Genomic DNA, 144,179 nt, shown 5'->3' with positions numbered 1-144,179 from the left:
TTTACTCCATACATTTTCCTTGACTTCCAAAAGTGTTGGCGTGGGCCGCTGGCTATCTGTAAACTTTTTTTAAAAACAAGAGAATTGTGCCGTCTGGTTTGCTTAATATAAGGAATTTGAAACGATTTATACTTTTACTTTTGATACATTAAGTCTATTTTTTGCAATTCAATTTACTTGTGGTACTTAAGTATATTTAAAACCAAATGCTTTGTATTTTACTCAAGTAGTATTTTACTGGGTGACTCACTTTTACTTGGAGTCATTTTCTATTAAGATATCTTTACTTTTACTCAAGTATGACAATCGGGTACTTTTTCCACCACTGCTGTATGTGCAGTTGAAAAGCCTTACCTCACATGCAAATTACTATACAACTAAATAACACATGTCTTACGGGTATGGAGCCAGCTCTGAAAGGTCAGGCTGCAGTTCTGGACGTCGAATGGGAAGTTGTAGATGTTGAGAGTGCAGGCGGTCACCACCTGGATAGGCTTGTAGTTGCGCACTAGTCCATAATGGGTCACGTACACATAGGGAATGTCCGGAGACTTCCCCACATCCACACTGAGAGATTACGAAACACAACAACTCAAAGCAAAAAGATGTTTGTGGCTGATTCAGACAACTAATATTTTAGCGTAGGCTAAGTCACACTTTACATGTTACTTTAGTAATGCTTTATCAAAGTATCCAATTTTGTCAGTTTACATCAGCAGATAAATTATACTTTTTTATACATAATTTTACTTGACTAAAATGATGTTATCTGTACGGCCTCATGCGTTGTCCTACCCCCACAATAACGAAACACTGTAGGCTACTTACAACTCGTTGATTAGTATGTCAGGCACCCACACATTCGCAGTTGGTATGGACATTTGATTCACATCATCAAAATCCTCTGGCTTCCATACCAAGAATTCGTCTGTCCATTCCTGATAAAGACTTGTAGCATTATTTCCTAGTACAGAGTTATAGCATAAGCGCAATAAGCATGGTCTAGTATTAATCACGAAATAATGAATGAATAAGTATTGTATAAAGGCTTATAACTAACTAGTTCCTCTGATAAGATGTTTGATACATGTCCAAAGGTGAAGATATCCAATGTTCTGCTGTACTTTTAGGAATGTTTTAAATGCTTGGAAATGTTTATTCAACAAAATCCATTAGTTGAAATAGTTATTATACTGTTACAAATAGTTATGTCTTACCTGCCTGTACCATATATATGTTGTCAGAACCTGGTTCTTCTCATCCTGTTGTAAAACACAGCAGCACACAGATGAAATAGTGAAGATCTACATAGTGTGTAGCCTATCTCAGTATACTGAACTCTTCTACTATGTGATTTATACGGCATACCACACTGAGGATAGAGTACACCATAAGGTCGATGGCCACCATTGTGCAATTTCGCCAGTTGCGCACGGGTCGCACACCCTTCTTGTACCCAGCACTCAAGTATTCGGAGAGGCGTACCAAGGTGGCATTGGCAAAGCGTCCGGTATTATTGCTCAGTTTCTTGACTAAAACAAGTAAAACACATTGTTACAGCATATGGATTTAAACATAATGCTATCCACTAAAATGCAACATCTTAAGGGTTGTACAATTATTATGTTGTGTTAGCCTATAGAAAATAGCAACCTCCGTCAAAAACGCCACAGCCTATATGGAATGATTTACCTGTGCAGGCTCTCGCGGTGCCTTGAATCAGAAGCAAGACCAGCGCTGTCCAGAGTGCTGAAACTCTCATTGTGACCAAAGTTTCACTTCACCGCCTTAAGCTTGCCAATAATGAGCAGCGCTCAGCTTTGAGATGTAGCGGTCAACTGGCGCCGCCCGAGACCCATATTCAGGATTGTTGACTGTAGCCCAATGTCTACTGTATCATATATTAGTTAAATTAGGTTTCCTGCATTCTGGATAAGGCTGGCTTAGCCAGCTGATGTAACTATGAATATGAGGGTGTGTTTATCGTTAATTTGATGATGGGGATTGGAAGCAGTGGAGGTTATGTCACCACCTGCCCTGAGCAGATAACTCCGAGCAATCATACTATTTACAGTATCTGATCGTGTAGCCAGATGTCTGGATCAAGTTTCATGTGGGATATTGGCATTTTTCCTTCAACTCAATCCTCAATATATCTTTCATACCGTGGGGAAATTATTGATCTCTATAAAATTCAAAACACAGTATGATGTAGACCAAGTCTATGATCTAGTTGTATGTAACCTACAACTGTGTTAAGACATTGATTTCCTGAACATACAGAAGAGCATAGGCCTATTTTCTCTTGAGCTTGCTTTTCAACATTGGCATATGGGAGGTCAAGTGCAGATCGGTTTTCTCTTCTCTCACTAACAAGACCGAACTGACATTTGATACTGATGTTAGACATCATTTTGTTCATTTTGTTCACTAGGTTAGCCTATCATTTAAATCAGTTGATATCTTAAACTGTGTATGTTGGGGAAATACATACTGTATGCAATAAAAAATAGAGTCGCACACTTATATTTAACTCCCAGTAATTTATTTGGTAAAACGCCAACATTTCAGCATCACTGTGCCTTCTTCAGGGTAATGACATTACACTAAATAATTTTCTCTGGGTGTGCGCCAGCTCATGCTTTTAATTAGGGGAAACACGTACTGAAATCTACAACAACATTGAATTTATGACTTTTATTGTGTGATTGGACGAGATAATACTATTGAAAAATAATGTCAATTTATGACACACACAAAAACACTTGAAAATATGTAGTCTCTTTTATTAAGGATTAACATTGCAGGCTATGTTAAAAGCGTACAGGTGTATTAAGAGCAAACCAGGCATTTTCTTGGATATAAACTTTTACTCACTGTACTGGCTGGAGGCTTTGATATGATTCCAAAACATCTATATCCCTGTATAACACCAGCTAAAAACAGGATAAACAATCAAACCAAGAGCCACATTTGATAAAATAAAAAAAACTTGCAACAGGACTTGCTTGATATGATGGGGAATAAGAAGTTACATCACAAGTATGAATGTACAACATAACATTACAACATAACATTACAGCAAACAATAACCATTATTAATTTCTCTCCTCAACTCAGAGGTGTCCATGCAACCGGTTGTAATGTGATCTGCTCAAAGAAAAATGTCTGCTGTTCAAGTGAAAATTCTATTTACAAAGATTGTTCCCAGCCAAGGGTTTTATGAGTAGCTCATGTGTCTTTTTATGACTATCAGTGAACCAACAGGGAATGCAGTTGCCTAAGCTTTGAATGTGCTTTATTGATTTGGTACGAGTTTCAGGGGAGCATGGTGATTCAAGTTAATGTGGAATAACATCACATTGACGTTGCGGAATGTGCCCGGAGAATAGGAGTAAGATATCTTTTTATGAAGATCTTCAGTTGAAGGAATATGTTAATACATCAGCCCATATTGATTTATGGGCACCATCTTCCAATTGTAAATGGGAATACAGTGTTCACTCAATCGCTTCTAGCTACAGTATAAAAAGAAAAAGGGGAGAAAGGGGATTAAGTCGCCCTCATCAATAACCCTAAAAAGACTTACAAATATTTATTTTTCTGCAATAAAATGTTTTCTCCTCATGCCGATAACATTTGAACAACAATTCCTCCTCTCCTCATGCAGAGCTCCAGCTGGCCCACAGTAGCAGCAGAGTGCTGGTGTAGACAACCAGGATGAACAGGTAGACTCGGAAAAGAAGGATGTCCACCTTGCAGCAGAGGGCCACCCAGTCGGCCTGGGCCAAATCGTCACTCTCCCCTTCTTGCAGGTAGAGCCGCAGGGCCACCACCTCCTGGAGCAGCCTCTCCAGCCGTGGAGCACTCTCCTGAAGCTCGCTCAGGGACAGTATGTCCTCCTCTGGAGCCAGGTCAAACTCATAGCCTGGAGGGACAACATGAACTGTAAGTGGGGTGATAAAGGGTGATGATGGGGTTGGACAAATTAATGTCCAAAGAGAACATATCTATTTTTACCCCAAAGACAAGATTTTGTTGCTACATCGCAATCAAGGTAAATTATTAGGTGTATTTGTAGACATACTGTTAAGATGTAGAATTTATATGATTCATTTGATGTTAACACAGAGAAAGCTAGAGATGTTGTCAACATGTTAACGTGTCAGAGCTGGCCATTACAAATGAAAGGGAATCAGAAATCTGAGGTAAGTAAATCTGTGTTAAGTTAGGAAAACAACCACCTGCTAAGTGTTTGTTTCTCATACCTAGTCACTCTCTTATGTCCTATGACCTAGAAATACAAAGCTTCTCAACAACACATCCTCCCTCTCACCCCTCTCCCTCACCCCCACACTGATCCACGTCAACCAGCGTTTTGACAGAGGTGAAGTTGCTCTCGAGGAAGGTCTGGCTGGACGAGCCGTACTTGTCGAGGAGGCAGGCGGACACTGACATCTCCTTGACCTCCTTCTCGTTGTGGTGGAGGAGCTTCACCACAAAGATGGAGATGGATAAATTCAGCACAAGCAGCGCCATGCAGACCGCAAAGAACACACCTGTAGGATGGAGAACACCAAACAACAACACCTCAACAATACCTGTTAGAAAAGGAAGACATGTCTCAAGATGTCTTCATAAATATGTCTCAAGACATTTCACAAAGCATTGGCCATGGCTGGGTATGAATGGCATGCTTGGTGTGTCAAACAATATTAGAGAAAGTTCAAAACAAAGATGAGGAAAGGAGCTGGTGTAGGATACCTATGAGTGGTGTTCTGATGGTGGTGGCAGGCATCTCGTTCATCAGGTTGACCCTGAAGACAGTGTAGCCCAGGAGGATGCTGGTCTTAAAGGTGATACGGGTGCCACTGTTGGGCGGCAGATAGAAGCTGATGACGTCCACCACCATGAGGAAGATGCTGGGGATGAGCAGACTCACCACGTACAGCAGGGGGCGCCGGCGGATCAACACCTGACCAGTGGGGGGGAGCAAGATGGAGAGAGAGAGTGGGAAAGAGCGGAGAAGAGTGAGAACGGGAAAGAGCGGAGAAGAGTGAGAGCGGGAAAGAGTGAGAGCGGGAAAGAGTGGAGAAGAGTGAGAGCGGGAAAGAGTGGAGAAGAGTGAGAGCGGGAAAGAGTGAGAGCGGGAAAGAGTGAGAGCGGGAAAGAGTGAGAGAGGGAAAGAGCGGAGAAGAGTGAGAGCGGGAAAGAGCGGAGAAGAGTGAGAGCGGGAAAGAGCGGAGAAGAGTGAGAGCGGGAAAGAGTGAGAGCGGGAAAGAGTGAGAGCGGGAAAGAGTGAGAGCGGGAAAGAGTGAGAGCGGGAAAGAGCGAGAGCGGGAAAGAGCGGAGAAGAGTGAGAGCGGGAAAGAGTGAGAGCGGGAAAGAGTGAGAGCGGGAAAGAGTGAGAGCGGGAAAGAGTGAGAGCGGGAAAGAGCGGAGAAGAGTGAGAGCGGGAAAGAGCGGAGAAGAGTGAGAGCGGGAAAGAGCGGAGAAGAGTGAGAGCGGGAAAGAGCGGAGAAGAGTGAGAGCGGGAAAGAGCGGAGAAGAGTGAGAGCGGGAAAGAGTGAGCGAATTTGACTTTGATTGATTTCAACTCACTTTCCTCAACTGAACCCACAAGAAAACTCTATTCTATAGTATTACCCTCCTATTCTCCTTCGGTGCCCAAAAACACACATCCCCTCAACAAACACTTTTACAATGAGTCATAGTGTAAATGTAACCCAAGAAGTCCTGCTGGATAGACAATCCATCATTAAGTGCCCTTCTGAGCTGAATGTAGAACAGCAGCCCTGCCTAGCCTATCTTCTCAGACCCACCTGTGCCGGGCCAAGAGCCCATTTCTCTGGCAGAACAAGACGGCCATTGATCAGCTGCCACAGAGACAGCCTCATTATGGTGCCTCTCTCTCTCTCAGCATGCTGGACGCGCCTCAGCCTCATCTATTAGCATTAGCGCTTAATCCCGTCTGTGAAGCCCTGGCTGATCCCTTTAACTTCCTCACAGCAGGAGGACAAGGAGGATGGGATGGCAAAAAAACTACTGTCGCTACTCAATCTGCTTTAGTTGTCATTGTACAGTCACATTCTCACCACAAGAGAAGTGTGTACTTTTTTTGTTGCATAGACATCAAGCCATTTAGAAAATCCCACTATCACACCTATTCACATATTCTATATTTACCGACTGGCTGGATATGCATTGCTGTGTAAGTCGATACAGATGGCTCTAGACGTATAGGTCATATTTGTATTCCTTAAATTACTTTCATTCAAATCGAGTATCTAAAGGGAAACAAAAGAGATATCTGGTAAACGGTAGGTACACACGTTGAACTGGATGTGGGCGTAGTCTCTGTCGTCCAGGCGGAGATGCCAGTAGCGGGAGGGCACAGACAACAGTTCCCACTCGCCATCGTCCATAAATGACTTCTGATCATTTGCGATCTCCTCCGCACTCCTCCACAGTGTCAGGTTCACCTCCTTCACTGCATACACGATGGTAAAGGTCAAGGGACGGAGTTTAATGACACAAGCCTTAATGACACTCAGTCAATATGACCTGCTATTGATTTGATACTACACTGCTCAAAAAAATAAAGGGAACACTAAAATAACACATCCTAGATCTGAATGAATGAAATATTCTTATTAAATACTTTTTTCTTTACATAGTTGAATGTGCTGACAACAAAATCACATAAATTTGATTTCCATTGCTAATTTTTATCAACCCATGGAGGTCTGGATTTGGAGTCACACTCAAAATTAAAGTGGAAAACCACACTACAGGCTGATCCAATTTTGATGTAATGTCCTTAAAAAAAGTCAAAATGAGGCTCAGTAGTGAGTGTGGCCTCCACGTGCCTGTATGACTTCCCTACAACACCTGGGCATGCTCCTGATGAGGTGGCAGATGGTCTCCTGATGGATCTCCTCCCAGACCTGGACTAAAGCATCCGCCAACTCCTGGACAGTCTGTGCTACAACGTGGCGTTGGTGGATGGAGCGAGACATGATGTCCCAGATGTGTTCAATTGGATTCAGGTCTGGGGAACGGGCGGGCCAGTCCATAGCATCAATGCCTTCCTCTTGCAGGAACTGCTGACACACTCCAGCCACATGAGGTCTAGCATTGTCTTGCATTAGGAGGAACCCAGGGCCAACCGCACCAGCATATGGTCTCACAAGGGGTCTGAGGATCTCATCTCGGTACCTAATGGCAGTCAGGCTACCTCTGGTGAGCACATGGAGGGCTGTGCGGCCCCCAAAAGAAATGCCACCCCACACCATGACTGACCCACCGCCAAACCGGTCATGCTGGAGGATGTTGCAGGCAGCAGAACGTTCTCCACGGCGTCTCCAGACTGTCACGTCTGTCACATGTGCTCAGTGTGAACCTGCTTTCATCTGTGAAGAGCACAGGGCGCCAGTGGCGAATTTGCCAATCTTGGTGTTCTCTGGCAAATGCCAAACGTCCTGCACGGTGTTGGGCTGTAAGCACAACCCCCACCTGTGGACGTCGGGCCCTCATACCACCCTAATGGAGACTGTTTCTGACCATTTGAGCAGACACATGCACATTTGTGGCCTGCTGGAGGTCATTTTGCAGGGCTCTGGCAGTACTCCTCCTGCTCCTCCTTGCACAAAGGCGGAGGTAGCGGTCCTGCTGCTGGGTTGTTGCCCTCCTACGGCCTCCTCCACGTCTCTTGATGTACTGGCCTGTCTCCTGGTAGCGCCTCCATGCTCTGGACACTACGCTGACAGACACAGCAAACCTTCTTGCCACAGCTCGCATTGATGTGCCATCCTGGATGAGCTGCACTACCTGAGCCACTTGTGTGGGTTGTAGACTCCGTCTCATGCTACCACTAGAGTGAAAAAAACGCCAGCATTCAAAAGTGACCAAAACATCAGCCAGGAAGCATAGGAACTGAGAAGTGGTCTGTGGTTATCACCTGCAGAACCACTCCTTTATTGGGGGTGTCTTGCTAATTGCCTATAATTTCCACCTGTTGTCTATTCCATTTGCACAGCAGCATGTGAAATTTATTGTCAATCTGTTTTGCTTCCTAAGTGGACAGTTTGTTTTCACAGAAGTGTGATTGACTTGGAGTTACATTGTGTTGTTTAAGTGTTCCCTTTATTTTTTTGAGCCGTGTATATCAAATGACTAACTACTGTAATTTACTAAATACTGTATGCATGATAGCCTAATGCATGCATTTTGTCTATGAAAATATATTCCATTATTATTTTGCATTTCTAATTGTGTGTTACTGCCACGTCATCCATCTGTGCAGATCCAGATGTGTGGTCATTTGACTGGGTAGCTACGTTAGCATGTTTACATCTCTCTCTCTAGGCTAACCTGAGTGAAGCCAGCTGCGGAAGGTCAGAGTGCAGTTCTGCTTATCGAAAGGGAAGGCGTACAGCTCCAGGTCACATGCAGACACCACCTGGATGGGTTTGTTGTTCTTCACCATCCCGGACGAGTTGACATACACATAGGGGATGGCAGGGGACTCCCCTACATCCACACTAACAGGGGGAAGACCACAGACTTATGGGTAAGATGGGAGTTCCAGCTGCTTACAGTATGTTGAACATGAGACACGGACCCCAACATGCTGACCAGACCGCGTGTGTGCCATTGTGTGCATGTTAATTTTGTCCATCCACACCAGACGCGATCAGGACACGCAGGTTGAAATATGAAAACAAACTCTGAATCAACTATATTAATTTGGGGACAGGTCGAAAAGCAAACATTTATGGCAATTTAGCGAACTAGCTTGCTGTTGATAGCTAATTTGTCCTGGGATATAAACATTGTGTTGTTATTTTGCCTGAAATGCACTAGGTCCTCTACTCCGACAATTAATCCACAGATAAAAGGGTAAACCGAGTTTGTTTCTAGTAATCTCTCCTCCTTCAGGTTTCTTCTTCTTCATTGGACTTTATATGGTGGTTGGCAACCAACTCTAAGGTGCATTACCACCACCGACTGGAGTGTGGACCTCAGTTCATCTTTCAATAACCCACATAGGTGAGGAGATGGGAGAGGTGGGACTTGCAGTGCATCAAGCATCACAAATAGAACCAAGTTCTACTTTAGCGCCTGAATGCAATGATTTAATAACATGTATGTGTAAATGTATTTTTCAATGCACGAGTGGTCAGCATGTTAGGGTCAGCACACTTGTCTGTCATTTTAAAGTAAAAGGCCAAATATTTAACATTTCTGAGAAGAGTGGGGGTATTGAGTAATCCAATGACATGTTATGCAATTTGAACAGGAATACAGATGGTGTCAAATCTTACAATTCACTGATGATGAGATCGGGCACCCATATAGCATCAGAGGACAGGGAGATCTCAGTGATCCCGTCAAACTCCTCGGGGTCCCACACCAGGAACTCATCGGTCCAGATCTGACATCACAAACGGGAAACGCATCACAAGACCATTCATATGAAGTACATGACAGATGGGTACATGACTGTTTTGGCATTCAACAACACAATTGTTGCATGCCAAACAAGGTTGAAGTTGCATTTGCTGAAGCAGGCTCCCTGTCTTCCAGACATGTTATACAGTGCCTTCAGAAAGTATTCATACCCATTGACTTATTTTGTGTTATAGCCTGAATTCAAAATGGATTACATCTTTTTTTCTCTCTCACCCATCTTCACACTACCCCATAATAGCAAACTGAAATCATGTGTTTAGAAATGTTTGCAAATTTATTGAAAATGAAATACAGAAATATCTAATTTACGTAAGTATTCAAATACATGTTAGAATCATCTTTGGCAGTGATTACAACAGCTGTGAGTCTTTCTGGGTAAGTCTCTAAGAGCTTTGCACACCTGGATTGTACAATATTTGCCTGTTATTGTTTTCAAAATTCTTCAAGCTCTGTCAAATTGGTTGTCAATTGGTCATTGCTAGACAACCATTTTCAAGTTTTGACATATATTTTCAATCAAATTTAAGTCAAAACTGTGACTCAGCCACTTGAGAATATTTGCTGTTTTCTTGGTAAGCAACTCAAGTGTAGATTTGGCCTTGTGTTTTAGGTTATTGTCCTGCTGAAAGGTGAATTCATCTCTGTGTCTGATGGAAAGCAGACTGAACCAGGTTTTCCTCTAGGACTCTGCCTATGCTTAGCTCCATTCCGTTTATTTTTTTATCCTGAAAAACTCCCCAGTCCTTAAAGGAAAATTCCACCCAAAAACTACCTTTTGGTATTTGTTTCATTCGTCCATTGTTGACATAGTCCCAAACGGTTTTGCTTCTCAGCAATCAAGTTTTCAATATATGTAACTTTCAAAATGCGTATTTAGATGTTTTTAAAGTTACATACAGTATCTTGAAGACTTGATTGCTGACAAGCAAAACCATTTGGGACTATCATTAACACCAATAGAAGAAGACAATTCATACCAACCTGCCGGTACCAAATGCTTGTGGTTACTTGCTGGGTCTTTCCATCCTGTAAAAAGTAGATTTGTATTATATTTTTTTGTGTAAATTGTTTGGGCAGATTATTGAAATGTTTAAATACAAATGGTCAAAATGTATTTATTGAAACAAGATTAACATTTCATACAAATTGTATGAAATGTTGAAATGTTAATCTTTTAAATGATCATTTTTACAATGTTTTCATTTCTTGTGTTACATATTCCCAGAAGCATGGCAGGTAATTGTATTGTATTTTATATTTAAATAATGAAGGATTTAGATGAGGCCATATAGAGTTATTTTTCTTTACCACATCAAGGACCGACTGCAGTATGAGGTCTATGTGGATTAGCGTGGGTCTGGTCCAGTTCTGAACAGGTCTCACTCCACAGTCGTATTTACGCAGGAGGGTCCTGGTGAGCTGGTTCAGAGCAGACCTCTTGGGTTTATCTGCTACCTGTTCAGCTAGAGGGGCTGAATGGAAGTCAAGTAGTAAATCAATCATCTGAAATTCAACTCATTGATATATAGGGTTACTGTCCAGGTTTTCCAGAAATCCTGGTTGGAGCATTCAGAATTTCCTGCTTATTCCCTCCTGTTTCCAGGAATCTTCCAACTGGGATTTCTGGAAAACCTGGGAAAGTTAACTGAATTGAGCAACCCTATCTCTATCAAATAAAATGCAAACCCTGTCCGTCTTGTATATGACAAAAGTCTACCTGATAATTTACAGTATAATCTATTCTCAACATGATTATTGTGTCACAAATTTTAATTTAAGACCATTAATTCAATGTGCTACGTTTACAGACATTGTGACATGTCTCCACAATGGTTAACTCCACTACTAAGAATGAAAAACATGTATATTACACATAATGAAGAAACGGATTATTATTAAATAAAATGTATTTTACCATCCATGCATTAAATCTTGATTTATCTGTCTCACATGAAAAATAATTGTCTGTTTCAGATTGGGTTGCAAAATTCCAGTAACTTTCCCCAAATTCCCAGGTTTTCCAGAAATCCCAGTTGGAATATTCCTGGAATCAGGAAGGAATAAACAGGATATCCAGGAATCCTTCAGCCAGGATTTCTGGGAATTTTGAGGAAATTATCGGAATTTTGCAACCCTAGTTTCAGAGTTAGTTAAAACACTGAGATTCAAAGGGATGGACTGCCTGTGATCATATAATTGGATTTACAGGATAGGAAGCTCAAAGAAGGGTTCCATTAAGTCATACATTTGCAATAACATGTCAATCATCTTTTAAATGTAAAGTTGCTTGTTTCATGTAGACAATTCTTAATAGCACTGACTGGTAAACTGGTCTTTAATGTTTTATTTAATTCATATTTATGGATATTTAATCCAAAACTGATTGTAGAAGAGGAAAACTGTGAGTAAATCTTACCTGAGCTTAGTAGAAGCCAGAGAATGGATATCATGTTGAGCAACCAGTTGCAGATCCCCAATCAGTTTTATACACCTAAATCTCCCCTTCAAAATGTTGTAATGTCAGATGATCTTCAAAGTAATTTTCCTTTCTTTCTGTTTCTTTTCGTTCTGAAATGTATTCTGGATAGTTTGATGTCTCTTCTTTACTCGCTTTCAACAGTAAATGGACCTGTGTGGGAAAGTTTGAGTGGCATCTGTATTGATATTCTATTAACATGGTAAGATGATACTTGTTTTAAGGAGTGAGGCAGACCCACTCCTTTGGTATTGTGGCAGTGCAGAGGTGAACGATGGCTGTAGATGGCTAGTTGCATAGCTGCTGATTGATTTACTAAAGTAGAGTTTGTAGAATGTTATGTTCCTTGTCGACTGAGGTGAAGGAAGCTGGGGTCATTTTTGCTTGTTTTTTCTCTTCTCCAAATACCATTTTAGAGTTTTTAAATTGAGTAAAAATGCAGTAAATGAGCTTGAACTAAAGATTCCTTGCACATATTTCAAAACAGTTTAGGCTAACGTTTATTTATCCTTAATAATGATAATGATGTATCAATAATTTGCCTGAACGTTATTTGTCCATTGCCGTAACCGCGCGCATCCACGTTGGTTGCGCGCGTCCGTTTTTTGGACAGGCGAATACGCTCTTCTCAGCTCTGCTTGGGTGTGGCTGTTTGAGAGATGAACTTTTTTTCAAATCCGAAGTGTAGGCATCTGGGGGAAATAAACAAGACATTCGGCCTTTTCTGCCATGAGAGTTGAACAACAGAGTGAACATGGGGAAAACAACGAATTCGGTGAGCACTAAGTAACGGAGTGGAATGAAAATGCAACAAGTGACATTTCAAAAAAACTTCAACCTTCCATGAGATCGGTAACAACTAACCAAAAGAGATACATCCTACATTTTCTGTGTGGATAGCCACTAAATAATTTCACAACACGAACTTATTCCTTTGTGAAACAGTGAATGACACATTTGTTTCAATTTATCTCAAGTGTGGGAGATTATATTTGTTTCTAAACTGTTGTCACGAAGTATTCTGTCTGACCTACAAATATGTTTGAAATGGCGTCTCGTTCAACAACAACCAGGTGGAAAAATAGTTATGTTATTGTCATACATCTTTGCAATAACTGTAATTAGCTAAAGGTAGTCTGTCAAAAGCACTAACAACATGCATACCCTACCCATAGTTTTGGAATATACCTGTATCCTACTAGTGGACTAAACTCCACTCCATGGTGAAGAAAGTTTATGATGAACTTCACCATGGAGTGGAGTTTAGTCCGCTAGTATTCTACAAACTGGACAAAACCCGACCAGCTTCAACTCATTATGCTTCATCATAAACAATTCCCATTTGTTGTGTTTCACACTAATTTGCTCACTGTATCTATTGGTTATTTATTCTATTTTGTAACAGTGGAATGCAAGACAAGGCAAATTACACATTAAGTATCACACAGTACAAAGTAAGTACATGATCAGATTTATGGCATTTGGGATAGAGTTTTAGTGAGTTCGTCCACTATTTGGCTAGTAATTAATCAACATGTCTCTAGCCCATTTATAGCCCCCATTTATAGCTTGACATAACTGTGTTCATGTCCTATCTACAGTAATCTGGGTCAGGGTTCAAGTGGCTTTTTGTGTATGTCAGAAAAACATCCACTGCCTTTTTCACTTAAACCCTGGTAGCGTTGTAAATGGAATGATAAACAGAGGCACCAGCTATCATTTCAGGGCCCAAAATAGGGGCTGACCGAGACCACAGCTCTCCATATATGTCTGCCACGCTGTTACCCTGACATTTCCACCTGCTGCTTCTATTGGGGGGGACTTTATATAGCCTCTCAGCTGACACACACACATATACATATATATATATATATATATATTATTTGAACTGTTTGGCCACTACTGTTCTGGTGTATCATTTCAAAACCTTAAGGATACTTTAAGGTATATTGTATTAAGGAAAAATGGATCCAGACTCCTGTACACTATGAGTGAGTGATGTTGAACATATTTGCCAGGCTGGGGACTTACGTGAGACTTATCTGAGCTTGCAAACTGGCAAACAATGTGCATAGCAAAGTTTTAGTTGGTTCCATCCCATTCATGTAGTACCATTGTAATTGTTTTGGGCAATGTTTCCCGAACTGATCCTTGTGACCCTCAGCCTTTCTACATATTTGATCTAATCCACTAGCACACCTGATTCAACTAGACAACTAATCAGGTGTTTTAGTGTTGGAATAGATCAAATATGTGCAGGGCCAGGACCGGTTCGGGAAACATTGGGTTAGAGTACCCACGTCGTGGAATATATAGCCTCACATAGACTCCTATTTACTTCCAATGACACTACTCCAGTTAAAAATTGACCTCGAAATATGGACTAGAAATGAAATCCGCACAAATCATATTTCTTTGTTCCCTCATCCTGGCCCTGCCCATATGGAAAATAATCATACAAATCAAATAAAAAAAATTGTATGGCCGAAGAACATTATTTGTACAAAATCTAATAAGGATCTGGATAAGAAGCGAAATTGGAGTGAAGGCCATTCCGCTCCAGCTCCACTCCGCTCACTTTCTCTGCATACCATCCCATCAAATCCACATTGACATTATCCCACACCTAATATCCGTAATTGGCTTAAAAAGCCAAAGGTAACATTATCTACCAATTAATTTCCAGCAATATTGCCTCTGTATGTCTGTGTGGCGCATGCGTTTGTCTATCATTCTCTTTGAGGAGCCAGTTAGCGATCATGATAACTATCTTCTGGGTTGACAGAAAGACTACCCAAAACCTTCTGTTTGAGACAATCAGTTGTGTTGTGACAATGTAGGGATGGTATACAGAAGATAATATGGACTTGGTCTTTTACCAAATAGGGTTATGTCAAGAACAGCTCAAATAAGCAAAGAGAGATGGCAGTCCATCATTACTTTAAGACATGAAGGTCAGTCAATATGGAACATTTTAAGATCTTTAAAAGTTTCTTCAAGTGGAGTCTCAAAAACCATCAAGCGCTATGATGAAACTGGCTCTCATGAGGACCGCCACAGGAATGGAAGACCCAGAGTTACCTCTACTGAAGAGGATAAGTTCATTAGAGTTACCAGCCTCAGAAATTGCAGCCCAAATAAATGCTTCACATAGTTCAAGTAACAGACACATCTCAACATCAACTGTTCATAAATCAGGCCTTCATTGTCAGATTGCTGAAAATAAACCACTACTAAAGGCCACCAATAAGAAGAGACTTGCTTGGGCCAAGAAACACGAGAAATGGACATTAGACCGGTGGAAATCTGTCCTTTTGTCTGATGTGTCAAAATTTGAGATTTTTGGATCAATTCACCATGTCTTTGAGAGACGCAGAGTAGGTGAATGGATGATCTTTGCATGTGTGGTTCCCACTGTGAATCATGGAGGCGGAGGTGTAATGGTGTGGGGGTGCTTTGCTGGTGACACTGTCTATGATTTATTTAGAATTCAAGGCACTCTTAACCAGCATGGCTATCACAGCATTCTGAAGCGATATGCCATCCCATCTGGTTTGCGCTTAGTGGGGCAATCATTTGTTTTTCAACAGGACAATAACCCAACACACCTCCAGGCTATTTGACCAAGAAGGAGAGTGATAGAGTGCTGCATCAGATGACCTGACCTCTACAATCACCTGACCTCAACTCAATTGAGATGGTTTGGGATGAGTTGGATCGCAGAGTGAAGGAAAAGCAGCCAACAAGTGCTCATCTTATGTGGGAACTCCTTCAAGACTGTTGGAAGAGCATTCCATGTGAAGCTGGTTAAGAGAATGCCAAGAGTGGGCAAAGCTGTTAAGGCAAAAGGTGGCTACTTTGAAGAATCTAAAATATATTTTGATTTGTTTAACACTTTTTTGGTTACTACATGATTCAATATGTGTTATTTCATAGTTCTGATGTCTTAACTAATATTCTACAATGTAGAAAATAGTAAAAGTAAAGAAAAACCCTTGAATGAGTAGGTGTGTCCAAACTTTTGACGGTACTGTATACAGTGCATTCGGAAATGATTCAGACCCCTTGATTTTTTCCAAATTTTGTTACGTTACAGTTTTATACCAAAATCTATTAAATTGCTTTTTTTTTATAAACACAATACCTCAATGACAAAACAAAAAAAGTTTTTTATATTTTTTTGTCAATGTGTGTGTATGTATCTCCTATCTACATACATACAGTGGGGCAAAAAAGTATTTAGTCAGCCACCAATTGTGCAAGTTCTCCCACTTAAAAAGATGAGAGGCCTGTAATTTTCATCATAGGTATACTTCAACTATGACAGACAAAATGAGAAAAAAAATCCAGAAATTCACATTGTAGGATTTTTTATGAATGTATTTGCAAATTATAGTGGAAAATAAGTATTTGGTCACCTACAAACAAGCAAGATTTCTGGCTCTCACAGACCTGTAACTTCTTCTTTAAGAGGCTCCTCTGTCCTCCACTCGTTACCTGTATTAATAGCACCTGTTTGAACTTGTTATCAGTATAAAAGACCTGTCCACAACCTCAAACAGTCACACTCCAAACTCCACTATGGCCAAGACCAAAGAGCTGTCAAAGTACACCAGAAACAAAATTGTAGACCTGCACCAGGCTGGGAAAACTGAATCTGCAATAGGTAAGCAGCTTGGTTGGAAGAAATCAACTGTGGGAGCAACTATTAGGAAATGGAAGACATACAAGACCACTGATAATCTCCCTCAATCTGGGGCTCCACGCAAGATCTCACCCCGTGGGGTCAAAATGATCACAAGAACGGTGAGCAAAAATCCCAGAACCACACGGGGGGGACCTAGTGATTGACCTGCAGAGAGCTGGGACCAAAGTAACAAAGCCTACCATCAGTAACACACTACGCTGCCAGGGACTCAAAACCTGCAGTGCCAGACGTGTCCCCCTGCTTAAGCCAGTACATGTCCAGGCCCATCTGAAGTTTGCTAGAGAGCATTTTGATGATCCAGAAGAAGATTGGGAGAATGTCATATTGTCAGATGAAACCAAAATATAAATTTTTGGTAAAAACTCAACTCGTTGTGTTTGGGGGACAAAGAATGCTGAGTTGCATCCAAAGAACCATACCTACTGTGAAGCATGGGGGTGGACACATCATGCTTTGGGGCTGTTTTTCTGCAAAGGGACCAGGACGACTGATCCGTGTAAAGGAAAGAATGAATGGGGCCATGTATCGTGAGATTTTGAGTGAAAACCTCCTTCCATCAGCAAGGGCATTGAAGATGAAACGTTGCTGGGTCTTTCAGCATGACAATGATCCCAAACACACCGCCCGGGCAACGAAGGAGTGGCTTCATAAGAAGCATTTCAATGTCTTGGAGTGGCCTAGCCAGTCTCCAGATCTCAACCCCATAGAAAATATTTGGAGGGAGTTGAAAGTCCGTGTTGCCCAGCAACAGCCCCAAAACATCACTGCTCTAGAGGAGATCTGCATGGAGGAATGGGCCAAAATACCAGCAACAGTGTGTGAAAACCTTGTGAAGACTTACAGAAAACGTTTGACCTCTGTCATTGCCAACAAAGGGTATATAACAAAGTATTGAGAAACTTTAGTTATTGACCAAATACTTATTTTCCACCATAATTTGCAAATAAATTCATAAAAAATCCTACAATGTGATTTTCTGGATTTTTTTTCTCATTTTGTCTGTCATAGTTGAAGTGTACTATGATGAAAATTACAGGCCTCATCTTTTTAAGTGGGAGAACTTGCACAATTGGTGGCTGACTAAATACTTTGTTTGCCCCACTGTATATATAGTACAGAGCAAAGTGTCTGAATACTTATGTAAATGTGATATATATATCACATTTACATAAGTATTCAGACACTTTGCTCTGTACTTTGTTGAAGCACCTTTGGCAGCGGTTACTGCCTCGAGTCTTCTTGGGTATGACGTTAAGGTTGGCACACCTGTATTTGGGGAGTTTCTCACATTCTTCGCTGCAGATCCTCTCAAGCTCTGTCAGGTTGGATGGGGAGCGTCACTGCACAGATGTTTTCAGGTCTCTCCAGGGATGTTAGATCGGGTTCAAGTCCGGGCTCTGGCTGGGCCACTCAAGGACATTCAGAGACTTGTCCTAAAGCCACTCCTGCATTGTCTTGGCTGTGTGCTTAGGGTCATTGTCCTATTAGAAGGTGAAGCTTCACCCCAGTCTGAGGTCCTGAGTGCTCTGAAGCAGGTTTTCATCAAGGATCTCTCTGTACTTTGTTCTGTTCATCTTTCCCTCGATCCTGACTAGTCTCCCAGTCCCTGCCGCTGCCACCACCATGCTTCACCGTAGGGATGGTGCCAGGTTTCCTCCGTCCCTTTTGATTTAAAAATAACTTTCCATACTAGTTTGCACATGGAAGAAGTAGTCAGAAAGTGACTTTTTTGACCTGAATGCCAATACATTCAGGAGATAAAGGTACTCATAGTTTACCCATTTTGCACACCATACCATGATACATCCATGTCTTCGTCACTGGAAAAGATAGTTGTTTGTTATCATTTAAAAGCTTATGAACAGGTTTGTCAAACTATTTGATCATTTCTTGCCTTAAATGTCAATTATCTAAAAACACTTGTGTTGTGCCCTCCATCAGTTGAAACTCATGCTCTTGAATACACTCTTTGTTTACCATATGTTTGAAGCCCCGGAATTAGTGTCTAAGATTACAACTGTGAGATGTCATGCTTACACCATTAGTCAATGAGTATGAACTAGTTGAAGGGAAAACCTGCATATTGTACATATGAGCTATGAAGATTTCAGGTCGTTATTGCTAATGAGTTCTCAGTGACTTACCTGCTTAAATGGTCAAATAAAGTCCCTTGTCCCTGACATCTTTGTCAGCTGGCTCCCTCACCAGGCTTATGACTCTTTAGATAATATATTTCTCTCTCTCCCCATTGGAACAGATCCTTTAGAAGGACTCAGTCACGTAGGGGTGAAACTTAAGGTGCAGGTTTATCTCTGCTTGAGCTGCCATGTCTTTAGTCAGAGTTATCAGAAACAGACTAGCACAAGGCCAGGGTAGAGCTATAGTTCTTGGAAAGGTCCCATTGTAATGTCCACTCTCTGATACCAGGTCAGCCAGGGGGACATCAGCCATGCTGTTGGACTGCTGACCACACAGCCTCCAGAGGAGGGCCAGGGGACTGAGAAGACCGCAGACACAGAAGCCAACAGGGAGACCCAGAAAAGTAGGCCGGAAGTTGGGAAGGAAAGGAGAAAAATGCTGAGGGTCTGGTGATAAACAAAGACGATTATTTGTTTCCCAATGCAAACTGATATCTGATGTTGAATACATAAAATCTGTGCTTTGTATTGTGACTCATTCTAAAATGTTCTCACGGACTCCACCTAAAGATGACCTTCAGACAGCCATCAAGCTCAGCTTGCACGAATCCCATGCAGAGGAGATAGAGCTCAACAGGTATAGTAGTGGTATTGTAGTCCAGTACCTCACCATCGCCCCTTAGCTTGCTGTTTTCTTGCTGAACAAAGTCACCAATTAAGTAATCTCTCAATTAAAAAGTTATAATACCTGAAGTGAACACAGTGGTATGAGCAATAAATAACGTAAACAAAAATGGATGACTGTGAAATACCAGGGTCCTGTTCATAGGGGCATGCAACAGAAACAAACAAACAAACAAAAACAAAAATGAGCATTTCTCATTGGACAAGTTCATGTACTCCCTCCCCATTTGAGTCAGTTTTCTTCCATTTGGTGCCCAATGAACACAACCCAGGTGTAACTCATTGTAGACCATTGCCTACAGTTGATGAGTGACATGTGTTGGTGTGTACCAGAGCACAGGAGGACAGGGCTGCACGAGTGAAGAGGAAGAGCTGCGAGGCCCAGGGAGAGAGCTGCAGCCCTGCAGACTGGATCCGCCAGGATGGGTGGCCTGTGGGCATCCACAACATGGGCAACACCTGCTGGTTCAGTGCCGTCATACAGGTGAGATAACACACACAGTATTCACAAAAAGTTATTAAGAGAGTCTGTTCTAGAGCTTGCACTGCAAAATATACACAAAATATATGCACAGTAAAAGAGAATTGTGCCAGTGAGATGAGAACCCCAATATGAACAGGATAAAAAGTTTAGTGGAAAATTCTGGGTTTGTGCTGTGTATCTTAATGCTGTGCCATTTAGGCCCACCTGTTATCACCAGTCAGGCCCTGGCTGTGACTCTCTCTTTCAGTCTGTCTCAGTGTCTCACACACCTGTTTTTTCCCCTATGAGCTTCTTCCCTTGGCTGTTAACAAGCATTTGCATTATGTAAAGGTTATATGGTTATCAAGTTTGGAACTTAGGGGAGTTGGTAATTGCAAACCTTAATTTGAAGCCTCTGGAGACAATTACCAAAGTTGATATCATACAGTAAAGGTTGTATTTGAATTTTGTGTTGGTCTGCAGAATCCCTAGGACTCCTCTGGTCTCTGTAATACGACCTTGACTTTCTACACCACCTCCTAAGTGGTGCATATGTGGTGGCCATGTGTACAACTTCTCTCTGTTTTCTGAAACCTTTCAAGACTTTTCGTGTGACTTGGTTCAAAATATTACAACTAGGAGAGAAGGCCCCTAACACGTTTGTTTGTGTCCAATTCGCTGAACGATGTCGACTTCTGTCGTGATATTACCTGACTTCTCCCCCTGCTCTCTCAACTGAAACCAAACATTTCAGAAAAAAAAATCAACCAGTTTTCACACAATCAAGCCATATTGTACTAATTGAGTTATCGGTAATACCAGGAGGATGGGGAAAGATGAGGTGCGGTGGTGGGGTTTTTACTTTCCTAACGCAAAAGCTTCTTGCTACTCTAATACTATTAAGTGTCCATTCCAGACTGAATTTAGCTGGGCCTATCAGGTGGCCCCGCTGAAATTCAAGCCTTCATTGATATTGATAGACTGCAAGGGTAATTAAATAGTGCAGTGTTGTGATGATAGAGCAGGCGATGAACTCTGTAGCCTGGACTGAAATTAGTTTATATCGGTAGATTAGGCCGAATGGGAATGCTCATTTGTCTTAATTTCATTCAGATATGGGTCACATCGAAAAAGCACTAAAATCCCAGAGGAATATCTTTAGGGGATTGGAAGGAATGCACACATGTTGAGTGGCTGGAAAGTTGTTTGAAATAGTTGCATTCTAAATCCAACCTTTTCTTTAGCTAACCCTGATGACATCTTCTGTTGATTGTGCTTGTTTGCGCTTTAAAAAAAACAATTTTCATCACAATTTGCTCATAGAAAGTTTGATTGAGACTCGCTAAATGACCTCCATGTGGCTGTGTACTCATATTTCTGTGGTATCTGATGTGGTACGCTTTCCAGTAAGATTGTGATAAGCTGTAATTGGGTTTCTGGGAAACGAGAAAGTTGAGAAGACACATGGGCATAATGCGATCAAAAACTCTGGTATATTGTTGTCGCTTAGAAACTGCACGTAAGGCTCCATTATTTTGTGTTGTATATGTTACACAGAGTTAAGACTTAGCAATAAAACATACTACAGCTCGCCAGCATCAATGAAGCATCATGTCACTCATTTGTATAAATAGAAAACAATCACATTGGTTTGGCTTGTTATGAGAGGAATATCACCATCTCCCCGTATCACACAAAAAAGTTATATTATTCTCAGTGGCATTTTCTTTTGTTTGCTTAACTGTGACTCTTGTGTTAAACCCTCCTTAAGTATCCTCGACAGTTACATTTTACAAATGAAAAGACGGTGTTAAGGAAAGGTGACCAATCTCATCTTTGTTATTTCAGTCCCTGTTCCACCTGCCCGTGTTCCGCAGATTGGTACTCAACTACTGCCTGTCTGAGCGAATCCTGGAGAAGTGTAAGAACCACTCGGTGAGTGTCCAATGGAGGGATAGGAGCCCTGAGGAATAGAGTAGGGAACCGTTGGATCCCAGAGACTGAAGAGTCAGTGGAAGGCTGGCTGGTGTTAGAGAGGAAACTAGACTAGAGGGTTATAGAGTGTGCATAAAGATAAAGTTAACACTCTATGCTAACTTCCTTGAATAAGCATTGATAAACCATTTATAAACGGTGTACATGTTATAAGCAAATGTTATACTAATGTAAATACATTTTTAAGAGTTTATATTTGCTCGTGAAAGTTGGGCTGAACAACTGCTTTGCATATAGAAATATTGTTGAAAACTGTAAAGGGTTATGCAGGTTTTCCATTGCAGCTCTGTGAAGTGAGAGAAGCCTAACATATGCCTGTTCTCAGGACAAGAGGAACATAGCCTTCATGCAGGAGCTGCGCTGTCTCTTTGCTCTCATGGTGGGCTCCACTCGCAGGTTTGTGGACCCGTCTGCTGCCGTCGAGCTTTTGAGAGAGGCTTTCAGATCCAGTGAGGCCCAACAGGTACACACTGAGGCCCAACCGGTACACACAAACTCCTGTCAATGCGTACACACACTTGGGTCATTGCCACGACTTTACAACAACTACTGTGTATACGTGTTCATTCTAGGATGTGAGTGAGTTCACCCACAAACTCCTTGACTGGCTTGAAGATGCCTTTCAGCTGGCTGCCAATGGAAAGTAAGTCAATTGATTTGATCACTAACAGGCAGCGCTGTACGAGCGCACTTAAAGTACATATTGTCATAGCTAACTAAGATGCCATAGCTACAGTATTTTTTTGTTGTTGTAGTTGGTTCAACTAGTGTATGTGACATTGACATTCCATAAAATCCTGGTCCAGTATTATCTCTGTATTGAAGTACAGTACGTCAGATATTGAGTTGCTTGAGGTGTGAACGTGACATCTTATCTTCAGCAGCCTGGAAGATAAAAAAGAAAATCCAATGGTTCAGCTTTTCTATGGGACGTTTGTGGCAGAGAGAACACATGAGGGTAAGTATAGAATGAACATTTTAATTTTGGTTATACATACTGAGGGGCCTCAAGTATTTCCTGATCACATGAGCTGATCAGGAAAAACTCTAGTTATTAGGCTATGACTCTTCACTATCAAGGGCTATGACTTTTGTCATAACCTGATATAGCCTTTAACTAGGCCCCAGAGATTTTCCTGGAGGTCCCATCGTGAAGAAAAACTCCTGACCCTTCTTATTCCATCAGTATTTTTTCTATCAATTCATATTGATGTTTGACCATGTTTAGGCAAGACCTTATCCAACATCGAGCAGTTTGGCCAGTACCCCTTACAAGTCAACGGTTTCAACAACTTGGAGGAATGTCTGGAAGGTGCCATGGTAGAGGGGGAGATTGAAGCCCTCCATCCGGATCAAACCATTTTATCTGGCAGCAAGGTGAGCATACCAAATTCCTAGCTTTATGTTTACTTTGTATGTTGTTGTGAATGTTAAGCCAAATCTAAATGTTAATGTAATATACACTACCGTTCAAAAGTTTGGGGTCACTTAGAAATGTCCTTGTTTTTGAAAAAAAAGCTCATTTTTTTTGCCCATTAAAATAACATAAAATGTATCATAAATACAGTGTAGACATTGTTAATGTTGTAAATGACTATTGTAGCTGGAAATGGCAGATTTTTTCAAATGGAATATCTACATAGGCATACAGAGGCCCATTATCAGCAACCATCACTCCTGTGTTCCAATGCCACATTGTGTTAGCTAATCCAAGTTTATAATTTTAAAAGGCTAATTGATCATTAGAAAACTATTTTGCAATTATGTTAGCACAGCTGAAAACTGTTGATCTGATTAAAGAAGCAATACAACTGGCCTTCTTTAGACCAGTTGAGTATCTGGAGCATCAGCATTTGTGGGTTTGATTACAGGCTCAAAATGGCCAGAAACAAATAACTTTCTTCTGAAACTTGTCAGTCCATTCTTGTTCTGAGAAATGAAGGCTATTCCATGCGAGACATTGCCAAGAAACTAAAGATCTCGTACAACGCTGTGTACTACTCCCTTCACAGAACAGCGCAAACTGTCTCTAACAGAATAGAAAGAGGAGTGGGAGGCCCCAGTGCACAAATTAGCAAGAGGACTAATATATTAGAGTGTCTAGTTTGAGAAACAAACACCTCACCTGTCCTCAACTGGCAGCTTCATTAAACAGTACCCGCAAAACACCAGTCTCAACGTCAACAGTGAAGAGGCGACTCCGGGATGCTGGCCTTCTAGGTAGAGTTGCAAAGAAAAAGCCGTATCTCAGACTGGCCAATAAAAGGAAAATAAAATATTAAAATGGGCAAAAGAACACAGACACTGGACAGAGGAACTTTACCTAGAAGGTCAGCATCCCAGAGTTGCATGGAATAGCTTTCATTTCTCAGAACAAGAATAGACTGAGTTTCTTGCCATTTTGAGCCTGTAATCAAACCCACAAATGCTGATGCTCAAGATAATAGTCTAAAGAAGGCCAGTTTTATTGCTTCAGCACAACAATTTTCAGCTGTGCTAACATAATTGCAAAAGGGTTTTCTAATGATCAATTAGCCTTTTAAAATGATAAACTTGGATTAGCTAACACAACGTGCCATTGGAACACAGGAGTGATGGTTGCTGATAATGGCCTCTGTACGCCTATGTTGATATTCCATAAAAAATCTGCCGTTTCCAGCTACAATAGTCATTTACAGCATTAACAATGTCTACACTGTATTTCTGATCAATTTGATGTGATTTTAATGGACAAAAAATATATATTTTCTTTAAAAAACAAAGACATTTCTAAGTGACCCCAAACTTTTGAACGGTAGTGTAGATATACATAGAAATGTACAGTATATGGGAATATTCATGTGGGTGGGTATTCTATGTTTCAGAGATGGTTCTCAAAGTTACCACCAGTGTTGACCTTTGAACTGTCCAGGTTTGAGTTCAACCAGTCGTTAGGACGCCCAGAGAAGATTCACAAGAAACTGGAGTTCCCACAAATCATTTATATGGACAGGTGAGCTGCTTGATATTAATTTGTGGAAAAGTTAAAACTGTGTACACGGCCAGTCAAAAGTATTAGAACATCTCACAAAGACACTGCGGTTTGAACCAAAAATCTCAAATTGGACACATCAGACCAAACAACAGATTCCCACCGGTCTAATGTCCATTGCTCGTCTTTCTTGGCCCAAGCAAGTCTCTTCTAATTATCGGTTTACTTTAGTAGTGGTTTCTTTGCAGCAATTCGACCATGGAAGCCTGATTCACGCAGTGTCCTCTGAACAGTTGATTTTGAGATGTGTCTGTTACTTGAACTCTGTGAAGCATTTATTTGGGCTGCAATTTCTGAGGCTGGTAACTCTAATGAACTTCTCCTCTGCAGCAGAGGTAACTCTGGGTCTTCCATTCCTGTGGTGGTCCTCATGAGACAGTTTCATCATAGCGCTTGATGTTTTTTGTGACTACACTTGAAGAAACTTACAAAGTTCTTGAAATTTTCCGTATTGACTGACCTTCATGTCTTAAAGTAATGATAGACTGTCGTTTCTTTTTGCTTATTTGAGGTGTTCTTGCCAAAATATGGACTTGGTCTTTTTCCAAATAGGGCTTTCTTCTGTATATCACCCCTACCTTGTCACAACACAGGCTCAAACTATTGTAGATTGGCTCAAACGCATTAAGAAGGAAAGAAATTACACAAATTAACTTTAAACAAGGAACTGTTAATTGAAATGCATTCCAGGTGACTACCTCATGAAGCTGGTTGAGAGAATGCCAAGAGTGTGCAAAGCTGTCATCAAGGCAAAGGATGGATATATATTGACACTTTTTTTTTTTTTTTTTTTGGTTACTACATTATTCCATATATTTAATAGTTTTAATGTCTTCACTATTTTTCTACAATGTAGAAAATAGTAAATATAAAGAAAAACCCTTGAATGAGTTGTTCTAAAACTTTTGACTGGTAGTGCATGTGTTATAATATGTATCTAAACATATACACTTCTCAAAAAAATAAAGGGAACACTAAAATAACACATCCTAGATCTTAATGAATGAAATATTCTTATTAAATACTTTTTTCTTTACATAATTGAATGTGCTGACAACAAAATCACACACAAATTATCAATGGAAATCAAATTTATCAACCCATGGAGGTCTGGATTTGGAGTCACACTCAAAATTAAAGTGGAAAACCACACTACAGGCTGATCCAACTTTGATGTAATGTCCTTAAAACAAGTCAAAATTAGGCTCAGTAGTGTGTGTGGCCTCTACGTGCCTGTATGACCTCCCTACAACGCCTGGGCATGCTCCTGATGAGGTGGCGGATGGTCTCCTGAGGGATCTCCTCCCAGACCTGGACTAAAGCATCCGCCAACTCCTGGACAGTCTGTGGTGCAACGTGGCGTTGGTAGATGGAGCGAGACATTATGTCCCAGATGTGCTCAATTGGATAAGGTCTGGGGAACGGGCGGGCCAGTCCATAGCATCAATGCCTTCCTCTTGCAGGAACTGCTGACACACTCCAGCCACATGAGGTCTAGCATTGTCTTGCATTAGGAGGAACCCAGGGCCAACCGCACCAGCATATGGTCTCACAAGGGATCTGAGGATCTCATCTCGGTACCTAATGGCAGTCAGGCTACCTCTGGCGAGCACATGGAGGGCTGTGCGGCCCCCCAAAGAAATGCCACCCCACACCATGACTGACCCACCGCCAAACCGGTCATGCTGGAGGATGTTGCAGGCAGCAGAACGTTCTCCACAGCGTCTCCAGACTCTGTCACGTCTGTCACATGTGCTCAGTGTGAACCTGCTTTCATCTGTGAAGAGCACAGGGCGCCAGTGGCGAATTTGCCAATCTTGGTGTTCTCTGGCAAATGCCAAACGTCCTGCACGGTATTGGGCTGTAAGCACAACCCCCACCTGTGGACGTCGGGCCCTCATACCACCCTCATGGAGTCTGTTTCTGACCGTTTGAGCAGACACATGCACATTTGTGGCCTGCTGGAGGTAATTTTGCAGGGCTCTGGCAGTGCTCCTCCTGATCCTCCTTGCACAAAGGTGGAGGTAGCGGTCCTGCTGCTGGATTGTTGCCCTCCTACGGCCTCCTCCACGTCTCTTTATGTACTGGCCTGTCTCCTGGTAGCGCCTCCATGCTCTGGACACTACGCTGACAGACACAGCAAACCTTCTTGCCACAGCTCGCATTGATGTGCCATCCTGGATGAGCTGCACTACCTGAGCCACTTGTGTGGGTTGTAGACTCCGTCTCATGCTACCACTAGAGTGAAAGCACCGCCAGCATTCAAAAGTGACCAAAACATCAGCCAGGAAGCATAGGAACTGAGAAGTGGTCTGTGGTCACCACCTGCAGAACCACTCCTTTATTGGGGGTGTCTTGCTAAATGCCTATAATTTCCACCTGTTGTCTATTCCATTTGCACAACAGCATGTGAAATTTATTGTCAATCAGTGTTGCTTCTTAAGTGGACAGTTTGATTTCACAGAAGTGTGATTGACTTGGAGTTACATTGTGTTGTTTAAGTGTTCCCTTTATTTTTTTGAGCAGTGTATATTCATATGAAGAGTATATTCCCAAACGCTACGGTATGTGATATACTGTATGAGGTTGTTTCACTTAGCTATCTGAAGATGAATGCACTAACTGTAAGTCACTCTGAATAAGAGCATCTGCTAAATGACTAAAATGTCAGTGTTTCACAAACAGATCTCATATTACTATATTGATTATTATTTTATTTGTTTAATTATTGATGTCACAAATGTGTCATTTATACCGTTCTTTATATATTTAATATAATATATAAGTAGTTATTTGTTACATTTGACTGTGTAAAACCTAGCAGTACTACTTTATTTTTTCTCAAAAAACACATGTTTCTCTGAAATTAAACCTTCAAGTGATTATTATTTTTATTTTTTTCAACTGTCATTGAACAACCTCATGCCTTGATTAGTTAGTGAAAAAACACACCAATCTCTTTCATAAATACTTTAAATAAAAGCTCATTTACCATCGTTTCTGAAAATGGAAATATAGCTTTTTGGATAGAAACTCTTCAAAGATATTGAGTACCAGCATGCATGTACAGTAGACTGAGCATTGTATTGCATTGTAATGATGATACTGTAATTGGGGAATCAGAGTCAAACTCTTATTGTGTTAAACTAAGTTTACTGTATGCAAACAGATACCTTCACAAGAACAATGAGCAGACCCACAACAGGAGAGGAGAGGTGAAGCGACTGAAGGAGCATCTTACGGTCCTGCAGCAGAAACTGGAATGGTGAGTTTACTATTGAGTTTACTGTTTGTAAAGCAGTGTGGCACATCAGGTACACGCCAATACACATTTTGGAGGACAACTGTGCTCTTTTAGCTAATCATTTTTTATTGAAGAATTCACTGATGACTGCACCAGGATGGAGACCTCCAAATGTGTCCACTGAGAGTGAATAAACCATGAGTTAGTAGAAAAACTGACGTACACACAGTGTTTCTCTAATATGAGTATTTTGATTCACGTAGGAAATGTCCTGCTCGTGAATCATGACTGACATTCTGTTTGTCACCAATTTACCATGAGTTCAACCTTTTGTCTCCTTCTTTTTCCAGCTACAGAAGCTATGGCTCCGGACCGACAAACTATCCCCTGGCAGACATGTTACAGTACATGTTGGAGTTCGCCTGCACTAAGCCCACCAGTGTGTCCCCTGCTGAAGACCCGAGGCTGGCTGCCTCTTCCCCCACTCCCCCCAGCAGCAACCCCCAGCACACAGACGCCAACCCTGACGATACCAGGCAAGGACCTCTGGGACAACTGTCTCAATTGTCAAGACTATGTGTACATGTAGATGTTTCTAGTGCTTACACGATATCTAGTCCTGTCACGACTTACCGGTACTCCTTATTAGTCAATGTGACAGCAGTGACAGCTGCAGTCACAGAGTAAACACTTTGATGTGTTCCTACCTAGAATGTCAGTGTGAAGTCAGTCAATTCAGGGGATAATTGAAAATCAATGAATACAATTTGAAAATCCTAGTAAAAAATGATGGGTAATATTAAAATGATTTCAGATATGAGATTTACCAAATCGCCCCTGTAATGTTTTACCTGTTAGCCTATGTATAGTACATCACCCACTCTGTCTTCAATGTATGCCAACCCCATTTGTTGACATCTTGCCTTTCCTCTGTGGGTCTCCTCAGTCAGTGTCATGAGCCAGGAGACACAGGCCCGTCCGACAGCTCCACCTGTCAGCAGAAGCACTCCTCGAGCCAGAGGATGCCCATCTACAAGCCCTTCACCCAGTGCAGACCCCCCATGGACGCCCCACCTCATCCCGCCCCCCACAGTGTGACGGAGGAGGAGCTGCGATTCGTCAAGACCTGCCTGCAGCGCTGGAGGACAGAGATGGAAAACAACATGGACGGTACGGTCACTTACACCTGGATTCACTAATGATAACCTCTCTGCAATTGTGTTCAAGTTTAAATGTATTGTTGTCCATTACAGCCACTCTCGGTAAGATATGCATAGCATGGGCAAAGTGTGAACAATGGATCTTCTACATCCTGTGACATTTTCACATGCAAATAGCCCTTTATTTCTGTGATAGCTCTGTAGTGATTGCGAGATTCTCTTCCATGAGAGCATGTTGACCTGTTTAAACATGATTAGATGCATTATGTGGTAATACTCATTTACTGTACATATCTAGTGATAATTCTTCATTTGGATGTATATTATGAGCAGACAGCCTACCCTAGCTGTCAGTCAGTTATCCCAGAGAGAGAGAGAGAGAGTGTGTGTGTGTGTGTGTGTGTGTGGCCCGGCCCCAGGTGCACTGCATTGATCTGTGTGTCTGTGTCTCGGTGCTCAGAGCTAAAGGCCAGCATCGACAGGGTCAGCCAAGCGCTGGAGGGCATGTACTCGGATAACCGTCTGTGTCAGGTAAGATCCCATCTATCTGACAGTCCATGTCAGGTTAAAGCATGTGATACACTAATAGAACTTTGTTAGATTGAACATGTGTCACAAGCATTGCATAATGATTCATCTCGGAACCCAGAACCAAATCTTGTCAGGTACTCGATTTGGCATTATGTTACCGCTCTGTCACAAGAGACTATAATGATTCATGGTTTGTGCTAAAACTTTACTTTTCTAGTCCTAATCTCTTGTTTGATGTGTGCACATGCCAATACAGAAAGTTTCTCTTGTTTTGATGTGTGTGAAGGTTCCGTACAGGCTTCACGCTGTCCTCGTCCACGAGGGCCAAGCCTTGGCCGGCCACTACTGGGCCTATATCTACGACCACAGCAACCAGTGCTGGATGAAGTACAACGACGTCATCGTCAGCGAGTCCTCCTGGGAGGAGCTGGTCAGGGACTCTTACGGAGGCATGACCAACGCCAGCGCCTATTGTCTCATGTATATCGACGACAGGCTGCCTCACATAATTGCAGGTACCTGTATCCCTCCTCCCCATTCTCCTGAGAAATGAGTTATGTTTGCAAGGTGAACATTTTTATGTACAGTATATTGTGAAGTGAGCACTCAGTCCGTTTGACCTGAAGGAGATCTGTGTTGGATCGAAACGTTGTCAATAAAGGTGGTAATTGGGAGCAAATTCAGTGTGCAGGCCTTTCTGTTCTCTTCAGGTATCCTTCCTTAGGCCAGCACCTTCATTTTTGAAGGATGTGTGTATGACCACAAACTGAACTAGCGATGTATGCCAGGGACCAAAAACATGAAGCCAGTCATGCTCAGCTAAATCACTTGGGACTGCAACGTCGGAAATGTTTTTGTGTCAACATGTGCAAGTTGACATGTCACAGTGTTGTTTATATATGGTGCATTGGAAAGTATTCAGACCCCTTGACTTTTCCCACATTTTGTTTCAGCCTTATTCTAAAATTGATTAAATAAATAAATATTCAGCAATCTACACACAATACCCTATAATGACAAAGCAAAAACAGGTTTAGAAATGTTTGCAAATGTATAAAAAAGGCAAAGATGAACATCGCAAAGTACAGAGAGGAATCTTGATGACAACCTGTTCAGGACCTCAGACTGGGGTGAAGGTTCACCTTCCAACAGGACTACAACTAAGCACACAGCCAAGACAATGCAGGAGTGGCTTTGTCTCTGAATGTCCTTGAGTGGCCCAGCCAGAGCCCGATCTTGAACCCGATCGAACATCTCTGGAGAGACCTGAAAAGAGCTGTGCAGCGATGCTCCCCATCCAACCTGACAGAGCTTGAGAGGATCTGCAGAGAAGAATGTGTAACTCCCCAAATACAGGTGTGCCAACCTTGTAACGTCATACCCAAGAAGACTCGAGGTGCTTCAACAAAGTATTGAGCAAAGGGTCTGAATACTTATGTGATGTTATGTGATGTTTTTTTTATATATACATTTACAAAAAAATCTAAAAAAACATTTATTTGTCATTATCGGTTGTTGTGTGTAGATTTATGAAGATTTTTATCATTTTTTAATATAATTTTTAGAATAAGGTTGTAATGTAACAAAATTTGGAAAACGTGGAGGGATCTGAATACTGTCTGAATGGCCTGTATATCTGGCCACACCTATACTGTATACCTGCTAAATATGTGCACACTGTAACTGTTGCTCAGGATGTATACATAAATACATTCATGATTATCCAATTCATAGCCTGAACAGGTGTTTTTTTCCATAATGTTTTTTAGTGTGTTTTGCTTGTCTTTTCAGGGTATGCTGCTTAGTTTATGTTACTATTGAATGTGATCAGTTAGCTCATTGTGATGTTGTTTATATTTATGATATTTCTGTCCACAGAAGACACAGATGACGAGACGGGCCAGGTCATGCAGGGCATGGACTCTCTGCCACCCATCCTCGGGCGCTACGTGCGCGAGGACAACCACTGGTTCCAGCAAGAGCTCAGGGAGTGGGAAGAGCAGTTATACCAGCCGCCACAGCAGGAGCCGGCCGCTCCCACGGCAGCCTCCACCTCCACTCGTGTTCCCAGTAAAAAAAAAGACGAGGCAGCAGAACCAGTCCCCCAACCTGGACCTGCCCAGGAACCCACTGGGGAGCAGGGACAGGAACCAGAGGCAGAGTTGGCTGTTAAACCGGCAGTGGAATCTGAAAGTCAGTCTGGACATCAATTTATATGGCAGGGTTACATGATAATGCTCTTTGAGGGTGGCGGTGTTTGTTGGTTTTTGTCCTTGTCTTTTAGTCAGATACTGAATGATATGGTCACCACATTTGGCCAAGCCCTATTGTCCCGGTCTGTCTACCGATGGGGACGAATCAATTTCCCTCTTCATAAAATGTATCAAATGTATTAATTGTTCAATTGTTCAATTAAGCACTAGCAAATATTTCAGATCTGAAACAGGTCCTTGTCCTGTTTCAGAGCCTGTCCCAACAAGCCAGTCCCCAGTACCTGTGTCCCTGGAGAACGCTGGCAGCAGCCCAGAGGAGAGCGACCACCAGACTGTCACGCCAGAGCCCTGCCAACATACCAGCGAGGACGAGGAGGGGCAGCAACACAGTCAAGTGGGCAGGGTGAAAAGAGGGGTCTGGGGTTGTCATCTGAGCACCAATTGAATATCGGTCACATACTCTTATCTAGGCCACGTACACATATAGACCTAGGCCTATATCTCTAACTGTTGCATAGTGATAGCTTCTGCTACTAGATGTTTTGGGAGCGAGTCATTCAGTTTTATATAAACAACATATAAGAAAGAAGGAGTGTGTTATTCTCAGAGTTATTGTTTATCTTTTAGACAGTGGCTAAAGGCAGCTGTGTTTACCACTGGGCTAACCTACCTATCTTGTCTGAGTTTTAACCAAGTCTTTTGTGAGATTGTACTTGTGAGCTTAATTTTTGTTTTAGTATGCCATTTTCATGCTAGATGTGTTGTGACTTAACAGATTCTGTAGTTAGTATACCCCAAGTGTTTGGCCAAAGTCCTTCCCCACATCCCACCCCCTCCCTGGAGGCTATATGGCCTTAGCAGTCAGTCACTGCACACCCTCCCCCGGTCATCCCAGCAGCATTCCACACAGTCAGTTGGTTTACCACTGGGGGTTCTTGCGGACACTGTCAGGAGGACACAGGAGCTGTGGCCAGTCTTTAAGTAGAACAGGAGCTTTTTATTCCTCTTACTGTACTTTACGGTCGGTTAGTTGGAGAGAGTTCTGACGTATTAAAAGGGGGATCCCTAGTCAGTTAATTGTAGCATGCATTCATTCTGAATGCATTCAACTGAAATGTATCTACCGCATTTAACCCAACCCCTCTGAATCTGAGAGGTGCGGGGGACTGCCATAATCGACATCCATGTCTCTGGTGCCCGGGGAACAGTGGGCCAGAACACTCAGGGGCAGAAGGACAGATTTTTACCTTGTCAGCTCTCTCGATCCAGCGACCTTTCGGTTACTGGCCCAACACTCTAACCACTAGGCTACCTGCCGCCAAGCCGTAGGTTGGTTGATTGGACCGATGCTCTTTTTCAGGCCTGTGAAATGTTATGAGAATGCTTCTGATGTGGCTGTTGTCAACATTGCGTAACAGCAGAATTTTGTGATTGTGTATGAAACAGAATGGGTGTATTCCTGGTTGCTCTTTGTTGTCTAATTTTTGGTAGAAAGTTGTCCAAGTAGTATCAGTAGTATCTGAATGTTATGTCTAGATTTTACCCACCTTATGTTAAATATAACTGTAATCCGCTTGGCGTGTGTCACATTCCATTACTTGCCGGACAGACTACCTGCCTGTGCAAACGTATTCATAAATGGTGTACATACGACCTCTAGTGGTGAATGTTTATAGTCCTGAATGAATCCCAATGTAGTGAAGTGCTTTTGGTTTTGTTTATGGTCATTCCATTATTTTAATAATCCAACTATGTTAATGCACAGTAAATGTACATTTTACGACTCAGTTTGTCAATCAAAAGGGGATCCAGTCAGAAAAATCATTATATTTTATTTAAATTATATATGCTGCAATTAAGCTTTTTATTGTGTAAGCATAATAATAATTTTTGTTTGGGAGAGGTGACACCTTTTTTTATTATCAGACAAGTACCAGACAAGAATGCATGTTAGGTCTCTATGCCTTAGACTTGGCATTAACCAGCTAACTTGATCTATCTAACTTAATGTCAACTTCATATGCCCAGCAGCTCCCCCCACCACAGTCTCCCAGCCCTGCAGCAGAGATGAATGGCCAGGCCCAGACTGCAGCTGTGACCCATGACCCCTCCACAGAGTTCACCACTGAGACCGACAGCGAGACTGGAGTCAGAGAGGTAGGGGCGGAAGCTGCGGCAGCGCCCGACACCCAGGCAGACAGCGAGGATGGTCAGGACGCCCTGCCGGCGCCTTGTCGCCGGCAGCAGCAACCAGAGAACGTGGTGTTGGAGGTGGAGATCCCCAACGTGGGCAGGATCCTGGTGCAGGCTGACAATGACGGCTACAATGAAGAGGTAGAGAGTCTGCCTTATACATCATTTAAATAAATACACTGCCTTCAGATAGTATTCAGACCCCTTGACTTTTCCACATTCCTCTCGTCAATCTACACACTATACCTCATAATGAAAAGCAAAAACAGTTAAACATTTTTTTGAAACATTAAATTTACGTAAGTATTCAGACTTTTTACATAGTACTTTGTTGAAACACCTTTGGCAATGATTACAGCATCAAGTCTTCTTGGGTATGACGCTACAAGCTTGGTACACCTGTATTTGGGGAGTTTTTCCCATTCTCCTCTGCAGATCCTCTCAAGCTCTGTCAGATTGGATTGGGGAGTGTTGCTGCACAGCTGTTTTCAGGTCTCTCCATAGATGTTCGATTGGGTTCAAGTCCGGGCTCTGGATGGGCCATTCAAGGACATTCAGAGACTTGTCCCGAAGCTACTCCTGCGTTGTCTTGTCACTTGTAGGGTCGTTGTCCCGTTGGAAGGTGACCCGTCTCCCCAGTCTGAGGTTGTGAGCACTCTGGAGCAGGTTTTCGTCAAGATTCCTCTCTGTACTTTGCTCCGTTCATCTTTGCCTTGATTCTGACTAGTCTCCCAGTCCCTGCAGCTGAAAAAACCTCCCAACAGCATGATACTGCCCCCACCATGCTTCACAGTAGGGATGATGCCAGGTTTCCTCCAGATGTGACACTTGGAATTCAGGCCAAATAGTTCACTCTTGGTTTCATCAGACCAGATAATCTTGTTTCTCATGGTCTGAGTCTTTAGGTGCCTTTTGGCAAACTCCAAGTGGGCTGTCATGTGCCTTTTACTGAGGAGTGGCTTCCGTCTGGCCGCTCTACCATAACGGTCTGATTGGTGGAGTGCTGCAGAGATGGTTGTCCTTCTGGACAACCATAAAGGCCCTTCTCCCCTGTCTGCTCAGTTTGACCCGGCGGCCAGCTCTCGGAAGAGTATTGGTGGTTCCAAACGTCTTCCATTTAAGAATGATGGAGGCCACTTTGTTCTTGGGGACCTTCAATGCTGCAGAAATGTTTTGTTGCCCTTCACCAGATTTGTGCCTCCACACAATACTGTCTCAGAGCTCTATGGACAATTTCTTCGACCTCATGACTTGGTTTTTGCTCTGACATGTACTGTCAACTGTGGGACCCTATATAGACAGGTGTGCCTTTCCAAATCATGTCCAATGAATTGAATTTAGCACAGGTGGACTCTAATCAAGTTGTAGAAACATCTCAAGGATGATCAATGGAAACAGGATGTACCTGAGCTAAATTAAGAGTCTCATAGCAAAGGGTCTGAATACTTATGTAAATAATGTATTTCTGTTTTTTATATTTAAGACCATTTTAAAAAATATATAAAAACCTGTTTTCGCTTTGTCATTATGGGGTATTGTGTGTAGATTGCTGAGGAATATTGTTTTATTTAATCCATTTTAGAACAAGGCTGTAATGTAACAATGTTGAAAAAGTAAAGGGGGTCTGAATACTTTCCGAAGGCACATATATAAATCCAACTCCAATACTTTGAAAGCATGCTGTTCCTTGGTCGATGACTTCTATTGATTATTGGTTAGAAAATCATTTGGATACATTTTGGGCAATGCCACTCTTTTGACTGTTGTTTCAATTTATAATACGATCGTTTGCATCAATCCAATGAATGGATACAGCATACATGACTCCGTGAAAGGTGCATCATTGCTATAGTAGTTTATTTGTGCATGGCCTCGCTCTAATGCCCATTCTTTGTACTTCTCTGTGGTTCTGTGTTTCAGATGATGCTCACTCCAGCTATGCAGGGAATCATTATGGCCATAGCCAAAGCCAGACAGGCATTCGACAATGAAGGCCCTGAGGCTGGCCTCATCAAGGTAAAGTTGTTTGTGCAATCTCACTAGTCTATGTCCTTCTACCATGCTATACTTGTAAATATTCTGTCAGTCTCCTCTTGTAGAGACAGATGTATGTACATTAAGGGGAGAGGTAGAGTCTTGGCAGACATAATTTCATGGACAGTATATTTTACAGTTCATAAACCATGTGCCATGGAATCGGTACATCAAAGATCTCCTCCCAACTATTTTGGAACCTGTATGGCACAGCTGTCAATTGTTTGGTCCTTAAATGAAACTGGTATACTTTTTTTTATTTCTCACAATTTTCTTTAGCCAATTCTGGCCTTTAATGCAGGGGCCAACAGACAAGTTCCTTACCTTCTCCCCTTTCCACTTGCCTGCCTTCTCCATTTTTGCGGTAATGCTGCAATTAGTTGTTTGTAATTTTGGATAGAGCAGACATTTTTTTGTTAACTGCATGTGTGACATAACTCCACCAGTCCTATTTATGATATAATTTACGAAGATTATACAATTTTTATAAATGTTTTTCAAAAATAATGTTTTTTTAATCAATTTATATATTTCTGTTTAACCATAATATTTGTTCTGTCTCTTTCTGGTGGATTAAACTGAAATTGAAACCAACTTTATTGCTTGTTATAAAAATAGCGATATTTTGGAGATTATTTCATTTTCAAATAACCAAAAGTGAGAGGTAGTAATCTGAATGGAGGGAAAAATGACATTGAACACTGGGTGAGTTGACAACTCAACCAAATTTAAATCAAAACTATACGTTGAGATGACGTCTATGCCCAGTGGGCTCTAACATCTCTCATACCCCTCTCCTCAGGCGTTCCAGGAGGAGTACTCCCGTCTGTTTGAGTTGTCCCAGGAGGAGACCACTGCCCAGCAGGACCCACGCCTGCACCACGCCCTGGTCTACTTCTTCCAGAACAAGGCGCCCAATCGCGTCATCGAGAGGACCCTGCTGCAGGGCTTCACCGACCGCAACCTCAGCTTCGACGACATGTCAGTCAGCACCACTCTCTGACATGCGATGAAATGTATATTTAAAAACTTTTAAATATGTTCATGTTTTGTCATTTCATTGTAAATTGTACATGCAATTCAGCTTGTTGCTGCTATTTTTACAATTATTTGTTGAACAATTAAAAAGCATTTCATCAACATTATCAAGTTGACAGTATTATTCATAAGTTTATTTCTGTGGGGCAAATCATCACTTCCTGTGTAGGTCCATCAGTATCATGAGAGAGGCCCGCGCCAAACTACGCCTCATCAAGCCAGAGGATATGGATATGGAGGAATATATGGTATGTGTCAATAGCTAGGTGTCCCTTAGCTATGCCCCTGGAGGCTGGATTTAGATTGGCTAACTTTTTACTGCTGATACTTTCTTTATTCTTGATTTTGAAGGCATTTGTCTTATAAATACCTGTTTTCAGTTGCAGGTGGAACTCGGGTAACGGGAGAATATTCCCAAAAAATATTAAATCCACTTTTTGTTCCGAGTAAGAAATGCCTCTGGCATGTGTATAGATCTTTGTTTGTGGTGTTTGAGTCATACTGTGTGACACGCTGTCATTCTTCTACATGTGGCTGCGGAGCTTAGAAATGACTACTTCAAGCAAAATTTTGGGAACTGCAAGATGTCCGGCAGCTAGACTGGCGCGGGAACCTCTCACTCTGTGCAAAAAGTAGATTTAATATTTTTCTGGTTATTGGAGTTCATTTTTAGTTGAAAATTGGCAGCCAGGCAACCGATCATGTCGCCAGCATACACATTTTTACTGGCATAAAAATGGTTGGAGTATGAATGATCATTACCTGTGATGTTCCAAAATGTTGTCCCCACTGTTAAGCAGTTTGTTCCAACAATCATAAATAATCTAAGATCAGTGATTACTGGTCCTTTGTGTCATTACACATGTGGACAAGCTAAACACTATAAAATGCTTAATTGAGCATAAACCTACATTACACAGGCCTTGATGGATGGATTTATACCAAGACTCTAGGTAGGCTTTTTTTCTCCATTGGAAATCAGACCAAACTTGCATTGATTGTGTCTGTGTGCTCTTCTCCTCAGCAATGGCATGACGACTACAGCCTGTTCCGGACAGTGTTTGTCTACCTGCTGACGGGCTTGGAACAGTACCAGCATGGAAAGTAGGTGTTGTCATGGCGACCGGAGTTCTGCCCCTACGTGATCAGCCTGTATGGTGGTTTGAGTGAATGAGTGGGCTGACTGTCTGATGTGATGTCATCAGTGGGCTGACTGGCTGACGTGGCGTGATATCATTGTGTTCCACCAGGGTGAGCGAGGCGCTGAATTACCTCAACCACGCCTACAAAGACAACACCATGCTACTGAGAAGAGGGGAGAAGAGAGGGGTGGAGCAGTCACTTATTGCACTTTACAGGAGGAGATGTCTCAAAGTGAGTGCTACTGATGATGCAGATGCATCACTGTGAAAGACCTGGTTGTGAAGATTTGGGACATGAGACTGATATTGTCAGTTGGGAATATAAAAATCAAGATGTATTAAAGGTTAATAAAATGGAGAATAAGAAGGCTAAACTTCAGTGTGAGTGAAAGTTTCACAGGGCTGAAGTTAATAGCCCTGCTATATAGTATATTAACACTTTGTCTGTATATAGACCACTTATCTCTATACATTTTTATTTGGCTACAGATTGGTCATTTTGCATATGCTCTTATCCAAAAAGACTCCATAGTGACACTGCATATGCATATCCCCTCCCCCTTCTACCCTCTTCCTAGGAATTGAATGACAATGCAGCCACCCTGTTCCGGAGCAGCGCGGAGGAGGGCGTGATCATCATGAACGAGGCGGTTATCCCCTGCATGCACCTGATGAGCCGGCCGGACATGATCAGCCAGGAGGACCTGGACACAATGGAGGCTATCCGCAGCCACTGGTGCTCCTACCTGGAAGTGGACCTGGATGGTGAGGACAGAGGGAGGGGAAGAGGTTCTTACTGGGCTTTATCCAAGCGGTGCTAAATGTTTATCTACATCAACACTGCTGTCATTTGCAGATTTCAGTAACACCTTACTTAAAGCTGAGAGGTATAATTGCGTTATTATAAGGCTTATAATTAAAATAAATTCTCTCTGTAGCACATTTTCCTCTCATCTAATTTATCACACATCTTAACTGTATTTTACTCCTCTTATGGAAGCTCTGTTTTTCTCTTCCTCTCCCCCCTTCCTCTCATTCTCAGACTCCCTACAGTTAAAGCTGGGTGAGTTTCTGCCCAGGGTTCTGGACTGCTCAACAGAGAGGGTGGTCTTAAAAGATCCACCAACGGTGCGCTCCAAAGTGCCCCACGACTTGTGCAGCCGCCTGGCCGCCATCATGGAGTCTATCACCAACACCTCTGTGGTCGCTGTCAAGTAAGACCAAGGGGTCACAGAACATTACGTAGATTCTGAGTGACTTGAGGCAGAGTTTATATGGTCATATGATACTCGCAGACACATCAAGAGGAGAGAGAGAAATGTCTTTATTATACATTAATAAGGTATTATTGCTTTGAACCTATTTACGTATGTTTTAAGAAAGTGAAAACACAAGAAATAAGAGTATTTTTTATTGTTTGTTAGATATTTTACATGTACCATGATACATTAGGATTGCAGTGAACAACAGGCTCTTGAAGATTTAGGTGTTTAGAAATTCAGCTTCCTTTGTCCTGTTGTGTATTTTCCTGTTTATATATGTAAGCCTTTCCTTCCACTCCTGTTTTCCACTTCTTGAAAACTGTGTTGACGCTCAATAAACTTTCTGTTCTTCTTTTCTCCTTGATTTGCGCTCAAGGCTTCTTTTGTGCCTGACCCATTTTTCAATCTATATTTCTGTCTCACCTTATCACACCCCTCGTCACCCCTCCACACACAGAGAAAACACTATCAATAATTGAATGAACACTGTACATTGGATCTAGCATCCAATTTAAAACTTACAGTATGTATTGTACAGTACATTCGGAAAGTAGACCTCTTGCATTCGGAAAGTAGACCTCAGACCTCTTGACTTTTTCCACATTTTGGAAATCGTTTCTTTCCCTCATCAATTTACACACAATAGCCCATAATGGCAAAGCAAAAACAGTTTATTTTTTATTTTTCGTAAATGTATTACAAATAAAAACTGATATCACATTTACATAAGTATTCAGACCCTTTACTCAGTACTTTGTTGAAGTACCTTTGACAAAGATTACAGACTAGAGTCTTCTTGGGTATGACGCTACAAGCTGGGCACACCTTTATTTGGGAGTTTCTTCCATTCTTCTCTGCAGATCTTCTCAAGCTCTGTCAGGTTGGATGGGGAGAGTTGCTGCAGCTATTTTCAGATCTCTCCAGAGATGTTCGATTAGATTCAAATCCGGGCTCTGGCTGGGCCACTCAATGACATTCAGAGACTTGTCCTGAAGCCACTCCCTGTTATCTTGGCTGTGAGCTTAGGGTCATGGTCCTGTTGGAATGTGAACGTTCGCCCCAGTCTGAGGTCCTGAGTGCTCTGGAGCAGGTTTTCGTCAAGGATCTCTCTGTACTTTGCTCCGTTCATCTTTCCCTCGATCCTGACTAGTCTCCCAGTCCCTGCCGCTGAAAAACATCTCAACAGCATGATGCTGCCACCCCCATTCTTCACTGTAGGGATGGTGCCAGGTTTCTTCCAGACATTATGTGGGGCATTCAGGCCAGAGAGTTCAGTCTTGGTTTCATCAGACCAGAGAATCTTGTTTCTCATGGTCTGAGTGTCTTTTGGCAAACTCCAAGCGGGCTGTCATATGCCTTTTACTGAGGAGTGGCTTCCCTCTGGCCTTTCTACCATAAAGGCCTGATTGGTGGAAGGCTCTCACATCTCCACAGAGGAACTCTGGAGCTCTGTCAGAGTGACCATCAGGTTCTTGGTCACCTCGCTGACCAAGGCCCTTCTCCCCCGATTGCTCAGTTTGGCCAGGCGGCCAGCTCTAGGAAGAGTCTTGGTGGTTCCAAATTTCTTCCATTTAAGAATGATGGAGGCCACTGTGTTCTTGGGGACATTCAATGCTGTAGAATTTTTCTGTTACCCTTCACCAGATCTGTGCCTCGACACAATCCTGTATTGGAGCTCTACGGACAATGACCTCATAGCTTGGTTTTTGCTCTTACATGCACTGTCAACTGTGGGACCTTATATAGACAGGTGTGTGCTTTTCCAAATCATGTCCAGTCAAGTTGTAGAAACTTCTCAAGGATTATCAGTTGAAACAGTATGCACCTGAGCTCAATTTCGAGTCTCATAGCAAAGGGTCTGAATACGTAAATAAGGTACTTCTGTTTTTTTACATTTTTATTATGAACAAACATTTCAAAAAACCTGTTTACACTTTGCCATTATGGGGTACTGTCTGTAGATTGATGAGGGGAAAACATTATTTAATCCATTTTAGAATAAGGCTGTATCCAGGGTTAGGTAGGTTACTTTCTAAATGTAATCTGTTACAGGTACTAGTTATCTGTCAAATTGTAATCAAATTAAAATAACATTTTATTGGTCACATGCGCCGAATACAATGGGTAATACAACCTTAGTGAAATGCTTACTTACAAGCCCCTAACCAACAATGCAGTTTAAAAAATACGAATAAGAAATTAAATGAACAAGTAATTGAAGAGCAACAGTAAAATAACAATGGTGAGACTATATGAGTTTTGAGGGCACAATGGTGTTGAACGCTGAGCTGTAGTCAAGGAATAGCATTCTTACATAGGTGTTCCTTTTGTCCGGATGGGAAAGGGCAGTGTGGAGTGCAATAGAGATTGCATCATCTGTGGATCTATTAGGGTGGTATGCAAATTGTAGTGGGTCTAGGGTTTTTGGGATAATGGTGTTGATGTGAGCCATGACCAACCTTTCAAAGCACTTCATGGCTACAGACGTGTGTGCTACGGGTCAGTAGTCATTTAGGCAGATTACCTTAATGTTCTTGGGCACAGGGACTAGGGTGGTCTGCTCGAAACATGTTGGTATTACAGACTTGGACAGGGAGAGGTTGAAAATGTCAGTGAAGACACTTGCCAGTTGGTCAGCGCATGCTCCCAGTACACGTCCTGGTAATCCATCTGGCCCTGCGGCCTTGTGAATGTTGGCCTGTTTAAAGGTCTTACTCACATCGGCTGCGGAGAGCGTGATCACACAGTCATCCGGAACAGCTGATGCTCTCATGCATGTTTCAGTGTTACTTGCCTCAAAGCGAGCATAGAAATGATTTAGCTCGTCTGGCAGGCTTGTGTCACTGCGGCTGTACTTCCCTTTGTAGTCTGTAATAGCTTGCAAGCCCCGCCACATCCGACGAGCGTCGGATCACGATTCGATCTTAGTCCTGCATTGACGCTTTGCCTGTTTGATGGTTCGTCGGCGGGCATAGCGGAATTTCGTATAAGCTTCCGAGTTAGAGTCCCGCTCCTCGGCAGCTGTACCCTTTAGCTCAGTGTTGATGTTGCTTGTAATCCATGGCTTCTGGTTGGGGTATGCACGTACTAGAGGTCGACCGATTAATTAGGGCCGATTTTGAAGTTTTCATAACGATCGGTAATCTGAATTTTTGGATGCTGATTACATTGCATTCCATGAGGAAACTGCGTGGCAGGCTGACCACCTGTTACATGAGTGCAGCAAGAAGCCAAGGTAAGTTGCTAGCTAGCATTAAACTTATCCTATAAAAAACAATCAATCTTCACAGAATTTCTAGTTAACTACACATGGTTGACGATATTACTAGGTTAACTAGCTTGTCCTGCGTTGCATATAATCAATGCGGTGCCTGTTAATTTATCATCGAATCACAGCCTACTTGCCAAACGGGTGATGATTTAACAAAAGCACAATCGCTACACATACAGTGCCTTGCGAAAGTATTCGACCCCCTTGAACTTTGCGACCTTTTGCCACATTTCAGGCTTCAAACATAAAGATATAAAACTGTATTTTTTTGTGAACAATCAACAACAAGTGGGACACAATCATGAAGTGGAACGACATTTATTGGATATTTCAAACTTTTTTAACAAATCAAAAACGGAAAAATTGGGCGTGCAAAATTATTCAGCCCCTTTACTTTCAGTGCAGCAAACTCTCTCCAGAAGTTCAGTGAGGATCTCTGAATGATCCAATGTTGACCTAAATGACTAATGATGATAAATACAATCCACCTGTGTGTAATCAAGTCTCCGTATAAATGCACCTGCACTGTGATAGTCTCAGAGGTCCGTTAAAAGCGCAGAGAGCATCATGAAGAACAAGGAACACACCAGGCAGGTCCGAGATACTGTTGTGAAGAAGTTTAAAGCCGGATTTGGATACAAAAAGATTTCCCAAACTTTAAACATCCCAAGGAGCACTGTGCAAGCGATAATATTGAAATGGAAGGAGTATCAGACCACTGCAAATCTACCAAGACCTGGCCGTCCCTCTAAACTTTCAGCTCATACAAGGAGAAGACTGATCAGAGATGCAGCCAAGAGGCCCATGATCACTCTGGATGAACTGCAGAGATCTACAGCTGAGGTGGGAGACTCTGTCCATAGGACAACAATCAGTCGTATATTGCACAAATCTAGCCTTTATGGAAGAGTGGCAAGAAGAAAGCCATTTCTTAAAGATATCCATAAAAAGTGTTGTTTAAAGTTTGCCACAAGCCACCTGGGAGACACACCAAACATGTGGAAGAAGGTGCTCTGGTCAGATGCAACCAAAATTGAACTTTTTGGCAACAATGCAAAACGTTATGTTTGGCGTAAAAGCAACACAGCTGAACACACCATCCCCACTGTCAAACATGGTGGTGGCAGCATCATGGTTTGGGCCTGCTTTTCTTCAGCAGGGACAGGGAAGATGGTTAAAATTGATGGGAAGATGGATGGAGCCAAATACAGGACCATTCTGGAAGAAAACCTGATGGAGTCTGCAAAAGACCTGAGACTGGGACGGAGATTTGTCTTCCAACAAGACAATGATCCAAAACATAAAGCAAAATCTACAATGGAATGGTTCAAAAATAAACATATCCAGGTGTTAGAATGACCAAGTCAAAGTCCAGACCTGAATCCAATCGAGAATCTGTGGAAAGAACTGAAAACTGCTGTTCACAAATGCTCTCCATCCAACCTCACTGAGCTCGAGCTGTTTTGCAAGGAGGAATGGGAAAAAATGTCAGTCTCTCCATGTGCAAAACTGATAGACATACCCCAAGCGACTCACAGCTGTAATCGCAGCAAAAGGTGGCGCTACAAAGTATTAACTTAAGGGGGCTGAATCATTTTGCACGACCAATTTTTCAGTTTTTGATTTGTTAAAAAAGTTTGAAATATCCAATAAATGTCGTTCTACTTCATGATTGTGTCCCACTTGTTGTTGATTCTTCACAAAAAAAATACAGTTTTATATCTTTGTTTGAAGCCTGAAATGTGGCAAAAGGTCGCAAAGTTCAAGGGGGCCGAATACTTTCGCAAGGCACTGTATGTACCTAACTATAAACATTAATGCCTTTCTTAAAAATAATACATAGAAGTACATTTTTTAAAACCTGCATATTTAGTTAAAGGAAATTCATGTTAGCAGGCAATATTAACTGTGGAAATTGTGTCACTTCTCTTGCGTTCATTGCACGCAGAGTCAGGGTATATGCAACAATTTGGGCCACCTGGCTCGTCGCAAACTAATTGTCTAGAATTGTACATAATTATGACATAACATTGAAGGTTGTGCAATGTAACAGTAATATTTAGACTTAGGGTTGCCACCCGTTTGATAAAATACGTAACGGTTCCGTATTTCACTGAAAGAATAAACGTTTTGTTTTCGAAATGGGTTTCCAGATTTGACCATATTAATGACCAAAGGCTCATATTTCTGTGTTTGTTATATTATAATAAAGTCTATGATTTGATAGAGCAGTCTGACTGAGCAGTAGCAGGCTCGTAAGCATTCATTCAAACTTTACTCCGTTTGCCAGCAGCTCTTAGCAATGCTTGATGCACAGTGCTGTTTATGACTTCAAGCCTATCAACTCCTGAGATTAGGCTGGCAATACTAAAGTGCCTATTTAGACATCCAATAGTCAAATGTGTATGAAATACAAATGGTATAGAGCGAAATAGTCGGCGTGTCATAATAATAACTACAACTTAAAACTTCTTAACTGGGAATATTGAAGAATTGCGAATATTGAACCACCAGCTTTCATATGTTCTGAGCAAGGAACTTGCACTTTTTTTGCATTACTTAAATCAAATTGACATGTTTCATTATTTATTTGAGACTAAATAGATTTTATTTATGTATTAAGTTAAAATAAAAATGTAAATTCAGTATTGTTGTAATTGTCATTATTACAAATCCTCTTCACGTAAACGACGGGGATTTGGGCCTGTTCCCAGGAAAGCAGTATGTCCTTCACATCGGGCTCGTCTGATTTATTAAAGGAAAAAAAAAGCTTCTGCCAGTTCGTGTTGAGTAATCTCTGTTCTGATGTCCAGGAGTTATTTTCGGTCATAAGAGACGGTAGCAGCAACATTATGTACAGAATAAGTAAAAAAAATGATTGACAAACAACGCAAAAAAATTATTTAAAAAAAACAGTTGCTTAGGAGCACGTAAAACATCAGCGGTCTTCACCGGTGCAATGATGACATCAGTAACACAACTTTCAGATTACCCAAACTCAGTAATGTAATCTGATTACATTCCCCTTAAGAGACATTAGAGGACAACAAAAATGTATGTTACCACTTGAATGACATATATTGCAAGATAAATCAATGTTAAAGTTTAAATAGCTGGCCATATATAGATGTTAGATTTTACTTTATGGGTTGGTTATGTAGGCTTCTTCTAACCCATCGCTTTCTACTACATACAATTAATTATACGATTCAATTATATGTTTACATTAACCAAAGTCTATCAGAATTCCAGGCATTCCAATATATGTAATAACCCTTGATCTTCAGTAATAGGACTTGGGAATATGGAAGTATTGGTTAGGCAAATTGTTTTTCCTGAGCATAACCACAAAACTAAGGATTTATTAGCCAGCTCTACACTGTTGTTTATGAAACAATAACAAAAACAGGCGGGGTGCCGTTTTGTTATTGTTTCATCTTTGGATTTGCCCTTTAAACAGCTACATTATATCAAAATATCAGTGTCACCAACAAAAAAGTAAACAATTGGCCTATAGCAAATGCTGCATATGGAATTCATTTTTCATGTAAATAGCACTTTTCAGTAGCGCTCAAAGCATGCCATTCCATGAGAGCGGCATTTATTTATCCAATCAGTCCTCCATGACAACAAAAGGTAATACCTTTTTTGCACTATTGGTTAGAGCCTGTAAGTAAGCATTTCACCTGTTGTATTTGGCGCACATGACAAATAAACTTTTATTTGAAAATCATATACAGAGTAGGGCTGGCTAATAAATCCTTAATTTTGTGGTTATGCTCAGGTAAAGCAATTTGGCTAGCCTAAACTTCCATATTTCCAAGTCATATTATTGAAAATCAAGGGGGGTGGACCTGGAGAAATGTATCCACTCTCAGATTAATAGACAGCTATGGAGGTAAGAACTGACCATCCATGATATCAAAATTATTGTTTTAACCATGTTATGAGGCAGTGTTTTGTTTACATTTATAATGTTTACAAACATATATTTGGGGTTCTCGTGGAGTGTGAAAGTTTAACTAAACTCATGAGGCAATTATAAATTTTATTCTTCCAGAATCAATGGATATATATATATAATTTAGAAGTCAAAAAATGGATGTAGCAACTACAAATTGCCCCTTTACCTCTATCAAAAGGGTGTGAGTTTGAGCATTTGTCCATTAGGCCTATGGATTTATTTTAATTTTAAATCAGCATGAATTAGATGAGCAATAAAAGCCCCACTTTTATTCCATAGGCTGGGATCTTCACTATGCAGCTGCTGCAAGAGCGCATTTTTCACTGGCTGTCCACTGGTTTCAAAAACAATGATTGATAGGCAGCTTAACTTCTTGAATTCAACCATTATTGGGTTCAAATACACATTTACTTTTGTGAACAGCCATCCACAACAGCCACAATCCGAAAAGCAAAAATAGCTAAATGAGAGCAGCAGTGCAATTCACATCAATGACCTATGTAGATATCAATAATAAGTGATATCCGTATCCCCGTAGACTACACCACTGCTGTCATCCTTACCGCCAAGCATTTATTCAAGTTGGATAATCTTTTGGAAGACATAGCTTGGACTGTAGCCTACAAGTCTATTCATGCTCTTTTTCCATGATCCATCTAACACATTTGGTGTGTCATCATAGTGGTCTCTGACTTGTGGTCAGACTCTCAGGTGGAACAAACTTAAAAGTTGTGGCTTTTTTCAATGCTGTTTTGAATGTTATTGAGAAAACAGAGAAGTGTCAGATTTTTTTCCACAAATATCCTTTCTGAATTTAAAAGTGATCTAGTTTTTCAAAAGTATTTATAATCTGATTACAATATTTTAGCTGGTAAAAGATTACAGTTGCCGTTTTTTTGTCATCCCTTACATGTAACTGATTACATGTAACCATTATTTTAGGGATGCAGATATATTGGTGAACATATCGGAATCTGCGATATTAGCTGAACATCGGTATCGGCCTGATGTCTACTTTAACCGATGTGCAAAACCTATTTCAAAGCTGACATGCATACCTATATAAGGTAGGTAGGTACACATGCAACACAGCATTCCTAACTTAGCCCAAAATGTATCCTGTGTGGATCAAGCAGTCATTTGAAAGAGTAAGAACATTTCAGCAAGACAACTGCAAAGGTGAAATCCATTAAGGCCAAGATAATGGAATTCATTGCCCTTGACAGTCAACCATACTCTGTAGTGGGTAATATTGGCTTTCGTGACTGGTCGAGTACCAGTACACACTACCAAGTGGCTATTTTTCCAGATGTTGCCCTACCGGAGTTGCACAGTAGTCACTGCTATTAGCTTTACAACATATTATGGAACGGTCTTTGCGTGTCAAAAAAAAGATACACGTCACATAACACTATTTGATGTGCCGAATAAGCTTTTAATATGAACGTCAAATAACACCGTTGTATTGTAGAATGTTGTGTTCTGAATTTGCACTTGCAAGCCAAGCGCCACCACTACTATTAGTACTATCAAAGCTGTACAAAAACGTCTGCAAGCAAGCAAACACTGGCCACGAACGATGCGTTACAATACCGTGTTGGTAAAAAAGCCGTATTTGTTCGACAGCAACTTTTGGGGTAGCTCCAATACAACCAGCCTGAAAACAATGACCAGTATAAACTGCAGTCATTAACATTACTCTTAGCAATGATTTAGGAATCCTTGTGAGTAAGTATTAGCTAGATAGCTACTTGTTGTTCGCCTATTGAAAATGAACTTCAGTTCATGAAAATAAATAGCTAGCCAGCTACTTAACCCGGTTACCCAAAGCTATAAGCAGTCAGCTAGCTTCATCTGGCTAGTGAGGCTCCACCGGGTTATGTGTTGTAAAGCTAGCCACAATAAGGATTAGGCACAATAGTGGAATTTGCGGTTTGCCTTCAAAATAAAAGTAGCTATTTGAAAGTGGAGGTTACAATTGGTGGATTCATGCCATATTTAGACTAGATAATGTTAAACAATGAAAATGGGTATCAGTCTACTCTGTGACACACACAGAACACAACTGTGAAGAGTTTATGCAAATATTAGTGTTGTAGCTCTTATCATGGGACTGACTGTGTGAAATCCCCTCCCAGTCAGTCAATTGTGTGTATTGACATTCAAATTGCACTGTACAGCTTTACCTAACAATTGGGTATCAACGAAATGGGATATTTCTACTCAATATCCAATATATTTTTCCCCAATGTCCTCCTCAGAGTTATCAGACTCCAAAACATCCACTCAGTATTGTTGAATAGTACTCAGAATAGTGTTCAATACACACAGGTTGACAATAAACGTGGCTCAATTCACAGTTGTTTCAGAGTCCCGCAATAAGAGCTACGACGCTAATGTTTTCTGGGTGTCACTGAGTAGTCTGATACCTTCATTGATCAACAATCCATAGGTAAGGCTGTACAGTGAAATAAGAATGCTGCCAATGCAATTCTAAAGTATATTGCATCCAGTGTGATTTCAACAGATTTGTGAAATTAACAAATGGTCTTTTGTTGATTTTTATATAACATTCCAACCTCGTTTAGCATGATCTATGGCATAATTCTATTTGTATTAATTTGCATCACTATCAATGACACTTTTATTTTGAAGGCTAAACGCAAATTCCACTCTTGTGGCTCATCCTTATTGTTGCTAGCTACACATAGATGGGTCCGACCACCATTTAATGAAATAATAAATGTTATAAATTGGGGTTGTTTTAGATGATGACACCTACTAAATTAATTTGTCGTTTTGCTATCTTTTTGGAGAACAATGTTTGCATCCATGAGCTAGCTAGCTTTTTTTATGACCAGCACTGTAGGTGCGCGAGACAACTTTACCAGCATCATAGCATACATATCGATGAATCGTTGTGACATATGAAATACGAGTGATAGTGTAATCAATGTGTAATAACTACGTTAAAAAAATATTAAGTAAGGCGTTAAATTATGTGATGTGTAGTCATATTCAGGTCCTGATTGGTCAACAAGTTTATTTGACACGTCAAATACGTCTATCTTTTTTGACATGCAAAGACTCAGACGGCGTTCCATAGAAATCCTGGTTGAGAATGAAACAACAGAACAAATGAACACCAAAACAGCACTGCAAGTTAGTGAAAGAAATAGGTTTTGATTGTGTTTTACTGGTAATGGAGACATACGTAAATGCCAACAAAATAACTTTTTGGTCAGTGTGGTGTGTGTGTAACCTTTATTTAACTAGTCAAAATAAAGTATATAGCTAGGTATCATCATCTAACAATTACATTTTGGGCTGATACCAATATTTTCCTTGCCAAAAAAAAACGATACCTATAACTGATATTTAACATTTTAGCAGCCTTTAAAGCATTCTAGTACAGTTAAATAGTTAACACACACATGGGCGCAGCAGTCTACGGCACTGCATCTCGGTGCAAGAGGCATCACTACAGTTCCTGGTTCGAGTCCAGGATGTATCACATCCGCCCGTGATTGTGCCCAGCGTCGTCCGGGTTTGGCCAGGATAGGCCGTCATTGTAAATAAGAATTTGTTCTTAATCGACTTGCCTAGTTAAATAAAGGTTAAATAAAATAATAAACATGTAATCCGTTACTCCCCAACCCTGGCTGTAACGTAACAACATGTGGAAAAGGTCAAGAGGTCTGAATACTTTCCGAATGCACTGTACATTGTGTTTGTTTATTTCTCACTTCCCATGGTGTTGCACTACTTCCTGGCTGCACAGCTTACCAGCCCTGCTGACCTCACGAGCAGATTAACAGCTGACCTCCCTGTGTGATCAGACCAATGGCTGGGGGGACTGTGGGGGTGGGGGTGGGGGTGGGTGGGGGGGCCTTTGGTCCGCAGCTGGACAGCAGGCGCCCTGCCAGTTCGCCTTGACATCACCGGAGAGGCACCACAGCACCAGCTTTACCACTCAAAAAGCTATCCTGCTTCTTTTTTTTTTGTTGATAGCTGCTCGTTATATCTCATGTGGAAGATGATCTGAAACTGAGAACAAATACTAGCATCTCTATTCAGGTATGGTTTAGTTTGTTTCTTTCTTTTGGCAGTTAGTTGTGATGACTCTCCTTAATGTACAGACATACATACCTCCATCCTCTACTTTCCTCCTCTGTTTGTATTTTTAAAGTTTCCCTGGTTGTTCTAGCTAATTCCTTCTCGTGTTGGTCTGGTTATATGGAGGTTGTTGTAAGGTTACAACTGAAAAAGGGACTTTATTTTTTTTACAGTTATGTAACTTTTAGTAATGAGCCACACATCTCAGAATTGGTGAAGCCCCATCTGTGTAAAATCAACACATTTATGAAGATGTTGTTAAACATTAGCGACACATCATAAATGTCGCATCTCAACTATTCTACAGATAAGGGTTTATTATACATCTCTAGATTTTCCTCTACATCATTCGGAGTGCAAGCCTTAATTAGCGCTGTTGATTACAATGCCTTGGGCAGTTCATGGTCTACTGCACTCTGGAGTCAGAGTCGATATTGACGTGTTCCAAAATCCTACACGCAGCACGTCTGCTGCTACGAGCTGTTTGGCGGACCAGTAGAGGATAGAGTGACAACACAAACAGTAACAGTGACCGCAAGAAATAATAGAGACTTGCCCAGGGTTTATTTGACCACATCTGGGGAAAAACAATTACCTAAAACCCTCGTAACTACGAGAAAGACGGTAATCTCCTCAAAATCCATCACCGTGCTCCTTGGTTGTTCCCAGATTAATTTAAAGGGATTAGTCATAATCCTGGATTTTTAATTAGATCCAGCAGAGACCGATGATATCACACGACGCACGTCACATTAGAATGATCTGAAAGGTCATCGGGTTGGGATGAGAGGGGGGGGGGGGGGGGGGGGTGATGTAAGAAATTATACTGAGGGAGAGGTAACCATCTGGTGGAAGAAGTCCCTCCGTATCAGAGATCTGTCATACACCCACTGACACACAGCTGGATTTAACGTTCTAGCAATCCCTCAAATTTCACATACAGCGTATGACTAAATTATCAGGACAAAAGGAAGTAAGTTCAACCAGTATTGCCTGGTGGAAGAGTTTCATTTAGTCTCCCCTTTCCTCTGTGGTGGTGGTTGTTAATTGTGTGACAACTCTCAATCAGATTCTATTGCTTCAACAGGAACACGAAATCAACTTCCTGAGCCCTCGGCAGCTCAGCTGCCACACAGAGCACAGGAATCTACAGTAGTCTCTGTGATGGTTTCCACCATGATGTGTAGCAGGGTGACATTACACGAGCCCCATAATGGAGACCACAGGAGTCCTATGAGAATTGCCCCTCGCAGGAACTCTATTCCCCCAACAAAGGCTCTCACAGCCAAACATCTCCTGGCATACCCTAGACCACCCCCAGAGTCAACGCGCTTTACCCCATATCCAAAGAAGGTAACTATTGCAGAGTCAATTTCATTAATTTGTGTTTTGGGATATTGTTCAGTGGGTTGTGTTTACACTGGACACTCTGTTTCCATCACAAATACATTGTAGATCATGTATGTAATGTACAAGTCAGTCAATTGATATATTTATATATATATGTATATATATTTTTTTAGGTTGTAGCAAAAACCAACATGGCCGTGATGATGCTCCACTCCAGAAGAGCCTCTCTCTTCCCCAGCACAAATAACAACTTCCCAGCTCTCCCACCCCAGCTAGTCCCCTCTGCATCCCCCCAGTCACATCCCAAGAGCCCAGCCCCGCATAGGGTTGTTGCAGGATTGATCAGCCGGGAGGTAGACACCGGCCAGTACATCATTCCCACTGAGGAGCCAGAGGAGCCTGTCACTGCTCATCATGCTCACCGCAGACGCCACCTCAAGCGCTTCAGCTCCAGGTGGTACTCAGGTGCTCCTTCTGGTGGCCCCTTTGATAGCACCCATAGCCCCAACCAAGGTACAAGTGGTGAGAACAAGCCCCACAAGCCGCGCTGCAAACTTCTAGGTGAAGGGAGGCCAAATTACGGTACCGCCAACAAGCAGCGTCAACGCTATGTCACCAAAGACGGGAAGTGCCAGGTGAACCTGGGCCCCATCGAGGACAAGAGCCGTTTCCTCTCGGACATCTTCACCACTCTGGTGGACCTGAAGTACCGCTGGTTCCTCTTTGTCTTTACCATGTGCTACATTGTTACGTGGGTGGCCTTCGCAGAGATCTACTTCCTAGACGCCTGGCTGAGGGATGACGTGGCCCACGTCCATGACCCGCAATGGCAGCCGTGCTTCGAGAACGTGGACAGTTTCATCTCCGCCCTGCTTCTGTCGGTGGAGAGCCAGAGGACCATTGGCTACGGCTCCAGATTGGTGACGGCCAACTGCATGGAGGGAGTGGTTCTCCTCATGGCCCAGTCTATCATTGGCTCAATCATTGACGCCCTCATGGTCGGCTGCATGTTCGTCAAAATCTCCAGGCCTCAGAAAAGGGCCCAGACTCTGATCTTCAGCAAACACTGTGTCATATCGGAGCGTGACGAGAAACTCTGCCTTCTCTTCCGCATTGGAGACCTGAGGGCGAGTCACATGGTGGACGCCAAGATTCGAGCCAAGCTTATTAAGTCCAGACAGACCAAGGAAGGGGAGTTCATACCACTGGAGCAGTCAGAGATCAACCTGGGCTACGATACCGGAGGAGACAGGCTTCTGTTGGTTGAGCCTCAGACCATCACCCATGTCATCAATGAAAGCAGTCCCTTCTGGGAAATAGGGGCTGAGCGTCTGACAAGGGAGAGATTTGAGATCATCATCATTCTGGAGGGAATCGTGGAGGCATCAGGTTGGTTGGCTTTGAATGTTAGAATGTGATATGTCAAATCATTTGAACAAGTTTTAATGTCTTCATGTCTGTAACTGTAGCATAAGAGCTAGATGTGTAAAGATGAAACATTTCATAATTGCCTTGCTGTGCTGTCTCCTTTGTGTTGTAGGTATGACATGCCAAGCCAGAACTTCCTATACTGAGGAGGAGATTCTGTGGGGCCACAGATTTGAATCCTGCATGTCTCTGGAGAAAGGGTCTTACCGGGTGGACAATGGTGCATTTGATAAAACCTTCCCAGTACATACCCTCACCCTTAGTGCTAAAGAGAAGAGTGATGAAAAAGAAGACGAGGTCCTCTTTTAGATCAGTACTATACACACTGAGCAAACAGCCCTTGTATTAATGGAATTTCAAGGCCAATACTTGTGAATGCCTAGGTTTCCCTCCATAAAATTAACTTTCCTGTTGTCTCTAATATTGTGGACAAACATTCTCCAAGAATTACACATTGACATGCTAATCTACAGTGCATTCGGAAAGTATTCAGACCCCTTGACTTTTTCCACATTTTGTTACATAACAGCCTTATTCTAAAATGTATTAAATTGTTTTTTTCCCCTCAATCTACACACAATACCCCATAAGGACAAAGCAAAAGTTTTTTTGTCAATTTGTAAATATCACATTTACATAAGTATTTAGACCCTTTACTAAGTACTTTGTTGAAGTACCTTTGACAAAGATTACAGCCTAGAGTCTTCTTGGGTATGACGCTACAAGCTTGGCACACAAGTATTTGGGAGTTTCTCCCATTCTCCTCTGCGGATCCTCTCAAGCTCTCAGGTTGGATGGGGACCATCGCGGCATAGCTATTTTCAGGTATCTCCAGAGATGTTCGATCGGTTTCAAGTTCAGGCTCTGGCTGGGCCATTCAAAGACATTCAAAGACTTGTCCTGACGCCACTCCTGAGTTGTCTTGGCTGTGTGCTTAGGGTCGTTGTCCTGTTGGAAGGTGAACCTTCACCCCAGTCTGAGGTCCATGGAGCAGGTTTTCATCAAGGATCTCTCTGTACTTTGCACCGTTCATCTTTCCCTCGATCCTGACTAGTCTCCCAGTCCCTGCTGCTGAAAAACATCCCCACAGCATGATGCTGCCACCACCATGCTTCACTGTAGGGATGGTGCCAGGTTTACTCCAGATGTGACACTTGGCATTCAGGCCAAAGAGTTCAATCTTTGTTTTCAAGGCCCTTCTCCCCTGATTGCTCAGTTTGGCCGGGCGGCCAGCTCCAGGAAGAGTCTTAGTGTTATCCAATTCTTAACTTTAAGAAGGATGGAGGCCACTGTGTTCTTGGGGACCTTCAATTCTGCAGAAAGGTTTTGGTACCCTTCCCTAGATCTGTGCCTTCGACACAATCCTGTCTCGGAGCTCTACGCACAATTCCTTTGATTTCATGGCTTGGTTTTTGCTCTGACATGCAATGTCAACTGTGGGAACTTATATAGACAGGTGTGTGCCTTTCCAAATCATGTTGCGGGTGGACTCCAACCAAGTTATAGAAATATCAAGGATGATCAATGGAAACAGGATGCACCTGAGCTCAATTTCGAGTCTCATAGCAAAGGGTCTGAATACCTATGTAAATAAGGTGTTATGTGTTTTATTTTTAATACATTTGCAAAAATGTCTAAAACCATGTTTTCTCTCTGTCATGGGGTATTGTGTGTAGATTGATTAATTCTTTTTTATAATCACTTTTAGAATAATGCTTTAACGTAACAAAATGTAGGAAAAGGGAAGGGGTCTGAATACTCACCGAATACACTGTACACTCTTAACCATAATTTGAACTTTGTTGACAGTGACAGCATTCATGTGGGTGATTTACAAAGAAGTTATCCAATCCTGGTTAAGTGTCGAAATGAGTATGCAGCCATGACTCCATGCGTTGTTACTTTACAATACTGTTTATTTATCTGTGTGTCTAGTTTATGGTTTATAATGGATAGTTGTAGTTATGTGTTAACTGCTACCTCCTAAATCATAGAATTATGTCTCCTGCTCCCCTCTTGTTTTTGTCAGACTTGTTACATCTTAAGTCTGTTTGTTTTAAATCATAATGTGCTAAGTACTGCACAAATATTGTTCCTTATTTGTAGTCACTTGTATTTTCATGGTGATCATGAATGCATGATGATGTAGTGATACGGCCATTATGATTCAAAATGTGATACATTTGAAGGATGTCAGTGTCGTAAATCTGTTTCTATATTATATGTACTCTATCCTAATACGCAAATGTATTACACATATCAGTCCTATGCAGTGCCTTGAAATGTGTCCTCCCACAGTTTTCAAATATGCCTTTTGACACATTAAACTTGGATTTTTGTCCTTTCACATAAAGGGACTCATGATTTATAGTTTATAATAGGTTCCAGCTCTGTATATCCAAGAAAAAGTTGTGAAATACGCCAAATGCTGCTTTTATCACATAAATGGCCCTCCCCTTGAGAGTACAACTCTTCTCCAATTATCTACTGTAGTTGCTGATTTATCAATAGATTAGAATAGATCAATTATTGTCAATTTGATTCGAACATACTCTTTTTTTTTCTAACACTCCCAGTCCAGACATGCAAAGGGTCAGTCAGTCATGGTGCAGCACCCCTGGTAGGAGAGCCATTTGCCTTGCTCAAGGGCACAACAGTAGTGATTCATAGCTGGGATCAGACCAGCAGCCCTCCAATTTCCTATTTTTCTTGCACGTAGCAACATTATTTGTTGGGCCATCGTGTCTTATCAGGTTTCTAACCTGTCCACAGGTAAGACAACTGAACAATACCATGATGATGGGGTGGCAGGTAGCCTAGTGGTTCGAGCATTGGACTAGTAACCGATAGGTTGCCAGATCGAATCCCCGACAAGGTAAAAATCTGTTGTTCTGCCCCTGAACAAGGTCCTAGGCCGTCATTGAAAATAAGAATTTGTTTGTAAATGATACTGTAACTTGACATGCTATGGACCATGGTTTGTTCATTATTGCTTTTTTGGTTCAGTATAACTTCTACTGAAAATGCATTTCCACACTCAAGTCATGATATTAGTCCTTTCACATAAGGGGAAGCATTATTTGGTAGTTGAAGTTTTGGAAATATTTCTGCCCTAGTCTAGACAAGGGGTTCCTAAACTTTTTCACTCAGGCCCCCCTTCCAGCATTGAGGAATCTATGGGCACAAGCACTGTTCATGACAAACTGTTCACACCCCTCTTGTTGGAGACATTTTTGCAGTTTAAAGCCCTTTTCCTTGCAATTTTATACATTTTGCCATGTCTGTGTATTCGAGTAAATGAAACATTACAACAAAATCTAGGTTTTAAAAAAAACTATCGCTGACATGGGCTAGTCGATCTGGACATGTCTGCAAGTTATCGATGGCTCTCTAAGGTATGCAATGACTAACACATGACAACAGGAAAACTGAAGATGCACTACCCAAATCAAATCAAATTTTCAAAATCAGCCACTACCCAATTTCGAAATTGCACCTTGTGCATTTTACTAAGCCCTTTTTGCCCTCAGAACAGCCTTTAAAAATAATAATAATCCAAGCTTGATAATGAGTTGGTTATTTCAGTCGGCTGTGGAGTGCTAGGGCAAAAAAACAGGGGGACAGGACCGAGTTTGGCAAACCCTCCTCTAGGCTGGGCGTATAACGAAGTGGAACGCAGATTTGATTGGTTATTGTGAGCGGGCTTCTTCAACCTGCACACAGCCCTGAAGGATTTTGGTGCTAGCCAGCTAGCTGTTCTTCAATTATGGCATCTTTCGTGACAGAAGTCCTTGCTAGTTCTGGTAAACTTGAAAAAGAAGATCTCAATTGTAAAATAAGCAAGCTGTCACGGAAAGTAGAAGAAACTAAGGTAAGCAAGCGATTTAGCTAACGTTACCTAGCCCGCGAAATAATCAAAACATTCGGCTAACTTTTACACAAAGCTATCTAGCTCATTGTATATAACGTGATTTTATCGTTCGAACTCGTTTAAAATATTTGGTTTCATCGTTCGAAACAGTCTTGCTAAATTGTTATGCTAACTACCCCGATTGGCTGTCTTATTAAGTAATTGTTAGCCTAACTAACGTTAGCTGCTAACTATGGTTAGCTAGATGCCAACAGCCTTGTTGGTGGCAGCTAGGTGTCCCATTGTGTGGTGAACAACATTACATTAGCGCGAGCATAGTGGAAATTCTGGAATCGGCGGGTTGTCTTCAAAATAAAAGTCCCCATTGAAACAGATGCAAACGTATAAAAAATAATCGAATCATGCCACAATTGACCCTTCGCTAAGCCCCGCCCCAGAATATTTGGAAACCAATCGCAGCTGTGACAGAAACTGTCATCCAGTCCAACATTTCCGTAGTCGTGCACAGTCAACTCCGACTACTGTGGTTGCTGTCAACTCTTGCTCGACTCCCAAAACACGCTAAAATGAATGCGCGCACACAAACTCCACGTCATTATTGCCGAATACTACTCGTAAGACTACGTTTGCGTTTTAGAGTACTGACATGAGCAACCTGCGATTGGCATGATGTTGCTCATTAACTTAGCCTATAAAAGGCCTATTTTGACTATAGGTGATGTGTAGGAACTATAACGTAAACTCGTACATCGCCTTGGTCCGTACAATTGCCCCTATTTAAAATAAAATTAACAATTGCCCTTATTTTAGCGCACCAAAAACGTAGTACTTCCAGATCAACTGTAATGTCAATACCATTGTAAAGCACAATTTCTCCCCTTTCCAACAGAATCAATTACATGACCTAAACGCTGCCCGTTTTTGCATAATTCAAGCAGGCAATGAGTCTTTTTAAAAATGGCGGGTGGAGAAGCGAAACTAATGGTGCTAGTGAGAAGGAGAGATGTTGTGTGGGAAAATTGCTTTTTTTCACTCGATCTGTCCACCTTATCACCTTATTGCAGAGCAAGGGGAACCACTACCTCAAGGTCTCAGAGCAAGTGACGTCACAGATTGAAACGGCACTAGCGCCCACCACCACTAACTAGCTAGCCATTTCACATCGGCTACATCTCTGGCAACCGAACTGAAAGAACCAACGACCAGCTGGCTTGGGTAGCAACCCTAGATTTGTGTCGGGACTATATCTTGTGGAAAGATGAAATATTATGGATAAATTAATACAAATAACGTTTTCAATGAAAATGTAAATTATTATTTGTCTTGGGCGTAACACCCGTGCCAATATATCCTCAACACCAGCTTTTATTTTTAAGGCGAACCACCAATTCCACTGTTGCTCACACTCTTGTTCACGACACACACGTCTAGTTGACTACACTAAAGTTACTAGCTAGTTACAAACTAGTAGCTATAACGTTACAGATGAGGATCATGTCAGAAGTAGCTGTACCTACCTAGCTAGCCACACTAGCGCCTTACTAAGCACTTGTCTAGCAATGTGTTCTGAACAAGCTAGCTTAGTAAGAAGCTAGGTTACTAGTTTACTCTCGCACACTATACAACTTTTGATCACTCGTGACCATTCTACCTAGACACCACTGTTCACTGTTCAATGACGTGTCATGGTAGTGCCTACGTACTCTGCCCAAATTGAAAAATACTGTATTGTGCCTCTTTTTTTACCAGGGGTATATTTATGCAATGTTGTATAGCTTTGACTCTTCTCGTCTTTGCCTCACACTTTGATTCTTTCCCTCAATCTCACCATCTGCGTTTCTTCCATAGGAAGAGGTATGTGACATTATTAACAAGAGGTACAATGAGTTCCTACCTAGCATGCAGGGGGCAGAGGCACTTATGGGACAGGCCGAAGAGGTCTCTAAAGAAATTGACATCCTCAAAAGCTGCATTGAGACAGAGGTAAGCTTCACTAACTACTCATGGGTCATGGTTCGCTTTGTGTTTTTGACAGTTGGCAGAGATCTACTGTTGACTGTGTGTGTGTGTGTGTGTGTGTGTGTGTGTGTGTGTGTGTGTGTGTGTGTGTGTGTGTGTGTGTGTGTGTGTGTGTGTGTGTGTGTGTGTGTGTATACAGGTGCAGCATAATCTACATACAGCTGTGACGGAACATGCCAAGCTGAAGCAGCAGCTGGAGAGAAACACTACTGTCATTGCCATGCTCAGGCACCTAGAAGAGGTAGCCTACATCCCTCCTAACTGTAGCTCCAATATGGTCCCCACTGATATCTACACATGGCCCTGTTTCAACTGAATGTAATTTATAATAATGCACAGATTTAGCGCTTGAGTTCGGTCCCTGTGTACCTGGCCCAAGACACGAATTTGGGATGATCGTCAATAATATTGGTACATGTCAAAGCGTATTTACATGTCTTTCTGTTGTCGATTTAGTTTCACATTGCAATGGAGGAGTTTCACAAAGCCCTACTGGAGAAGAAGTATGTCATTTCGGCCACGCAGTTAGAAAAGGCCCGGCACAGTGCAGACGCTCTGAAGGCGTGGAAAGGCTCTGAGCTGCCCCTGCTGAGAGCCCTCAGCTCAGAGCTCACTGTCCAGAGGGAGAACCTCATCTACCATCTGGGGGATGAGTGGAAGAGACTGGCTGTCTGGAAACTGCCTCCTTCCAAAGGTAAAAAGACTCTCCCAGACATTGTGTGGGGGACCCTGGTCTGATGCTTGGCCTCCTAAGCACACGGCTTAATTTATTGACCATGCGATGTTAGTAAGTAGCAGGTAGCCATTCTAGGGCACTTGTATTGAGGATAAGTAAGTTGCCTGAGGGGTATCAGTTGGGGATATAGCATGGTAATCAATTGTTACATGTTTGGATATTATATAGTATCGTTTCGACAATATCCAATTATGATTTTTTCGCTAGTTGGCTATACCTGCATAGCTTGTTATCCATCTTCTTCTTTTTAAATAAGAAGCCAATCATTTATTTCCATGACTGATCAAAACTGGTTTCTCATGGCTCTCTTGTCCCTATACAGCAGACATATGGTGAGCAATATGTTTGGAACATCGAATCGCAATAAAATCACAATATCGAAATACATATCGTATCGGCACCTAACTTATTGTGATAATATCGTGTCTTGAGGTCCCTGGCAATTCCCAGCCCTGCTTGATTCATGTTAACTCAGGTGAACAGTGGTACTGTGTTATGCCACCACAGACACTGATTGTGTGTCCATCTGTCCTCAGAGTCGACGGGGATGAAGTCGTTCCTGAAGATGGAGCTCCAGCTGACCCTAGGCGGGACCAAGGAGCCCCAGCAGAGCCCTCCCCCTCTGCTTTCCTGTATCCTCCAGGCCCTGGCCATCCAAGGGGAACTCCAACACAAGATCAAACTCTTCAGTAAGACCCAGTGTCCAGTCAATTAAAACATTTAAAATAAATGTTTTACTCTAAAGCTGACTACATTTTATTGAAGTTGAACTTGTTGAAACCACCTTGTGAAATACCCCCTTATTATTTGAATAAGGATGATTTTCTGTTTGTATTAATCAGACTATTGAGTTTTAACAATGTGGACCGCCTCTGTTCTGTACATACACTGCGAGGCTGCTTCCATAGCATCCTGTTAGTCCATCATGAGACAGCCAGCCTCTCCCCGCTCTAGGCCAGGTGCTGCTGAAGTACCTGCTGAAGCCCCTGATTACGTACCCCTCTCTGAACGTGGATGTGTCGGAGCAGCAAGGCGAGGGCATCCTACTCTCTCTCCAGTGTGCCGAGACCCCCGAGGAGCACCCAAGTCCCTCGCAGGTCTACACCAAAGTCCTGGTGGTACTCAAGACCCTACACACACACCTGCTAGGTAGGCACTCCTGGTTCCCCACACACAGATTAAGCCTAGTCCGAGACTAAAAAGCTACAGTATTTTAATGGAGAATCTCCATTGGTCATGCTTTTTAGTCCCAAGACTAGGCTTTATCTGTATCTGGGAAACTGGCCCCATGGTCTCTTGTTTAGAAGGATTATTGCGTTTCAATTGAACTAAAAAATATCCTGTGGTCACAGCAAATATGAAAGGAGTTGATATGCCAGCCGCCATTTTAGAGCTGTGCCATTGGCACTATAACGATGCGTCTCTTTTGTTTTGCTTTGCAGACGTATCCGTTGCAGATGTATCAGTTGGCAGGAGAAAAGTGTCTGTCATACTGGGAGACCTGGTATGGCAGGAGATGTCTCATTGCATCATCCATGAGTGCCTCCTGCACTCCATCCCAACCAATAGCAGTCAGCTTGAACAGTACAGTGTGGTATGTATCAAAGGCTAACCACGTACTCTGAATACACCCTTATCAGTCCCTCCAGGATTCTGAGATCAGAATTTTTGTCTCAAAATCAACAATTCCCCGCATATTATGCAAAGGCTTGTAAATTTGACCAATGACCACACTATTTCCGAATCAAATAGCAAAATTCTCACAATATTATTGCATATAACTGACTCATCACAGCAGTACAAAAAGAGGGCTCCCCATTTCAACCAATCTCCACATTTACTGCATAAAATGGCTCAATCAAGCCACACGTCAACCAACTTTTTTCCCCTCGTCAGCAGATATGTGACAAATTAGACAATCTTTGCATTTTGCCATGCAAAATGTCAGAATTGATGAAGCAATGCAGTTTGTTCCTGTTGGTTTTATTGAAGAGATACAAATAACTATATTTTTCAAATGAATAACTTGATATAGACTATGTAAAGAACATTAGCTGCAAAGACGTGCTAGAAAGGAGACTTTTCATTTTGTCATTCATACCACCCTGTACGTTCTCACCCCCAGGTGATCAAAGAGACTGAGGAGTTTGAGAAGTCCCTGAAGGAGATGCAGTACCTCAGGGGAGACGCCACCGAGCTGCTCAAGTACGCCCGGGACATCAACTGCCACTTTGCCAGCAAGAAATGCAAAGACGTGATTGTGGCGGCACGCAAGCTGATGACCTCTGAGATGCACAACACCGTCAAAGTGTGTGATGTTCTCCTACAGTCTATCCATGGTCTTATCTGTGTGGTTTCTATTTATTAGGTACACAGTCACACAGATGACTCTAGATGTACAGTATGTGGTTTCTTGCCACTGCAACATGTGAATGCATGCACTAAATCAGAACCTAAAGATACCCAGAGAAAATGAACACAACTAGGACAGGTGAACTGCTTTGTATCTTGCACTGCAGGTAAATGCACAGAGGTTGGACTTGACTGTACTTCTAACATCACTTCCTGACAACAGATCACACCAGATTCTAAGCAATCAGTCCCCAAGCTACCCAGCCCAGGCTCTGGAGACAACAAGGGCAAGCAGAAGGCCAAGAAGCTTGAGGCGCCCCGGTTGGAGAACGAGAAGCAGCTGGGTGCACTGACGCTGTGCCTGCCTGTGTGTCGCATCAGCGAGTCGGTGCAGCAGCTGATGGAGCTGGCCCTGCACACGCTGTCCGAGGCCGTGGGCAGCTCCAGCCAATGGTACGCTCTCATGTTACCCACTGCACATGATGACATAATATTAATAACTCTTCAGCTTTAGCCCAGTGTTTCCCTGAAGTTTTTAGTTTTGCAAAGATGACACACCCCCCCCCCCTCATTTGTCCCTCGAAGTGCTACCCAACTGTTCTTCACGGTGCGGAATATATTCCAGCTGTTCTATGATGTTGTGCCTACATACCATAAGTGAGTATAGTTAATTTATACTATATTAACGTTTCCCCCCGAGACCGTCTGTCTCACTGACTTCTCTCTGTGTCTGCTCTCCAGAGGGAACCTACTCAAGTTCCCCCACCTGGCAGCCATCCAGCACAACAATTGCATGTACATCGCCCACCACCTGCTCACCCTCGGCCACCAGTTCAGGCCACACCTGCCCGACCCCCTCAGCGAGGGCGCTGCCACCTTCGTGGACCTGGTGCCCGGCTTCAGGAAACTGGGTAAGGGAATGAGCGTGTCCCATGGCTTGCCGAGCATTAAAATGGCTACACTCCTGATGGGCTTTTGTGGGGGTTGAACTGCTGTTGTTTTTATTTCCAAAAAGGATGATGAGACCAGGGAGATTTGAGACAAATCATCTTCTAGAGACATCCCAACTCCAGTTTTGGTGAAAGGAGAATACCTTTCTAGCTATCTGACTCTGTAGCTGTGTTCCCCAGGCGCTCAGTGCTTCCTGGCCCAGCTGAACGTCCAGAGAGCAGAGATGCTGGAGCGTCTCTCCACGGCACGCAACTTCTCCAACCTGGATGACGAGGAGAACTACTCCGCAGCCAGCAAGGCTGTCAGGCAGGTCGGTGTTCAAGTGAACCAGCAGTATAGCTGAAAGAGATCTACAATTGTTCATATGATGACTGTAGCCATAAATATGGCATTAGATCTCCAGTATTTTCAAAGAAGTTGTCTCAAATGGCAACTATCAAAGATTCTAGAATGGTGAGTTAAGCATCAGTTAAAGGGATAGTTCAGGGGAAATTTATGTTTTGATCAAACTTTGAAGGAAGCATGATTAGCATAGCAGGAGGCCATCAATTGTTGGGACGATGCTAATTATACTAACTCGTGCCTGTGGCAAAAGTAAACAACGGATGATTGTGGATGTTGTCACTACTGGCCTACAAGACAACTCAAGGTAAGAGGAATTTGCCCCAAACAACTTTTGGCTGAACTATCTCTTTAAGCTTCAGATCAAAAGTTAGAAATGCTTGGCTTGTATCAAATGCACAGTTAGAATTATTACAGGATGTGGTCACTGTTCCATCACTGAAAATGACTTGTTTCATTTGCAGGTCATCCATCAGCTGAAGAGGCTGGGCACAGTCTGGCAAGATGTTCTACCAGTCAACATATACTGTAAAGCCATAGGGACTCTACTCAACACTGCCATCTCAGAGCTGATTGCCAAAATCATGATGCTGGAGGTGAGGGCAGGTTCTCATTTGATCATGTGACTTGTTTTCTCCATGATTTTACAGAGGGCACATTATTGTTCATCTTGGTTGAATGAGTGGTCTTCCTCATCCTATGGTTTCTATGCAATTTGCTCCTCTAGGATATCTCCACTGAAGATGGGGAGCACCTACACATCCTCTGTCAGACTATTATCGAGGAAGGACCCCTGGTGTTCATTCCTCTGCCTGAGGAGAGCAAGAACAAGAAGTACCAGGAGGAGGTATCCGTGTACGTGACAAAGTGGATCACCTTCAAGGAGCTGGTCATAGTGCTGCGAGCTAACCTGCAGGAGATAGTCGACAGGTACAAAAAAAGGGAGCTTCTCAAATCACCATTAAAGCGATTTCATTTTCATCATCATAAAAAAGTAAATGTATCTATAGTGGTCGTGTGTACACTTTTGGAATTGTGGTTGTCGTTTTATTGGTATACCACTGAGTACTCTGATTTGTCTTTGTTTCCTGTCTGAAGGTGGGCGGAGGGCAAAGGACCTCTGGCACTGGAGTTCTGTAGTTCCGAGATGAAAAGCCTGATTCGAGCTTTGTTCCAGAACACTGAGAGGCGGGCGGTGGCTCTCAGCAAAATCAAAGACTTTTGATTCCAACAAACAACCCTAATATGCACAGCACTTTCCTTCACTGCTGTGGAAAAGTGTTCATTAATATCTTAATGCCTAGTTGTGAACTTAAATGCAATATATGCCATTGTATACGATAACTGTGGCATATAAACTGCTGTTTTAAAATCCCAATAACGCTTCTACTTTCAGCAAAGCCATTAATGCAATGAGGACAAGCTCTACCACATTACTGCAAAAGGCTAGGGCTATTGCCTTTCATGAAACTGTGTTTTCTTTCTCCAATATTTCATAAAGTTATTTGTACCTGAAACTGCATTCTGAATGAGCACTATGTGAACTGAAACGTTCAGATGGGACATTTCTACATGTCTCTTCTACCATGATAATCCAAATGCTTTACTATTTTTCTTAATGTTACGTGCTTGGATTTTTTTTGTTGTGTACTTAGAAATTACATTGTGAGTTGATAATGCAGGAATATGGTTGAAGAAGTGCTGGTAGCTACATGGAGCAACCGGTACATCTATCAGTTAATGTATATTTTAGTTATGCGATAAATTATAATTTCCTATCAAATTCAACAAGCTAGGGTAGTATTCATTAAGTTGAAAAACTTTTCGTCTGTTGCAAAAATGTTGCAACAAATAATTTACTCAACCCTCATCAGCGTGACAAACTGTTGTGTTGGTCAATGGAAGTTGTAGTAAATTTACATTTTATGGTTTCTACTCATTGTCATTTCAATCCATATAGTCTGCGACGTGTTTGGCGTGAAGTTCACATCTATAAATGATTGATTCTTCCATGCTAAGAAGTGGAGTGAAGTCTGCGTTTCTTTCAACTTATTCCACTATTTTTTCCTGAAGAACAACGACTGAACTACTACAACTTCCGTTTAAGAAAAAAACGGAATTCAACAGCGTTTGGAGTAAACTGTTTCCGGCGTAATAGCTCATTTGATCCGTTTTTGTTGAACTACGCCCCATGTGGAAATTTCCGGCTTGCGTTGACGTCATATTTATGCGTCTACATGCTTGTGCGCCAGCGTTTACATGCGGTTTAGCTGAATCACCAAATATTTATTTTTAAAACATTCTTGAATTGGTTTATTTAACCATGGAGAAGGGCAAACGACCAAACATGTCCCTCAATAAAAAAACAAGAAAGAAAAACCCAACCGACACTATTGATCCGGTGAAGAACTTCGAGCGATGGAAGAAGAAATACAACAAGACGAAAACACGAGTTAAACAAGAGAAAAGACAGAAAAGGAGACCTGAATGGCAGGTGGAGAAAGAAGCTATTCAAAGGCTTGTCAACAAATATAACGAGGTAAGCAACGTTTGTTTTAGCCTACGAAGTTGGGCGAGGCTAGATGGCTAGATAATTGCCTAATAAATCAGACCGATACCAATTCATGGTATAACATTAGTCTGAAACAAAACAATGCAAAAACGTAAGTTTCTTCACAGGTCAGAATGTTGAGTAAAATACACTTTAGTCGTTGTCTGTGCGGTTGGTCCTTCAGCTGGTCAAAATGTGAGGTAAAATATCCACAGGAAATGATTTGCCCGATTTTTGAGTGCCAGTAACGTTACCAAAGATATGTACTGCCAGTACTGTTATTTCTATCACATGCGCAAAACCATCCATGTAAACACATGCTAGACTAATGTTATGAATCGCGTGCATGTACTTCTGTGCACATTCCTTCAGTTATTTAACTAGGCAAGTCAGTTAATTAAGAACAATTTCTTATGTACAATGACGGCCTACCTCTGTAACTGCCTTGTTCAGGGGCAGAACGACAGATTCTTCTTTTTACCTTGTCAGCTCGGAGATTCGATCTAACCACTTGGCTACCTGCCGCCCAAATAATTGTATTCAATATTGATGACTGACAAGTGACGTTTAGGTTTTTTCTATGTAAATCTGCATGGCTATGCTGTACATGCAATGGAAAGCATCGCCACAAACGGCACAAGAACTGCAAATAGGCTATCACGTTTTCAGTTTTATCAAAGCAATCTCCTGTCCTGTAAGACATTTCACGATTTCCTAGGCTAGGTAACGTTTATATTGTAATGTTAGCTAAATTATTTCTCTTGACAATGATTTCATTATATTACTCTTCAGTGTGTGTGAGAGAGATAAACTAACACCTTTGTCATCTAGATAAATGCCAAGGATGCTGAGAGGTTTTCAGATTTCCCCATCTCAAAGAATACCCTGCGAGGTAAATATCAATTGGTTATGAAATTACCTTGACTGTGCCATGCAATATGGACCAACATGCCATTGACAGCTTTGTTGTTTACTCCAGGTCTGATGGAAGCACAGTATCGTCAGCCCACAGAAATACAGAGACAGACCATTGGCTTTGCGTTGCAAGGTAAAGATGTTCTGGGTGCTGCAAAGACGGGCTCTGGAAAAACACTGGCCTTTCTCATTCCTGTGAGTACCCAATTGTTTTCTACTGTATAGCTGTGCAATATTGCGAGCTGATATGAAGGCAGATGCAGTGTGCATCCATTATTTGAGGCTATTGATGTGTCATTGCTGTTCACACGTGTTGGTGTTATTTCCAGGTATTGGAGTGTTTGTATCGTCAGCAGTGGACAGCCATGGATGGCCTGGGGGCCCTCATCATCTCCCCGACACGAGAGCTGGCCTATCAGACCTTCGAAGTACTCCGTAAAGTGGGCAAGAACCACGAGTTCTCTGCCGGCCTCATCATTGGCGGAAAGGTACTTTATTTACTTTCAAGTGCCGGTATTGGCAGTTAATTTCATGTTGGTTTTGACACCTGTTGGTGTTGTTTGAAATGAAAGGTTTGTGCCTGGTTATTATGTTGGATTCCAGAGTGTAACCTCTGTGGTATGGTTTTTTGTAGGACCTGAAAAATGAGTCTGAGAAGATCCACCGCACCAACATCATCATCTGCACGCCAGGACGCCTGCTCCAGCACATGGACGAGACTGCTGCGTTCCACGCCTCCGATCTGCACATGCTAGGTACATGCGGTAGAGTTACCCCTTAGCTACTAGGCCATCATAAAAATAGTTTCACTGTGGTATGAGCTCAGTTGTTTATGGGCATTTTAAATTCATACTGTTAATGTTAAGCAACTTTGATTTAGTAGCTCTGTTTGTTTTGATCTGTAGTCAGATCATTGGTTAAAAAAAATATGGATTTCTGACATGGTTGACATCATGTGATTTTAATTCTTTTTAGTTTTGGATGAGGCGGATCGTATCCTGGACATGGGTTTTGCCGACACTATCAACGCCATAGTGGAGAACCTCCCCAAGACCCGTCAGACACTGCTGTTCTCAGCCACACAGACCAAGTCAGTGAAAGACCTGGCCCGCCTCAGCCTCAAAGACCCAGAGTACGTCTGGGTGCACGAGAAGGCCAAGTTCAGGTAGGGGCTCTATTATATCACACACCACAACAATGCCACTATAGTCCTGTGTCTGTAGACTCTTAGTCTTAGCGTTTACAAATCTGTCAGTTGGTGTTAACGTCACTTGGATTTCTATGAACTCTGGAAATGATACATGATATCACAGTTAAAAATGATTGTGCAGGGTGATGTTTGAATTCTGTTGGGATTTCAGTGAGTCTCCTAAGCCACTGTTAGGTCATGTGAATGTTATTACTTAGCAATTGCAGGGAGCTTACATTGATTGCTTATACTTTTGTATATATAGTGTATGTGGACACGCCTTCAAATTAGTGGATTTAGCTATTTCAGCCACAACCGTTGCTGACAGTTTTGTACAATTAATCACACAGCCATGCAATCTCCATAGACAAATGTTGGCAGTAGAATGGCCTTAAGCTCTGTGACTTTCAACGAGGCACTGTCATAGGATGCCGCCTTTCCAGCAAGTCAGTTCATCAAATTTCTGCCCTGCTGGCCCAGTCAACTGTAAGTGCTGTTTTTGTATAGTGGAAACTTCTAGGATCAACAACGGCTCAGCCGTGAAGTGGTAGGCCACACAAGCTCACAGAACGGGATCGCTGAGTGCTTAAGCGTAAAAATCGTCTGTCCTCGGTTGCAACACTCACTAACGAGTTCCTAACTGCCTCTGGAAGCAACATCAGCACAAGAACTGTTCGTCGGGAGCTTCATGAAATGGGTTTCCATGGCAGACCATTGAACTCTGGGGCATTGGAAATGCGTTCTCTGGAGTGATGAATCACGCTTCACCATCTGGCAGTCCGACAGACTAAACTGGGTTTTGCGCTACCTACCCCAATGCATAGTACCAACTGTAATGCTTGGTGGAGGAGGAATAATGGTCTGGGGCTGTTTTTATGGTTCGGGCTAGGACTGAAGGGAAATATTAACTCTACACCATATAATTATGTTCTAGACGATTCTGTGCTTCCAACTTTGTGGCAACAGTTTGGGGAAGGCCATTTTACTGTTTCAGTGTGACAATGCCCCCGTGCACAAATCGAGGTCCATACAGAAATGGTTTGTCGAGATCAGTGTGGAAGAACTTGACTGGCCTAAGCAGAGACCTAACCGCAACCCCATCAAACACCTTTGGGATAAATTGGAATGCCGACTTCGAGCCAGACCTAATCGCCCAACATCAGTGCCCGACCTCACTAATGCTTGTGGCTGAATGGAAGCGAGTCCCTGCAGCAATGTTCCAACATCTAGTGGAAAGCCTTCCCAGAAGAGTGGAGGCTGTTATAGCAAGAAAGGGGGGATCAACTCCATATTAATGCCCATGATTTTGGAATGAGATGTTCATCGAGCAGGTGTCCACAAACGTTTGTTCATGTAGTGTGTTTGGACAAACTGACATCCAGTATGTGGTATGAATTCAGGGGAGGTAAAAGTGGGCCGGGACATGCAACAAATACGAGTGCTGTCATGGAGGCTCTGTGAAGTCCCTTGCTCTACTAAATAATGACATGTCACTGTGCAGCCAGGTGCTGATTTTAATAGGGCGGATTCTCTCCCACTTTCAGGTCTGCATGCTAATTGGGTCGACCGTTAACATGGACTGTTTTTATCTGAATGTCAGCTACTTCAATTCAGGTTTAGAGGCACCAGCTGACACTTTCTTTTTATCATACTACTCTTGTTTTATGCTCCTTCTTTTTGCTCCAGTTGTACTTTTTCGATGAGTCTTTGCTGATAGGCTGGTTTAGTGTTTATGCTTTTATAGCTTTGTCCTCGACGTTGAAGCTGTTTTGTTATATGGGAGAGATGAAAGAGAACTCTTTGCTTCCTCTGATTCAGCCTTATCAGGGCTCCTCAGTGCACGTCAGTGTTTTAAACCACATTTGACCTGAAACCTGTTAGGAGCACAGCAGGAGCACTGCACAACAGACATGCCTTGGATATAGCCTACTATTTGAAATTTCAAATACTTGTGAGTTTGCTTTAGCCTGCCTGGAGTGCCAGGTTGCCGTGGATGAGGTTTTCACTTTTGGGACTTTCCCATTGGCTCATTGCAAAAGGCAAGTTCAGTCAAGCACAACTCAAGTTTTTGAAATTATTTAAATTCTTGCCTTTTTGAACCCAGGTCTGCTGTACAATCAAATGCAACCCCAGCTTTAAACATTATTTTAAGGCACACAATTCCTTAGTTCTCTGTCCTCAGTAGCAACAAGTTCAAGTGCAACACAAACGACCTGAAAGAGACCAATTAAAAGACTACATGTTTCTGTGTCCCCATGCAGCACGCCGGCCACGCTGGAGCAGAACTACGTGGTGTGTGAGCTGCACCAGAAAGTCAACATGCTCTTCTCCTTCATCAGGAGCCACCTGCAGAAGAAAGTCATTGTCTTCTTCGCCTGTTGCAAAGAGGTGAGGCTTCGCTAGTTTGTGCAAACGTTCCTCCATTAGGCTTATCGCTTCACGGTCTAGTCGTAGTCTTGGCTGCAAACATGAAGCCTATTTTTCTCTCTCTCTCTCCCTCCGTAGGTGCAATACCTGTTCCGGGTGTTCTGTCGGCTGCGTCCGGGCATGCCCATCCTGGCCCTGCATGGGAAGCAACAGCAGATGAAGAGGGTGGAGGTCTACAATGACTTCATCAAGAAGAAGAATGCTGTGCTCTTCGCCACAGACATTGCAGCCAGAGGCCTAGGTACTAACACATCAGCAGCCTACTCTACAGACTGTCTGGATGTCTCTAGTCAGTAGGGACAGAGATGCTACTCTACAGACTGTCTGGATGTCTCTAGTCAGTAGGGACAGAGATGCTACTCTACAGACTGTCTGGATGTCTCCAGTCAGTAGGGACAGAGATGCTGCTCTACAGACTGTCTGGATGTCTCCAGTCAGTAGGGACAGAGATGCTACTCTACAGACTGTCTGGATGTCTCTAGTCAGTAGGGACAGAGATGCTACTCTACAGACTGTCTGGATGTCTCTAGTCAGTAGGGACAGAGATGCTACTCTACAGACTGTCTGGATGTCTCTAGTCAGTAGGGACAGAGATGCTACTCTACAGACTGTCTGGATGTCTCTAGTCAGTAGGGACAGAGATGCTACTCTACAGACTGTCTGGATGTCTCTAGTCAGTAGGGACAGAGATGCTACTCTACAGACTGTCTGGATGTCTCTAGTCAGTAGGGACAGAGATGCTACTCTACAGACTGTCTGGATGTCTCTAGTCAGTAGGGACAGAGATGCTACTCTACAGACTGTCTGGATGTCTCTAGTCAGTAGGGACAGAGATGCTACTCTACAGACTGTCTGGATGTCTCTAGTCAGTAGGGACAGAGATGCTACTCTACAGACTGTCTGGATGTCTCTAGTCAGTAGGGACAGAGATGCTACTCTACAGACTGTCTGGATGTCTCTAGTCAGTAGGGACAGAGATGCTACTCTACAGACTGTCTGGATGTCTCTAGTCAGTAGGGACAGAGATGCTACTCTACAGACTGTCTGGATGTCTCTAGTCAGTAGGGACAGAGATGCTACTCTACAGACTGTCTGGATGTCTCTAGTCAGTAGGGACAGAGATGCTACTCTACAGACTGTCTGGATGTCTCCAGTCAGTAGGGACAGAGATGCTACTCTACAGACTGTCTGGATGTCTCTAGTCAGTAGTGACAAAGATTACATTTTGAGGCACAGCTCAAACACGAACCCTAAAATTAAATAAATATGTACTGCTCTGACACTAGAGCCAAAAGGTTGTTGCTTGTGGTGAATAATAATAATTCCGTTTTCTCCTCCCACTTTGCAGACTTCCCTGCCGTGAACTGGGTGTTGCAGTTTGACTGTCCAGAGGATGCCAACACATACATCCACAGAGTGGGACGAACCGCCAGGTAATAACCCTCTTAACTGGACCTAGAGTGAAAGGAAAGACATTGACTGTGTTTGCAGTCTATGCATAGTGAGTCTATACATACCTCCTGAAAATACTATGTTTCTCCAACAGTAGTATTAAAGTGAAGTTATCACCGTGTAGTACTACTGAATCTTACGGGGACACTGCCATTTACACATGTACCCACAACAAGCCACCATTATAGTTATTGTACGGTGTGCAACAGTTGCAGGTTCCTTCAAAGTCGAGCCATTATCCTATCGCATCATCTCACAATCTCTCCTCTCAACAGTTGGTTGACCTACTCACTAGATGGCAGTGTTGTTGTATGTTCCACCTCTCACGCTATCTCTCCCCGAAGCCTACAGCCTCACACAGTCATTATAGACACACATTTTATCAGCCTGGCTTTCAAATGTGTTCCAAAATCCAGAGCTACCTACTATGATGCTGTGGGGTATTGTTCTCTGCTAGTACAATGGTGAGTTGGTACCATTTGCAGTGCTGATAGAGAGAAAAAATAGCTTGAGCAGAGAACTTGCATCCAGCTATGTTGATTCTGAACATGCAGTTCATTGGCCACGTGGTACAAACCATGTTTACCTCCGGTTGGTACAGTGTTGTGTAAACTGAACTTCCTTTGGATAACACTTGGGAGCAGTAGTGTAGTGGGGGGAATATCTCTCAGCTTTGGCCATGTTTGCCAACTGCAGTGCTGACTCATGGGGCTGTATGTGATCTCTCACCGGTAGCACCCGGTAATTGCATCAGTGTGAAAATGAGAGGGAGTGTGTGTCTGAGACAGGAAAACAACGGATATTAGTGTGCTTTGCTTCTATGGCGCTCTGTGCAGCACACTTTCCGACAGCCGCAATGTGCATCTTAAGCAGACAGGATGTGCTTCGAGCCGCTGCGCTGCCACGGTGATTAGTGAGCTGCTAAAACCTCTAATTTTTTTTTGCTTTTGTGTTGCCGTACCCCTTGACAAACCTCTTGCGTGTCGGTTCTTTTGTGTGGCGTGACAGGACTGAAGGGTAATCCTTTCTGGGCTTATTGCAATCAGCCATTTGTATATGTTGGGAGGCTTTCAGCATCCTGCTGCTGTTGGAGTGAGATGTCCCCTAGCTGCCTGGTGTTATTCCATTTTGGGAGTCAGTGAGTTTGAAGGAAGGCCAAGTGCTCATCATGTGCACTCTACCAACCAGGACTGTAGTCTCGCTCTCGCCCGCTCGCTCTCGTTCGCTATCGCTCGGTCTCCTGCTTGCTCTCGCTCGCTCTCCTGCTTGCTCTCGCTCGCTCTCCTGCTTGCTCTCGCTCGCTCTCCTGCTTGCTCTCGCTCGCTCTCCTGCTTGCTCTCGCTCGCTCTCCTGCTTGCTCTCGCTCGCTCTCCTGCTTGCTCGCTCGCTCTCCTGCTTGCGCTCTCTCGCTCGCTCTCCTGCTTGCGCTCTCTCGCTCGCTCTCCTGCTTGCGCTCTCTCGCTCGCTCTCCTGCTTGCGCTCTCTCGCTCGCTCTCCTGCTTGCGCTCTCTCGCTCGCTCTCCTGCTTGCGCTCTCTCGCTCGCTCTCCTGCTTGCGCTCTCTCGCTCGCTCTCCTGCTTGCGCTCTCTCGCTCGCTCTCCTGCTTGCGCTCTCTCGCTCGCTCTCCTGCTTGCGCTCTCTCGCTCGCTCTCCTGCTTGCGCTCTCTCGCTCGCTCTCCTGCTTGCGCTCTCTCGCTCGCTCTCCTGCTTGCGCTCTCTCGCTCGCTCTCCTGCTTGCGCTCTCTCGCTCGCGCTCTCGCTCTCTCTCCTGCTTGCGCTCTCTCGCTCGCGCTCTCGCTCTCTCTCCTGCTTGCTCTCTCTCTCTCCTGCTTGCTCTCTCTCTCTCCTGCTTGCTCTCTCTCTCTCCTGCTTGCTCTCTCTCTCTCCTGCTTGCTCTCTCTCTCTCCTGCTTGCTCTCTCTCCTTCCTGCTTGCTCTCTCTCCTTCCTGCTTGCTCTCTCTCCTTCCTGCTTGCTCTCTCTCCTTCCTGCTTGCTCTCTCTCCTTCCTGCTTGCTCTCTCTCCTTCCTGCTCGCTCTCTCTCCTTCCTGCTCGCTCTCTCTCCTTCCTGCTCGCTCTCTCTCGCTCTCTCTCCTGCTCGCTCTCTCTCTTGCTCTCTCGCACGCGCTCTCACTTGTGTGTTTGCTCTCTCTCTCTCTCTCTCTCTCTCGAAATTGAAAATAAAAGTATCAAATTAATTAAACAGCAGCAGTAAAATATCCACGAGGCTATATAAAGGGGGTTCCTTAGTTGAGGTAATATCTCTCTCTCTCTCTGTCTGACTGCATGTATTTCACAGCTCCTCTTGGTGTGAGGAGGAACGTAGCTCTCTGCCACCTCTCTCTTCCTCTTGCACCCCATCTGTCTCCCTGTGCCTCTAACTTGTTCACGAAACCATACAAAGGAGTCGTTCATGATCGTAAGAAGCGTACCATTAACTGTGCAGATTTTGCAGATTGATTGCACAAGTTATGTACGCATTTGAGTTTGAGCCGTATCATTATTTTACATTATTACACCCACTCCTCTGCACTATTGGCCAATTGCAACGTATTCATACATTTAGGAAATAAAATAAGAATTAGGGATGTGACGATTATGGAATTTGGGGTAACGATTAATTGTTGTGCAAATGGCCACGGTTATTGTCATAATTGGCATTTTTCGCCTTTAATGCATTTTTTAAAATTACCTACGACATACCTAATGAATACCACACAGCTTTGGTGACACGCCTGTCCCCCCAAAAAAAGGTGCTGACCGCTTGGAACTTCTGGAAATGAACCTTCTCATCCCAAGTGCCGCTCTGCTCGTAAAATGAGTGCCAACTTTACCCACTTCATGTAAATATGAAAAGCTGGTTACACAATAATTGCGCCAGCCCAAATAAGAATGCAATTGTTTTTTCCCGAATAGGTATAAGGAGGGAGGAGAGGCTCTGCTTGTCCTGCTGCCTTCAGAAGAGAAGGACATGCTATCTCAGCTCCAGGAGAAGAAAGTCCCCATCAACAGAATTCAGTGAGTTCACCTACAACCTCTTGTATTTCACTGGGACTGGGAAGGCTGTTGGCTGTGGAGATCTTCTGTATGTGAGGAATTAATACAGAACAGGAGGTGGTCTTGTAGTTTGTTTTGTCTCTTACTGTTTTAGAGCTTTATTCCCTTAACTCCATCTTCCCACATGCTCTTTCATCCCCCCCCCCCCAAAAAATAAAAAATAAATAAACAAACAGAGGCCCTGTGAGAATGTTCTACATAATACCATATGCTTCAAAATAATATTTCACCTTACCAGATGCATTGGACAGATGGGGGGAGATTTCACAAAGCAGGCATGGCCATCAAGTGAGCCAGCTGATTTTCCTCACATTTCTGATTCTGAAACAACCTCATATTGTGTCTGGTAGTTCTAATATGTTGTAGGTGCGTGCTATATAGATGCTATATAGATGTCGAACCTGTCCCCTTGTCCTGTCCGCTGTGTGTGCCTGACACCATCAGTTACTTGTTGTCACAGTAAGTTGTAATAACGAGGGGCCTGATGTCCTGTTTGTTGGAGTTGTGTGTGAGACGGGGAGAGACTGAGTGGATTTGGGGGGAGCTGAGGGGCTGTGAGCGATGCAGTAAATGGGCCAATTGTGTGTATGGTGTGTGTGAGAGAGAGAGACTGGCTCTGCCATCAGAGGACACCAGGCCTAAGCCCCTCTGGCTAAATGCTGATAAGCAGCAGACCCAGCTTGATGCCCCCACAGCACATATACACACACACACACTCTCTTCCACATGCACACATTTGTTTACACACACACACACACACACACATATCACTCTTTTTCACACTTGCACAAAAATAATTAGAAGGAAAATTAATTTTTATAAAGCGGTTCTCATCCCCAAGGTGCTGTATAACATACAATAATATTACTCACACATCGAGATATATTTCAGCATGTAGAAACTGGCGCACTTGTGTTCTCCACCCCATGCGCCAGGTTAAGCAGTATACCTGTGTAATATTGGCTCGCTTGCGCTGAGGTGGGAGGGGAGGCAATATTTGAGGTGAACCCTTGAAAACAGGCGCAAAAGTGACAATTTCTCGCAGCACATATCGGAAGATTTAAGACCGACGAAAAGCAGGTCTCAGCGGTAACACTGGTCATGGGATGGATGTGACGCAAGCTATCCAGCCACAACACACTGCCCTTATGCTGCTGGAATCCTTGTATTAATAAACATGAACAAATCAACACCCTGTGTTGTAATAAAATCAATCGGCTCTATGCGCTGAGCTTGTCTGGTGCTTTAAGCGCGCTGTTTGATGAAATTAAGAGACACAAATGACACGCGGAGGAGCCAGAGATCAAGATTTTTATTTTAAAAAATGTAATAACATATTTTTTGTTCTATTGCCAACTAGGTAAAAATAGCATACATAAAGCCAACAAATACAAACTCTGCAGGTAGAAAATATCCTGTAAATCACATGGCTTTGCATGGAGGTTTGTTCATGTTCTTTCTGTCACATTTGTCTCTCTACTTGCCTGTCTGCAACAAACTTAAAACACTGCGTTTCCAGCTCCAGTGAGCTCTGGACCACTAGTGTTACGTGGGTAAAATCACCGGGGAAGCCAATCCAGGGGGTAAAAACGTGTTGTGATAATTTAGTTGTTTGCTCGATAACCTGTTGGTTCATATGCTTTGACACTGATATATACAGTGGGGAGAACAAGTATTTGATACACTGCCGATTTTGCAGGTTTTTTGCATGTAGAGGTCTGTAATTTTCATCATAGGTACACTTCAACTGTGAGAGACGGAATCTAAAACAAAAATCCAGAAAATCACATCATATGATTTTTAAGTAATTAATTTGCATTGTATTGCATGACAAAAGTATTTGATACATCAGAAAAGCAGAACTTAATATTTGGTACAGAAACCTTTGTTTGCAATTACAGAGATCATACGTTTCCTGTAGTTCTTGACCAGGGTTGCACACACTGCAGCAGGGATTTTGGCCCACTCCTCCATACAGACCTTCTCCAGATCCTTCAGGTTTCGGGGCTGTCGCTGGGCAATACGTAGTGTGTTACTAATTGTTTTCTTTGAGACTGTGGTCCCAGCTCTCTTCAGGTCATTGACCAGGTCCTGCTGTGTAGTTCTGGGCTGATCCCTCACCTTCCTCATGATCATTGATGCCCCACGAGGTGAGATCTTGCATGGAGCCCCAGACCGAGGGTGATTGACCATCATCTTGAACTTCTTCCATTTTCTAATAATTGCGCCAACAGTTGTTGCCTTTTCACCAAGCTGCTTGCCTATTGTCCTGTAGCCCATCCCAGCCTTGTGCAGGTCTACAATTTTATCCCTGATGTCCTTACACAGCTCTCTGGTCTTGGCCATTGTGGAGAGGTTGGAGTCTGTTTGATTGAGTGTGTGGACAGGTGTCTTTTATACAAGTAACGAGTTCAAACGGGTGCAGTTAATACAGGTAATGAGTGGAGAGCAGGAGGGCTTCTTAACTTGTTATGGCTGCAATCCCACTAACGGGATAAGTGTCATCAACAACCGCTGAATAGCATAGCGCTACATTCAATAAATATTACTAAAAATTGTTATATTCATGAAATCAAATCAAATAAAATTGTATTTGTCACATACACATGGTTAGCAGATGTTAATGCGAGTGTAGCGAAATGCCTGTGCTTCTAGTTCCGACAATGCAGTAATAACCAACAAGTAATCTAGCTAACAATTCCAAAACTACTACCTTATGGACACAAGTGTAAGGGGATAAAGAATATGTACATAAAGATATATGAATGAGTGATGGTACAGAGCGGCATAGGCAAGATACAGTAGATGGTATTGAGTGCAGTATATACATATGAGATGAGTATGTAAACAAAGTGGCATAGTTAGTGGCTAGTGATACATGTATTACATAAAGATGCAGTAGATGATATAGAGTACATTATATACATATACATATGAGATGAATAATGTAGGGTATGTAAACATTATATTAGGTAGCATTGTTTAAAGTGGCTAATGATATATTTTACATAATTTCCCATCAAATCCCATTATTAAAGTGGCTGGAGTTGAGTCAGTGTGTTGGCAGCAGCCACTCAATGTTAGTGGTGGCTGTTTAACAGTCTGATGGCCTTGAGATAGAAGCTGTTTTTCAGTCTCTCGGTCCCAGCTTTGATGCACCTGTACTGACCTCGCCTTCTGGATGATAGCGGGGTGAACAGGCAGTGGCTCGCGTGGTTCTTGTTCTTCATGATCTTTTTGGCCTTCCTGTGACATCGGGTGGTGTAGGTGTCCTGGAGGGCAGGTAGTTTGCCCCCGGTGATGCGTTGTGCAGACCTCACTACCCTCTGGAGAGCCTTACGGTTGTGGGCGGAGCAGTTGCCGTACCAGGCGGTGGGTGATACAGCCCGACAGGATGCTCTCGATTGTGCATCTGTAGAAGTTTGTGAGTGCTTTTGGTGACAAGCCGAATTTCTTCAGCCTCCTGAGGTTGAGGAGGCGCTACTGCGCCTTCTTCACGATGCTGTCTGTGTGGGTGGACCAATTCAGTTTGTCTGTGATGTGTACGCCGAGGAACTTAAAACTTACTACCCTCTCCACTACGGTTCCATCGATGTGGATAGGGGGGTGTTCCCTCCGCTGTTTCCTGAAGTCCACAATCATCTCCTTAGTTTTGTTGACGTTGAGTGTGAGGTTATTTTCCTGACACCACTCCGAGGGCCCTCACCTCCTCCCTGTAGGCCGTCTCGTCGTTGTTGGTAATCAAGCCTACCACTGTTGTGTCGTCCGCAAACTTGATGATTGAGTCGGAGGCGTGCGTGGCCACGCAGTCGTGGGTGAACAGGGAGTACAGGAGAGGGCTCAGAACGTACCCTTGTGGGGCCCCAGTGTTGAGGATCAGCAGGGTGGAGATGTTGTTGCCTACCCTCACCACCTGGGGGCGGCCCGTCAGGAAGTCCAGTACCCAGTTGCACAGGGCGGGATCGAGACCCAGGGTCTCGAGCTTGATGACGAGCTTGGAGGGCACTATGGTGTTAAATGCCGAGCTGTAGTCGATGAACAGCATTCTCACATAGGTATTCCTCTTGTCCAGATGGGTTAGGGCAGTGTGCAGTGTGGTTGAGATTGCATCGTCTGCGAACCTATTTGGGCGGTAAGCAAATTGGAGTGGGTCTAGTGTGTCAGGTAGGGTGGAGGTGATATGGTCCTTGACTAGTCTCTCAAAGCACTTCATGATGACGGAAGTGAGTGCTACGGGGCGGTAGTCGTTTAGCTCAGTTACCTTAGCTTTCTTGGGAACAGGAACAATGGTGGCCCTCTTGAAGCATGTGGGAACAACAGACTGGGATAGGGATTGATTGAATATGTCCGTAAACACACCAGCCAGCTGGTCTGCGCATGCTCTGAGGGCGCGGCTAGGGATGCCGTCTGGGCCTTCAGCCTTGCGAGGGTTGACACGTTTAAATGTTTTCCTCACGTCGGCTGCAGTGAAGGATAGTCTGCATGTTTTAGTTGCGGGCTGTGTCAGTGGCACTGTATTGTCCTCAAAGCGGGCAAAAAAGTTATTTAGTCTGCCTGGGAACAAGACATCCTGGTCCGTGACGGGGCTGGTTTTCTTTTTGTAATCCGTGATTGACTGTAGACCCTGCCACATACCTCTTGTGTCTGAGCCGTTGAATTGAGATTCTACTTTGTCTCTATACTGACGCTTAGCTTGTTTGATTGCCTTGCGGAGGGAATAGTTACACTGTTTGTATTCGGTCATGTTTCCGGTCACCTTGCCCTGATTAAAAGCAGTGGTTCGCGCTTTCAGTTTCACGCGAATGCTGCCATCAATCCATGGTTTCTGGTTTGGGAATGTTTTAATCGTTGCTATGGGAACGACATCTTCAACGCACGTTCTAATGAACTCGCTCACCGAATCAGCGTATTCGTCAATGTTGTTGTCTGACGCAATACGAAACATATCCCAGTCCACGTGATGGAAGCAGTCTTGGAGTGTGGAATCAGATTGGTCGGACCAGCGTTGAACAGACCTCAGCGCGGGAGCTTCTTGTTTTAGTTTCTGTCTGTAAGCAGGGATCAACAAAATGGAGTCGTGGTCAGCTTTTCCGAAAGGAGAGCGGGGCAGGGCCTTATATGCGTCGCGAAAGTTAGAATAGCAATGATCCAAAGTTTTTCCAGCCCTGGTTGCGCAATCGATATGCTGATACAATTTAGGGAGTCTTGTTTTCAGATTAGCCTTGTTAAAATCCCCAGCTACAATGAATGCAGCCTCCGGATATATGGATTCCAGTTTGCAAAGAGTCAAATAAAGTTTGTTCAGAGCCATCAATGTGTCTGTTTGGGGGGGAATATATACGGCTGTGATTATAATCGAAGAGAATTCCCTTGGTAGATAATGCGGTCGACATTTGATTGTGAGGAATTCTAAATCAGGTGAACAGAAGGACTTGAGTTCCTGTATGTTGTTGTGGCCACACCACGTCACGTTAACCATGAAGCATACGCCCCCACCCCTCTTCGTACCAGAAAGATGTTTGTTTCTGTCGGCGCGATGCGTGGAGAAACCAGCTGGCTGCACCGACTCCGATAGCTTCTCTCCAGTGAGCCATGTTTCCGTGAAGCAAAGAACATTACAGTTTCTGATGTCCCTCTGGAATGCTACCCTTGCTCGGATTTCATCAACCTTGTTGTCAAGAGACTGGACATTGGCGAGAAGAATGCTAGGGAGTGGTGCACGATGTGCCCGTCTCCGGAGTCTGACCAGAAGACCGCTTCGTTTCCCCCATTTACGAAGTAGTTTTTTTGGGTCGCCGGCTGGGATCCATTCCGTTGTCCTGGGTGAAAGGCAGAACACAGGATCCGCTTCGCGAAAGTCATATTCTTGGTCGTACTGATGGTGAGTTGACGCTGCTCTTATGTTCAGTAGTTCTTCTCGACTGTATGTAATGAAACCTAAGATGACCTGGGGTACCAATGTAAGAAATAACACGTAAAAAAAACAAAAAACTGCATAGTTTCCTAGGAACGTGAAGCGAGGCGGCCATCTCTGTCGGCGCCGGAAGTTAGAATTACAAGTGCAATATAGGAAAACACATTTGAGCCTTTTGTTAATTCACCTTTCGTGTCAGATTTTGAAATTATGCTTTACAGCGAAAGCAATCCAAGCGTTTGTGTAAGTTTATCGATCGCACGACAAAACATTAAGTACACTTAGCATCAGGAAGTTTGATCTTCGGATGTTTTCACTCACGAGACTCCCAGTTACACAACAAATGTTCCTTTTGTTCCATTAAGATTATTTTTATATCCAAACACCTCCGTTTGTTTGGCGCGTTATGTTCAGAAATCCACAGGAAAGAGCGGTCATGAAAACGCAGACAAAAATTCCAAATAGTTTCCATAATGTCCACAGAAACATGTCAAACTTTTTTATAATCAATCCTCAGGTTGTTTTAAAAATATATAATCGATAATATATCAACCGCAAATGTCTTTCACAGTAGGAGAGGGAAAAGCAATACCTATCCAAACTCTATTGCGCGAGCAAAACTCATGTGACCACTTGATGCAATGTTATCGTTCTGGTTCATTTTTCAAAATAAAAGCCTTTAACTATGTCTGAAGACTGTTGACACCTTGAGGAAGCGATAGGAAAAGGAATCTGGTTCATATCCCTTTAAATCCAGCAACGGGAGGCTATGGAACATGGAGTTTTCAAAATAGGAGCCACTTCCTGTTTTGATTTTCCTCAGGGTTTCGCCTCTAATGTTCTGTTATACTCACATACAATATTTTGACAGTTTTGGAAACTTCAGAGTGTTTTCTATCCAATACTACTACTAATATGCATATATTAGCAACTGAGACTGAGAAGCTGGCTGTTTACAATGGGCACCTTTTCATCCAAGCTACTCAATACTGCCCCTGCAGCCATAAAAAGTTAAAAACTAACAGGTCTGTGAGAGCCGGAATTCTTACTGATTGGTAGGTGATCAAATACTTATGTCATGCAATAAAAGGCAAATGATTTACTTAATCATACAATGTGATTTTCTAGATTTTTGTTTTAGATTCCGTCTCTCACAGTTGAAGTGTACCTATGATAAAAATTACAGACCGTACATGCTTTGTAAGTAGGAAAACCTGCAAAATCGGCAGTGTATCAAATACTTGTTCTCCGCACTGTATATGCAAAGGCCGAGAAAATCATATATTCAACCACACCTTTGTTTCATCACAAAACTGGAGAGCAACATCTGTCCGTGGGAGTCCACAAATCATATTGCATGTAACAAACAGTTACAAGACCTACAGCATGGTCAAGCAAGGTAATGTTTCCAATGTTTTTTTTAGACAACTAAACAACTATTGATTTCAAACCACGGAGAGTTACTGCAGGTCACATAGAAAACAGGAGCTGCCTCCACTATTCCAGCACCATTTCAACATCATCTTAAACATCTATGCTTAGTCTAGTACAGTGACAACTAAAAGATGGCAAAAACTATTTAGTCCAATCAACATAAGCTAAATCTGATGTGGCTGTCCATGGTACTGATTTCTGTAGTAGAAAAATACATGTTGACTCACCCTACTTGTAGAGAAACACCAGTGCCATCCTCCCCTGTTTTAATTTATTTTTTATTCAACCTTTTATTTAACTAGGCAAGTCGGTTGTGAGCTGTCAGAGCAGATCACAGATCATTGCACCTGTACATAGCCCATCTATAAATACCCCACCAAACTACCTCATCCCCATACTGTATTTATTTATTTTGCTCCTTTGCACCACAGTATCTTTACTTGCACATTATTTTTCTGGACATCAATCTCTCCAGTGTTTAATTGCTATATCGTTATTACCTCGCCACCATGGCCTATTTATTGCCTTAACTCATTTGCACACACTGTATATATACTTTTTCTACTGTATTATTAACTGCATATTTGTTTATTCCATGTGTAACTTTGTGCTGTTGTATGTGTTTCGAACTGCTTTGCTTTATCTTGGCTAGGTCGCAGTTGTAAATGAGAACTTGTTCTCAACTAGCCTACCCGGTTAAATAAAGTTGAAATAAAAAAAATAAAAGTTACGAACAAATTCTTATTTACAAAGACGGCCTACCCCGGCGAAACCCTAACGACGCTGGGCCTATTTTGCGCTGCCCTATGGGACTCCCGATCACGGCCAGCTGTGATACAGCCTGGAATTGGTGCCTTAGATCGCTGCACCACTCGGAAGCCCAAGCGGTTTCTGACTGTCATACAGTACGCGCTTTTAGTTTTTGTTGTCCTAGTCTATCTGTCTAAAATACTTTCTCTAGTTTAACTTCCTTTCAGGGGCAACAATACACCAGGCCAGCTAGTTAACATTATCATGCTACATATTGAACCTCCATCCTCTCAGGCCAGGGGTACAATGTATGAATTTATATTTGGATTAGAATTGCTCTTATAATCATTGGCCAGTACGGAGAATGAAGTAAAACCTCAAGTCCAAATCCCTATCTCCATCCATGGCTAATTTATGAAAGGGATGATTCTAGCCACTGGAGGACAACAACACAATGAGACGCAACAATTTGTTTTTTTCTGTCAATAATGACGTTTGGCTTGTGATGTAATTGGTCTGAAGCCAAATCCAAACGGGCTTCCCTTGACTTTTTTGTTGTTGTTGGTGAGCCAGGACCATTCATAGCAAAGCTGATTGGCTATTCTTTTTTTTCAATTATCGAGTTCAATCTTGGTTTCATCATAATCTTGTTTCTCGTGGTCTGAGAGTCCTTTAATTTCCTTTTGGCCAACCTCAAGCGGTTTGTCGTGCCTTTTACTGAGGAGTGGCTTCTGTCTGGTGTGCTGCAGAGATGGTTGTCCGTCTGGAAGGTTCTCCCATCCCCACAGAGGAACTCTGAAGCTCTGTCAGTGACCTTTTGGTCACCTGCCAAAGGAACCTAAAGATCTCTGTTCATGAGAATCAAGACCTTTTCTCACAAGTGTAACAGGTTGTGAGCTCTGTGAACAACGTGTCCACTCCGACAATGAGAATGACTGTAATAATACATGTAATGCATTAATATAAGTAAGCATAACCAAATAAACATTGTAGATTAGAAATGATGGGAATTAATGGTACATTTACTACTGGAGATTTACTACTGAATGCGCACCAATTGGCGGGAGAGAACGCATTCCTGAAACGCGTGACTTGTGCATCTAAGCCACACTCCCCTTCTTGACTCAACATTTAACATTTATACCCAAGACACATTATCTTCACACATTACTGTAGGCCTAAGAAATACTCTCACAACCAGTGTTGTGTCCAAAGCAGTAGCCGTTTATGAAAAACCAACAGCCTATCGACCAAACATTTAGTCAACTAAATGGAGGGGGGTCAACCCGAAGTTAGGCCTACATAATTTTAGCCGTCTAAAAAATGTCAGTTTAGGCTACATGTCCGTATGCTCATCATCGAGAGATGAGATGATGCTGGTAAACCTTGTATTTAGAACTTATTTTCCTGTAAAAATTGCTTGGTTTCTGTTTCATATTATTACAAACCAAGCCTTCCGTAGGTTACCTGTAACCTAGCCCTATAGCAGTGTTTTCCACCAGCCAAATAGAAAAAGTAGCCAGCGAGGGAGTTCCGGGCTGAGGGGTTTGAGAATTTTGTTTGTTTGTTGACGAACAAGCTCTATTTTGGTGGCCTCTAGTACATTATTATGCCTTGATGCCATCCAAAAGACAAAGCTAAATTATTGAGGACTTGACTGACTTTACCTCCCAGATTGGTACTGAGTTGTGGTATTGAGTAGAAAGTCATGACCTTTGAATTCATGCATTTTCAGTCATTCAAATTCTGTTTGTTTCTTGAAATTGTATTTAATTGTCTCAGCTGCTGTGGACAGTTAGGTAAGGAAAACAGCGTAATTTTGTAATTTGGGTGAACCATCCCTTTAACAGTTTGACCTGTCAATCAATCACTGTGGAGGGGGCAGGATGTTTGTGTCAAAGCGTTGGTAGGATTTCAGACGTCAATCAATCACTGTGGGTGGGACTTTGAGGGAAGGTGGTAGATTAGTATTCTAGTCAGAAAAACTGGATCTCCAGACCCCCCCAACAGTGTGTGAACCACCACTTTTATTCAAAGTCAGGCACCCATGACATACAGGTATGATTAAAGAATTTAAGCAGGTGTTAAACTTGGTCTTAGCTACACAGAAAACAGCATTGACTACTCCATTGTCGACACTGTAGTCAAACCTATATCAATATCTTTAATAATGCCATAATAAGTATCATGACATTGTCCACTCTGACAATGAGAATGATAAGACTGGAATAATATTATATTGAACGCATTAACACATTACCGTAACCAAACAAACATTTTTTAGATTAGAATTTATAGGAATTAACAGTAAATGTACTACTGGTGATATATGTAATAGGGAATTGATAGACACTAACAATCAAACGCAAACAACTTACACAATGAAGTTACGAAACAATGAATGTGCACAAAATGGCTGGAGAGAGTGCATTCTGGAGAGGGAAGTGCATTGTGCAGCCGTACTCTGAAAGATGGACAATAGTGAGTGCCCCCCAATTAACCTACGAGTGTCTTTTTTATGAACTCTCCCTGACTTCCAAAAGACCTGACAGCTAATATGCTCTAGACGGGTTGATTTAATTTTCCCCGAAGTTGGCACTCATTCACTTCCCCTCATTGATGGACTGGTGTAATAAATATTGTGGGAACTCACTCTGGTTTATGCTAACACCCAACCAATGGCTTCTAAATCTATTAGGGGAGGGATCAAGTGTAGTGAGCAAGTACACACTTTGAGCTAAGGGGTAGGGAATTGGAATGCAATCTTTGTTTTTACCTCAAAACAAAGAACATCCTTATTTCAGCCTGACTGGTTGTTAATGTTGTCATTGGACAGTTAGGGTGGACAGTTGCTCATTTCCATGTCATCCCCACTATACGATTCCCCTTCAGTCTCCTGTTGCCTCTGTGACACTGAGGTGGGCAATGGAGAGGAAAATTGACATTTTAGATGTGCCCCTTCTCTCACGCAAAGCTGCCTGGCACAGAGGGCCACTAGACCTTGACAGAGAAGAAGTCCATCCATCACAGTGCTACAAATGGACTTAGCTGGGCTAGCTTTTTCAACGAAGGAGCTAATGCTAGATATGACATGCTGTGACCTAAATAGCTTTGACTGTTTTTGGGGGGCTGAAATTATCTCTTGTCCAATATGATAATGATGATAGGGCAACTGTTTTCAGGCTCATCACGTGTGCAAATATATGACCTTTTGATATGAATGGCAAGTTTTGTTACGGACCACTAATAACCTGTGTGGGGAGGGGGGGGTTTAAAAAATTGTTTTTTCCATGAGCGTGTCCATGCATCTGTGACCTTTTTTTGAATAGATTTTACAAATGTGATTTGTGGATTCACAAAGTATTTTCTTGTTGCCAGGGTGAACCCAGAGAAGCTGACGAGCGTGCAGCAGAAGCTGGAGGCTTTCCTGGCCCAGGAGAAGGAACAGAAGGAGCGAGCACAGAGGGTCAGTATCCTGGGAGGGGGGTAAGGGCAGGGGGGGCGAGACCATTACAGGATTGGGATGGATCAGGGGTCAAGCCATTAGCTTTCCAGGACAGGAGTTATTTTCAGCCATAGTGCTTATAACATCCAGAGTTGTCACCGGGATGATAATGCAGGGTCCGACATTAACGATGGCCCACTGGCCCGGGGACAGTAAAAACATGTCGTGCCAGTGGATCTTGTCAACTTCTGTGTGCGTTTTTGCATTCCAGTTCAACGTTTGCCTCCTCTGTTTTAGTCTACCATTTTGAAGACTACGCATGGAAATGTATTTACATTTGAGTAATATGATTGGCCTTTCATTTAATCACCACCACGCGCCCACGCGTCGCAGCTACTCGAGCAGTACATGAGTTGATGCCTTCACATAGCACACACGCAAGCTGTCAGGAGCAAAAAGAAGCTACTCACTCACTGAGCTGATTGTATTTTGAGCTAGGGAAAGCGATTTACAGAAGTAAACCTTCAATAGTGAACATACTAGAAATATGCTGGCTACTGTTGATAATCTGTACAAAGAAAGCTACAAAAAGACATCTAGCGTTTGTCTTGGCTAGCCTACTGTAGCCAGGTCAATATCTCTTTTGGAACACAATTGTCTTAAAGGGGCGCAGCGTCTGATTTTGAGATTGTAAATTATGTCATTTTAAGAAGGAAAAACAAACAAAAAATGCATGCAATTAATAAAAATGCTATTCTAAAGAATAAAGACTCATTTCTAAATTATTCGTTTTTTAATACATATCATAGGAATCAAATGCAGCTTAATAGCTGAATATAGAGAGGGCGCATGCCAACCTATAGGCCCTGGATGACCCCAATGCATTTAAAAATGACCCCATGTCCGGGCCAGTAGAAATTGTTAGGCCGGTAGATTTTTGGACAACATGCCCAACCTGTAATGGACTGCATTTACATACTGCATTATTTACACTTCTGACTAAGTAACTAAAATGTGATTGAAAATGGAAATTACATATGTTATTTTTGTGTGTTTTTGGCTCTGTCATTAACACCCTCGTTGCCTAGACGGTGCAATTGTTATACCCACTTTTTGCCATTTCATGCGTCAACAGATTGTTTAATCATAATTTCACGTTTGTAATGTATGTGCACAAGTACCGCGATATTAATTTCTTGCCAGCTCCAAACCCAGCAGTGCTGTAATCAATATCAATGTAGCACTAAAAACAGGAGGGAAAAAAGAACAAATAATTTGAAACAGGCAACACATTTCTCCTGAGGAGAGAGCCCACTTGAAGAGGGTCCCTTATCACCATCTTGCACCATCCCATGTGATTCATCGCCTCCCTCGGCTGGCTGTTCAAGGAGATGGCAGTTGTCGATATCGCTCACCCCCCCACCACTCTCTCCCTCTTTCTCTGTGCAGTGTTTCGTCTCCTACCTGCGCTCCGTCTACCTCATGAAAAACAAAGACGTCTTTGATGTGTTCCAGCTCAAGCTCCAGGAGTATGCAGCGTGAGTAGAAGGGACACGGGCCATTTTGACCACTAATCTGTCTCCTAGCGGTGGAGCGTTTTCCTTAGATCTGCTCCAGTTGTTTAGGGCTTCCCAATCCCGAAAGAATGTCAACCAGGCCACAATATGCCTGTTTGTTGTGCATGTGAGGGGACTTGGACATCATTATCCACAAGGCCTTAACAGAGAATATGGTGTGGGGCATCATTAGAAGAAGCTGTGTCATCCCCTCATTCAAGCATAGAGTAGCTTAGCTTTAGCCACTGCTAGCTATTTTAGCCTTTTTAGACCATGATGAACCATACATTTCTGTAAAATTCCAACTTGATGTCATTCTTCCCTTTTGGTACTTTTGCTAGTTCTCTGGGCCTCGCTGTTGCTCCAAGGGTGCGTTTTCTCAACAAAGTCCAGAAGCAGAGAGCAGACCCTGGACAGAGTGGCGGGCCGGGAGATGTGGCCCCGCATGAGGAGGAGAAGGAACTAAAGAGCTTCAAGGCTCAGCTCAGAGGAGACGGGCTCAAGTCCGAAGCTCAAGAATCCCAAAGCTCAGATGAGGAAGATGATGAGGAGGAGGACGAGGAAAAGGTACAGCCCGGTCCTAAGGGTCTCATCTTCGGGGAAGATGAAACCGAGGAGGATGAAGATATGAGGGACTTGGACCTGCTCACAGTGAAGAGAAAAGATGTCTTCAGTCTGGAGGAAGTTGACCAGGATGATGAGGTGAGGTGCTCCTGCCTGTGGTGGTGCCAGTTCTGTGGACACCAGTGTCTCTTAATTCTGGACCTGGGGACCCAAAGGGGTGCAGGTTCTTGCCATGGCTCTACACACCTGATTCCACTAATCAACTCATCAAACCTTTTGATTAGTGGAATCAGGTGTGTAGTGCTTGGGCACAAAAAACAAAATATGAATCCCTTTGGATTTCCAGGACCATGATTAGGAAACACTGGTGTCCACTTAACGCATTACGCAAGTTGCATTTACTTATTTAAAGGTCCAATGCAGCAGTTTTTATCTCAATATTAAATCAAATATAGCTTTTTAGCAAAGAGCAATTTCTCAAGCAAGGCAATTGCTAGGACTGTCTAGGAGTAGTCTGAGTAGGGGGGGAGAAACTAGCTCTTATTGGCAGAGGTTTGGAACTCTTTCTTATTGATCTATTAACTCATTTACTGCCTGAGGATGTCAGGCAAAAACTCTTAAGTTGGAATACTGTGAAATTTCAGATGTTCTTTTCAAACAGAACTTACACTAAAAGTGCCGTATCATTTTCACAGTATTCCAACTTAGACTGTATATATCCACACTTCGATCTCATGAAAATCATGTTTTTGACTGCACTGTGCCTTTAATTTTTTTTTGCTAAATACAATTACTCCATGTTGTTCAACATAGTGTATATATAAACCCTCCATAGATGTTAAACAAACCTTTTGGGCTTTTGTTCGACTTAGATGTGTTGCTGTGTGTGCTTTTCTGCCTATGTGTGAACAATGCAAGCGGGAAAAGGTAGAATTAGCATGCCCAAATAAGTGAGCAACCACAATCAAAGCTGTCGGAGCTCAGTCAGGAGCCACGCTGCCAACAGAGACATATTCGTCTCTACAGTCAAGCACAACAAGCATCTGTTTACAGTCACGGCCAATTTCAGGTAGGAAAATGGTTCTGGAAACTGCCAAAATGGCCAATTTGTGGAAACCCAGATGGCTATATACATGCCTAGCCTAGGTGCACTTTGTTTACATGCATTTGTCGTCTCCAGTTGGACAAGCGGTTCAGTTCCATCTCCAACCATCTGTTTTCTACTGAGTTGCCAACTTGCAATGCCTTTGTCTCATATACAGTTATGACCGAAATTACTGGCACCCTTGATAAAGATGAGCAAAAAAAGACTGTAAATATAATCCTGCGCTTTAGCCTGGCTTTGCTCTGTGTTTCTGTAGAGTTCACTTTGTTTCTATAAAAGTTGGGAACAACATGTTCCAGGAGCCTCAATCACTACACGCATACCTGGCAGTGGATGATACTCATCGATGTCAGATTTAATTTAGGGCAGATGGTTCTCCTCTGCTGGAGAGAGAACCTCTAAATCACTGTTTGCGCCCCGTCCCCACCTATGTGTACGTTCCTTAACAAGGGATGTAGATGCTGAAGTGGTGACCTCATCACAGTAATAACGCTGGTTTGGGTGATGAGCTTCTAATATAATTCAATGGCTGAGACAAAGCTGTCTGTTGCACTCGTCTTTATTGTTAAGTGAGGAGTTAGGCAGCTACAACTCTTAAACCCCTGCACACAACTAGTGTGACTCAGTGTAAACTTTCTGCTCCTTTCTCTGCAATTGGTGTCAACTGATTCGAAATAGGTCCTTCCAAGCTTTTTCTCGTCTTATATTTAGTTTCTGTGCACCTTGGGACAAACAAATTGGGCTAGCTCCCATGTGAAGTTGAAAATAAAACATCCTAGTTTTCCCTTAAAAAAAGACCGCTGTAGGGTAGAAACGGTTTGGAGAAGAGGTGTTTGAACAGAGGTCAGGGTGAGTTTAGCCAGCCCAGGCTAGCTATTTCATTGACTCCTCTGCAGTGGGCTATGAATATGCTGTAGGTGTCCAGGGTCACATCTACTGTGCCTTCAGCTGGAGTGTGGGAGGCTGCGGAGTGCTGGCTTTCCATCTAGTCCGACATGATTCACTGTCTTTAAATGGGGTGAGAATCCTTTATTTTTATTTTTTTTTTCCTTCAAAACATTATGAACACCTTCCTGATATTTAGTTGCAGCCCCCCTCTTTGCCCTCAGAACAGCCTCAGTTTGTCAGAGGATAGACTCTACAAGGTGTTGAACGTGTTCTACAGGGATGCTGGCCCGTGTTGACTCCAATACTTCCCACAGTTGTGTCAAGTTGCGTTGGATGTCCTTTGGGTGGTGGACCATTCTTGATACACATGGGAAACTGTTGAGCGTGAAAAACCCAGCAGGCTTGCAGTTCTTGACACAACTGGTGTGCCTGGCACCTACTACCAAGCCCTGTTCAAAGACACTTAAATCTTTTCTTTCCCATTCACCCTCTGAATGGCACACACACACAATCCATGTCTCAATTGTCTCTAGGCTTAAAAATCCTTCTTTAAACTTTCTCCTCCTCTTCATCTACAGGGCTTGAAGTAGATTTAACAAGTGACATCAATAAGGGCTTATCATTCACCTGGTCAGTCTATATCATGGAGCGAGCAGGTGTTAATGTTTTGTACACTGTCTATTGAGTGAAATGGCCACATTTACATTAGATCATTAACAGTAAAAAATGTATTTTTGGGCCATTTTATATGAAATGAATGGTTTTATAGTATAGGGATTTCTTGACCTGAATAAGTTAACGTTCCACATAAGAGTTGATGAATATCGAAGAGACTGGGAAACTTTCAGAGTTAACACACTCTGAGAAAGACCATATACTTTACCCCCAGCATGTGACGGTAATTAAGTTGTCTCACTGTCACGATCGTTGTCTGGACTCTATTTTGGGAGTGCTTTTATCGCCTTCTCTATAGAGATCCGGATGACCTCACCCTTGTCACCCCAGCTTTTCAATCCGGCCGGCAGGGTCTGTTCTGCTCTGTTACCTCTGAGATTGTCATTTTACCCAGTGAAACAGAAAGACCCCTCACTACTGTCTTCTGGCCTGATCCTGTCCTAGTGGGGTTGGGAAGCTCCTTCAGGTAGAGCTGTTTCAATAATTATTAGTTGAATTGACATTGTCATTTGACACGTTTTAAAGCTGCAATATGATGCTTTTTGGGCGACCTGACCAAATTCACATGGAAATAATTCATATCTGTCATTTACCATTGAAAGCAAGTCGAAGAAGCGGTAGATCTGTTCTATATGTACTATTTCTATGCTCCCAGTTCTTAAGTTTTGTTTTTGCGTCTTTTACTTTCGGTTTTGTCCTACAGCTTCAAACAGCTGAAAATACTATATTTTTGGTTGGGATAAGATATTTCACAGTGGTTTACATGGTACATATATTCTTTACACTATAGTTTTTTTCGTCACACAAACTAAAATTAGGAGAACAATTAGAATTTTAGCAACCAGGAAATGACGTAATGATTCCTACATAGTGATTCTTTTAAAATATCAATAATGTAAATGACTCAAATGTCTGCAATATTCTGGCACAAGGTATAGAGCATATTAATACGCTACTAATTTATGCCTTACCCCAACCTGCAATTCACTTCCTCAACCTTCTTTGCGCATTATGGCAGTTCTGAAAAAACATGAACACATGCTCCAACAACACCCAAATAGGTCCTTCAGAAACATAAACACTCTCAGTATAGTGGTGCAGGTCTTAGAAGTTTGTGCACATGAAATTGTCATTCCGAAATATATCCGCAACATATTCCATTTTGTTAAACTCAGCCCGTTTAGTCTATACAGCTGTTCCATTCTCCGTGTAGCCTGCTGCTAAAATGGACGGAGAGATATTGCTCTAGCTGCAACAAAATGGAATATACAGTACATTCGTAAAGTATTCAGACCCCTTCACCTTTTCCACATTTTGTTACGGTACAGCCTTATTCTAAAATGAATTTTTTTAATTTATTTTTTATTTTTTTATAAACAATACCCCATAATGACAAAGTGAAACAGGTTTTTAGAATTTTTTGCAAATGTATTAAAACTAAAAAACATTTTATTTACATAAGAATTCAGACCGTTTGCTATGAGACTCGAAATTGAGCTACGGTGTATCCTGTTTCCATTGATCATCCTTGAGATGTTTCTACAACTTCATTGGGGTCCAGCTGTGGTAAATTCAATTGATTGGACATGGTATGGAAAGGCACACACCTGTCTATATAAGATTCCACAGTTGACAGTGCATGTCATAGCAAAAATCAAGCCATGAGTTCGAAGGAATTTTCTGTAGAGCTCCAAGACAGGATTTTCTCGAGGCACAGATCTGGTGAAGGGTATTTAAAAAAAATCTGAGGCATTGAAGGTCCCCAAGAGCACCGTGGCCTACATCATTCTTAAATGGAAGAAGTTTGGCACCAGCAAGACTCTTCCTAGAGCTGACCGGCCTGGTCAAACTGAGCAATTGGGGGAGAAGGGCTTTGGTCAGTGAGGTGACCAAGAACTTGATGGTCACTCTGACAGAGCTCCAGAGTTCCTCTGTGGCGATAGGAGAACCTTCCAGAAGGACAACCATCTCTGCAACACTCCACCAATCAGGCCTTTATGGTAGAGTGGCCAGATGAAAGCCGCTCCTCAGTAAAAGGCACATGACAGCCCACTTGGTGTTTGCAAAAATGCACCTAAAAGACTCTCGGACCATGAGAAACAAGATTCTCCTGTCTGATGAAGCCAAGATTGAACTCTTTGGCCTGAATGCCAAGTGTCACATCTGGAGGAAACCTGCACCATCATGAAGCATGGTGTTTTTCAGCGGCAGGGACTGTAGCTAAGGTTCACCTTCAAACAGGACAACAACCCTAAGCATACAGCCAAGACAACGAAGGAGTGGCTTTGGGTCTGAATGTCCTTGAGTGGCCCAGCCAGAGCCCAGACTTGAACCTGATCGAACTTCTCTGGAGACACCTGAAAATGGCTGTGCAGCGACGCTCTCCATCCAACCTGACAGATCTTGAGTAAATCTGCAAGTAAGAATGGGTGAACCTCCCCAAATACAGGTGAGCCAAGCTTGTAGTGTCATACCCAATAAGACTTGAGGCTGTAATCGCTACCAAAGGTGCCTCAACAAATTACTGAGTAAAGGGTGTGTGTGTGTGTGTGTGTGTGTGTGTGTGTGTGTGTGTGTGTGTGTGTAAATGTGCAAACATTTCTAAGAACCTGTTTTTGCTTTTTTCATTATGGGCTATTGTGTGTAGATTGATTGGGGGAAAACAATTTCATCCATTTTTGAATAAAGGCTGTAACGTAACAAAGTGGAAAAGGTGAAGCGGCCTGAATACTTTCCGAATGCACTGTAACGTTGTGGATATACACAGAATTTAATTTGTATAATATCTAAAGACCTGCATCACTATACTGAGAGAGTTTAATTTCTTAAAGGACGTATTTGGGGTTTTTCTGAGCCTTTGTTCATGATTTGTCAGAGCCCGCATTCTCCACAACGAGGATGAGGAAGTGAATTGCTGATTATGGTATGTTTCTCAAAAACAAGTGAAATAGGTCTCTTCTATAACACCCCATTTACATAAAGAAAATACAAATGATGTAAAAATTAATAAATAAATAAAAAGTAAAATTCTCCAACTAAAAACATTAGGGTCAATCAGTGTTTTTTTTTTTTGTCCGTTCTATCATCGGATAACGTAATATGAATACAAAAAATTAGGAATCACTAAACGTTAATAAGGCTTCCCGTTAATGCCATCGTTAATCTTCAGTTTCTGTCTTTGAGGTGGGGCTAGCCGTTCATAATAACACATCCCTCATTCCCAGGAGATGTCCTTTAAAATGCAGCTTTGTTAGGATGAGATTGATTGAAGCAATCGTGAGAGCAGCCCGCAATAACAATCTCAGGAGAGGACAGGAGCCTGTCGACAGTCCTCTGTGTCAAATGACACCTTTCATTGGGAACGCAAAGCACCGCAATTCCATTATCCTAATTGCATCCTTGTCGTCCCCTCTCCCTCATTTTGAAGACTGTTAAAACTGTCTCCTGACAAAAACAAATCCGTTGGACATCCCTTTAAGGTTATTAAGGCCTATCGTACAGATGGTATGCTAAAAGCTTATGATATAATAGAGAATGCTAGAATTTCTCTTTTTCAAAGCCAATTGGTGTTTTTTCAGACACTATAGCTTAATTTATTCTGCCTATAGAAGTTTTATATACACTATATATATATAAAAGTATGTGGACACCCCTATTTCAGCCGCTATCATTGCTGACAGGTGTATTACATTTGAGCACACAGCCATGCAATCCCCAGAGACAAACACTGGCAGTAGAATGGCCTTAAGAGCTCAGTGACTTTCAAAGTGGCACCGTCATAGGATGCCACCTTTCCAACAATTCAGTTTGTCAAATTGATTGCAACACTCACTACCAAGTTCCAAACTGCCTCTGGAAGCAATGCCAGCACAAGAACTGTTCATCTGGATCTTCATGAAATGGGTTTCCATGGCTCAGCAGCCGCACACAAGCCTAAGATCACCATCCGCAATCCCAAGCGTTGGCTGGTGTGGTGTAAAGCTCTCCGCCATTGGACTTTGGAGCAATGGAAATACGTTCTCTTGAGTGATGAATCACGCTTCACCATCTGGCAGTCCGACTGACAAATCTGGGTTTGGTGGATACCAGGAGACCGCTACCTGCCTGAATGCATAGTGCCAACTGTAAAGTTTGTTGGAGGAGGAATTATGGTCTGGGGCTGTTTTTCATGGTTCCGGCTAGGCCCCGTAGTTCCAGTGAAGGGAAATCTTAACATTACACCATAGAATGATGTTCTAGATGATTCTGTGCTTCCAATCGTTTGGGTTAGGCCCTTTCCTGTTTCAGCATGACAATGCCCCCATGCACAAAGCAAGGTCCATACAGAAATAGTTTGTCGAGATCGGTGTGGAAGAGCTTGACTGGTCTGTACAGAGCCCTGACCGCAACCGCATCAAACACCTTTGGGATGAATTGGAATGCCGACTGCGAGCCGGGCCTAATCGCCCAACATCATTGCCCGACCTCACTAATGCTCGTGGCTGAATGGAAGCAAGTCCCAGCAGCAGTGTTTCAAAATCTAGTGGAAAGCCTTCCCAGAGTGGAGGTTGTTATGGCAGCAAAGGAGGGACCAACTCTATATTAATGCCCATGATTTTAGAGTGAGGTGTTTGGGGGCGTCCACATACTTTTAGTCATGTAGTGTACCTTGTCTGTCAACCTTAGATGCCTTAAGGCTGGTTGGTGCATGCTGCGTTTTGTTTTCCGAGTAAGTGCTGTAGAGTTATGACTGTCAATTTGGCAAATGTGATTAAATAGTTTGCCACTGAGCCGCAGGGAACTTTGTTTCTATTCAGAGGAATGCTAGAGTTAGATTAGGTTGCACCTCAGTTGTGTTAGTTCAATGCTGTCTTCCTCTCCGTTACTTTTAAATCAATACTGAACAACAATATAAACGCAACAATTTCAAAGATTTTACTGAGTTACAGATGGAAATCAGTCAATTGAAGTAGTCATTATTCCCTAAGCGATGGCGCAGCCAAGGGTGAGCTTGGGAGGTCTTAGGCCTACCCACTTGGGCGCCATGTCCACCCACCGGGGCGCCAGACCCAGCCAATCAGAATTACTTTTTCCCCACGAAAGGGATTTAATAAAGACAGATATCCTCCTCAGTCCCCCCCCCCCCCATCCCCAGACGATCCCACAGGTGAAGAAGCAAGGATGTGGAGGTCCTGGGCCGGTGTGGTTGTGAGGCCGGTTGGACATACTGCCAAATTTTCTAAACGACATTGGACGTGGCTTATGGTAGAGAAACTAACATTCAATTCTCTGGCAACAGCCGTATTGAACATTGCTGTCCACATTTTAGTAGCATTTATTTTCCCCAGCACAAGGTGCACCTGTGTAATGATCATGCTGTTTAATCAGCTTCTTAATATTTCACACATGTCAAGTGGATGTATTATTTTGGCTAAGGAGAAATGCTCACAAACAGGGTTGTAAAGAAATTTGTGCATAAACAAAAATAGAGAAATACGCTTTTTGTGCGCGTGGAACATTTTTGGGATCTTTTATTTCAGATGATGACAAATGGGACCAACACTTCAGTATACTAATGGGTAAAAGGAATCATTTAAACGATCAGACTATAGAGACTCCATCCATTGCATAATACTAAGTCCTTTCAGGTTGTTTTGATGTCCCCGTTCCCCCCTGTTGACAGTGGTGTTTGATCCGGCTCATTGATTGAAGGATTGTTTGGTTAATTGATTGATGAGCGTCTGATTCACACTCTAGTTGATTCATTTGCCCTCAGCCATTCATATCAGAATGGGCAGCCTCGGCTGACAGTGAGAGGAATGCTCCTCAACGCACAACTGTCCAGTGATGAAACAAGCAATAAATCACCCCTCTGTGAGATTTAACTTACCCTCTGCTTATGATATACTGTGTGTCTAAGCATCACATTTCATTATGAGTCTTGTGGTTTCACCTGAATCATTGTTGAAGTTTGTTTGTCCTTGCCTAACGAAATTGCTAAATACGTACAAACATGCTAATTATATTTTTTTTAATTCAGATTTTGTTCAACTTTGAAAGGTAGGACCTTTTTTAGATTAGCGAGTTCCTTCGCTGAGAAAACAGCTTGCCGACTCTAGCTGCTAAGCTCACATATTGCAAATTTCCATTGTCGCTCCCATTCAAGAGGCCAACCTGCCAGCTACCTAACCCTGAGAACATTTTAACATTTAAGATAAGAGCAGCATGCACTGGGAAGTCCAAAGGTTGAGGAGAGCAAAGCAAATTGGTAAGACTTGCTCTTAAATTGGGATGAAAATGCATGGAATATAGATGGGGTAAGAATTGACTCTGTGGCCCCCCATCTTCTTAAGTCTTTTCAAATGCATACAGAAAGCCATGAGCCTTTGTGCAAACTGCTGGTATTGGATTCCTCCTCAATAGTTTTTTTTTCCTCAATAATTTATTTTTGACGGGGCCCATCATTTTTCCATAAATGCAGTGCAATAACTTCACACCCAATGATATTTAATTGATTCAGAATCGCGGCGAGACTCTGCCTCCTGTGGGAAACGCTTATTAAACTGGGAGGGTTAAGAAATGAGGTCCTGGGCGCCTTCCAATTAGATTCTCAGTGGGGAGATAGAAACTGGGGATGGAGAGGGAGTGACATTTACTGATTCGGTTTTGACAAGGGAGGTGGGACGGTGGAGGGGTGTTGTCTTGTACTGCTAATGATGTGCTGACCTCATTATGTTTACGAAGTGAATTTTGCAACAGGTTGAATGTTGAAGTCTAATTCAGTAGTTGGCTGAATGAATGAACCCCCCCCACCCCCCAAACATATTTTCCTCTGCCACACATTATTGCATTGCTCCAGTAGTCTCCTAGTGTTTGTTGTTGTGCAAAGAAGTTCATTTTGTTCAGAACACTTGATGTGTTTTTTGAATAGGGCTCTCGAAATTGATGGCACTACCTTCTGATGGCAGACTCTGGGTTTGTCAGCAGAACAAACTATAGAAACGTAATGGTTTGCTGTCCTTTTTTTCTGAGATGACTCTAAAAAGAACCTTCAATAGATGAATAGTGTGAGTCATAGAAATATAATTAATAGAACTGGCTTGGAAGCGCTAACCCTGGCAATTTGACTGGGAAACTCATGGGTACACTCGCAATGGCTGCCTGGTATTGTGATGAAATGATTTTCATGCTAATTTGGAATGTTCTATCAACTAATGCTGGATTGCCATGGTAATGTAGGATGTTCATTCAAATTATGCTAACTGATGTGGTTCATGCAATGGAATGTATTTGTTGTTGTAATGTCAGTTGAGTTGACTCAACTGATTGAAGGGTACAATTTCTGCTTTTAATTCCTTACATGCGTACACTCAAAATGGCTGACAGTCCACCCATTATTGCGTCATTGACTTGTGTTGGGACGTCCGTTCTATTCATTCTTTCATTCTATTTCTATTGAGAAAATGAACAATTCTCCTTCATTTGGCTGGGGGAAATCTAATGTCTTTCGGTATGACAAAGTATCCCAGCATAATAGCCAACAATTTCATGGGCTGTTATTTAGTTTTTACCGCCACATGTTTTTTAAACACGTTTTTCTCTCTATCAAAAGCTCACATCAGTTATTCCTAATTGAAGATGGCGATCAATGTCCCCAAGGGAGGAATTTCATCATTTATTGAACCATAAAATGCACCACCTTGCCAATTGGACCCCAAATACATCAACATATGGTTTAGTGAGAACGCCTACATAAACTGTGTGGTAGAAATTCTGAAAGCCGGCCATTGAGGCAGCGCCTTGTAGCCCTAGGTCATTCTGAAGTGAAAATAGTTTCTTAATAATCTGGCATGCAATATTTATCTTCTGAGTGCCAGCTCAGCAGGGTCTAGTGCTGGTTAGTCAAGTCATATTCCAAGGGCTTGTTTGATTAAGACCCTAGGCATAGTGCTCTATTGCTCTGGATATGGAGCACATTGTTTGGGATGTGTCAAGGAAAGTTGATTCATCCTCCTGCTTTGACTACATCGACAACATCGTTTGTTCGCACAGAATCATTCCTAGGGGATAATCACTGTCGCGAAACGCCAATTCGGGACTGAAAGATGTTCATCAGATTCCCTTTGTTTATGTTATGCCTAGTGTCCTTGTCAACCGCTTAACCAGAGATCTAAATCTGGGCAAACATTGGAGCACTATAAAGCCTACAGGTTGTATTTAGGCCAGATTCTAATTAAAGGAGCAATTGAAATTGTGTTAATTTCTTGAATAATAATGAACGAGTTGAGGCACTGACCTTATATTGAGTTGTATTATTTTCCAGAGCCCAGAGTTAATTATCCCTTTTATACCATGGCTATAATTTAACACATTTGCAGGTAGAAATGTTTTCAATATCCACTGAAGTAGCTAGCAAGTTTAATAGTGACAGTAGTTGCCTTGGTAACCAAACAAGACTTACTAGTTTTAAAGTTAATATCCTGCAATTCTACACAATTTTCCATGATTCATGCCATGGGGAGGAGAGAAAATGTTGTAGCAATTTTTATAGTGAATTTCTTGCAATTATACACATTTTTTTCCATGATTAATGCCATGTTAATATATCTGATTGAGAGTGACTAACAAAATCACAAGGGTTCCTGAATGGGGACCCCTGGAGGTCAGGGCCCCTGGGCGCACATTCGGACATGATGACAGGCTAGAATAACTTAACAATCAAATCATCTTTTTGCTGACATGGCTAATTGAGCTACTGTCAGGGACTGACATAACAAGAGAGAAACTGCCGATGCGCAATCAAATATGGCACCTTGTGTAGTCCACTATTCTAATTCTCAACAGGAAGTTAAGTGACTGATGGATAATTATTTATCTACAGTGCATTATTTTTACACATTCTGTTACGTTACAGCATTATTCTAAAATTGATTCAATGTTTTTTTTTCTCATCAATCTACACACAATACCTCATAATGACAGTGAAATATTTGCACATTTATTAAAGATTAAAAAACGTATTTACATAAGTATTCAGACCCTTTGCTATGAGACTCGAAATTGAGCTCAGGTGCATCCTGTTTCCATTGATCATCCTTGATGTCTCTACAACTTGATTAGAGTTCACCTGTGGTAAATTCAATTGATTGGACATGATTAGGAAAGGCACACCTGTCTATATAAGTTCCCACAGTTGACATTGCATGTCAGAGCAAAAACCAAGCTATGAGGTTGAAGGAATTGTCCTTAGAGCTGCGAGACAGAATTATGTAGAGACACAGATCTGGGGAAGGGTATCTAACGTTTCTGCAACATTGAAGGTCCCCAAGAACACGGTGGCCTCCATCATTCTTAAGTGGAAGAAGTTTGACACCACCAAGACTCTTCCTAGAGCTGGCCTCCCTGCCAAACTGAGCAATCTGGGGAGAAGGGCCTTGGTCAGGGAGGTGACCAAGAACCTGATGGTCACTTTGACAGAGCTCCAGAGTTCCTCTGTGGAGATGTGTGTCCTTCTGGAAGGTTCTCCCATCTCTGCAGCACTCCATCAATCAGGCCTTTGTGGCCAGATGGAAGCCACTCTTCAGTAAAAGGCTCATGGCAGCCCGCTTTGAGTTTGCCAAAAGGAACCTAAAGGACTCTGGACTGATGAAACCAAGATTGAACTCTTTGGCCTGAATGCCAAGTGTCACATCTGGAGGAAACCTCTCACAATCCCTACGGTGAAGCATGGTAGTGGCAGCATCATGCTGTGGGGATGTTTTTCAGCAGCAGGGACTGGGAGACTAGTCAGGATTGAGGGAAAGATGAATGGAGCAAAGTACAGATATCCTTGATGAAAACATGCTCCAGAGCTCTCAAGACCTCAGCCTGGGGGCGAAGGTTCACCTTCCAACAGGACAACGACCCTAAGCACACAGCCAAGACAACACAGGAGCGGCTTCGGTACAGGTCTCTGAATGCCCTTGATTGGCCCAGCCAGAGCCTGGATTTGAACCCGATCGATCATCTCTGGAGAGACCTGAAAATAGTTGTGCAGCGATTTGTTTTGTTTAACACTTTTTTGGTTACTACATGATTCCATATTTTATTTCATAGTTTGTCTTCTATTATCCTACAAAGTAGAACATCGTAAAAAAATATATTTTAAAACCCTTGAATGAGGTGTTTTCAAACTTTTGACTCATACTGTATATACTCTTTTTACTCACTTTGAGAGAGTAGGCTGCTGCTGTAGTGTACTACTGACCTTTGTCTTGATTCCTACCTCAGAAGATAGGCCAGTTGCCCTGTAAATTGTTTGACATTAATTTAAGAATTAAACTATTTACTACCAATAGAGATCGCAAAACTGCTCTCTGTCAGGGGCTGGGAAATGCATTTTTTTTTGCAAAAAAATCAGCTGAGGCAATGTGTGGACACTCCTAATGGCTCTCTGTAAAGATGCTTAGTTTGTCTTGGTCAGCATTCCTGAGTCTCCGGTCTTAACCTGCTGACATAATGGCAAAGTTGTCTAGCTACCTGTAGCAGGGACTGACTGTTTCAGGCAGGGAAGTCAACATGATCAATATTATGAGGTGTTACATTAGCGGTTCGATTGTGTTAGGTTTATTTAAGCTATAAGGCCCGATGGGTGGTGGTATATAACCAGTATACCACAGCTAAGGGCTGTGTCCAGGCACTCTGCATTGCGTCGTGCTTAAGAAGAGCCCTTAGCACTGGTATTGGCCGTATATCACAAACCCATGGTCCCTTATTGCTATTATAAAGTGGTTACCAATGTAATTAGTGCAGTAAAAATGTGTTTTTGTCATAGGCCAATCAGCATTCAGGGCTCGAACCACCCAGTTTATAAATGTAAATATATGCAGCATTGTTATCATTTCCTCTCTCATTACAGGAAACTGACAGTAACACCATTAAGAAAACAGAAAAAGAGACCAAGTTCAAAGAGGCCAAGAAAGTCCTGAAGAGAAACTTCCAAGTCAACACCAAATTAGTCTTCACTGAAGAGGGACAGGTTTGTGCAAACATTTATCTACATTCCATTTTATTTTGAGTCAGATCCAGTGATACCATTTTTTGGCTTCAGGCTCTGCATCAGCTAAATAAGAGAACCCGTTTGTTTACGGGCAATTCCACGCTAACAGATTTACGCTTAGATTTTTCACTTTAAAATATCTGCCAAACAAAAACCATGGATTTTAAAGTTGAACAAAACAAACAACTCTATGCACAATGACTTTGGATAATTTGCGCAATCATTTGTATAAATTAAGCATGTGCAGATATATTGGTAACAATATATTGGTAACAATAAAACTGCGGGAGATTTTACTGTAATTCTGTTACCAAATGTTGCATCTGCACAGTTTTTCCAGTTATTGTTTAATGTATGTATTAATTACGGTAACTTCTTCCTCAGTTTTATTCTGTTACCAATCTTTGTATCTGTACAGTTCTTCCTATAAATGTGTTTTTGTAAAATTCTGTGGAACATAAAAAGTAGTCCTTGTGCCTAGAGTTTTGTTGAACTTTGAAATCAATGTTTTTTTCTTTGGTATACATTTTAAAGTTACAATTCTGAGTCTCAGCGTAATTGCTTTGCCATTACAACCATCATTGTGAGAAAATTAGATGGCACCTGTGATGTTTAGTTGTGTTGGCTGCATTGAATCCCAGCCAGCTGCACATGTAATTAAGGAGACTAAACGTGTGTTGTTTGTGTGTGGATAAATGTTTTTGTGTGTGCATATGTGTTGATTCCTATCCAGCTGAAAATGAGATGGCACCATTGCAGTGTTGTGATTTAACTGTGTTGGTCTATGCCCCTCGCTCTCCAGATGGTGCAGCAGTGGCCCCCGCTCCAGAGGACGGCCGTGCCAGCCACAGAGGGGGAGGAGGATGACTGCACGTCGGGCATCAATGTGGAGGAGGCCAGAGAGAGGCTGCGCCGAGAGGACCAGGAGTTTGACAAGCTGGAGTACAGGCGTAAAGTCAAAGAGAAACACAGGGTAAGACTGTAGTACAATCATTAAGTTAAACAAACACACGGGTGAAGACTGCCGCACAGCCGTCAAAGGTCAGCCAAAAAAAATGCATCAAATCAAGCAGAGGGGGGGGGTGACAATGAAGTAGTACAAACTGCATAATCATAATGTACATGACATAATATATTCCTGTATTGTTACTGCTGCAAGGTCCCTTATGGTACCTTAGCACCTGGTTGGATGTTTATACGAATCGCTGTCAACGGAGCCAGTTAAATGCTCCAACTTAATCTCCCCCACTCTGCACCCAGCAGGTACTGTATGAAAAATAAATGTCACAGCTGTGACACGTGCACGCTCACACATATGCATAGATATACACACACACACACACACACGCCCTGAGGTTATAACCTCAGTGATTGAGGACAGGCATGGGCCAGATGGGTCTCTGGAATGACTTGAAGCAGCTGTTGGAGCTGCACAGTATCAGTGGGGACCAGATGAAAGGGAAGGCAAGGCCAAGGGAAGGCAAGACCAAGCATTCAATGTGCTTCGAAATGGGCTCTGCACATTAAATTCAATAACCTGTTAGATTAGGGCAGAAAAATGTATCAGAAACTAGGTGATCTTTATAGGCCTTGTATTGTGTATATATATATATATATATATCTCTCAATAAACATGATTGATATCTAATTGCCTTTTTTTTTTTTAGCTTTTATGTATAACAAGGTCAAAATGTAAGCTATTAAAAGAACGTCTCAGTTCTACTGCAGTAAAAGCTCAAAAATGTGGGCTAGTACAGTTCTGGGGCTGAAACTCTGTTTGGATATGGGTGTTCTAGATTTGCCCAGAAGAGAAGGCAAAGCCTGTCGTGCTGCACCCGTCCCTCCCACTCCAGGTTCTATTTTTAATCCCATATATAGTATATCGCAGGTTGAAACCCAAATGACAATAACAGACATGTCTGAGTCTGGCACACAGCTTGGGAGCCCACAGGCAGACGGGGAGATTAGGTTCAGTTAATATTTTCGAGAGCGAGCTTCGTTTCTCCACTAAAATAACTGCAGAAAGTTTGCTCAGCTTATCTGATTTGCAGAGAAAGTACTTTCCTTGCCAGTGGATAAATATTGACTGCTGGGATAAATATTGACTGCTGGATGCTATTGTCTCACCCACTCGTTGCTACCTTATTTTTATTTTATGAGATTATTATCTTATGATTTGATTGGAAGTAGTAATGACTGGCCTTTGAAAGGCATGTGTTGTGGTGAGTGTTGATGAGGGAATATATACATTGCACAATGTGTAGAAAACTCATAGAACAGAATAAAGTCATTTTTAGCAGTGTAGTCAATGTCAGGGATTTCTTTTTCACACTTATACAATGACCTTCTAATCAATTAACCCAAAGCTAAATAACCCACTGGTATTTCACTTTACTAGCAAAGGTTACAGTTCATCAAAATTGAATTGAAAAATGTTATGGTTGAGAGGGATGAAGCAGAAGGAATTGCAAATAATTCTGGCTGCACAACCGATTGGCAAACGTACTGCAAATGTATAAATAATGTGATTAAACTGAATAAAAAGACGAAGCTACACTTTAAAACAAAGAATGATAGTAAAAAGCTTTGGAGCGCCTTCAATGAAATTTTGGGGGAAATGCGAACTCCGTTCCATCATTCATTGAATCAGATTCATTACAAAACCCACTGATACTACTTAAAATATGTTTTAATTGGCAAGATTAGCAAACTTATGCATGACATGCCAGCAACTAGTGTGTGTGGAAGAGGAAGTTTTGTTGTTGTCTATCAACAATAACAAGCCACCGGGGTCTGACAACTTGGATGGAAAATGACTGAGGATAATAGCAGACGATATTGCCACTCCTATTTGCCATGTCTTCAATTTTAGCCTACTAGAAAGTGTGTGCCCTCAGGCCTGGAGGAAGCTAAAGTAATTCCTCTACCTAAGAATAGTAAAGCCCAATTTACTGGTTCAAATAGCTGACCAATCAACCTGTTACCAACCTTTAGTAAAGTTTTGGAAAAAATTGTTTGACCAGATACAATGCTATTTTACAGTAAACAAATTGACAACAGACTTTCAGCACGCTTATAGGGAAGGACATTCAACAAGCACAGCACTTACACAAATGCCTGATTACTTGAGAGATTTATGGTAAAAAGTTTGATTTTCATCTGAATATTCTGAAATTAACAAAGAAAATTTGCGCATTTTCTCACCAGTGGTGTTTCTCCACCATTCGGACTTGTTGCGGATAAAAGTCAGTGCGTGATGACATAGTGCACTCAATGTACGTTTTTGCTTAAGTTTTCATGTACCAAATACAAATCTAAAGTTCAATGTGTTTCCATCTCATTTTCAACTCTACCGATTAGTTTTGTCACAAACTATTGAGTTAAATAGAAGTGTACCTACTCTGGTTTTGGCACATGCGCTCTAGCCAACAGCTCACAGATACAGTGCGAGTAGGCTAGTCTACATAATTATTATGGATAAGAGCGGTAATATTTGTTTTTGTCAAACGGCAGTCAAGCATCAATCATCATGTCACCAGAGTAAGACCCTCTATTTATTTGGAAGGAGCATCAAGATCACAGTGCACTCTCACCACCCTGTTAAGTTCATCATAACGTATTTCATCTGTAGCCTAATAAACTGCATGGTTTCCCGAGTCACCTTGGGAAGACAACACCATGTCATAGCACGACTCCAAGTTTACTTCGATATGATAGTTATTATATCAATATTTGCGCATAAAGGCGTTTGTACCACCATTTCTCACATACTTCATTTTACAGACACAAAAAGATCCCCCCCGTGTCGAACGAACAAATTCTGTCGCCATTTATAAAATTGTACCGAAGCTACCTGTTTCCACCATCTGTCGTGATTAAAAAAAACATGACGTTACTCAAACTGTGGATGAAAATGTGGTTAATGTCAAGCATGCATTAGCTCTGCTGAAGTGTTGTGTAGGTGAGCCACCTCCCCCGTAAAGGGCGGCCCTCGAGTGGCTCATCTCATGGTCTCGACAATTAAGTTATGCCGCAGGCACTCCCCCGCACGTCTATTAGGCATGGCTGTTGTGATTAACGCCTTGTCCCGTTCATTTGTCGTGCTCGCCGAGCATTGCCAAGAATGGTTGTTGTGATGACGGCTGACACGTGAAGGGAAAAACAGACACTTTAAAAATCCATTTACATTTCTGTGCAGCACGCTGCCTCCGACACTCAGACGCGTGTCCAGAAATCAATTAGCAGCATTCACCAACATGAATCATTCCTGGCTGGCTGGCGTGCTAAATATCCCTCATGTAGCTAACTCTGTCTCTGGCTGTACTAAGGCCCTACTCAAACACTGTTGTGATCGTTTTAGTTTGACGTTCTAACTGAACTTGCCCCCTATACTTCTACAGTAGAGAGCCAACCGCTCTGGACCACTGTAGCTACTGTAACTGCACACAGCATGCTGACTGAGGGACCGGAGGCATGCTGACAGACTGCCAACTAGATGGGCAGTTACTAGTCTGGTGGCCGTGGCCCATACTAATGGAAGGCAGCTCAGTGGGGAAAATGTATTACTCTCCCCAGACCGTCCTAATAGATCCATAACTTATTTGTTAGTCACGACTCCCTCTGGTGTTCGCTCTCTCTTCTCCCACTTCCTTTCTTATGCTCTTGCTATCGCTCTCCCTCCACCACTTTTCTGCATCGTTTGGAGGCCGGGCCAGAGTAGATTCTCATATTTTCATTCGGTCACGGCCCTGTGCTCCTCACTAGCTCTGTAAAATGCTTTAGAAACCCTCCCCCCTGCTCATACCTTGTGGCCTGAAAATCAATGAGAGTCAGGTGAAAACCAATGAGAGTCAGGTGAAAACCAATGAGAGCCCGGTTCTAGCCTTCCTCCCATATCACAGACAAATGAGGAGGGAGTGGATGGCTGTAGGACAGCAGCCATTCCCCTCCTCCCCACTACACACACACCCACTAGTGGCGGTCGGTGCTGTTTTAAGATTAGGGAGGACCATTCTTTTTGTTGCTTGGCCTTATTTCCGGGGTAGGATGTCATTGTAAAATAATTTGTCCTTCACTGACATGCCTAGTTAAATAAAGGATAAATAAAAATTATATTACAGCATATTGGATGACTCATTCATATTCCATTCACCCAGCTCAATGTAACATCGATAGATTTAGGCTACTACATGATACTAGAATTTGCCCTATACCCATCATAAGGTTGCTGCAACCTAGTCTACAAATGAAAGTTTATAACATAGGTGCACAGGTCGAGAGACAAATTGGAGTATTCAAGGTGACAGAGAGTGACTCATTCAATACCGCCTTGCACACTCCGCCTTGCACACCTGCATCTAGCTGATCTAGGGTGTAATCATTAGTCCCAACAGCAGTTGCAAACAAGTTTCGATTAGACAAATTCAGCTATTTTTATCCCTGTTTCATTCCATTTGCTTCCTTTTCAGAAATGTTTTTCAACAAAATCGGCAGAATGAATACACCCTTGATCACCTGCACACACAGTTCACTTTCATAGCAGCCACATACAAACAGCTTCATCACTTTGGGTTGTGTGTAACTCTGTTGTTGTATGTGTCAAACTGCTTTGCTTTCTCTCGGCCAGGTCGCAGTTGTAAATGAGAACTTGGTCTCAACTAGCCTACCTGGTTAAGTAAAGGTGAAATTTTAAAAATTATTAAAACATTTTTTTTTAAGGGTCATGTTAAGGGAGAAAAAAAGTTTATGGCCCGTATCACTTAGTTTCCTGCCTAGCAATAAATAAACAATGTTTGTTCAGATGTGTAGGAGGAGACTCAGCCTAGGAGAAATGGTTAAATATCAGTGCTTGTGTGAACAATGTCTTTGTCTAATGCAGCTGTATTGATCCTCTAAGAAGAATGAACTTGGTTTGAGCTTTCATAGTATCCGTGGAGTTTTTACTCTGAAAATTAGAACCTAACAATAGTCTCTATGTATTGGATAATGGCACAATCATTTGGCCTTGGGCTCATAAAATGTATTTAATGTATGGCTCATAACATGTATTTTAATGTAGGGCTCATCAGGCTTTCATTTTAATGCCGATCAAAGCTTTAATCAAAGCTATATGCTTTAGAATGACACTTCCGTTTTGGGCGGGAAATACTGGATTACTTATTTATTCTCTGGATGGAACATTTTGTAAAATACCGGGAAAATATTCAACCCTAATACACACACATTCTAATGCAAAATGTGGTATTCACTGAGTGACATTTGGAGCAGAAATTAAGAACTCATGTATCAGCTGCTGACATTTCCTAATGCATTCTCCCGCCGCATATAAATAGGCTTCTGTTTTCACACACTATCATTATTTTTCCCCTCTGGCGAGGGTTTCACTCCCGTGTCAAGTCGTTTACTGTGGTCAGTTCTCCCTGAATATGCCGTGTTGGCCAAATGATAATGGTGGAGGTCTGCTTTATTTTGGACTGTGTTTTGCAAGTCAGCCATTTTGTTTAGATTTGTTTGGTGTTTTTTTTCCCACCTGAAGGATGTGGCTGCCTCTCGATACTCTATTGTGACCTGTCTAACCTCCACTCCTGTCTGCTTTCTTTCCTCCCATCCCCTCTCTTCTATGACCCATGGAAAATGTCTTAGCTTAGAGGCAGTAACCAGAGAATCTTATCATTAAAAAAAACTACATAGAACAAAAAAGAGAAAGCATATCCTCTCATGGAATCTCTGACAATCTAACGAAATACAGCCATTTCACCCCAAAACAACCTGCCCTGAAAGGCATGGATTGTCAGAGATATACGACACCTAAATCTGGTCAGACTGACATTGCTCCAAACTCAGTCTCCCTCTTCTCTCCCACAGGAGAAGAGACTGAAGGAAAACGCTGCCAGAAGAGAAGCCAGCAAGCAGTACGCTGAGGTAAGTCTCTCTCCTCCATTTTACATTAGAATTTCTCCCCCCAAACCCCTCTTAAAATCCATCACATCCTGAATGGGTTTGACTCCAGTCACTAGCTCCCCTTCACTCGTGTTACGTTAAACCGTGGCTGTTTAAAGTGATACTTCTGTCAGGATGCTGCTATTGAACTCCAGTCTAGCTTCAAAAGGAGAGGCAGTCTCTAAAAGTGAGGGCCACACTCTACCCCTTCGTCTTTGTAACAAAGGCAGAAAGGAGCCTTCTCTCTTCTTCAGCCAATGTCAGACGAAGAACACAGAGTCCCCTGATGCCGATGTAGCACTTAGCTTTTAGATTGGAACAGAATTCATTGAGGAGAGAATGGGACAAGCACAATGGTACTTTACAGGGTCATTAATGTCAGCCCCTCTAGTGAGTCATGTGAAGTGTTATCTTCACAAAAGGGGACATGCTTTTCTGCAGACAAATACCAAACGCTCCATAGAGCTTCTCTATCGCCAGCTGAATTGGCTCCACTCCTGCCACGTGATGATGAGACAGAGAGTAGTTCCTTGTCTTACGCAAGATCCCGGTCACAGAGCATCTGGGGTGTCTTCAGCAGAGGCGAGCCCCTCTTCCTCTCCGTGTAATATTAAATCCCCCTCTGCTCAGCTTGTGTCAGTCTGCCCGCCTGCTGAATTCGTCTTGCGTAATGTGGAAATGAAAATCTTGTCTTCAACCTCAGCATAATTACCATGCCAGCACTCTTTCTTTCTCTCCTGTCAATCAAACACACCCAGTGTCATTACATTAATGCTGGCTTGCAGTGATAGATACTCCGGAGGTGTTAGGGTGGCATTTCTCTAATCCCCCTTCCGGCAGCTCTTCTGATGCCTCCTACCACTCTGGTGTATAGCCTACCTCACGTCTCCTGCTCTGTTTAGCACTCCTATTTGGCCTCTTCAGTGACGCGGGAGACTAATAAGGGGAAAATGAATGCAACATCTGAATGCGGCGTCATGGGTGGGATTATCATACACCTCCTATCCCCCCTGATCTCGTTCGACGCTGACTCCACTCCTACACCATAGACTTCCGATTGAGTTAAATCAGACATTGATGAATACTTCACAATTATCCCTCATTTCATTGGGTTCAGAATCCACGTTTCCCATCTTTCTTTAAAGAAATACTATGTAGAAATAGCTCCTGCATTTCCTGGCTGCTAAAATTCTAATATTTCGCCTAATATCAGTTTGTGACAAAACAAGCAACAATCGTGTCGCGCAGTGTTCACCAATCAATCGGTCGATCTCCAAGCCATTCCTAGTTGCTCACCAAACGTTTCTGTAAAAAAAATAAAAAATACGATAAAGCCTTGCTATTTATTTTTTTCATTTTGCACTGTTGGTGGTAGGTGCACTTGATTCAGCAGCCCTAGCGCCGGGAAGGCAAGGTGTTCCCATTTTTTTAAGCACTTCATGTGTCTGAAAGTAGAACTCCGCCTATCCGGTAGGCCCAGAGGGAAAATCAAGTGCACCTATAGGCCTACCACTAGCCAATCAGATTACCGTGTCTGCACAGTTTCCTCGAGCCATAGACTGATAAAAGAAGCTTCGACCGCACAGCAAAGTTGATAATGTGAGATTTCAACACTTTTAAAACCATGACTAGAGAAAGACTCAACGAATACAGCAAAGAGCTGCTGTTATTATGAGTTAGCTTATAATTAAGTTATTCAACACTGTCGACACTTTGCTCAACAGTTTTATAAGCCATAAAATATGCGTTCTCTCTAATTCCACTCACGCTACAAGCAGCCTGCAGCTACAATGAATGAATATAGCAAAGTGTTTTGATAAGCGTGCGTTATTATTTGCTGCTTGTCTTTTTTAATATATAGAGGTATTTTTCTTTCTCTGGTCATAGGAGTAACACCATTAATTTGCGCATGAGGCATAAATAATGCAGTTTGACTTAAGTTTCGCCATCAGCTGGGGGAGGGAGCCTCACATCCGACATTTGAAGTAATGCATCAAATGATCTAGCAGTGTGGTCATATACCTAAAATGTTTAAATATAATTTTGAAAATGGTCTGAGCCACACAAAATTGGTGGGGCAGTTCAAGTGTGGCCAATTTGCAGTGCTAATGTATTGGGCCTACAGCACAGACCTCATGTTAAACAAATTCTAATAATCTGAGCAGTAGAGGTCGGCTTGCATTTTGACTTGGTGATCTTGACTTAGAAAAGGTTGGTAGGCATCCCAAATGGTGCAGTGGTCTAAGGCAGTGCTACCTGGGCCACTATAGATCCTGGTTCGAGTCCAGGCTCTGTCGCAGCAGGCTGCAACCAGAAGACCTAAGGGGGCGGCGCACAATTGGCCCAGCGTCGTCCGGGTTAGGAGAGAGTTTGGCCGGCAGGGATGTTCTTGTCCCATCGCGCACTAGTGACTCCTGTGATGGGCTTGGTGCATGCACACTGACACGGTCGCCAGGTGTACAACACATTGGTGCGGCTGGCTTCCGGGTTAAGCGGGCATTGTGTGAAGAAGCAGTACGGCTTGGCTGGGTTGTGTTTTGACCTTCGCCTCTCCCGAGTCCGTACGGGAATTTCAGCGACGGGACTAGACTCGAACTACTGTTTGGATACCACGAAATTGGGGAGATAAAGGGGTATAATCAAAAATAAAAGGTTGGTTGACCACTGGTGTAGAGAATTATTGTACCATCTAAACATCTAAACGCTGTGAAATACATTTTCCATAACTAAAAATATTGTATTTTCAGCTGTTTGAAGCTGGTGTACAAAACCTAAAGTAAGATGCAGAAGACCGGGAATCATAGAAATAGAGCACATAGAACATATCTACAACTTCTTAGACTTGCTTTCAATGACAATTACAGATTTATAACACATTTCTGTGAATTTGGTTGGGTATCACAAAAACCTACACATTGCAGCTTTAAATCTGCCCATTTTAGCTTTTTTTCTCAATTCGTTAATCTTCTGTTGCCCCTGAAGTCTGCTCTTACGTTTTACAAGCTGCATGGTAAACCAGGCTGCTTCCTCCTGGTATTGATGGGGGCTGTGTGTTGAACTATGCTCCGCCATACTGAACACTTCTCACTCTGCCATCCTCCCACTCACACAGAGACAATTAGAGCATTACAGGCTGTCTCCACTGGGCAACGTGCCTTCAGCCCTCCACTGTTGTCTCATTTATCATCGCTAACACTTTTCCCCAAAGCCTGCGAGCGCAACCATGGTGCCCTCAATAAAGCAGCAGGCCAGACTAACGCTTGGGGAGACTTCGTGCTTGTTTGTTAAGGATTTGGAAGGAATTGGGAAAGTCTTAGGTCAGATATAGCTCGTTAACAAAATGAAGTGCCTTCTACACTGTCCTTGAGTTTAAAGTTTTTTTTGTCATTTGAAGTTTTGCTTTTGTGTGGTTTTGTAATCCTGGCGTATTTATTTAGTCTTCAAGGTCTTATTTAATCTTCAAGTTCTCTGGGCAAGATAAATATGCAGCATCTTGTTTCTAAGGGTGCTATTGATCATATAAGCACAATGTCCAGTAGTTGGATACCTTAAGGCAGGTATTCCCAAACTGGGTTGCCGTCGTGGGTACGCCAAATAAAAATGTGATTAATAAATTATTATTTTTTCACATTTTCAAGCAGTCCATTTATAGTTTTTTGGGCGGGTTTTTTTTATCGCCTGAGTAGCCTCGTTTCACTGCCAAAAATAAATTTAAACAATCTAGTGTTCAGCGAAATAACAACACAATGTCAAATAATAAACATCCAATCACATTAACCGTTACTCTCTCGTGGGAACTCCCCTAACGGTCCGTATGTAGCCAAACGTAGCTGCTGCTCATTCCATTTGCCCAAAAATTTACAAATGGTTAAAAAAAGTAAGGCACGCGTCTATAGACACATACCAGCTCTACTGGTAGTACTGCTATCACTACCAGCAGTACTACACCTGCACCTGTCGACGACACAAGTTGTTCTGCTTCCATGAGCACATCCAATGCTAGCATCAGTAATTCTACATTTGTTGTTAGCCCAGCTAGCATGGACACTGACAGTTGTGAATCTCATGCAGCCGAAAGAGCTACTGCCCCCTTACCCGGGAAAGCACCGAACAGACAGTGACGTTGGACCATCGAAGAGGCGCAAATATGACCCCTACATTGATTTGGGGTTCACTTATATTGGGAGTAGTGCCTTTCCTCAGCCACAGTGTGTTTAATGTGCAAAGTACCATCTCACAACACAATGAAACCTTCACTTGTGCGCACACATTTAGAAACAAAACATGCCAATTTAAAAAAAATAAGCCACAGGAGTTTTTTGAGCGAGAATGAAAGACTTTCGAGTAGTAAGACATGTATAAAAGCAACAGATACCATTAATAAGAGGGGGCTAGAAGTGTCTTATATGGTGAGCTACGGAGTAGTTAGCACAGGCAAGCCCCATACTATTGTGGAGGACTTTAAATTCTTCCTGCTGCCGCAGATATGGCTGGGACCATGCTGGGGGAATAGGCCCCCCCAAAAAATGCCTTCATCAAACAACACTGTTTCACAATGCATCATTGACATGGCAGGAGATGTTTTGAAACAATTACTGCTTCACATACAAGCCAGTGATTTCTATGCGTTACAGCTGGATGAGTCAACAGACGTGGCGGGCCTGGCAGTTACATTTATGGAGGTTCAATTAAGGAAGACATCCTCTTCTGCAAACCGCTGTGTATTTTCTGAACTATGCAATGATATGGGCAGCAACCATGTAACACTTTTACAACATACAGAAGTGCGCTGGTTATCAAGGGGCAAAGTATTGACACGTTGTTTTAAAATTGAGAGACTAAAACTTTAAGCTCTTCACTGACCATAATTTTCACTTGAAGAGTTTCTCACATGACTGGCCTATCTGGGTGATGTTTTTTTTCTGAATCTAGATTTACAGGGACTCTCCGCGGCTATATTCAATGTGCGGGACAAAATTGAGGCTATGATTAAGAATTTGGAGCTCTTCTCTGTCTGCACTAACAAGGACCTTCCTCCAGTCCACTTACCGATATCTGAATTAAAGAGTACAATTATTGATTATAATTGTTATTTGTGCCCTGGTCCTGTAAGAGCTCTTTGTCACTTCCCACAAGCCAGGTTGTAACAAAACATGAATTAAACATAAGAATGAGCGTATCATATAGTGTGTGTGGCAGGCTTACAATGATAGGAAAAATAAAAAAATCTACTCTCAAATTTGACATTGCGCTGACTGACCCTGGTGCTAGAAGGTGGTACGCAGCTGGAGGTTGAACGTTTGAAGGGTACGGGACTTTAAAAAGTTTGGGAACCACTGCCTTAAGGATATTATAAAGATGAGATTTGTCTCTGACGAATGACCGGGCTCCTAGGCTGTGCGTGAGATTCAAATTTGGGGAAGCATTTAATGCATCCATCTTAGCAGTTTCAGACTAATGTAAGAGCCTACTATTCCTAATTTGATGAGTAGATTGGATGGTGATGAATTAAGATTCTAATAGTTCACTCACTGTTTGCAAAAAAAAATTGGCTGCCGTTCTGAAATATGCGTTTCTTGTCCATTCTTTGCACTTGTTTGGAGCTCAGCACCAGCTATAGGAAAAACATTTTTGAAGTGTACGCTATTTATAATAAGTTTCAAATTTTACATTTTATTAGTTGTATGTATTGTATATACGTGGTATACACTGTCCAACGAAATGCGTACAAGTTGTTTCTGAACAATGCAACAATAAGAAATAATAAAATATAAAAATTGAATAAAATGTTTAGCATAAGTATAATACAGGAAGGCACAATTTATAGTGCAATATTTACACATGTATCAGAGAAGGGGGTATTGGTGGGCAAGTGTTTTTAAAATGTGCACTATTAGCAGTAGTAAATAAAGAGCCTAGTGTGTGTGGACTACATGACCAAAAGTATGTGGACACCTGCTTTTTGAACACCTCATTCCAAAATCATGGGCATTAATATGGAGTTGGTACTCCCTTTTGCTGCTATAACAGCCTGCACTCTTCTGGGAAGGCTTTCCAATAGATGTTGGAACATTTGCTGCAGCCATGAGCATTAGTAAGGTTGGGTACTAATGTTGAGCGATTAGGCCTGGCCAGCAGTTGGCGTTGCAATTCATCCCAAATCTGTTTGATGGGGTTGATATCAGGGCTCTGTGCAGTCCAGTCAGGTTCTTCTACACCGATCTCTGCAAACCATTTACGTATGGGCCTCGCTTTGTGCACAGGGGCATTGTTATGCTGAACAAGGGCCTTGCCACAAAGTTGGAAGCACAGAATCGTCTAGAATGGCATTGCATGCTGTAGCGTTAAGATTTCCCTTCACTGGAACTAAGGGGCCTCGCCCAAACTATGAAAAACAGCCCCAGAGCATTATTCCTCCTCCACCAAACCTTACAGTTGACACGATGCATTCGGGCAGGTAGCGTTTTCCTGGCATCTATCAGAGTTCAATCTTGGTTTCATCAGACCATAGAATCTTGTTTGAGTCCTTTAGTTGCCTTTTGGCAAACTTCCTAGTGGGCTGTCATGTGCCTTTTACTGAGGAGTGGCTTCCATCTGGCCACTCTACCATAAAGGCCTGATTTGGCGGAGTGCTGCAGAGATGGTTGTCCTTTCTGGAAGGTTCTCCCGTCTCCACAGAGGAATTCTGGAGCTCTGTACGAGGGGCCATCGGGTTCTTGGTCAACTCACTGACCAAGTCCCTTCTCCCCCGATTGCTCAGTTTGGCCAGGCAGCCAGCTCTAGGAAAAGTCTTGGTGGTTTCAAACTTCTTCCATTTGGAGCCCACTGTGTTCTTGGGGACCTTCAATGCTGCAGAAATGTTTTGTAGCCCTTCCCCAGATCTGTGCCTTGACACAATCCTGTCTCGGAGCTCTATGGACAATTCCTTCGACCTCGTTGCTTGGTCTTTGCTCTGACATTGCACTGTCAACTGTGGGACCTTATATAGACAGATGTGTGCCTTTCCAAGTTATATCCAATCAATTGAATGTGCCACAGGTGGACACGAATCAAATTGTAGCAGCATCTCAAATTTGATCAATGGAAACAGGATGCACCGGAGCTCAATTTCGAGTCTCATAGCAAAGGCTCTGAATATTTATGTAAATAAGGTATATCTGTTTTTTTTTTTTAGCCTGTTTTAGCTTTCTCACTATGGTGTATTGTTTGTAGATTCATGATTAAAACATTTAATACATTTTAGAAGACGGCTGTAACTTAACAAAATGTGAATAAAGTGAAAGGGGCTGAATTGACACGCTCTACTGTCACTCGCAAATTTCAACAGCGTCCCTCCATGTGTTTTCGGCTTAAGGCTGCATGATGCGACAAATTATTATTTGAAAAAAGTTTAATGAAAGGCAGTCGCGCTACTCTGTTTTTTGCGCAGGCTGCACACACTTCATCAGTCTCTCATTCACAAGTTGACAAGCATATGATATTCTCACCCATCAGACTATTCTCAATTGAATCTGGTCTTTACATAGAGCCTGTAATATGTGCAGAATTTTTTATTTTATTTAGAATGGCCATTAAAAAAAAGTTATCTATAGCCTGCACTTGAATAGCGAATGTAAAAATGCGTGTGGTTTGTAAAGCAGATGAATGTGCTTAATTTGAAGAATGTAGTAATCAACAGAGCAGCACGAGAAAGCTGTCTCTTTTAAATAGGGGCCAGTCAGAACAAGGTTTTCACATACGGTTGCTCATTGACTGGGCTTATAATAACACATGTATCACTAGGATATGGGCTCTCCAACAGTGTTTCTGGGATCTTGGGCCTAAAGGCTATGTTTAGAGTTATTTGGCCACTTTAGTTGTTACAAACCTTTTCAAAACGTATAAGCATAGGGCCTCCCGAGTGGTGCAGTGGTCTAACGCACTGCATCGCATTGCTAGATCTGCCACACCCTTTGACCTAGACAAACATTGGCAGTAGAATGGCTTTACTGAAGAGCTCAGTGACTAGGGTGCCACCTTTTCAACAAGTCAGTTCGCCAAATTTCTGTCCTGCTAGAGCTGCCCCAGGTCAACTGTAAGTGCCGTTATGTGAAGTGGAAACTTCTAGAAGCAACAACGGCTCAGCTGCGAAGTGGTAGGCCACACAAGCTCACAGAACGGGACCCCCGAGTGCTGAAAATCATAGCGCATCTGTCCTCAATTTCAGCACTCACTACTGACTTTCAAACTGCCTCTGGAAGCAACTTCAGGACAAAAAAATTGTCAGGAGCTTCATGAAATGTGTTTTCATGACCAAGCAGCCGCACACAAACATAAGATCGCAATGCCAAGTGTCGACTAGAGTGGTGTAAAGTTCACCGCCATTGGACTCTGGAGTAATGAATCACGCTTCACCATCTGGCAGTCCGACGGACGAATCTGGGTTTGGTGGCTGACAGAACGCTTACTGCCCGAATGTATAGTGCCAACTGTAAAGTTTGGTGGAGGAGGAATAATTGTCTGGTGCTGGTTTTTCATGGTTCGGGTTAGGCCCCTTAGTTCCAGTGAAGGGAAATCTTAAAACTACAGCATAGAAGGACATTCTAGACGATTCTGTGCTTCCAACTTTGTGGCAACAGTTTAGGGAAGGTCCTTTCCTGTTTCAGCGGGGTCCATACAGAAATAGTTTGAGATCGGTGTGGAAGAACTTGACTGGCCTGCACAGAGACCTGACCACATCCACATCGAATACCTTTGGAGTGAATTGGAACGCCAACTGCGAGTCAAGCCTAGTCGCCCAACATCAATGCCCGACGTCACCAATGCTCTTGTCGCTGAATGGAAGCAATCCCTGCAGCAATGTTCCAACATCTACTGGAAAACCTTCCCAAAAGAGTAGAGGCTGTTATAGCAGCAAAGGGGGGACCAACTCCATATTATTACCCATGATTTTGCAATGAGGTGTTTGACTGCAGTCATTAATCTTGACTGCCGGTTCACCGTAACAGCTGTACACAAGGTAAGGTATTGAAAACAGGGGTGCCAATAATTTTGACATCCATCTAGTCGAGAGAAAATAATAGTACTTGTTAAACAAAATCTCTATCTGAGCAATTGTATTAGTATAATATACCTCAGTATTTGTATTTATTTTATCAAGGCTACCAATAGTTTTGGACCTGACGGTATATGTTGATTTTATGTGATGTGCTTCCCGATGTGACACAGTTCAGTCATGTAAAGAACATTTCATGTACAAAGCTGTTAGGCTTTGGAGTCCCTTATCATCCTCGCACAGACCAGTACACAAACATGAACATTTTGATGCTGGCCCTACCAAGCCCACTGAGCTCGCTGAAGTTTGAGTGAAGCTGATTTAACCACCACTCACTCCAACTCTTTTAAATAGAGATCTCCCAAGACTAAGATTTATCAAACAAAGCCCCCACTTCGGACAGATGGCATTTTGCTTGACTCATTTCCAAACCCAGGGTAAGTGTATTACTGTGATGGCATGCCAGGAGAACCACAATGCCCGGACTCTCTGCATCAGAAGTTGACGTTAGAAGGGGTAACCGCCCTTTGTTGGTATTTTAAAAGTAATCTTTGCAGAGAACTTGGCAGCAACCTGATGGCCAATCCAGTGTTTCTCTGCTCCTCCTGGAATAATTCTATCCGGCAGAGTCCGACCGTTGTCATCCGTTTCAGGAGGCCGTCCACAGTTTCTAGATGGCAGCTGTCATGTCTATTCTTTTCCCACTCTCTCTGGGGGATACCTCGTATAACAAGCAAATGCAAATGCAGGTGTTGGGAAGAGGTATCCATACCACCCTTTGACAACCGATTCTCAATGGACCTGGTGGTGCTCTTGTGCTCAGTTACCACATCTACAGTGTTTTGTACCTGAACCGGGGGTATCATTTATTGCTTTCAATTGATACCTAAAAGCCCATCTCTCTTAAGTGTTCTATGCAGCAAATTAAGTTTTGTTTATTGTTAATTATGTAGCTTGACTGACCAATGTACAGATTCAAGTTTTGCACATAGTTTTGGTGTCCAAATGGGTGCGAATATTATCTAATGAGCTGTATCAATGTTGAGCTCAAGGCTTTTCGGGTTTGTTCATTTCCTTGTCTCATAACCTTCACTATATTATCTATAAACCCTCTTAGATTTAGCATCTGTGCGTTTTCGAATCCTGGCAAGCCTTTTAGGTCTTACTTTTATGTAATCCTGATGAGAAATGCCGGTGGTAGCTCTGCATGCGCCAATGAGTTCAGACAGCCTAATGTCTGACAGGTTAGTAATAAATGTTCCCTCCATGCTGCCTGAAACTGCTTTCCACTTTTCCCAGAGTTAGACTTTCAAGAGATGAAGCTCTAAATGAGAATCCATCACCAGGGGCCTGAAGAGATTTGATTAAAGTCCACCAGGGAGCGTGAGCTGTGGTGGCATGTCAGAATTTCTCCTAAAATACTTCTGTGTTCTCATCAATCTGTCCTCCCTTCTCTTTTATTGCTCCCACACTGGGATTTCTGTCTGTGTTCGTGTTTTGTGCCTAGTTGTTGGCCCAATGTTGATACAGAGCCCATGCTTTAATCAGTAAACTCCTAAATTGAATGAATAGGTGGAAATACGGCTTCCTGGATGATCTAGATGAGCGTGTCCTGAAAAATGAATGCCTAGTATTCCAGCGTTTAAAGCGTCACATACATTTGATGGTCTCCTAAATGCTAAGTGATTACAGCATTTATTTAAATATTCATTGGCTAAAGTGCTGGCTGGAGCCATTCTAAGCTGGCACGAGGCATGGATTTTGCCTGTGTGTGTAGATTGAGACACCTTAATCGACGTGACATCCCAGGTGGTGCCTCTGAAGATGTGTGTTAAACTAGCTGACACAGTGAAGGCGTGTAAAAGAAGGCTGTGCTCACACACAAGGGAAATAAACATTGCATGATGTTGAATGTCAGCTTTTTACTTTGACCTTAAAATAATGGTGGTGCCTTTAAAGCTTTGAGATAATAATATATTTATTTATTTTATATAGAGCTTTTCATTACAAACAAGAATGTCAGTCGCATTGAAAAGAAAAACTAATGTAGGGATCTTGCAGTTCATGGTTGGTCTTCCACATCTTCCAATGTCTAGGCAGTTGGTCTTCCACAGCTTCCGATGTCCAGGCAGTTGGTCTTCCACAGCTTCCGATGTCTAGGCAGTTGGGATAGGCAGTCAGTAGCAGTAGCTTGAGGGGAGGGAGCCAAGCCAAGCTGAATAAACTGGCTTGCCGTCATCATTCCTGTAACTCTGTGGGTTACCACCAGTTATTTCAGATCAACCCTCATTAAGTTAAAAACCAAAGAAGTTGATTGAAAAAATGCAGTTAAAAAAACACTTAAAATAACGAACATATGCACAACATTTAGAGCTTTCTGCCTAGACGATCCCACGGCGCCATGGCAACCACTGAACTTGACGTTATTGATGTATAATATGACATCCTGTTTCAATCAATACATGGCATGCCATATACTGTGGAATTTACAACTAAAAGTGCTCTGAGTATTGTATTGCTATTTTCCAGACAGTATCTGTAATATGTTTAAAGGGTTTTCAGTTTCTACGGTAACACTGGCTCCTCTCTCAGCTCAATATGGCATTCTTGTTTTGATGAGTACATAAGTCTCCCTAGAGGGAGCTGAGATTGCACTAACTTGAACATCTGAGACTGTACTGAAGATAATGAGATGAGACCACGCACAGGTCTGCTTGGTGGTGTGGAATTATGCTGCCAGTTCTTCAGTATATTTAGTTTATGATACTGTCAGCCTTGTTTTTTGTTGTTATAATTACTAATATATTGGTCAAAGTAAGAAAGAGACTCATTGTTGCTGTTAATCTGTACATAATGATCAGGTTAGAAAAAATACAGTTCTCATCTATAGTGCTGGGCAGTATACCATATTTTACTATACTGAACAGAAATATAAACGTAACATGTCACAATTTCAATGATTTTACTGAGTTACAGTTCAGATAAGGAAATACGTCAATTGAAATTCTTTAGGGCCTAATCTATGGATTTCACATGACTGGGCAGGGGTGAAGTCAGGCACAACCAATCAGAATGTGTTTTCCCCCACAAAAGGGCTTTATTAAAAACGTAAATACTCCTCGGGTACCAGTGATGATGTAGGCCTAGATAGGCATGTTTGTGCAACGGTAAGAAACCATGTAATGTAACATCTAATTAGTCCCCTGGAAACACTGACCAACACTTTGGTTCCTACCCTGTCAATAATTCCTCCTTGGCGTAGTCATTCATTGTCATGTCAAACAATATATTCAAGGTGCTGCCCACTATATTCCAACCATAGAATTAGATGAGTCATTCTATTTCCATGATCCCAACAGTTAACCAATTAACTAGGCATATATTTTTTCCCCCATATTATGCAGCTCTGTGGGGAACAGTGTGGTAATGATAACAAAAATGCAGAAATTGATGAAAATGCTGATAATTTTAGTTTGAAGTTCGAACGGTATAAAATGTTCAGAATGGTAGTGTTTCCAACCTAGGGTCATGAACTACCCATAAAGCATATTTAGAACGTTTTTTTATTATTGAAAAACGTAAAATACCGTCATACCATACATCAAATATTGTGATATGATATTTTGGCCAAATTGCCCTACTCATCTGATTTCAAGTTTGTTGGGACACACTGGTGTACTGTGTGTTTCTCCCTGCTCTGTTTCATGGGTCTGATTTGTAACTGTCCCTGACGTCAGCATGAGGCAGGGCGAACTCTTGTTTTTATTCTGTTCAAGTGGATATGACAGGACTGTTCTTGCCCCCAGGTCTTGCTAGCAGAATTTCAAATGAATCGTACAAAAGCCAGGTCTCCATACAGGATTTGTTTACAGCGTGCACAGACACTGAATCTGGGTCCACTAAAAAAAGTCTGTCATTGTGTTTAGTCTTCTCCCTAGTTAGTATGTCATCGTGTTTAGTCTTCTCCCTGGTTAGTATGTCATCGTGTTTAGTCTTCTCCCTGGTTAGTCTGTCATCGTGTTCGGTGTACTTTTATATACTTACTTATTTCTATGGGATTTTATTGCTTTTCATCCTGCTGCATATAAAGTGATTTGGGGTGTCTTGAAAAGCATTTAAAATGTATTATTACTGTATCCATATTAAGCCTACATATGCGGCATGGCTATTGCTTCAGTGTCATCCACTAAGCTTAGAACTCTTTTATTCCATTTCATGTGGATATCTCTTCATTTAAATCAGCAAAGTGCATTGAACTATTGACTTACCAGCGCTTTAGTCTGTAGTCACAAGAATGTAGATAAATCCATACCGCAGGTTATGTTTGGAAAGTTCTGAAAGGGGTAGAGTGTAGTGCTGTAGCTAACTCAGTCTCCCATAACATTTCATGCTCATGACCCTTTGTTTTCCACGGTAGCCTTTTTAAAAAAACTTTTTTTTAAAACCTTTTTCAGACAATCCGTGGGGGAGGTCTTTCACACATATCAGATGGCCTGATAAATTGTTTTGTCTGGATAGAGCTGTTGGTTTAGAAAGCAGAGCTTTGAAGACTGTTTTCAAAGCCAGTTGAAATTGAGCAGCCCACCTTCTAGTCATGAAAATCAGCTTAGGTCTTAACGTTCCATCGAGTTGCTAAAACCAGCAATATTGTCCTCTCTTTCAAGGCTTTCTAGAAGCTATTAATAGTCTGGGACGGGCAAATAAGGCTTGTTGAACACTGAGGTTAGCAACACGGACTCAGATATGTGGAACAAACAGGGCCCTCTCATTATAGCTGTCCATAGAGAAATCTACCACAGATGCGTTTGTCCCAAATTCTTTCATAAAATGGCGTCCCTGTGGGTCTGCGAACCCGAGCTCATTAACAAGTGCGTTCCACTGGGCAGTTTCATCCATTTTAAGTAGATCAATTATTTCCCTCTTTTCCCTCTCCCTCGCCCGGTACCTCCCCTCTCATTCCCTGCTTAGATTAAAGAGCACCCAGTGAAACGCCTTAACTTCCACTTGTTTTATTTGTAGCTTTTTATTGCCCTCCGAATATGTAGGTTACATTGTGTGAGGGAGATCCACGGGTTATTAGTGAAACACACAGAAGCAGAGTGGTTTGGTGCCCCCGATTCAGTGTTTACACTGCTCACATAGAGGCTTACCCCTCTGCCTGTCTCTGTAAACCTTTTTATTGGGCTGCGTTTATCTTGCCCCTCTTCTTTTAACCTGCTCTTGAGTCAGAACGAGTTTGTTTGACTCATCCTATACTGCTTTAACCTTCTAGATATTTGTATCCGTCAGGCTTTCACTGTGAATATATTTTCATACTATTATTTTGGTCCACCACTGCAGTATTTCCACTTGCCAGCGTCAGACTTGCAGTATTATCGCCGAGTTCATTTAGGGGTGTGATTTAGTGTGGCTTGGCAAGCTTTCGCTTTGTGGAAAATAACGTTCATTAATTGGGCACACAAACATTGGCACATATACATTACTGTTTATGGGTGACGTTTTCTCCCTCTAACCATGTCAATTCATTGATTGCATTGCTAATGCCAACTGCTAATTTCCTGTCTTCCCCTCACTCACAGTTACACCTGTACCTTTTTAAATGTGTCTGTTTCAGTCAGTAAGAACCTTTTTCAAGACATTCGGTGGAACATTCATAGGGGTTCATATAGTCTTCATGCAATTAGTTGATTTGCTTACTGGATCCAGCACCTGAGGTATTTGTAGTAATGGTGTATTCTGTCCCAGGAGCAGAAGTCCGGTGAGGAGGATGAAGAGGAGGTGGTAGCGTACCTGGGCGGTTCTGATGGAGAAGAGTTTGACCCCAGCACACTGCCCGACCCGGACAAACTACACTACGACTCAGAGGAAGAAGATGACCAGATCAGGTAAAAAAAGTGCTACTGTACCATCTAGTCTTTAGGCTGAAACTGGATGCATGATAGACTAAAGGTTCCATACAGGGCTTTTAAAATGGCTTGACAATGCGCAGCCCCTACCTGTACGGATTTTGTGATGAGTAAATCTGAAAGAAACAGGCATCAACTTGACCAAGCATAGATTAGATGTCTGGATATCACTGATGCATTCCAATCCTTTCAAAACTACCAGACAGAGTCGAGAAGCCATGGTTTGACATTTCTCAAGGAATCCATATTGGGGAAAAGGAGGTGCTCAGCATTTTAGGCCTGGTGGTCTGTCGTAGAGGGGTTGTTTCTATTGAGCATTAATAGATTCATTAGATTTGCAATGTTGTATCACTGCTTGGCTGCCTGGGGTTATTGGGATTTGTGGTGTAATTGCCTCCGGAGCAGAATTATACCCTTTCCAGGAGGGAGGACTCACTCTGTAGCTTGCCGAGGCATTGATCGCGGGTCGGACAGCAGATAGGCCATAAAGTGTGTAATTAGAGGCAGATTTAAAGTGGCAGCCGAGGGTGAAGGGCAACGCGGCCTCTCGCTACAGGGTAATGCACCAAGGATTTAAAGGCGGAGAGGCAGGCAGGACGAGGCTTCTGGTTTTCTGCTCCACGTCTCCCTCTCTCTTCTCAATGTTTTCTCTACTACGGCAGTGGTTCCCATCCAGGGGTACTAGGTACTTGAGGAGACTCATGAGACTATAGTCTTACTGGTAAAATGCACATGAGGGGGTACTCCGGGCGGAGCAAAATTCAGTTGGTGGATAGAGCAACTGGAAAAGGTTGGGAACCACTGTACTACGGACTATTGTCTTTGTGCTCTGACTTGTTTCTACTTATCTCCCTTTCAATTCCTCATGCTTCTCTCTCTCTGCCTGTCTTTTGCTCCCTTCGCCTGCATTTATTCCTCCCTTCTGCTTCCCGTGTGTGGAGGATCAGCAGATGTTCCTTCCTCCTCCTCCTCCGTGAGCCCAGGGGGCTGCAGGCGAGAGCAGATTTACAGTCCGCTCCACTTCCCCGCGTTCACTGCATGACTACGATGGCCCTTTACCACGCAGATCTACCGCCAGCCTGCCTGTCTCTCTCCCCAGGATGCTGGTTTATACTAGGGAGGGATTTCTCAGAACACCACCACTTATATATCACCCTCTCCTTGACACCTTCTACTGCACCACCTCCTCTCTCTTTCCATCTCTCTCTTTCCTCCTAGTGTCTTCTTCTGGCAGATTTCCACACACCACTATCTGTAAGAGAAACCTCCCTGTGCTGCTTGTAATAAGGCCTGGCCATTGTTACAGCACACCAATAATATACTGTCCATCCATGCCTGTACTGGCCAGTTCTTCTGTCTGACTCCATTGCTCACATCCTGTGGTGATGATGAATGGAAGTGTAATTGAGTCTCCCTGTCTGACTTAACCGCTGAGCTGTTTGACCATGATCTCCAGGGCATGGGTATGATGCATGGTGGTAGGATAATGGAGTAGCGGATGGATGGATGTCCCCAAGACAGCTCTAAGGCCAATTGGCTGTACCTGGATATAGACATTCATAAGCATGTTACTTGCTAACCTGTAAGGGAGCTATTGATCAATGCACAGCCTTGAGCAGCCCATATTTATCTTGTTTCTAGCACAATGTTAATTATGTATAACCACCACTAGGGGGACAGCAACCCAACTCAAGCCATGATTGACATGAGGGCCATGACATGTGAAACGTTCCCTCATATCAGTTGTTAACCCCATTCCAGTCTATACTTTATACACTAGCACATACAGTTCTGTTGGCTAAAAGCCTTAAATAATTCAAAAGAGACTTAGATTTGACAGTGATTAAACCAAACAATACAGGCAGAAATTGTTTGGTGAAATCATCTTCAACACTACACAGTACATTGAGCCTTCCTAAGCTTTGGAACTTGTGTAAAGATGAATTAATTTATTTAAGACACAGTAGTAATTATTCCATCATAGATACATGTCTATCTATATAGGGTATGTTATTGTCACTCGGTTGTTTATTTTCCACTGGTCAGGTTCTTGTTCTCAGCCAAGTGTAAAATACAGCTTGGCTGGTGTGTTATGGCGCCCAGGAGTATATTAAACACAATACTATATGAGACCTGCTGGCCTGAGGAATTAAATTGAGTCTAAGCAAAAACACTTAGGATAAGAGCAATGATACAGAGGCACAGAAATCCGACTATGGGGTCAAGGTGTAAATTAGGAACTCGTCAGAATGAGTCCCATTTCTGTTCTTTGAAATGTACTGTTGCTGCCCTTTTAGCTATTACAGATGATAATTGCAAATATAAGTTCTGATCAGTTGGGACCATTCCCCAACTCCTCATGTCTCATAACCTGTACCAAACAGATGTTCTGCTCACTATGTTCTTCATTTGGGCTCAGGTTGTGTTCACCATGGGCTACGGTTAGCGAGAACCACCCTGTCAGCACTAACGAAACAGCAAAGCAAGACAAATGTACCACTGGTATTCCCCTTTCCTTTTTACTTTCGCTGAAATCACTCCTCCTTATGGCTAGCGGAAAGACTGTCAACAAAATGCGCTTGCCTACATGTTTGTGGTTGGCAAGATTAATGTGAAAGTAACTCGCCAAACCTTTCTCATGTACACACCTGGGTCCTGATTCGTTAGACATGAAATGGAAGAAAATGGGCCGAAACGAGAAGAGGCCATCTGAACTTATTCATTCTAACAAAAAAAAACACGCTTGTTTTAGTTTTCCATTGCACACCGTTTCGTTACAGTGTGCTAGAGCTGGGACGATAAACCGAATGTGGGCATTTTGCTGATGCATGTATCGTTCATTATGATAAGTTGCCTATACTAGAGAAATGTGAAGTTTGAAATGAAATAGGTTTGGTTATATGTTGTCGTTAATGGGACAATTGATGGCTACAACAATCAAAATAGTAGTAGTAGTTTAAAGGATTAATTCAGTTAATTTATTGTGATATGGATTTTTGGCCATATCTCACAGCTCTATGGTGTGCCCTAATGAATATGACCCCAATGGGGTTCTGCATGCACGGCAGCCATTTTGTTTTACCTAGTGCTCGCCACCCAGTCCTAGAGCTGTGGAGTGTCAAAAATCAGAGACATGGCTAATAGGAGCGATGGCTCGACTCATGGTTTCATTCTGCTTCCCGTTGACATGATAAAGCATTCCCATCTCCCTTTATCCACACCATTTGACTTCATGAAAGACTTAGACTTGCTTTGTTCGGCTCATTTGTTCGATTAATTCCATTATGCCATCGCTGGTGTCTGATCATCTTGACACTGAAGGAGTCCTGGAGATCTCTATAGAACTGCATCTTTCCGCACCATCTCACAACTTTTGAATAAAGAGAGTCAGTTTTGTGACGGATGCCTCTTTCCATCCCTCAATTACAAAGAAAACCAACAGTGGGCTACCTACCGCAAGCAACCAAACAGCTAGCAACCTTGGAAGACTTTTAACCAAATGTCCTCTGTTGCATTCCTCTACACCCTTCTTACACAGATTCCCATAATCCACGGTATGGCTCAACTAAGGCCCTGTGTTTTGGACAAACATGTCACATGACCTGGATTTGAACCTTTTTAGTTAAAGCTTTTTCATCAAAACAGTCCCATTTTCTTTTTATGTCAGATGGTCCAGCACTATCCCCAATTGCCTTACATTTTTGGTGTAAGTCTAATTTCTGGAAAAGGCTTAAAATAAAGGTTCTTAACAAGGTCATGTGACATTATAGCGCAACACACAGGGTACCCTCCCTGCTCATAACCCCTTTCAAACCCATCTCCATAGATTGGCCCTCAATATAAACCCAACTCCCCTTGATATGCTCTGAACTGATTGTTGAACCCTTTCTCCTATCTCTGTTTAAAGCCCTGCTGCTGGGACGAGGAAGCGCATCCACAGTGACCACATTGATGACTCGGGTGAAGAAGAAGAGGAGGAGGAGGAGGAGGCAGCGGGGAGCAGGAAGAGACCCAGGCAACAAGCAACCTCCAAGCCCCTGGACACTGGCCTCTCTCTGGCCGAGGACGAAGCACTGGTCCTGCATCTGCTGGGGAACCGAAGCTAGGGCTAACAAATTACCCAACACTGTCTTATGGCGGATCCTCTCCAATGTCTTGTCATAATTTGGGGATGTTCTCCACTATTTTGGGAACATAAAACAAATAAAGTGTATGTTAGTTACAAGTGACCTGTTATTGTTTTACTGTGATTACGTGTGCTTGTTTGGTACATAAAATGTAATTCAACATGAAAAACAAGTGCTTTAGCTAGTAGCTATCCCCATACTTTTTTTTTTTTAAATGTCCTCAAGTGTTTATTTGAAATACAGTAATTTGCTCTACCTTGTGTTTTTTGTTTCTCATTGTTCTAAAATACCCTTTCAAGTACCCATCTATTTCATGACAAAGTAATCACACAGCCATTTCCTTGGCATGTGTGTTTCTCTGCATCTCGTTCCAAGTGATGTCTCTTGTAATATGATTAGATTCTAGCTTGATGCAGGTGCTACACGACCACCTTTCACTCACTTGGTTAAAGCCTGAAGCCCACTTTCAGCTTTTTCGTTTCACAGATGTAAATGACTTTGGCACATTCTAGAAGGAAATGAATGTATAATTCGTTCAGCCCCTTGTGACCTCACCAGAGGAGATCTGATGCACACTACAAGGGGGGACTGGCAGGCTGACCGATGTACATTATGCAGACATGCTTTTCCCAGCTCCCGAAACCTCTCTCTGTTTTTCTGTCCCTTTGACAATTTTGTCTTAAATTCCCCCTCTTGCTGTCCCGGTAGTATTTTTTTTACTCTTGTTGATCTCCATCACACTGTTATCCCACATTACATCTCACTCCTCTTTCAGTTTTGTTCTCTCCATCTCTCACTGGCTCTTTCTGGTTCAGCACGTATACATCATTTTTCTCTCTCCCCTCACTGCAGTTCTATGTTTTGAAAGCTGCTCTGCCAATGCAGCCTCAGATGACTTCAAACCACTGCCTTCTTTGGTGAAGCATAACTTGCATCACTTGTGCCAAAAACAACAGTAATGGTATACCTTCATGTCTCAGTCGCCATCTGCGTCCTATCACCTGTTATTGCGCTATTTGACTTGATAGAAAGGAAAGATCCATTGACTAATATTAAAATACACCCCTTCAAATGAGTGAATTTGGCTATTTCAGCCACGCCCGTTGCTGACAGGTGTATAAAATGGAGCACAGCCATGCAACCTACACAGGACATTCTACTGCCAATGTTTGTCAAACTGAAAAGTTAAGTGACTTTCAATCCTGCACCGTCATAGGATTTCCAACAAGTCAGTAAGTCAAATTTCTGCCCTGCTAGAGCTTCCCCGGTCAATTGTAAGTGCTGTTATTGTGAAGTGGAAACATCTAGGAGCAACAATGGGTCAGCCGGGAAGTGGTAGGCCACACAAGCTCATAGAATGTGATCGTCGAGTGCTGAAGCACAATAACTTCGTCGGGAGCTTCATGAAATGGGTTTCCATGGCCGGGCAGCCGCACACAAGTCTAAGATCAACATGCACAATGCCAAGCGTCGGCTGGAGTGCTGTAAAGCTCGGCGCCTTTGGACTCTGGAGCAGTGGAAACACGTTCTCTGGAGTGATGAATCAAGCTTCACCATCTGGCAGTCCGGCGAATACATCTGGGTTTGGCGGATGCCAGGAGAACACCACCTGCCCCAATGCATAATGCCAACTATTAACGTTTGGTGGAGGAGGAATAATGGTTGGGTTGTTTTTCATGGTTTGGGCCCCTTAGTTCCAATGAAGGGAAGTGTTATTGCTACAGCAAACAATGACATTCTAGATGATACTGCACTTCCACATTTGTGGCAACTGTTTGGGGAAGGCCCTTTCCTGTTTCAGCATGACAATGCCCCTGTGCACAAAGTGAGGTTTGGTTTGTCAAGATCGGTGTGGACCAACTTGACTGACCTGCCCTGAACTCAACCCCATCAAACACCTTTGAGATGAATTGGAACGCTGACTGCGAGCCAAGCCTAAAACCCCCAACATGGAAGTAAGAACGCGCAGCAATGTTCCAACATCTAGGGGAAAGCCTTCCCAGAAGAGTGGAGGCTGTTCTAGCAGCAAAGGGGAGACCAACTCCATATTAATGTCCATGATTTTGGAATTAGATGTTTGACGAGCAGGTGTCCACATACTTTTGGTCATGTAGTGTGGGTATGTCTAGGATTGCAGAAGTCCCTTTACGGTAATACTCTCAGGTTTTCCAAAAAACCTGGACGAAGGAGTCCCGGATTTCCTTATTCCTGATTACAGGAATATTCTAACCGGGATTTCTAGGTTTTTTTAGAAAATTACTGGAATTTTGTTGTCCTAGTTTGACAAAACCCATTGGAAAATTTGGGACGTCACAAAATTCAACTTCTGTGTGACATGTCGTAATATTATACCTCCGCTTCTACACTTTGATCTCAGCCCTCTTCTGTATCTGTAGTGCACTTATCCCACTCACTCCCTCCAGAGATACCCTACTCATTTGTTCAGAATAATGGGGCACAGTTGGCGACAGGGACTTCAAGGTATTCCATTACTGTTATTGGCATCGGTGGTGCAGCTTATTATGCCTCTCACAGAGTGGTTTGATGTTGTCGGAGGCTCACCTGGATTGGAGCCAAAGGGGCAGCTTTCAGACCTCCAGCCCCCAGCACTTTATGTTCAAAGATTACATGGGCGTAGGCCTTGCTCACGACTCCCCTGTGATTGACTTAACTTAATTTAGCAGACCCCGAATGCTGTAGAATGCCAGGATAGGCTTTTTCATAATCTGTCCACCCCAGAGTTTTTTTAGTTTTTTACATTTGTCTCATCCTGTTACAGATTTGTGTTGTCACCATGACAACCTGATCGCTTCAAAATATGTTTGGGACATATTTTCCTTCCTGAAATCCAATGGTTTCCCATTTAGTTCTATTAGTAGTTATGTCTGAAAGATGTCCTTAAACCCACTTAGTGCGCCTGAACGGTCACCTTCCACTGCAGTACTTGTTTTTCCTTTCTGTACACTCATCTCTCTCCCCATTTAACACATCGGTAGTCAGTGGGGTGCCTCAGTTAACCAGGGGAGCTGCATTATCTTCACAGCAATTTTACAGTAATGCACTCTCAAAATAGAAAGGCAGCAAATCACTATTGTTGCTTCACTACTTAAATTGCCTCTTTTTGCCATTGTAATCATCTTTGTGGAAAAGCTACACAAAAATGTATGGTAGTGTGAAACAATCTTGAGTCTGAATATAAGCAAGGTTGGGTAGGTTACTTACTAATTGTAATCCGTTACAGTTACTAGTTACGGTACAAAATTGTAATCAGTAACTTTACACATACCCAGTAACGTAGTCTGGTTACATTCCGTTACTTTTGGATTACTTTCCCCTTAACTACAATGTTTTTAAAGAAAGTAAAAGAAAGTAAAAAGGATAGCTAAATATTTACCAGGAAAAATTCTTCAGCATATAACACAAGCATTAATTGAGAGTCGGGTGAACTACTGTTCGGTGGTCTGGGGAAATGCATCATCAAGTGAAGTTAGGAGGCTGCAGAATGCACAGAATAAAGCAGCAAGGATTGTTTTAAGGTGGAGATATGGTTCTTCTGTTGCAGTCATGCGCAGTGTTCTTGGTTGGTCATCAATCGACCAGATAATTGAAAAAAACATGCTTATTTTATTTTATAATATCCACTGCTCAAAAAAATAAAGGGAACACTAAAATAACACATCCTAGAATGAATGAAATATTCTTATTAAATACTTATTTCTTTACATAGTTGAATGTGCTGACAACAAAATCACAAAAATTATCAATGGAAATCAAATGTATCAACCCATGGAGGTCTGGATTTGGAGTCACACTCAAAATTAAAGTGGAAAACCACACTACAGGCTGATCCAACTTTGATGTAATGTCCTTAAAACAAGTCAAAATTAGGCTCAGTAGTGAGTGTGGCCTCCACGTGCCTGTATGACCTCCCTACAACGCCTGGGCATGCTCCTGATGAGGTGGCGGATGGTCTCCTGAGGGATCTCCTCCCAGACCTGGACTAAAGCATCCGCCAACTCCTGGACAGTCTGTGGTGCAACGTGGCGTTGGTGGATGGAGCGAGACATGATGTCCCAGATGTGCTCAATTGGATTCAGGTCTGGGGAACGGGCGGGCCAGTCCATAGCATCAATGCCTTCCTCTTGCAGGAACTGCTGTGGCACTCCAGCCACATGAGGTCTAGCATTGTCTTGCATTAGGAGGAACCCAGGGCCAACCACACCAGCATATTGTCTCACAAGGGGTCTGAGGATCTCATCTCGGTACCAAATGGCAGTCAGGCTACCTCTGGCGAGCACATGGAGGGCTGTGCGGCCCCCCAAAGAAATGCCACCCCACACCATGACTGACCCACCGCCAAACCGTTGCAGGCAGCAGAACGTTCTCCACGACGTCTCCAGACTGTCACGTCTGTCACATGCTCAGTGTGAACCTGCTTTCATCTGTGAAGAGCACAGGGCGCCAGTGGCGAATTTGCCAATCTTGGTGTTCTCTGGCAAATGCCAAACGTCCTGCACGGTGTTGGGCTGTAAGCCCAACCCCCACAACTCCTCATGGAGTCTGTTTCTGACTGTTTGAGCAGACACATGCACACTTGTGGCCTGCTGGAGGTCATTTTGCAGGGCTCTGGCAGTGCTCCTCCTGCTCCTCCTTGCACAAAGGTGGAGGTAGCGGTCCTGCTGCTGGGTTGTTGCCCTCCTACGGCCCCCTCCACGTCTCCTGATGTACTGGCCTGTCTCCTGGTAGCGCCTCCATGCTCTGGACACTACGCTGACAGACACAGCAAACCTTCTTGCCACAGCTCGCATTGATGTGCCATCCTGGATGAGCTGCACTACCTGAGCCACTTGTGTGGGTTGTAGACTCCGTCTCATGCTACCACGAGTGAAAGCATCGCCAGCATTCAAAAGTGACCAAAACATCAGCCAGGAAGCATAGGAACTGAGAAGTGGTCTGTGGTTATCACCTGCAGAACCACTCCTTTATTGGGGGTGTCTTGCTAATTGCCTATAATTTCCACCTGTTGTCTATTCCATTTGCACAACAGCATGTGAAATGTATTGTCAATCAGTGTTGCTTCCTAAGTGGACAGTTTGATTTCACAGAAGTGTGATTGACTTGGAGTTACATTGTGTTGTTTAAGTGTTCCCTTTATTTGTTTGAGCAGTGTACATCATTTAAAACGGCCAAGTTCTATACACAATGGTATTCAGTTGGTAAGAGACAGACATTCCGTAAATACTAGGAATAGATTGTCCACCATCTATGTGTTATCCAGACAGAAAAGAGAAATAGGCAAAAGAACATTTCGATTTAGAGCAATAAAGAAATTGAATAAATTAACTGAGCAAACTAGAAACCTTTCAATATATACATTTAAACATTATTTTAAAACAATTTAAATATAGTATATAAAAATGTTGTGGGACTATAGTAGATGAAGAATCAATATTTTTTAGATTGAGTATTTATTGGGTCATTATGCTAGTATATTATGTATGTTTGTAATAGTGTGTTTTATGTGAAAGTGTGTTTGTATTTTAATGTTAAGGACTTGGAAGATTAGTCCAAATGGGGACTAAAAGAGATCCAAATCAAATGTAAACAAACACTATAAAGGTGGGAGACGCCTTGTTATTATTTCAACTGCTGATTGCCATATATTCAGGGTTGGGGAGTAACGGATTATATCATGGGTGGATTACAAGTAATCCGTTACATGTAAGGGATTACAACAACAAAAAAGGTACCTGTTAATCCGTTACCAGCTAAAAACTAGATGATTACCTTAAGGATTACTTTTAAATACAGAAAGGATTTTGCAACCAAAAAAACGGGCACTTCTGTTTTCTCAATGACATCCAAATCAGCATTGAACAAAGGCACAACTTTAAGTTTGTTCCACGTGAGCGAGTCTGACCACAAGTCAGAGACCACTATGATGACACACCAAATGTGTTTGATGGATCGCGGGAAAAGAGCATGAATAAACTTTCGTAGGCTACAGTCCAAGCTGTCTTCCAATGGTGTGACTGCTGTCGGCATCCAAAGATTATCCAACTTGAATAAACGCTTGGAGGTGAGGATGACAGCAGTGTTGTAGTCTACTTGCAACAGCTGCATAGTGAAGATCCCAGCCTATGGAATAAAAGTGGGGCCTTTTATTGTGCAATCTAATTCATGTAGATACCATTTTTTTTCCATAGGCCTAATGGAAACATGCTCAAACTCGCACACTTTTGATAGACTTAAAGGGGCAATTTGTAGTTGCTACATCCATTTTTTTACTTCTAAATTATATATATATATATATCCATTGATTCTGGAAGAATATAATTTATAAATGCCTCATGAGTTTAGTTAAACTTTCACACTCCATGAGAACCCAAAATATAAGATTGTTTTTCTCCAATGTTTGTAAACATTATAAATGTAAACAAAACACTGCCTCATAACATGGTTAAAACAATTTTGATATCATGGATGGTCAGTCTTACCTCCATAGCTGTCTATTCATCTGAGAGTGGTTCCATTTCTCCAGGCCCATCCCTCAGCTTTTTACCGAAACAGAGGCGGAACGACCGTATTGTTATTGTTTCATCTGTGGATTTGCACTTTAAACAGCTGCATATTATCAAGATATCAAAGTGTCACCAACCAAATTCTTAATTTGGCCTATAAGAAATGCTGCATATGGAATTCATTTTTCACATGTAAATAGCAAATTTCAGTAGCGCTCAAAGCATGCCATTCCATGAGCGCAACATTTATTTTTCAACTCGAATCAATGAGCCCGATCAGTCCTCCAATAACAACACAATCATAAACAGAGTAGGGCTGGCTAATAAGTCCTTAGTTTTGTGGATATGCTCAGGTAAAACCATTTGGCTAATCTATACTTCCATATTTCCAAGTCCTATTCGTAAATATCAATGGGTATTACATTTATTAGAATGACTGGAATTCTGATAGACTATTTGGTTAATGTAAAGATAATTTAATCGTATAATCTTATGTAGTAGAAAGCGATGGGTTAGAAGAAGCCTACATAACCAACCCATAAAGTAAAATTTAACACCTATATATGGCCAGCTATGTAAACTTTAACATTGCTTTATCCTGCAATAGATGTCATTAAATTGGTAACATTCATGTTTGTTTTCTTCCAATGCCTCTTAAACAAGCTTATATATTGGGTTCTGATGGGGTATGACAGTTGAGCGAAGTTCTTGAGGCATTTATACGTTATATTCAAGAATCAGTGGGTACGTATCATTAATGTATACAGTGCCTTCAGAAAGTATTCATACCCCTTGACTTATTCCACATTACAGCCTGAATTTAAATTGGATTACATTCGTTTTTTTCTCACCCATCTACACACAACACCCCATAATGACAAAGTGGAAACACGTTTTTAGACATTTTTGCAAATGTATTGGAAAATGAAATACAGTTATCTCACTCATTTACATAAGTATTCACACCTCTGGGGTCAATACTTTGTAAAATGTAATTTGGATGTGTTGTGGAAATTCTTACACAGGGACACTCAAAGTCAATCTTAAATGAATCATTGTTCATTTGTCAGCGTGCTGGAGAGGTTCCAACAAACTTCATGCACCATAGTGAATGTCTGTCAGAAGCTCTGCCTGGGCAGTCCCAGCAGTTGTCTTATATACAGCTATGCACAGACAAGTTATATTTGCATCATTTAACATAATTCATTAATCATTACCATTTTGCTTCATTCATGTGACAGACCAATACTGGTTCATAACATGTGACAGACCAATACCTCACGAGGCTTCTTCTCTCTAAACTGAGACCTTCAAACTGAGAAATCTTTCGTTCAAAACAAAGGTCTGGTGGTACTGCCAAATTGCAGATACTGATAGTGAGGATTTGTTCAGTCAGTCACTTGCATGAACACAGAAATTGGTTTATAGAACAGCACGTATAACATTTTCACCACAGAGGCGATTACAGCTTTGAGTTGTCTTGGGTATGCCTATCAGCTGTGCACTTCTGGATTTAGTGATATTTTCTCCCATTCTTCCTTGCAGATTTTCTCAAACTCTTAAGTTAGATGGGGAGCGGTGGTGAACAGCAATCTTCAAGTCTTTCTGCAGATTTTCAATGGGATTCAAGTCTGGGCTTTGGCTGGGCCACTGAAGGATTTTCACATTTTTGTTCTGAAGCCATTCCAGCGCTGCTTTGGCTGTATGCTTGGGATCATTGTCCTGTTGGGATGTAAAATCTTCACCCCAGTCTAAGGTCGTTTGCACTCTGAAGCAGATTCTCATCAAGGATTTGCCTGCATTTGGCTCCATTCAGTGTTCCCTTACCAGTCTACCAGTCCCTGCTGCTGAAAATCAACCCCATATTATGATGCTGCCACCACCACCCTTCACGATAGGGATGGTGTTAGACAGGTGATGAGCTGTTGCTGGTTTTCTCCAGACATAGTACTTTGCATTCAGACCCAAAATTAACATTTTTGTCTCATCAGACCACAGAATCTTTTGCATTTTCACGTGCCTTTTTGCAAAGTCCAGGTGTGCTGTCGTGAGCTTTTTTTCTCAGGAGTGGCTTCTGTCTGGTCACTCTCCCATCAAGCCTAGATTGGTGAAGTGCTGTAGAGACTGTTGTCCTTCTGGCAGGTTCTCCCATCTCAGCCAAGGAACTCTGTAGTTCTGTCAGAGTGGTCCTTGGGTTCTTGGTCACCTCCCTGATCAAGGTCCTTCTTGCCCGATTGCTCAGCTCTAGGCAGTCTGGCCGTCCATTTCCCAATGAAGGAGACCACTGTGCTCTTGCAAACTTTCAAAACTCTAGAAATGGTTTAATACCCTTCCCCAGATAGATGCCTCATCACCAATGTTCCCTCTAAATTGCACACCCAGGCAGTAGACCGAGACTGCCACACAGAAATATCAGCCCACAGAGAGAAACACGAGATTGAACTTCACTCAACTTTCTAGAGCAGTGGTCACAGACTGGTCAATCTCCAAACATTTATTTTTTAAAACTCAACGTTAAAGCTTGGTGTAACACTTTTGTTTTATTTGTCTTGGACTGTAGGTGCACCCGATTCAGCTGCCCAGCACGCCGGGTAGGCGAACTGTTGCCATTTTTAACCATTGCATGTATCTGAAAGTACAAACTCTGCCTTCCCGACAGGCCCAGAGAGCAAATCAAGTGCACTATAGGCCTACCGCTGACCAATCGGATGGCTCCGATGCCCGTGTCTGCAGTAACGTAGCTGGCATAAAAGAAAGCTACAGCAAAGTTGATACTGTGAATTTTCTAAAAGTTTAAAACAATGACGAGAAAGAAACTCAACGAATACAGAAAAGATATGCTGTAGAAATATCTAAGAATATTTCGCTTTCTCTGTTCCTATGAGTAACAACATGAACTTGTGCACGAGGCAAAAATAATGTGGCGCGACTCGAGTTTCGCCATCAGCTGGAAGACGGTGTCCCTTTTTGTTCATGGTCAGTGGAGGAAAGGGAGAGAGGAGGGATGCTGAGGCGGACTTTGTCTGCTGTTGTCTTCCTCTGCTGAGACTGACCATCAGATGCAGGCACCATTAGCGCAGTAAAATAAAAACGTATGATTTTAAATGTATGCTCACTCAGCTGTGCTTCACAAGTAATAAAACAATGGATCTATTACAGGTGTGATCATATAGCCTACCTCAAATTCTGAAATATATATATTTTTAAATGGCCTGATCAACAATGCATTGGCAGGGCAATTCAAGCAAAGCCAATATGCGGTGATAATGGTCGTGGCTAGCATTTTGTCTCAAAGTGATCTTGACTCAAAAGATTGGTGACCACTGTTCTAGAGTTTTCCCTATTAACACTATCAACGTTTCCCTTTACTGTGGCAATTGTGATTGAATCAACCTAATATTTGCCACTTTCAATGCAGCATACTGAAACAAAACAAACTATGCAAGTGACTTTGTTGTAGGCAGAATGCATCGGAGTAGGATTCTATTGCATTGACATGCACGAATCAGCCCGTACTCTACACAGACCTGTGCGGCATAAACAAACAGAACTGCAGTAGGCCTATATGTATATAGACCATTGCCATATATAGATCTGTGCCATTTACTTTGACCTGGACTGTGCTTACAGCATGAGTGGTCGTGAGTAGGTGCGCTTGTTTTGAGATCAAAGCAAGATCTGCATGTAGCCACGTGCACATTTTGTTCATATCCTTTAATAGTGAGTTTTTAGCCCAGTTATAGATAATTAGTATTCAGCAATAGGTGACTGATTGCTTCCATCAAGAACACAAAATGTGTACATTTCCAGACATCTTTGAAAAGCAAGTCAGGTAAAGAGCTTATTTTTTTTACTTTAAAGGGGCAGTGTTGTATTTTGAGACAAGCTTGAATAAGCTAAGTAGCCAATAGGCAGAGGGTAGCATAATTTGTCTTATTCTCTAAAAATGGTATGGGAATAATAATGCATTTTATTTTGTGAAGTGGTCTCTTGCATCAAACAGCACAACATTTTTAGCCTTGGATTTCATGGTATAGTTTATTCACTGTCAACTGTGGGACCTTATATAGACAGGTGTGTTTCTTTCTAAATCATGTCCAATCAATTGAGTTGGCCACAGGTGGACTCCAATCAGTTTATAGTGACATCTCAAGGATGATCAAAGGAAATTGGATGCACCGGAGCTCAATTTGGAGTGTCATAGCAAAGGGAGTGTGAATACTTATGTAAATTAGATTCCTGTATATCATTTTCAATGAATGTGCTAAAAGGTCTAAAAACAAGTTTGCACTTTGTCATTATTCAGGCTGTAACACAACAAAATGTAGAATAAGTCAAGGGGTATGAATACTTTCGGAAGGCACTGTAAATCCACAAATTGATGCAGCAACTGCAGATTGCAGAGACCTAGATATTGCAAAGCCGTAAATCCCCATTTCAATGCAGTCTGAGGGATTTCTACAGCAAAAGACTAGAAGGCGTAACGTTTTGATGCCACCCACTTATTAGAAGCGTATCTGGCTCTTGCCCTTAGAAAAATATGGCTTGAAGTCTGTCCCGAACTTTGGAAATGAAGCAGATGGCCTTTTTGCGGCGTTGTCGTTGACTCCCCGTTTTGCCGTGCTCAGAGTGAGTGAGTGATCCAGGGAAGACTGCATTACCGGATTTTAGCGCAGAGTCCTCTGCCTGTCCTTTCCAACTAAATCTACATAATTAGAGAGAGGGAAATTGAGACTGAAGAAGACGGAGCAGCGAAGTGAGTTTCTCCCGCAATGACCTTATCAAACTTAGCGGGAGCAGCAAACAGTCGGGGCCCCGCTCACTGCAGTGACAAATGGAGCTGATGAAGTTTGTGTGCGAGGGGGATGGAGGGAACCAGTTCCTTAAATTTGCGGCTGTCTGTGCCCACAGTCATCCATCAGTGCTGTGCTGTTTGCTTATGAAGTGCCCTCTCCACTCACCTAACCAGCCAGCCACAGCCAACTGCCTCTTGGACGGACCTTTTGATTACAGTAAAACCGTTGCCCCATTTTGTTCAACTTTTTCCATCCTCATCTTACTTCCTTTATGAACAAAGTACATACTTGATCCACTGATATGGCCGACAGACAATAGCCCTCAAGCTCCTCTTTGGTCACTTACAGTGCCTTCAGAAAGTATTCATACCCCTTGACTTATTCCACATTTTGTTGCATTACAGCCTGAATTCAAAATGGATAAAATATTTTTTGTATCACCCATCTACACACAGTACCCCATAATGACAAAGTGAAAACATGTTTTTATACATTTTTTGCAAATTGATTGAAAATGAAATACAGACATCTAATTTACCTAGGTATTCACACCCCCTACTTTGTAGAAGCACCTTTGGCAGTGATTACAGCTTTGTGTCATCTTGGGTGTGTCTGTATCAGCTTTGTGTCATCTCGGGTGTGTCTGTATCAGCTTTGTGTCATCTCGGGTGTGTCTGTATCAGCTTTGCGTCATCTCGGGTGTGTCTGTATCAGCTTTGTGTCGTCTCGGGTGTGTCTGTATCAGCTTTGTGTCGTCTCGGGTGTGTCTGTATCAGCTTTGTGTCGTCTCGGGTGTGTCTGTATCAGCTTTGTGTCGTCTCGGGTGTGTCTGTATCAGCTTTGTGTCGTCTCGGGTGTGTCTGTATCAGCTTTGCACATTTGGATTTGAGGATTTTCTCCCATTCTTCCTTGTAGATTTCTTAAATTAGATGGGGAGCGGTGGTGAAGAAGACTTTCCACAGATTTTCATTGGGATTCAGGTCTGGGTTTTAGCTGGGCCACTCAAGGACTTTCACATTCTTGTCCTGAAGCCATTACAGAGTGGCTTTGGCTGCATACTTGGGATCATTGACCTGTTGGAACGTGAATCTTCGCCCCCCCAGTCAGGTCATTTTCACTCTGAAGCAGATTCTCATCAATGATTTGCCTGTATTTGGCTCCATTCATTGTTCCCTCTATCCTTACCAGTTTCCCAGTCCCTGCTGCTGAAAAGCATCCCCATAGCAAGATGCTTCACGGTAGGGATGGTGTTAGACGGGTGATGAGTTGTGCCTGGTTTTCTCCAGACATAGCGCTTTGCATTCAGGGCAAATAGTTACATTTTTGTCTCATCAGACCACAGAATCTTTTGCCTTATGTTCTCAGAGTCTTTCACAATGCCCTTTTGCAAACTCCAGGCATGCTGTCGTTCCTTTTTCTCAGGAGTGGCTTCCGTCTGGCCACTTTCCCATCAAGCCCAGATTGGTGAAGTGCTCTAGAGACTTGTCTTTCTGGCAGGTTCTCCCATCTCAGCCAAGGAACTCTGTACTTCTGTCAGATTGGTCATTGGGTTCTTGGTCACCTCCCTGACCAAGGTCCTTCTTGCCCAGTTGCTCAGACAACGAGCTTTAGGCAGTCTGGGTAGTTCCATATTTTTCCAATTTCCCATTGTGCTCTTGAAAACTTTCAACACTCTCTATAAATTGTTTGATACCCTTCCCCAGATATGTGCCTCATAGTTTCTGCTCTGGCATGCATTGTCAACTGTGGGACCTTCAAATCAAGAATGCGAGGCGACCATCTCTGTCGGCGCCATTGCATGAGGGAATCTGTAACTCCTTATATAGACATGCGTGTTTCTTTCTAAATCATGTCCAAACAATCCAAGTTGTCGTGACGACTCAAGGATGATCAAAGGAAGTTGGATGCACCTGAGCTCAATTTGGCATGTCATAGCAAAGGGGTGTGAATACTAATGTATAAATTAGATTTCATTTGAAATAAATTAGCAAACATTTCTAAAAACATGTTTTCACTGTCATTATGGGGTATTGTGTGTAGATGGGTGAACTGTATTAACATGTTTTCACTGTCATTATGGGGTATTGTGTGTAGATGGGTGAAAACTGTATTAACATTTTTTCACTGTCATTATGGGGTATTGTGTGTAGATGGGTGAACTGTATTAACATGTTTTCACTGTCATTATGGGGTATTGTGTGTAGATGGGTGTAAACTGTATTAACATGTTTTCACTGTCATTATGGGGTATTGTGTGTAGATGGGTGTAAACTGTATTAACATGTTTTCACTGTCATTATGGGGTATTGTGTGTAGATGGGTGAACTGTATTAACATGTTTTCACTGTCATTATGGGGTATTGTGTGTAAACTGTATTAACATGTTTTCACTGTCATTATGGGGTATTGTGTGTAGATGGGTGAAAACTGTATTAACATGTTTTCACTGTCATTATGGGGTATTGTGTGTAGATGGGTGTAAACTGTATTAACATGTTTTCACTGTCATTATGGGGTATTGTGTGTAGATGGGTGTAAACTGTATTAACATGTTTTCACTGTTATTATGGGGTATTGTGTGTAAACTGTATTAACATGTTTTCACTGTCATTATGGGGTATTGTGTGTAGATGGGTGTAAACTGTATTAACATGTTTTCACTGTCATTATGGGGTATTGTGTGTAGATGGGTGAAAACTGTATTAACATGTTTTCACTGTCATTATGGGGTATTGTGTGTAAACTGTATTAACATGTTTTCACTGTCATTATGGGGTATTGTGTGTAGATGGGTGAACTGTATTAACATGTTTTCACTGTCATTATGGGGTATTGTGTGTAGATGGGTGAACTGTATTAACATGTTTTCACTGTCATTATGGGGTATTGTGTGTAGATGGGTGAAAACTGTATTAACATGTTTTCACTGTCATTATGGGGTATTGTGTGTAGATGGGTGTAAACTGTATTAACATGTTTTCACTGTCATTATGGGGTATTGTGTGTAGATGGGTGAAAACTGTATTAACATGTTTTCACTGTCATTATGGGGTATTGTGTGTAGATGGGTGTAAACTGTATTAACATGTTTTCACTGTCATTATGGGGTATTGTGTGTAGATGGGTGAAAACTGTATTAACATGTTTTCACTGTCATTATGGGGTATTGTGTGTAGATGGGTGTAAACTGTATTAACATGTTTTCACTGTCATTATAGGGTATTGTGTGTAGATGGGTGAACTGTATTAACATGTTTTCACTGTCATTATGGGGTATTGTGTGTAGATGGGTGTAAACTGTATTAACATGTTTTCACTGTCATTATGGGGTATTGTGTGTAGATGGGTGAAAACTGTATTAACATGTTTTCACTGTCATTATGGGGTATTGTGTGTAGATGGGTGTAAACTGTATTAACATGTTTTCACTGTCATTATGGGGTATTGTGTGTAGATGGGTGTAAACTGTATTAACATGTTTTCACTGTTATTATGGGGTATTGTGTGTAAACTGTATTAACATGTTTTCACTGTCATTATGGGGTATTGTGTGTAGATGGGTGTAAACTGTATTAACATGTTTTCACTGTCATTATAGGGTATTGTGTGTAGATGGGTGTAAACTGTATTAACATGTTTTCACTGTCATTATGGGGTATTGTGTGTAGATGGGTGTAAACTGTATTAACATGTTTTCACTGTCATTATAGGGTATTGTGTGTAGATGGGTGTA

At 42.4% G+C, this 144,179-nt stretch overlaps 6 protein-coding genes across 10 annotated transcripts in view; 4 read left to right on the top strand and 2 right to left on the bottom strand.

Moving 5' to 3' along the window:
* LOC139423205 (5-hydroxytryptamine receptor 3A-like) overlaps window positions 1-1,762 on the bottom strand; it is a 5,567-nt gene extending 3,805 nt beyond the window's left edge. The window contains exons 1-5 of the mRNA XM_071174941.1: window positions 1,693-1,762; window positions 1,369-1,532; window positions 1,218-1,262; window positions 829-938; window positions 398-567 (exon numbers count right to left, since the gene is read on the bottom strand). Coding sequence (XP_071031042.1) covers window positions 398-567; window positions 829-938; window positions 1,218-1,262; window positions 1,369-1,532; window positions 1,693-1,762 — 559 coding nt within the window. The remainder of the gene's footprint in view (window positions 1-397; window positions 568-828; window positions 939-1,217; window positions 1,263-1,368; window positions 1,533-1,692) is intronic.
* A 1,900-nt stretch (window positions 1,763-3,662) lies between these two features.
* LOC139422467 (5-hydroxytryptamine receptor 3B-like) lies at window positions 3,663-10,977 on the bottom strand. The gene is made up of 8 exons (XM_071173636.1): window positions 10,783-10,977; window positions 10,456-10,500; window positions 9,327-9,436; window positions 8,374-8,543; window positions 6,333-6,490; window positions 4,765-4,975; window positions 4,350-4,559; window positions 3,663-3,928 (listed from the first exon to the last, which is right to left on the bottom strand). The coding sequence occupies exons 1-8, from the start codon at window positions 10,975-10,977 to the stop codon at window positions 3,663-3,665; spliced, it is 1,365 nt and encodes a 454-aa protein (XP_071029737.1).
* A 1,566-nt stretch (window positions 10,978-12,543) lies between these two features.
* On the top strand, window positions 12,544-40,150 carry LOC139423203 (ubiquitin carboxyl-terminal hydrolase 28-like). 4 transcript variants are annotated; one of them, XM_071174935.1, is made up of 25 exons: window positions 12,544-12,725; window positions 19,086-19,201; window positions 19,353-19,433; window positions 19,814-19,964; window positions 21,792-21,878; window positions 22,264-22,401; window positions 22,511-22,581; window positions 22,823-22,896; window positions 23,167-23,315; window positions 24,803-24,930; window positions 28,139-28,234; window positions 28,564-28,749; window positions 29,160-29,383; window positions 29,834-29,904; window positions 30,191-30,419; window positions 31,783-32,097; window positions 32,369-32,520; window positions 34,149-34,451; window positions 36,231-36,326; window positions 37,147-37,325; window positions 37,552-37,630; window positions 38,407-38,486; window positions 38,633-38,756; window positions 39,103-39,289; window positions 39,567-40,150. In XM_071174935.1, exons 1-25 carry the CDS (start codon window positions 12,705-12,707, stop codon window positions 39,740-39,742), a joined length of 3,513 nt encoding a protein of 1,170 aa, XP_071031036.1. In that variant the 5' UTR covers window positions 12,544-12,704; the 3' UTR covers window positions 39,743-40,150. The 4 variants fall into 4 exon arrangements, with proteins under 4 accessions (XP_071031036.1, XP_071031038.1, XP_071031037.1 ...); XM_071174937.1 differs by having other exon boundaries at window positions 22,820-22,896; window positions 32,369-32,511; XM_071174936.1 differs by having other exon boundaries at window positions 22,820-22,896; window positions 32,369-32,511; window positions 34,146-34,451.
* Window positions 40,151-52,246: 12,096 nt separating this feature from the next.
* On the top strand, window positions 52,247-54,224 carry LOC139423202 (G protein-activated inward rectifier potassium channel 4-like). Its single transcript, XM_071174933.1, has 3 exons — window positions 52,247-52,490; window positions 52,661-53,876; window positions 54,028-54,224. The coding sequence occupies exons 1-3, from the start codon at window positions 52,302-52,304 to the stop codon at window positions 54,222-54,224; spliced, it is 1,602 nt and encodes a 533-aa protein (XP_071031034.1). The 5' UTR covers window positions 52,247-52,301.
* Window positions 54,225-57,603: 3,379 nt separating this feature from the next.
* Window positions 57,604-66,204, top strand: LOC139423201 (centromere/kinetochore protein zw10 homolog). Its single transcript, XM_071174931.1, has 15 exons — window positions 57,604-57,786; window positions 59,635-59,769; window positions 59,945-60,046; window positions 60,262-60,499; window positions 61,078-61,230; window positions 61,496-61,690; window positions 61,984-62,135; window positions 62,667-62,849; window positions 63,117-63,346; window positions 63,479-63,550; window positions 63,635-63,804; window positions 64,024-64,154; window positions 64,651-64,782; window positions 64,914-65,116; window positions 65,285-66,204. Exons 1-15 carry the CDS (start codon window positions 57,682-57,684, stop codon window positions 65,409-65,411), a joined length of 2,328 nt encoding a protein of 775 aa, XP_071031032.1. The 5' UTR covers window positions 57,604-57,681; the 3' UTR covers window positions 65,412-66,204.
* A 186-nt stretch (window positions 66,205-66,390) lies between these two features.
* Window positions 66,391-129,388, top strand: LOC139423200 (DEAD (Asp-Glu-Ala-Asp) box polypeptide 10). Of its 2 annotated transcripts, none has more exons than XM_071174929.1 (18): window positions 66,391-66,725; window positions 67,569-67,629; window positions 67,717-67,847; window positions 67,982-68,140; window positions 68,287-68,407; window positions 68,628-68,817; window positions 71,103-71,229; window positions 71,347-71,509; window positions 72,617-72,701; window positions 75,635-75,736; window positions 87,252-87,339; window positions 88,768-88,856; window positions 89,216-89,576; window positions 102,983-103,102; window positions 103,926-104,096; window positions 109,988-110,044; window positions 124,842-124,981; window positions 128,910-129,388. In XM_071174929.1, the coding sequence occupies exons 1-18, from the start codon at window positions 66,510-66,512 to the stop codon at window positions 129,106-129,108; spliced, it is 2,580 nt and encodes an 859-aa protein (XP_071031030.1). In that variant the 5' UTR covers window positions 66,391-66,509; the 3' UTR covers window positions 129,109-129,388. The 2 variants fall into 2 exon arrangements, with proteins under 2 accessions (XP_071031030.1, XP_071031031.1); XM_071174930.1 differs by having other exon boundaries at window positions 66,397-66,725; window positions 124,848-124,981; window positions 128,910-129,384.
* Window positions 129,389-144,179: the final 14,791 nt, after the last annotated feature.

The sequence above is a fragment of the Oncorhynchus clarkii genome, chromosome 12, assembly GCF_045791955.1.
Source record: "Oncorhynchus clarkii lewisi isolate Uvic-CL-2024 chromosome 12, UVic_Ocla_1.0, whole genome shotgun sequence".
NCBI lineage: Eukaryota > Metazoa > Chordata > Actinopteri > Salmoniformes > Salmonidae > Oncorhynchus > Oncorhynchus clarkii.
The sequence above is the reverse complement of the archived record's forward strand: the minus strand, read 5'-3'. Positions and strand labels throughout refer to the sequence as shown.

Bases quoted from the DNA above. Each gene is read 5' to 3' on its own strand.
- LOC139423203 (XM_071174934.1), top strand. From the start codon at position 12,705: ATGGGGAAAACAACGAATTCG. The intron at 19,434-19,813 runs GTATAGTAGTGG...GGTGTGTACCAG, and splicing joins GAGGAGATAGAGCTCAACAG to AGCACAGGAGGACAGGGCTG. The intron at 23,316-24,802 runs GTGAGCATACCA...TCTATGTTTCAG, and splicing joins CCATTTTATCTGGCAGCAAG to AGATGGTTCTCAAAGTTACC.
- LOC139423202 (XM_071174933.1), top strand. From the start codon at position 52,302: ATGGTTTCCACCATGATGTGTAGCAGGGTGACATTACACGAGCCCCAT. The intron at 52,491-52,660 runs GTAACTATTGCA...ATATTTTTTTAG, and splicing joins TTACCCCATATCCAAAGAAG to GTTGTAGCAAAAACCAACAT. The intron at 53,877-54,027 runs GTTGGTTGGCTT...TTTGTGTTGTAG, and splicing joins GGGAATCGTGGAGGCATCAG to GTATGACATGCCAAGCCAGA.
- LOC139423201 (XM_071174931.1), top strand. From the start codon at position 57,682: ATGGCATCTTTCGTGACAGAAGTCCTTGCTAGTTCTGGTAAACTTGAA. The intron at 59,770-59,944 runs GTAAGCTTCACT...GTGTGTATACAG, and splicing joins AAAGCTGCATTGAGACAGAG to GTGCAGCATAATCTACATAC. The intron at 60,500-61,077 runs GTAAAAAGACTC...ATCTGTCCTCAG, and splicing joins GAAACTGCCTCCTTCCAAAG to AGTCGACGGGGATGAAGTCG.
- LOC139422467 (XM_071173636.1), bottom strand. From the start codon at position 10,977: ATGATTGATTTACTACTTGACTTCCATTCAGCCCCTCTAGCTGAACAG. The intron at 9,437-10,455 runs GTTGGTATGAAT...TTGTGATGTCAG, and splicing joins CAAGCATTTGGTACCGGCAG to ATCTGGACCGATGAGTTCCT. The intron at 6,491-8,373 runs GTTAGCCTAGAG...TCGTGTATGCAG, and splicing joins CCGCAGCTGGCTTCACTCAG to TGAAGGAGGTGAACCTGACA.
- LOC139423200 (XM_071174929.1), top strand. From the start codon at position 66,510: ATGGAGAAGGGCAAACGACCAAACATGTCCCTCAATAAAAAAACAAGA. The intron at 67,630-67,716 runs GTAAATATCAAT...TGTTTACTCCAG, and splicing joins CTCAAAGAATACCCTGCGAG to GTCTGATGGAAGCACAGTAT. The intron at 88,857-89,215 runs GTGAGTAGAAGG...TACTTTTGCTAG, and splicing joins AAGCTCCAGGAGTATGCAGC to TTCTCTGGGCCTCGCTGTTG.